Raw genomic sequence first — 142,866 nt, 5'->3', positions numbered from 1 at the left:
GTTAGGCTACGCTTCAGGGTAACTGTTACAGTGTTAGGCTACGCTTCAGGACACACTGTTACAGTGTTAGGCTACGCTTCAGGACACACTGTTACAGTGTTAGGCTACGCTTCAGGACACACTGTTACAGTGTTAGGCTACGCTTCAGGACACACTGTTACAGTGTTAGGCTACGCTTCAGGACACACTGTTACGGTGTTAGGCTACGCTTCAGGGCACACTGTTACGGTGTTAGGCTATGCTTCAGGGTAACTGTTACAGTGTTAGGCTACGCTTCAGGACACACTGTTACAGTGTTAGGCTACGCTTCAGGGTAACTGTTACAGTGTTAGGCTACGCTTTAGGGTACACTGTTACGGTGTTAGCTAAGTGTGATGTTTTTCTGTCAGTGAAGTTGAGTACACAGTATTAATGTTAAGATTAACTGCTGTGGGCCCAGGCCACAATGCATTTTGTTAGAGGCTGTTTAATACACCAAGTTTACACCTGTTATTTTCAGAAGACAAAAAGCAAAGCAGAATTTCGCATTGTAAAATACTTAGTAAATCTAGGTAAAAGACAACAGACATTGTTGACAGGTCTGTTTTAGTTCGAAGCACTTTCATTGCATTGCGTGCATATAAATGCAAGGCTTACAACAATGAACCAAGAGCAATGGAAAGCAGAATCAGAAAAGCTATATCCTTTAGGCCGTAATTCGCAATTATGTAACTCAAAACTCAATCAATGATATTCATTGGATAAAATAAGTTAAGTATGAAAAAGTTTCAAAGCATGATTTCCTCAATATTGTATTTAAGGTATTGTACTTTTAAAAAGCACAATAACCAAGTGAGTTTGACTTTACAAGTTAAATTGGTGGCTGGAGCTCACTAGCTACCAATCTAATCAGAGGACATTTTGCCAGTGACATAACAACGATCTATTTTAGTATCAGTCCAATTCACAGTTTCTTTACTCATGATATAGGCTACTGGCCAACTTTATTTAAACTATCCACTATAATAACAAAGCAACAGCTTATTTCAGTTCAACTATAATTGAACTACTACTTCAATGTAGACTTTGGCTAAACCAGTTACATAATATTTACAACTTGTTCTGTTTTCTTTCAGGTCGCGGTACTGCAGATGTCCTCCATCCTGAAAAAGCATTGATATTATTGTGGCCCAAAGCCCACTAATCATTTGACAATGTAAATTATACATATTGATGGGGAGGAAATGGGACTGATTTTGTATAGGCCTATTCCTTATATGAAATTGTACTACGTCATACATTGATTTGTATATTCACAATTGTATAATACATTTACTTTATAAAATAAAGTACAAATATGATTTAATTACTACTGAGATGATCTTTTAACACAACTAATTTGCCAAGACATAAAACTATAAATCCAAACAGGAACAGGCAAGAACATTGGCTTTGAATGCAAACCCCATACTAGGCCAGAAGTAGCAGGCCTGTTGTCACGGTGACCCTGTGTGTCACGGTGACCCCATTTAAATAAATAGGCAAGGATCAGTTTGGAATTCCATCTAGAGAGACATCAACACAATAACTTTGCATGAGGAATATTTGCTGAAATGAGTATTTATTGACTTGAAATTGGAGAGAAATAGTTTACGCTTTAGATTGAACAAGTGTCTGTACACAGAAAATATTACTTAACAAAAATACATTGCTTTTGCAATTCACAGTTCTTCCATCCTTGGGTATAGTGTTATATACTACTACTAAGAAATAATAGCTTTATAAGTGCCTTTTTCCTCAAAACAGTGGACAAAAATAACAATTCAACCAACTCCGTTACTCCGCTGCTTTATCCTCGGGTGCTGGTTCATACTGCAGAAGCTGTAAAACAAGGTAGAGAAAAGTTGGGTATTTGCAACGTACTGAGATTAGATATTTTGGGGTATTTGGGGGTGGTTTCCGTGTAGCTCAGTTGGTAGAGCATGGCGCTTGCAACGCCAGGGTTGTGGGTTCGTTTCCCACGGGGGGCCAGTATGAAAAATGTATGCACTCACTAACTGTAAGTCGCTCTGGATAAGAGCGTCTGCTAAATGACTAAAATGTAAAAATGTAAAATGTTTCCCCAGATACAGATTAAGCCTAGTTCTGGACTAAAAACGAGATCAATGGAGAATTTAAACTTAATCTGGGTCCGGGAAACCACCCCTTGAATTTTGGAAAAAAATAATCAATTCTCTGACCCTGTTTCTGAGGTCTTTGTTTTCCTTCATGAGCAGATCCCACTTCTTCTGTAGCTCAGTCAGCTCCAGACGAAGGGCCTCCGCATCTGCTGGCTCAGCACCAGCCACACCAAGGTGATGCTTTAGAAAGCTGGGGTTTAGGTGAAGGCTAGTGTAAACTATATTTGTTGTTGTCGATAGCTACGGTGAACAAGAAGTGATTGAGATGGGGCGATAGAGGAGAGCTGCTGGTGCATAGAATGGAAAGTGGCGCAATCAGGGTTTGAACCCATGCATCCAGAGGCAATATTTGTCCCAGGGGCGGCAGCACTACCACTCGGCCAGCCACGGCACACCCTAAACTCTCTTTAAAGACCCAGTGCAGTCAAAAATGTGATTGTCCTGTGTTATATGTATATATATTTCCACACTATGAGATTGGCATAATACTGTGAAATTGTGAACATTATGATAATATCCTTTTAGTGTAAGAGCTGTTTGAAAAGGCTGCCTGGAATTTCAGCCTGTTTTGGTGGGATGGTTTTGGCCTGCCTGGTGACATCACCAGGCGGTAAATTAGTTAATAGACCAATAAGAAAAAGAGCCTTTAAAGACATCACATGCACAACGACAATTTTAGGTGCGGCTGTTGTAATGTACACAAAGTCTACCCTTGATCGTTTTGCACCAGGGGGGGCAGTAGTCATCAGATTTCAGTCAAGGTATTTTCTCTGCCCAATGCTATGAGTGACTACCTGAATCAGCAAGCACCATCTGTATCAATGGGATCAGTTGAGATGGTGGTCATGGTTGTTGTCATCATATCGGAATATTATCAAACCAAGGCAAAAGGATACTCCAAAGCATTATTAGGTTTCTCTGTCTCTTCGTACAGGGCCACCAATACTGCAAACAGCAATACAAATGTTATAGACATTGGTGGTGATATGTGAGTCAAAGTTTTTGTTATAGAACAGGGGTGTCAAACAGATTTTGCCCCGGGGGCCGCATTCGCTCTTCAACAAGGTCCGGAGGCCGCACTGAAAAAAAATTGTAATCTCTACCATCGTTTTTTGAATTTTCTATTCTCCCTGACTGTCTAGCTTTCATTTCGGTGATTATAGGGAGCTGGACAAAGTCAAGAAACTGTATGAATGTAGGTGCATTATCATTTATACACAGTTGCGATTTGGTTTTTGTCCTTTTTTTGTCATTTGATTCCTGTAAGTCGATCTGGATAAGATTGTCTGCTAAGTGACTAAAATGTCAATCTAAAATGTTAAAGTGTATTGAGTTTTTTTCTAACTCAAATCACGTGCGGGCCAGATTGGACATCCTCGCCTATGTTTGACACCCCTGCTATAGACTATGCAAGTGGTTAGGATTTGGAATCAAAATGATGAACATGAGGTACAAAATCAAAGTATACCGCATGAGAAACTTTAGACTTTATGCATTTTAAATTAACTTTGCCAGTAATGTTCTTGAATTTATGAAAGAGGCCTACCATTGGTGAGACTGTCAAGAACTCCAGCTTTTTCTAGATACCTTCTAAATTGTTCTCTCTTGGATTCTGAAGCCTGTGAAAGAAACGATGACGAGAAGAATCAGAAGACTAACAAAACATATTTACATAGGCTATTTAAAGCTGTAGCTAGATAGCTCTACTTCAGTTTCTTTTGACAGTTTCCAAGGCAGGTAAGCAGAGTACAACACATATGCCTGGTTGACCATAAAGTTGGAAAACGAATTGTTTAACTAGTACAACCATACTGCTGATTCCAATGAATGAGAGCTACCCTAGATACAAAGTAATCGATGAATGCAATGCAGTTTGCTAACGTTAGCTAGTTACAAAGTAACAAGTGAAAACATAGGACATGAAATAAACATCTTCAAACCACTCGTGTTGGAAGTTCATTGAAGAAAAGTTTCGTATACTTACTCTGTAATGGGCCATTATTGCCAACAGATATGTAGCGTTATGATGACTAAAGTTAGTAAACTAGCTAGCTATCAACGGAACAGCTGATCAGACAACACCTTGAGCGTGACTGCAACAAAGCAATTTCTCCCAGTTTGAACGGTTGCTATAACGACAAACGACAACAAAATAATTAGCTGAACTGTGTGATAAAATCTCAATGATTGATGAAGTTCTAATACGACGATAATGATGCACTTTTCTATACTCTGTCGGTTACTTTACTATTTGTTATTCAATAATTGAAACTGAAACTGAGCTACTTGTGTAAAGGCATTAGGCAAACCCTATATATTTGGCGCCATCTCATGGCCATGTAGTGAAACAGTGTTTGGCGGGAGAACCAATGAGATTGAGGGGGCGGGGAAAATACAGTTTATGGCGGAAATTAGACGAAACCGGCTAGTTGTCACTAGTTACCACAGCCACAAAGTCAAAAATGGGCTATATCGAAAAATGTCATGTTAGGCATAAGGTTAGCAGTGTGATTAAGGTTAGGGTTAAACAGCGCACTTGCACTTGATATGCGTTTTTAGGCTATGAATGAGAAAGTGAATTTGTCATTTCCAAACGTTTAGCTCAGTTGTATGCTGCTTTGCGATCTATTAACAGCAAGGGTTGCATTAAATAGGCGCAATATTTTTTAATGCTGCATTTGGCAATGCTCAATTCATTCGTACGTTGCGTATAAACAAAAACATTCACTGTGAAAGTTGATACATGTAGGCCCTTCATACACTGCTCAAAAAAATAAAGGGAACACTAAAATAACACATCCTAGATCTGAATGAATGAAATAATCTTATTAAATACTTTTTTCTTTGCATAGTTGAATGTGCTGACAACAAAATCACACAAAAATTATCAATGGAAATCACATTTATCAACCCATGGAGGTCTGGATTTGGAGTCACCCTCAAAATTAAAGTGGAAAACCACACTACAGGCTGATCCAACTTTGATGTAATGTCCTTAAAACAAGTCAAAATGAGGCTCAGTAGTGTGTGTGGCCTCCACGTGCCTGTATGACCTCCTTACAACGCCTGGGCATGCTCCTGATGAGGTGGCGGATGATCTCCTGAGGGATCTCCTCCCAGACCTGGACTAAAGCATCCGCCAACTCCTGGACAGTCTGTGGTGCAACGTGGCGTTGGTGGATGGAGCGAGACATGATGTCCCAGATGTGCTCAATTGGATTCAGGTCTGGGGAACGGGCGGGCCAGTCCATAGCATCAATGCCTTCCTCTTGCAGGAACTGCTGACACACTCTAGCCACATGAGGTCTAGCATTGTCTTGCATTAGGAGGAACCCAGGGCCAACCGCACCAGCATATGGTCTCACAAGGGGTCTGAGGATCTCATCTCGGTACCTAATGGCAGTCAGGCTACCTCTGGCGAGCACATGGAGGGCTGTGCGGCCCCCCAAAGAAATGCCACCCCACACCATGACTGACCCACCGCCAAACCGGTCATGCTGGAGGATGTTGCAGGCAGCAGAATGTTCTCCACGGCGTCTCCAGACTCTGTCACGTCTGTCACATGTGCTCAGTGTGAACCTGCTTTCATCTGTGAAGAGCACAGGGCGCCAGTGGCGAATTTGCCAATCTTGGTGTTCTCTGGCAAATGCCAAACGTCCTGCACGGTGTTGGGCTGTAAGCACAACCCCCACCTGTGGACGTCGGGCCCTCATACCACCCTCATGGAGTCTGTTTCTGACTATTTGAGCAGACACATGCACATTTGTGGCCTACTGGAGGTCATTTTGCAGGGCTCTGGCAGTGCTCCTCCTGCTCCTCCTTGCACAAAGGCGGAGGTAGCAGTCCTGCTGCTGGGTTGTTGCCCTCCTATGGCCTCCTCCACGTCTCCTGATGTACTGGCCTGTCTCCTGGTAGCGCCTCCATGCTCTGGACACTACGCTGACAGACACAGCAAACCTTCTTGCCACAGCTCGCATTGATGTGCCATCCTGGATGAGCTGCACTACCTGAGCCACTTGTGTGGGTTGTAGACTCCGTCTCATGCTACCACTAGAGTGAAAGCACCGCCAGCATTCAAAAGTGACCAAAACATCAGCCAGGAAGCATAGGAACTGATAAGTGGTCTGTGGTCACCACCTGCAAAAACAGTCCTTTATTGGGGGTGTCTTGCTAATTGCCTATAATTTCCACCTGTTGTCTATTCCATTTGCACAACAGCATGTGAAATGTATTGTCAATCAGTGTTGCTTCCTAAGTGGACAGTTTGATTTCACAGAAGTGTGATTGACTTGGAGTTACATTGTGTTGTTTAAGTGTTCCCTTAATTTTTTTGAGCAGTGTATATAGGCTATGCGCAGCACTTTGTTCAATTGATCAAATCAGTTATTGTTTTCTTGCTCAAACCGCGAGCAACACCTGTCAAATTCAGACATTTCTCTCAAAACACAGGGATGTCGATTCGCACGGGACTAGTATTATCAGAGGACTTAATGACAGATTTGGTGTTTTGTGCTCGTCCACATAATTACATTACCCGACCTCCCCAGTAAAACGAATCCCGTCCGAATAGGGCTTTATATCCTGTTTCCTAGTCACTTTACCCCTATACACATCTACCTCCATCACTCCAGTATCCCTGCACATTGTAAATATGGTATTGGAACTGACCCTGTGTATATAGTATGCTTACTTACTTATTGTGTTCTTCATATTTCTTATTTCTCGTGTTTTTGTTCTTCTTCTAGTTTTACATTGTAATTGATAATTGCATTGTTGGGTTTTGAGTTTACAAGAAAGGCATTCCACTGTACCTGTACATGTGACATTAAAACTTGAAAATAGGCGGGGTTTAACCATCATTATTACTGTGATAACTACTGTCGACCCTAATTGACAAGCTAACACTTGGGGTGTTTGGAAGCAGAAGTACAGTATACATTTTTTTTTACTTCGGCACTAAAATGCTGGTATTTATTTCGTAGTGAATACACCATATAACAACAGCACTATCGTCTATTTTCAAGTCACGACTTGGTTGTCAACTAAACCAGTGCTAGCTAGTTACCTGGGTAGCTAGGCTAGTTAGCGCTAACACTAACAGGCTAGCCAGCTAAACAGGGTTGAATTTGACCAGTGGATTTAACAGCTGCTAACGTTGATTAGCTGGCAGATTTGAGGCAAAATGTCGGTTCAGTACGAAGAGCCTGCGCTGGCAGGGAGCTATGGTGTTGTACAATCTTTCCCATAGTATTTTGGGATATCGAGAACACGTCAGGTGACAGTAAACCAAGGATTGCGGAGAAGTGGGAAATCGTCCATTCGAAAGGTTTGTTGTGTTCCTATTAGTTCAGGTAGCACAATAAGCCACTGCATCTGTCCACTTCTGTGCATCATTGCCGCCTCGTCATACTAACTTATAATGTTTATGCATGGAAAACGACTCAAATGGATAAACTAACTAGTCAAGTCATCCACACTAAAAGGCTCTACATTGTTAATCTGATGTCTGAAGTGGCCGTACAGCATTTACTGCGATGCAGACGTGAGGGCTGTCATACTTCTTACGCTTAGCGGAGCAGAACTATTGCGTTTGTACAGGACGTACAGCCCCCACCTACCGTCAACCAATCATGTCAATGCGGAACTATACGGAGGCCTACACATTGTAACAACATTTGAGAGGGCACAGCAATGCTGTACAGAGCTTGATTTGGCCACTGCATGTCAATTGCGTCACACCCGCTATACGAAGCCTCCGTCCACATTTGTGTCAAGCATAAATTGGCTTTTATAGTGTTTATTGTGCGCCACTATCCAGGTTGTATTCCACAAGATGTCGCCAAACGAGACACTGTTCTTGGAGAGCGCCAACAAAATCTACAAGGATGACATCTCCAGCAGCTCTTTCGTCAACTTCCAAATCTGGGACTTGCCTGGTACTGTGGACTTCGACCCTACCTTCAACTATGAGATGATCTTCAGGGGTGCGGGGCTTTGATCTTGTCACAGGGGTGCGGGGCTTTGATCTTGTCACTGATGCTCAGGTGAGATGATTAGAGGACAGTTAGATGTTGCCCTACCCATGGCAGACATTGAGAAGGCTGCACAGCCTACAGTTTCACAGATTTGTATGTATTCAAAAAATAAGCGGCTGCAATGTCTCTCCTCTGCTTAGAGGGTTTTGTCTGTATTCTCTCTTGGTTTCATCAGGATGATTACGTGGAAGCCTTGGGGAGGCTTCATCTCAGTGTCCGGAGCCTACAGGTTCAACCCAGAGATCAACTTTGAGGTGTTTTTATCCATAAGGTTGATGGCCTGTCAAGACGATCACAAGATAAAACCCAAAGAGACCTCCATCGGAGAGCCAACGATGACCTAGCAGATGCCAGCCTGGAGAAGCTTTACCTCAGGTTAGTGCAAAGGACAATAATAATAATAATAATAATATGCCATTTAGCAGACGCTTTTATCCAAAGCGACTTACAGTCATGCGTGCATAATTTTTTTTGTGTATGGGTGGTCCCGGGGTTCGAACCCACTACCTTGGCGTTACAAGCGCCGTGCTCTACCAGCTGAGCTACAGAGGACCAGACACGACAAGACAAGACACAACATAACGAATGTCAGCCGTGCGCAGTGGAATCGTAGATCACCTGCTGGGTGTCGACAAACTGTGGTGATTCAACATGAAGAATCGTAGGGAAATTAACCGTAAATTACAGCTGATGTTCTGTGGTCAGAGGAGATAGGAAGGACAACCGCTGTTTTTAACCATTTGTCGGAACGATCAGTTTTGTCCTTAACTGGTGGTGGGTTAGGTATGTGGCCCAATGTCACTCAGAGGGATCAGCTTGTTTTTGGCATAACAAGTTGGGAGAGGAACTGTTAGATACAAGACATGTTACTGTTTTCTCAATTCTCTCTCTTTCTCTGTTTCAGCTTTTATTTGACCAGTATCTATGACCATTCCATATTTGAGGCTTTCAGTAAAGTGGTCCAGAAGCTCATTCCTCAGCTACCAACATTGGAAAACCTTCTGAACATTTTAATATCACTATGTCTTTTTTTGATCATTTCAATAAGCTAATTTGAACTGATTCTTCTTATTTTGTCAAAACTTTGTTTATTTTTGGACAGAACTCGGGGATTGAGAAAGCCTTCCTGTTTGACGTGGTCAGTAAGATCTACATCACCACCGACAGCTCTACTGTGACATGATCGATGTTGTAATCAACGTTTCTTGTATCTATGGGTGAGAGAGAAGAAAATCATATGCCATATATTTCCAAATGTGTGTATTGGACATATATTAGTGGTCTGTTCATAAAATTACATTGTTCATGCTTGGGATTGTATGTGCAAATCATTGAAATCGACCACTCAGTGAATACGCATCACTGCCTGCCGCTGTATTCGTTTGAAGCATGAGGTAAGGATGCTTTTGTTATTGTAGAGGTTGACGAGGAATCGTAGATTCCTGTGATTATGAAAAGCTATAATGGAGAGCTTAGAGTTTATTTCGTGATTGGAAAAAGTGAATTGCTTTTCCTTTGTGGTCTTCCATTGCACCTGAGGGAAGATGGAGGTGTCAGTGCCTATGATAAGTAGTCTTTAGCCATCATTAAGGTCAACAACACCACCGTATTCTGCCTGAAAGTGGTCACCTGGCCCTCGCCTGCATCCTCATATGAGGAGAGCTTTGAAAGGAAAGGTGAGTGAAAAGTCTGGCACCATTTGTAGAATTGTACTATTTGCAGTGCATTCGGAAAGTATTCAGACCCCTTGACTTTTCCCACATTTTGTTACGTTACAGCCTTATTCTAAAATGGATTACATTGTTTCCCCCCCCCCCCCCCTCATCAATCTACACACACTACCCCATAATGACAAAGCAAAAAGAGGTTTTAATAATTTTTTTGCAAATGTATAAAAAAAAAAAAACGGAAATATTACATTTACATAAGTATTCAGACCCTTTACTCAGTACTTTGTTGAAGCACCTTTGGCAGCGATTACAGCCTCGACTCTTCCTGGGTATGACGCTACATGCTTGGCACACCTGTATTTGGGGAGTTTCTCCCATTCTTCTCTGCAGATCATCTCAAGCTCTGTCACTGCACAGCTATTTTCAGGTCTCTCCAGAGATGTTCGATTGGGTTCAAGTCCGAGCTCTGGCTGGGCAACTCAAGGACATTCAGAGACTTGTCCCAAAGCCACTCCTGCGTTGTCTTGGCTGTGTGATTAGGGTCGTTGTCCTGTTGGAAGGTGAACTTTCGCCCCAGTCTGAGGTCCTGAGTGCTCTGGAGCAGGTTTTCATCAAGGATCTCTCTGTACTTTGCTCCATTCATCTTTAACTCGATCCTGACTAGTCTCCCAGTCCCTGCAGCTGAAAAACATCCCCACAGCATAATGCTGCCACCACTATGCTTCACCGTAGAGATGGTGCCATGTATCCTCCAGACGTGACATTTTGTATTCAGGCCAAAGAGTTCAATCTTGGTTTCATCAGACCAGAGAATCTTGTTTCTCATGGTCTGAGAGTCCTTTAGGTGCCTTTTGGCAAACTCAAACCGGGCTGTCATGTGGCTTTTACTGAGGAGTGGCTTCCGTCTGGCCACTTTACCATAAAGGCCTGATTGGTGGAGTGCTTCAGAGATGGTTGTTCTTCTGGAAGGTTCTCAAATCTCCACAGAGGAACTCTATAGCTCTGTCAAAGTGACCATCGGGTTCTTGGTCACCTCCCTACCAAGGGGATGTTTTTTAGCGGCACGGACTGGGAGACTAGTCAGGATCGAGGCAAAGATGAACGGAGCAAAGTACAGAGAGATCCTTGATGAAAACCTGCTCCAGAGCACTCAGGACCTCAGACTGGGGTGAAGGTTCACCTTCCAACAGGACAACGACCCTAAGCACACAGCCAAGACAACGCAGGAGTGGCTTTGGGACAAGTCTCTGAATGTCCTTGAGTAGCCCAGGCAGAGCCTTGACTTGAACCCGATCTAACATCTCTGGAGAGACCTGAAAATAGCTTTGCAGCAACACTCCCCATCCAACCTGACAGAACTTGAGTGTATCTGCAGAGAAGAATGGGAGAAACTCCCCAAATACAGGTGTGCCAAGCTTGTAGCGTCATACCCAAGAAGACTCGATGCTGTAATCGCTGCCAAAGGTGCTTCAACAAAGTACTGAGTAAAGGGTCTGAATACTTATGTTAATGTGATATTTCCGTATTTTACAAAACATTCTAAAAATCTGTTTTGGCTTCATGATTGTGTTGAGTAATGAGGGAAAACAATGTTTTAATCCATTTTAGAATAAAGGCTGTAACGTAACAAGATGTGGAAAAAGTCAAGGGGTCTGAATACTTTCCGAAGGCACTTCAGCGAAGACTACCCAGCTCCAGCAGAAGAGGTATTGTATACCATAGCTATGATTGGCCAGGTTTGATCCTGACCTAACCAATAGGAAATGCTACCCACCCGGCCAGGTTGACAACTCCATGTGGGATGCCCGTGGGGGTGTTGAAGGCAGCAGGAAGCAGCTTCCTCCCGAGTTTCATCACTTGCCTCTTAAACACCTGGAGAGACAAGAGAGCTGTTCAGTTCAGTTGAGTCAGGTCAGTTCAGTTCCTGCTATCTCTCTCAGAATTACCTTCTTGATCCAAACCAGTCAGGTTTCAAGACTGGTCATTCAACTGAGACTGCTCTTCTCTGTGTCACGGAGGCTCTCCGCACTGCTAAAGCTAACTCTTTCTCCTCTGCTCTTATCCTTCTAGACCTATCTACTGCCTTTGATACTGTGAACCATCAGATCCTCCTCTCCACCCTCTCCGAGTTAGGCATCTCCGGCGCTGCTCACTCTTGGATTGCGTCCTACCTGACAGGTCGCTCCTACCAAGTGGCGTGGCGAGAATCTGTCTCCGCACCACGTGCTCTCACCACTGGTGTCCCCCAGGGCTCAGTTCAAGGCCCTCTTCTATTCTCTCTATACACCAAGTCACTTGGCTCTGTCATATCCTCACATGGTCTCTCCTATCATTGCTACGCAGACGACTCACAATTAATATTCTCCTTTCCCCCTTCTGATAACCAGGTGGCGAATCGCATCTCTGCATGTCTGGCAGACATGTCAGTGTGGATGTCGGATCACCACCTCAAGCTGAACCTCGGCAAGACGGAGCTGCTCTTCCTCTCGGGGAAGGACTGCCCGCTCCATTATCTCGCCATCACGGTTGACAACTCCATTGTGTCCTCCTCCCAGAGTGCAAAGAACCTTGGCGTGACCCTGGACAACACCCTGTCGTTCTCCGCTAACATCAAAACGGTGACCCGATCCTGCAGGTTCATGCTCTACAACATTCGCAGAGTACGACCCTACCTTACACAGAAAGTGGCACAGGTCCTAATCCAGGCACTTGTCATCTCCCGTCTGGATTACTGCAACTCGCTGTTGGCTGGGCTCCCTGCCTGTGCCATTAAACCCCTACAACTTATCCAGAACGCTGCAGCCCGTCTGGTGTTCAACCTTCCCAAGTTCTCTCATGTCACCCCGCTCCTCCGCACACTCCACTGGCTTCCAGTTGAGGCTCGCATCTACTACAAGACCATGGTGCTTGCCTACGGAGCTGTGAGGGGAACGGCACCTCCTTACCTTCAGGCTCTGATCAGACCCTACACCCACCCAAACGAGGGCACTACGTTCATCCACCTCTGGCCTGCTAGCCACCCTACCTTTACGGAAGCACAGTTCCCGCTCAGCCCAGTCAAAGCTATTCGCTGCTCTGGCACCCCAATGGTGGCACTTGAAACCCTACCTCTTTAAGGAATACCTGGAATAGTATAAAAGTAATCCTTCTACCCCCCTCCCCCACCCTATGGCTATCATAAGTTGAATGCACCAATTTGTAAGTCGCTCTGGATAAGAGCGTCTGCTAAATGACGTAAATGTAATAGATATGGGACAGCTCTCTGCTATCCCTCTTCTCAGTGTCTGTCTGGTTGCGGTGGGGTTTGTCAAGGAACAAGGGGATGATGTTGTAGTCTTCGTTGTAGTTCACCCTTTGTCTTCCTCAAGAAGTGTATCCAAGCAGACTGCATCAAACTCTTCTTCTATGGTGAAACCACATTTTCTGTTTATTACATTTCAGTTAGTTTGAATAGGCCACCGGTTATTATAGCAAAGGTGTCCCATTTTATTGTTTCTTGACCTGTCTAATTACTCTCCTTCTATCCAGGTGGACCAGATACGTAGTATCTCATGATGCACAACATGTATAAATCCACAGCCACAGCTCACAAAATATGCCAGGCAGCTAAATTTAAAAAATAATCTGCCAAAGCTCAAAACAGGAGTCAAAGAGGTGCTTGGGACACAGTGAGCCTGAAGCAGACTGGTCTATACATACATATTGTCCTCCAACATTCAAACCAGGGGCTGTATGAGTACATTATCTCAGAGTAAGAGTGCTGATCTGGGATCAGGTCCCTGCTGTCCATGTTATCTTATTCATTGTGATCTAAAAAGGCAAAACTGATCCTAAATCAGCACTCCTACTCTGAGAAACTGTATACATCCGGCCCTAGGTTTTAAGCCACTGTGTAATTTAAAGCAGACAAGCGGGCCCTAAAACGTTCTTCTTATTAATGACTTCCTAGGCTGTTTTTTTTTATCCTCTTCCTATGCAATGGAGCAACCACAATGGATTCATTCTGCGACAGAGGCTGTAATCACATAGGAGAGTTGTGATTTTCCTGTTCCTAGAATGCATTGATCTCTGACAAATTCCAGAACTCAATCAATGTATATCATTTCCGTGGTGTTTGTAGTGTTGATGTGATTCTGTAATCTATCTGCAATCGATGCATTCTAGGATATCTACATCATAACAGAATCAAAGATGTGATGGTGGTTCTCTTTTATTGATTCGTCCACATTCGCAGGCAAGTGGATAGATAGTAATGTCAAAGTGGAAGGACATTTTTAACATTTATAAAACATTTATGAATAATAAAACACTAATATATTTACATTAGATAAGTACTCAACCCCCATATATTGACATGTTATAAACACCTTTGGCAGCGATTACAGCTGTGCGTCTTGGTGTAAGTCTCTAAGAGCTTTGCACACCTGGATTGTACAATATTTCCCCATTATTCTTAAAAACATTCTTCAAGCTCTGTCAAGTTGGTTGTTGATCATTGCTAGACAGCCATTTTCAAGTCGTGCCGCTCAGGAATGTTCAATGTGGTCTTGGTTAGCAACGCCGGTGTAGATTTGGCCTTGTGATTTAGGTTATTGTCCTGCTGAAAGGTTTTCCTATAGAATTTTGCTTTTGCTTAGCGGTATTCCATTTCTTTTTATCCTAAAAAACTCCCTAGTTCTTGCCGATGACAAGCATACCCATAACATTAAGCATCCACCACCATGCTTGAAAATATGAAGAGTGGTACTCAGTGATGTGTTGGATTTGTCCCAAACATAACACTTTGTATTCAGGACAAAAAGTGAATTTCTTTGCCACATTTTAGTGCAGTTTTACTTTAGTGCCTTGTTGCAAACAGTATGCATGTTTTGGAATATTTTTTATTCTGTACAAGCTTCCTTCTTTTCACTCAGTCATTTAGGTTAGTATTATATAGTAACTACAGTGTTGTTGATCCATTCTCAGTTTTCTCATATCACAACCATTAAACTGTTTTAAAGTCACCATTGGCCTCATGGTGAAATCCCTAAGCGGTTTCCTTCCTCTCCGGCAACTGAGTTAGGAAGGACGCCTGTATATTTGTAGTGGCTGGGTGTATTGATACACCATCCAAAGCTTAATTAATAACTTCACCATGCTCAAAGGGATATTCAGCGTCTGCTTTTTTAAATGTTATTTTACCCATCTACCAATTGGTGCCCTTCTTTGCGAAGCACTGTAAAACCTCCCTGGTCTTTGTGGTTGAGTCTGTGTTTTAAATTCATTACTCGATAGAGGGACCTTACAGATAATTGTTTGTGTGGGGTACAGAGATGGGTTAGTCATAAAGAAAATCATGTTAACAACTATTATTGAAAGAGTCCATGCAACTTATGTGATTTGTTAAGCACATTTTTACTCCTGAACTTATTTAGGCTTGCCATGACGTAAAAATTACAAAGGGGTTGAATACTTATTGACTCAAGACATTTCAGCTTTACATTGTTAATTCATTTGTAAAAAATTATCAAATCAAAATTCCACTTTGACATTATTGGGTACTGTGTGTAGATCAGTGATACAAAATCTCAGGCTGTAACGCAACAGAATGTGGAGAAAGTAAAGGGGGGTGGATATTTTCTGAAGGCGCTGTTGCTATGGGAGACTTGATTTCCTAGGTAATACAGCTGATAAGAAATGAATAAACTATGAGGTAGTCCAACCCTAGCCCTAACCCTTATCCTAACTCTAAACTTAACCCCTTACCCTAGCCCTAACTCTAACCCTTATTCTAAACCTTACCCTAAACTAATAAAGTGTGCCCAACTATGATGGATGGATAGAGCTCACCTCCTCTCCTGTTAGGTAGTAGGCAAAGAGCTGGCCACCCACAAAATGGATAATCACTTCCAACCCTGTGGGAGAGAGAGAAAGAGAGAGGGGGGTGGGGGGAGTGTGAGAGAGAGAGATTGCATTTCATTATAAACAAGGGATACTTTATATTCTGTGAGCTGTCTGACGTCTGGCTCCAGGGTGATTAAAGGATGTTTTTCCATTTTCTTCTCAGCGGGGCTTAATCTCCATGCCTGTCACATGATTGATTATGCAGGTCCAGCATTCTCTATGTGACGTCCCTATCCAACTCCAACCTGTCTGAATACACGCTGTTCTGGACTAGATTTACACAGCTAAAGTGGCATATGTATATCAATCTACTGACAACATTCATTAATAAGGGTAAAATGACCCACTTCTTAGGTTGAGGTTCAGCTTGTCTTCTTCCCGCTCCTTGGCCTCCCGGTATTCATCCAGCCCAGATGTAGAGGATATCCAGAGAGTCGACGATGGAGGCACCTCTTAGCCCACCCGTGACACCAAAACCACACACACACATTTATTATGGACTGGCACTGCAGACCATAGTGTTGCGCGGTATACCGAAACTTCTATACTTTTTCGATAGTAGAACATGAAAAATGGTTTGGTACTATAATTTTTTTTGTTACTTTCGGTACTTCTGTCAAATGTGTCTCACGGATCAAGTCTGTCTATCAACGCAGCCAATGTCCCCCTTATAGTGTGAACGCACCGTGCCTGCTCCACTTAGCCTGCACTGGAAGTCTGGGCTACATCATGTGTAGCTCCTCACTGCACAGAAGTTAACACACTTTAATCATGCTAAACGGCATGTAGAAATGTTGAAACTGTTCGCGGCACAATGTCCACATCGGCTAGAACACTTTACCAAAGATTGAACAGAGCAGTAGCTGTGTTTATCTGTCTGGATCAAGTGCCATTCTGTGACTTTGGCAAGCCATAGTATCATTTTTGGTATTGAGTATTGTGATGGTATCGAGTATCGTGATACTAAACCTGGTATCGGTATCGAAGTGAAAATTCTGGTATCGTGACAACACTAGCAAACCAGATTAACTACAGACATTGGTTCATAAACGTCCATGTAGATATGTTCAGAAGCAATGTACCGGTATGCCATATAGTAAGCCCAGGGAGCCATTTACTCACCAAATGTCCTGCCGTCATTCTCCATCCATGTGTAGCGCTTACAGTTGTCCTAAGCAAACTTCATCATCTGAAATAAAAATACATATGGTAGAATATCAGTAAAATATCAATACTTTTAGCATATGTCATATGACAATAAACAAATTAAAACCTTTAATTAGCTTCAATATCAAAATGTAACATTTCATTGCAGTCATTTCATAATCGCCATTAAAATTATATTGCAATAGGAGAAAGGTAATTCAACCATCAAATCTCGGTGATCCCAGGGGCCTCTGGAGCCACCAGTCCATTGACATTAGTAACAACAAACATCCATTCCTCTCCTCAGCATTCTCTCCCCCTGGGGTCTGTTTGTATCTAAATAGCTAACAACCTACTCCATTAAACAACTGCTCTGCCGGGCCTCCTCCACAACAAGCTACCAAGAGTGATGAGCTGCTATGAATGATGAACCATATGACTCTATTTCCCCTACAGGGGTTTGAAATGACACAGGACATCCATTGATAGGAAACGTTGGAAGAAAGAAAAACCTTGTATAAAAAAAATTGACGTTTTTTAATTTATTTTTTATTGACATTTAAGCTTGTTTGGTTTTTTGCAGCAGTCATGTCAATGTCATTTTATACTTTCACACAATGAATATCCAAATGAGGCTACAGATAAGCCACATTCTCCTTGCCAAGAAATGGACAAGAACCCAAGTTAGACCAATCTCTGGCTGTACAATTCTTAACTGACAGCAGACTAAATAGCTTTCTGAAGTTTTGTATTTCTATAAAACAAAGATCCTGTTTGACTGTAAGTAGCCCAATTTATGAAAATGGATCAAAAAAACAAAAGCTTATGACTCCTTCAGGAGAGTCATGGCTGAATAGCAATAGGGCTCACTTGGAGTCTACAGTGGCTCTACAGTTATGGGATTAGCAAATAGCTTGCCGGGTAAATATGTCTCTATTTGAATAAAACAAGCTACTGTACGTCGTGGGTGGGAGGATTCCGCCCTAGCTGCTATGTGTGTGTGTGTTTGTTGATGTTTGTAATAAGTAGTGGGTGTACAGCGATGTGACTGTTGGCTGAGTCAGGAGATTCATGTTTGACATTCAGAACAATGATGGCCCAAAACAATGAGGCCCAGTCTACGTCCCAAATTGCACCCTATTCCCTATATAGTGCCCTACATTGGACCTGGGCCCATGGGGCTCTGGTTCAAAGTAGTGCACTATGTAGGGACTCAAGACCCGGAGTGTCAAAATGAATGGAGCAGTCCAGCCACTCAACTAGCAATAGAGCAGGAGAATCTTGTCAACTGTACAGTAGGCAATGTGGACCCTATCCCCCACCTCCTCCAGACCACACACTTACCATACAGCAGTATTGTCCTGGAGTTAATGCAGCCTGCTGATACAGCAGTATTGTCCTGGAGTTAATGCAGCCTGCTGATACAGCAGTATTGTCCTGGAGTTAATGCAGCCTGCTGATACAGCAGTATTGTCCTGGAGTTAATGCTGCCTGCTGATACAGCAGTATTGTCCTGGAGTTAATGCAGCCTGCTGATACAGCAGTATTGTCCTGGAGTTAATGCAGCCTGCTGATACAGCAGTATTGTCCTGGAGTTAATGCTGCCTGCTGATACAGCAGTATTGTCCTGGAGTTAATGCAGCCTGCTGATACAGCAGTATTGTCCTGGAGTTAATGCAGCCTGCTGATACAGCAGTATTGTCCTGGAGTTAATGCTGCCTGCTGATACAGCAGTATTGTCCTGGAGTTAATGCTGCCTGCTGATACAGCAGTATTGTCCTGGAGTTAATGCTGCCTGCTGATACAGCAGTATTGTCCTGGAGTTAATGCAGCCTGCTGATACAGCAGTATTGTCCTGGAGTTAATGCTGCCTGCTGATACAGCAGTATTGTCCTGGAGTTAATGCAGCCTGCTGATACAGCAGTATTGTCCTGGAGTTAATGCAGCCTGCTGATACAGCAGTATTGTCCTGGAGTTAATGCTGCCTTCTGGTGAATTTGTCTGTCTTTTAAAAGCACCAAACTGCATTCCCTCATGGGCAACAGTGAGGAGACACCTTATAGTTTTTAGTCTAGGGCTGTGTTAGAATGTACCCTATTTGGTATCAAATTCCCATTAAAATTCTAATTAATTTAGACGTTTGAACCTTCCAGCAGGCCTATAACAAGCCTTGAAGCATGTTGATGTCATTAACAGTTCTTTGCTGAAAGACATTCCTCAGACTGACCATTATGGTCCAGACAGCCTTTAAGGGCTCACCCTCCTGCCTCCTCCACACAAACATGTCTGGAGCAACGTTTCAAACGAGTTGTTTGAAGGAGGAAGAACAAGGCTCCAAAACCACACCTCAGAGGAATAGTAAGAATATACATTTCTGAGGTAAACGAAAACCCACGACTGAAGTTTTACCCCCCTTCTCCACACTTTGTTACACACTGACCCCTGACGGTAGTACAGTGGGGGAAAAAAGTATTTAGTCAGCCACCAATTGTGCAAGTTCTCCCACTTAAAAAGATGAGAGAGGCCTGTAATTTTCATCATAGGTACACGTCAACTATGACAGACAAAATGAGAAAGAAAAATCCAGAAAATCACATTGTAGGATTTTTAATGAATTTATTTACAAATTATGGTGGAAAATAAGTATTTGGTCAATAACAAAAGTTTCTCAATACTTTGTTATATAACCTTTGTTGGCAATGACACAGGTCAAACGTTTTCTGTAAGTCTTCACAAGGTTTTCACACACTGTTGCTGGTATTTTGGCCCATTCCTCCATGCAGATCTCCTCTAGAGCAGTGATGTTTTGGGGCTTTCGCTGGGCAACATGGCCTTTCAACTCCCTCCAAAGATTTTCTATGGGGTTGAGATCTGGAGACTGGCTAGGCCACTCCAGGACCTTGAAATGCTTCTTACGAAGCCACTCCTTCGTTGCCCGGGCGGTGTGTTTGGGATCATTGTCATGCTGAAAGACCCAGCCACGTTTCATCTTCAATGCCCTTGCTGATGGAAGGAGGTTTTCACTCAAAATCTCACGATACATGGCCCCATTCATTCTTTCCTTTACACGGATCAGTCGTCCTGGTCCCTTTGCAGAAAAACAGCCCCAAAGCATGATGTTTCCACCCCCATGCTTCACAAATAGGTATGGTGTTCTTTGGATGCAACTCAGCATTCTTTGTCCTCCAAACACGACGAGTTGAGTTTTTACCAAAAAGTTCTATTTTGGTTTCATCTGACCATATGACATTCTTCCAATCCTCTTCTGGATCATCCAAATGCACTCTAGCAAACATCAGACGGGCCTGGACATGTACTGGCTTAAGCAGGGGGACACGTCTGGCACTGCAGGATTTGAGTCCCTGGCGGCGTAGTGTGTTACTGATGGTAGGCTTTGTTACTTTGGTCCCAGCTCTCTGCAGGTCATTCACTAGGTCCCCCGTGTGGTTCTGGGATTTTTGCTCACCGTTCTTGTGATCATTTTGACCCCACGGGGTGAGATCTTGCGTGGAGCCCCAGATCGAGGGAGATTATCAGTGGTCTTGTATGTCTTCCATTTCCTAATAATTGCTCCCACAGTTGATTTCTTCAAACCAAGCTGCTTACCTATTGCAGATTCAGTCTTCCCAGCCTGGTGCAGGTCTACAATTTTGTTTCTGGTGTCCTTTGACAGCTCTTTGGTCTTGGCCATAGTGGAGTTTGGAGTGTGACTGTTTGAGGTTGTGTACAGGTGTCTTTTATACTGATAACAAGTTCAAACAGGTGCCATTAATACAGGTAACGAGTGGAGGACAGAGGAGCCTCTTAAAGAAGAAGTTACAGGTCTGTGAGAGCCAGAAATCTTGCTTGTTTGTAGGTGACCAAATACTTATTTTCCACCATAATTTGCAAATAAATTCATTAAAAATCCTACAATGTGATTTTCTGGATTTTCTCTTCTCAATTTGTCTGTCATAGTTGACATGTACCTGTGATGAAAATTACAGGCCTCTCTCATCTTTTTAAGTGGGAGAACTTGCACAATTGGTGGCTGACTAAATATTTATTTTCCCCCACTGTACATTTCTGAGGTAAACGAAAACCCACGACTGAAGTTTTACCCCCCTTCTCCACACTTTGTTACACACTGACCCCTGACCGTAGTATATCTGAATTATTTTACAGCAAATTCCACTTTTGAAATGTCCAACAAAACATTTATAAAACACTTTATTGGTAATGCATGTGATTTGTAAAGCTTTTTTTCCTCTCAATACAAACAGAAAACAGTTCAACCTGTTTCATTTCAAATACATTGTCTTTCTTATTAAAAAAAATATTAAAAACTTGGCACACTTTATTTTTTTATTTTTTTTAACATACAAAACAATAACTTACAAGTCAAAATTTGCTTTGACAGCTACAGTGAGGGAAAAAAGTATTTGATCCCCTGCTGATTTTGTAAGTTTGCCCACTGACAAAGAAATGATCATTTTAATGGTAGGTTTATTTGAACAGTGAGAAACAGAATAACAACAAAAAAATCCAGAAAAACGCATGTCAAAAATGTTATAAATTGATTTGCATTTTAATGAGGGAAATAAGTATTTGACCCCCTCTCAATCAGAAAGATGTCTGGCTCCCAGGTGTCTTTTATACAGGTAACGAGCTGAGATTAGGAGCACACTCTTAAAGGGAGTGCTCCTAATCTCAGCTTGTTACCTGTATAAAAGACACCTGTCCACAGAAGCAATCAATCAATCAATCAGATTCCAAACTCTCCACCATGGCCAAGACCAAAGAGCTCTCCAAGGATGTCAACAAGTTTTATATGGGCTACAAGACCATCGCCAAGCAGCTTGGTGAGAAGGTGACAACAGTTGGTGCGATTATTCACAAATGGAAGAAACACAAAAGACCTGTCAATCTCCCTTGGCCTGGGGCTCCATGCAAGATCTCACCTTGTGGAGTTGCAATGATCATGAGAACGGTGAGGAATCAGCCCAGAACTATACAGGAGGATCTTGTCAATGATCTCAAGGCAGCTGGGACCATAGTCACCAAGAAAACAATTGGTAACACACTATGCCGTGAAGGACTGAAATCCTGCAGCGCCCGCAAGGTCCCCCTGCTCAAGAAAGCACATACACAGGGCCGTCTGAAGTTTGCCAATGAACATCTGAATGATTCAGAGGAGAACTGGGTGAAAGTGTTGTGGTCAGATGAGACCAAAATAAAGCTCTTTGGCATCAACTCAACTCGCCGTGTTTGGAGGAGGAGGAATGCTGCCTATGACCCCAAAGAACACCATCCCCACCGTCAAACATGGAGGTGGAAACATTATGCTTTGGGAAATGTTTCTGCTAAGGGGACAGGACAACTTCACCATATCAAAGGGACGATGGACGGGGCTATTTACCGTAAAATCTTGGGTGAGAACCTCCCTCCCTCAGCCAGGGCATTGAAAATGGGTCGTGGATGGGTATTCCAGCATGACAACGACCCAAAACACACGGCCAAGGCAACAAAGGAGTGGCTCAAGAAGAGGCACATTAAGGTCCTGGAGTGGCCTAGCCAGTCTCCAGACCTTAATCCCATAGAAAATCTGTGGAGGGAGCTGAAGGTTCGAGTTGCCAAACGTCAGCCTCGAATCCTTAATGATTTGGAGAAGATCTGCAAAGAGGAGTGGAACAAAATCCCTCCTGAGATGTGTGCAAACCTGGTGGCCAACTACAAGAAACGTCTGACCTCTGTGATTGCCAACAAGGGTTTTGCCACCAAGTACTAAGTCATGTTTTGCAGAGGGGTCAAATACTTATTTCCCTCATTAAAATGCAAATCAATTTATAACATTTTTGACATGCGTTTTTCTGGATATTTTTGTTGTTATTCTGTCTCTCACTGTTAAAATAAACCTACCATTAAAATTATAGACTGATCATTTCTTTGTCAGTGGGCAAACGTACAAAATCAGCAGGGGATCAAATACTTTATTCCCTCACTGTATAGCTGTTTTAGGAGCTTGGTTTAGGAGGTGTACCCCCCCCCAAATACAGTGGAGACAAGGCATGATAGGTGTGATATGGGCTCTATTTTGATACTCGCTTCCTCTGAAAAGGCTTTTATCCAGTTCAATACTGGAAACTGCATGAGCATTTAGGCTACGTTTACACAGGCAGCCCAATTCTGATATTTTTCCACTAATTAGTATTTTGACCAATCAGATCTTTTGCCCATAATTGGGCTCCCTGTGTAAATGCAGCCGTAGTTACCGTTGTGTTTTCTTGCTGTAAAGGGTTGTGCTTTAAGTAATTGGCCGTCTACCGTGTGATGCAGTCAGTAGTTGGCCGTCTACCCTGTGATGCAGTCAGTCGGAAGCTGCTGGGCGGCAGGTAGCTTAGTGGTTAAGAGCGTTGTGCCAGTAACCGAAAGGTCGCTGGTTCTAATCCCCGAGCCGACTAGGTGAAAAATCTGTCGATGTGCACTTGAGCAAGGCACTTAACCCTAATTGCTCCTGTAAGTCGCTCTGGATAAGAGCGTCTGCTAAATGACCAATTTATTTATTTTACATCACTAAAACAAATCTCGAAAACCAAACAAATCTTGACACATGCTTTCATGATATAAAATAAATAAATTGTTTGTGAAAAATTGGTACGTGAACCATTGGCAAATCATTCACATTATCTCACATAACAAGAGGAAACGCCAAAGAACTATGACCCAAAATATGAACAATACAACAGTAATGGAACATGGATAAATGAGAAACTAATGTCCTTCAATACTTTGACTTGAAGATGTCTTCATCTTATACAAAGGAGTGCCAGAAGAGAAGGAGCTTCCAATCCCACTGGATGTTAGCCTGAAATCCAGACCTGTTTTGTGCCAACATGCCATTCCTTGTACTCGGTATCATACCAAACATGACAACATTTGATTTGAACGTTAGCACAAACAGACTGGTACCCAGGCGAACTTCATGCACTACTTTAGTTTAAAATATGTGCTTTATCAGGACACGAAGGGATCATTCTCAACCTTATTGGGCCCGGGGTCACACAGACAGTGTGCTAGTCTTTGGTAGTCCAACTGTCCCTGGTTGCTGTCTGATACAGTTCCCCTGGGGTCCTCCGCCCTCCGCTTTCAGGTTACCCCTCTTGGGTACCTCTTCCTCTCGGCTGACAGCGTCAGGTGTTCTCGGAGTCAAAGGCTGCTCAAAATGGACAGTAGGGACACTGTCGGCACTGCAAACCTGGTTGTCTAAAATAAATGAGTAGAGTATTATACATCAATAAGATACTACAAGACTATCTGATCATAGTCTCGCTACTACAAATTGCCATTTTGTTTTCAATACCACAACATAAATGGGGATATAGAGTGACTCATTTTTTTAAGCAGGACTGAGTTTGGGAAACCCTGTGTTAGAGACTGACTGACCGGATTCAAACCTGACTCTCCGGACCCCAGGCCTAGGTGACGCCCGGTTGGCTGGAACAGTGAGGTAGTGGCTCATCTGCAGAGACAATAGTGTTACAACGTCACAAATAGGCTTCATTATTGCAATGAGGTAAAATCTCTACAATGTCGAAGACATAGCCATAGCCAAGAAAGAACACTAGACTGGGGTCCATTCAATACACTGACCCTCCTCTCCATCCCACTGACCCTCCTCTCCATCCCTTCCACTCCATCCCACTGACCCTCCTCTCCATCCCACTGACCCTCCTCTCCATCCCCTCCTCTCCATCCCACTGACCCTCCTCTCCATCCCACTGACCCTCCTCTCCATCACACTGACCCTCCTCTCCATCCCACTGACCCTCCTCTCCATCCCACTGACCCTCCTCTCCATCACACTGACCCTCCTCTCCATCCCACTGACCCTCCTCTCCATCCCCTCCTCTCCATCCCACTGACCCTCCTCTCCATCCCACTGACCCTCCTCTCCATCCCACTGACCCTCCTCTCCATCCCACTGACCCTCCTCTCCATCACACTGACCCTCCTCTCCATCCCACTGACCCTCCTCTCCATCACCTCCTCTCCATCCCTTCCACTCCATCACACTGACCCTCCTCTCCATCACCTCCTCTCCATCCCACTGACCCTCCTCTCCATCCCACTGACCCTCCTCTCCATCACACTGACCCTCCTCTCCATCCCACTGACCCTCCTCTCCATCACACTGACCCTCCTCTCCATCCCACTGACCCTCCTCTCCATCACCTCCTCTCCATCCCTTCCACTCCATCACACTGACCCTCCTCTCCATCACCTCCTCTCCATCCCACTGACCCTCCTCTCCATCCCACTGACCCTCCTCTCCATCACACTGACCCTCCTCTCCATCCCACTGACCCTCCTCTCCATCCCACTGACCCTCCTCTCCATCCCACTGACCCTCCTCTCCATCCCCTCCTCTCCATCCCACTGACCCTCCTCTCCATCCCACTGACCCTCCTCTCCATCCCACTGACCCTCCTCTCCATCACACTGACCCTCCTCTCCATCACACTGACCCTCCTCTCCATCACACTGACCCTCCTCTCCATCCCCTCCTCTCCATCACACTGACCCTCCTCTCCATCCCACTGACCCTCCTCTCCATCCCACTGACCCTCCTTTCCATCACCTCCTCTCCATCCCACTGACCCTCCTCTCCATCACACTGACCCTCCTCTCCATCCCACTGACCCTCCTCTCCATCACCTCCTCTCCATCCCTTCCACTCCATCACACTGACCCTCCTCTCCATCACCTCCTCTCCATCCCACTGACCCTCCTCTCCATCCCACTGACCCTCCTCTCCATCCCACTGACCCTCCTCTCCATCCCACTGACCCTCCTCTCCATCACACTGACCCTCCTCTCCATCACCTCCTCTCCATCCCTTCCACTCCATCACACTGACCCTCCTCTCCATCACCTCCTCTCCATCCCACTGACCCTCCTCTCCATCCCACTGACCCTCCTCTCCATCCCACTGACCCTCCTCTCCATCACACTGACCCTCCTCTCCATCCCCTCCTCTCCATCCCACTGACCCTCCTCTCCATCCCACTGACCCTCCTCTCCATCCCACTGACCCTCCTCTCCATCACACTGACCCTCCTCTCCATCACACTGACCCTCCTCTCCATCCCACTGACCCTCCTCTCCATCCCACTGACCCTCCTCTCCATCCCACTGACCCTCCTCTCCATCCCACTGACCCTCCTCTCCATCCCCTCCTCTCCATCCCACTGACCCTCCTCTCCATCCCACTGACCCTCCTCTCCATCCCACTGACCCTCCTCTCCATCACACTGACCCTCCTCTCCATCTTCCTCAGATGCACCTCACTCACGTTGTCCTCCTCATCGGCGTCGAACAGAGCGTGTCTGCTATAGGAGAATGAGCACATCTGAGGAGACAGGGAACAGGGTGTTTGCAGCCAGAAGATATATCTAAGCAACTGTAAGAGTGCTGAGTCCGCATCATGAACAGTTTACTGGTCGTCTCTACTGGTATTTCCTTCAGATATTCAACTTCAACTCAGCCTCCTTCTTTAAAAGTGTCCAACTCACTCTTTGCTTGTTGTTCTGCAGGTTGGACCTCAGGATCCTTCTGATCTCTTCCTCCCGTTTCTTAGAGACCCGTGGAGTCGCACTGAGCTGGATGTTCCTGGGAAGACACAGATCAGAAAGGAAATAACAAAACGCCATCACACCCAAGTCAGGAACCCAGAAAGACCACTGTTAGCCTAGCCTGGTTCCAGATCTTTTTGCACCATCTTGCCAACTCCTGGTCATTGTCAAGCAGCATGACTAGGCTCTGGTGGAGAGGATGTGGACAGTAATGGGCCCTTACTGCATGGATGATAAATACTAAGGACGGGATGCACACAGGAACAAAATTAAGTACATTCTACTTCTTAAACTCAAAAATCGCAATGTTAAAGAAACAGAAACAGGAGCCAATACTTACTGTATGGAGACAGTGGAGGGGAGGGCCGAGGGCAGCTGCCCACTCTCCACCAGCATGATAGCCTGCTTCAGCTCCATCTTTCGGTAGAAGGCGATCAACTCAGGTTCCATGAAGTTCTCACCAGCTATCAGCCACCTCTTCACATAGGTCTTGTTGAAGCGGTTCAGCCTGATATGATAAGAGGAGAGGAATGGAAAGAGAGAGAGAGTGAGGGGGGAGAGAGTGAAAGTGAGGGGAAGAGAGTGGGGGGGGGGGAGCGAGAGAGAGAGCAAGCGAGAGAGCGAGAGAGCGAAAGTTGATAATACGTGGACATTTAAATGGCAATACAAGTATATCAATCTCCCAGTATGTTTGGAATGGGATCCATACTTCTCCTTCCAGTGATAATGTCCATAATGACCACGGACACCCTCAACGCCTGTGAGGAGATGGTCCAGGAACTAAGAGAGAAAATGCAGGGTTTACAAAGTCTATCTGATTAAAAACACACTAAGAGTGTACTAGAAATAGAAGTATCCCATATAATAATAATAATAAGTGTAATATGATAATATAGCTAATACAACAGTATAATATTTATTATAAACTGAGTGGGTCGAGACCTGAATTCTGATTGGCTGACAGCCGTGGTATATCAGACCGTATACCACGGATATGACAAAACGTTTATTTTTACTGCTCTAATTACGTTGGTAACCAGTTTATAATAGCAATAAGGCACCTCAGGGTTTTGTGGTATATAGCCAATATACCACGGCTAAGGGCTGTATCCAGGCACTGCCTAAGAACAGCCCTTAGCCGTTGTATATTGGCCATATACCACACCCCCTCGGGCCTTAATGCTTAAGTATTCCATATAATACTGCTCATCACCTGTGTGTGAATCTCCTGGTTGATGGAAGGCTTTCTCTCCTTCCGCTTCACAGCCAGTAGCTCAACCAAAGGCCTGATTGTCATGCCCTGAAAACAAAAACATAAAAGCGCTAGTTACAGTAGTTGTAAAGCACAGGAGTTTGGTGGCACCTTAATTGGGGAGGACGGGCTCGTGGTAATGGCTGGAGTGGAATGGTATCAAACGCATGGTTTCTATGTGACTGATGCCATTCCATTTGCTCCGTTCCAGCCATTATTATGAGCTGTCCTCCCCTCAGCGGCTGTTGTAAAGTGATCCCAGTCTACATAAGCAGGTCAAAGTGTGCTGTTTCACTCTCTCACAGATACACAGTAGAGTCTAGGGCTGTTGAAACTCAGAGCAGGGCTGTCAAACTAATTCCAATCCGAGTGTCTGCTGGTTTTTGTCATTTCAATTTAATTTCAAGTTGTGTCCAGTTAAGACCCAGACAACCAGGTGAGGGGAGCTGTAGCTCAGCTGGTAGAGCACGGCTGGTAGAGCACGGCTGGTAGAGCACGGCTGGTAGAGCACGGCTGGTAGAGCACGGCTGGTAGAGCACGGCTGGTAGAGCACGGCTGGTAGAGCACGGCTGGTAGAGCACGGCTGGTAGAGCACGGCTGGTAGAGCACGGCGCTTGTAACGCCAAGGTAGTGGGTTCGATCCCCGGGACCACCCATACACAAAAATTTATGCACGCATGACTGTAAGTCGCTTTGGATAAAAGCGTCTGCTAAATGGCATATTATTTATTTATTTATTTAACTAATTAGTGACCTTAATTCATCAATCAAGTACAAGGGAGGAGTGAAAACCTGCAGACACTCGGCCCTCTGTGGAATGAGTTTGACACCTGTGCTTTACAGCATCACTCAGATTGGTGGCTTTCCCCTGCTGAGACGTTGCATTGCATCAACCAATGGTTGCGTGCCACGTCATCGACTGTGCCGTCAGGCACCAAATTGCTATACAACATTTGATGTGGTAAAAGCTGTAAGATCTGGCATGCGTCAGCAACGCCTGGGCAGAGGAACGCGCCCCTTGTCCGCCTCACCTGCACAAACACAGTGAAGAAGATCACAGTGATGATGGCTGTCAGGAACAAGTTCCTCATCCGGTGATTACTTGACAGCAGATAACCCAGGGAAAAGGCTATGGCCCCTCGCAGGCCACCGTAGGCCACGATGAACTGGTCCTTTTTGGTCAACCTGACGATCCGGAATTTGTTGATGATGAACGTAAGGCCAATCACTCCTGAAACACACACACACACACAGATGGAACGATAATACATTTTTGTTTAAACTATAACGGTTACATTATAATGTTACTTTATTTCAACTACTGCTTTTAATGTGTTAATTATTTAATTTGATTATGTCTATTTTACTGAAAAGTATATTGAGATGTTTAAATGCACATAAAATAAAGGTTAAACTGATTTAAACATTTTGCTTTATACTGACCCAGTACTGGTGACACCAGACAGAGGATGGTACTGACCCAGTACTCGTGACACCAGACAGAGGATGGTACTGACCCAGTATTCATGACACCAGACAGAGGATGGTACTGACCCAGTACTCGTGACACCAGACAGAGGATGGTACTGACCCAGTATTCGTGACACCAGACAGAGGATGGTACTGACCCAGTACTCGTGACACCAGACAGAGGATGGTACTGACCCAGTACTCGTGACACCAGACAGAGGATGGTACTGACTCAGTACTGGTGACACCAGACAGAGGATGGTACTGACCCAGTATTCGTGACACCAGACAGAGGATGGTACTGACCCAGTATTCGTGACACCAGACAGAGGATGGTACTGACCCAGTATTTGTGACACCAGACAGAGGATGGTACTGATCCAGTACTCGTGACACCAGACAGAGGATGGTACTGATCCAGTACTCGTGACACCAGACAGAGGATGGTACTGACCGAGTACTCGTGACACCAGACAGAGAATGACGGTGACGATGACGAAGGTCCAGTTCCAGGCATGCGGCCCGGCCACCGTGGACACGCCCAGGAAGATGAAGATAAGTGTCTCGCTCACACTGCTCCACATCTTCAGGAAGTACTTGGTGGTGGTGTAGGACTTGTGGGATATGTTGGCCTCCACATAGGGCCGCATCACGACCCCACATGCTATCAAACTATGGTGAAAAAAACGACAAGTTGATTTTCATTGTAACTTCATGTTCATTTATCAAATTGATAATAAGTCAATGTCAGTTCATCTTGTAGAATGATGTACTACAGTACCCATAATGCTCTATGGAACACACTGAAGCCAACATAATGGTGTCCCATCTCCTTATCAATACACATCTGTTATCTGTCAAATAGCTACTTACGCCATGATACCAGAGAGATGGAACATCTCGGCGGAGAGGTAGGCCATGTAGCTGTAGAGGAAGACGAAGAGGGGTTCGATGACGCGGCTGTGTGAGGTGAAGCGAGAGGTGAAGGCTGCCAGGACGCCGTAGATGGCCCCCACCAGGACCCCTCCCAAGGACACCACGAAGAAACACACCACGCCTAGGAACACATCCAATACAGTAACCGTCCCCACTTTGGAGAACTCCTCAAACAGGTTGTACAGAACCTGCATGGAGGGACGAAAGAAGGGGTCAGTGGAAGCGCGCACAGATCTATGCGAGGGTCCCAAATGGCACCCTATTCGCTATATAGTGCACTTCTTTTGACCAGAGCCCTTTGGGCCCTTATCAAAAGTAGTGCACTACATAGGAGATGGGGATAGGGTGCCATTTGGGATGCACAAATTGAGATTTTCTATCAACTAGATTTAGCAATAGTTGTTGATTTGGTTCTGCTTCACGTTCATATCTTCGGGAAGATGTTTGGGGGTGGGGGTGGGGGTGCCTATTGGTTGAATGATAAATTACTTAACATAATCTCCTGAGTGGCGCAGTGATCTAAGGCACTGCATCGCAGTGCTAGCTGTGTCACTAGAGATCCTGGTTCGAATCCAGGCTCTGTCGCAGCCGGCCGCGACCGGGAGACTCATGGGCGGCGCACAATTGGCCTAGCGTTGTCCAGGGTAGGGGAGGGAATGGCCGGCAGGGATGTAGCTCAGTTGATAGAGCATGGCGTTTGCAACGCCAGGGTTGTGGGTTCGATTCCCACGGGGGACCAGTTAAAAAATATATATATATATATATATATATATATATATATATATATATATATATATATATATGTATTCACTAACTGTAAGTCGCTCTGGATAAGAGCGTCTGCTAAATGACTAAAATGTAAAATGTAATCATTATACATGGAATGTATACAGCCCAATCACTACAGTATGTAAATAGTATCCTTCTACCAAACTCCAGGTACTAGGGTTGAGTCCCAAATGGAACCCTATTTTCTATATAGTGCACTACTTTTGACCAGTATGTACTTTTGGACTATGTAGGGAACAGGGTGACATTTGGGAAGCACCCTAGTTGGATCAGCCCCTCAGTCTTTGGAACACTGTGACCATTCTCACTGCCAGGCAGTAAATACCCTCCTATTGCTTCACTGCTCCATTAAATAACATCTGCCTCGGTTTGGGTGATAAGGTTGTATGCTGAATCAGTGGCCGGGTTGGCATAGTCAGAGCCATTTGGCTGAGTAATATCTACACCTGCCAAAAGCACCCAAACTACCATTCGGCATCTATACTGAACATAAATATAAAGGCAACATGCAACAATTTCAATGATTTTACTGAGTTACAGTTCATATAAGGAAATCAGTCAATTGAAATAAATTCATTAGGCCCTAATCTATGGATTTCACATGACTGGGCAGGGGCGCAGCCATGGGTGGGCCTGGGAGGGCATAGGCCCACCCACTTGGGAGCCAGGCCCAGCCAATCAGAATGCGTTTTTTCCCCACAAAAGGGCTTTATTACAGACAGAAATAATCCTCAGTTTCATCAGCTGTCCGGGTGGCTAGTCTCAGACGATCCCGCAGGTGAAGAACTGGATGTGGAAGTCCTGGGCTGGCGTGGTTACACATGGTCTGCGGTTGTGAGGCCGGTTGGATGTACTGCCAAATTCTCTAGAACGACGTTGGAGGCGGCTTATGGTAGAGAAGTTAACATAAAATTCTCTGGCAACAGCTCTGGTGGACATTACTGCAGTCAGCATGTCAATTGCACGCTCCCTCAAAACTTGAGATGTCTGTGGCATTGTGCTGTGTGACAAAACTGCACATTTTAGAGTGGCTTTTTGTACCCAGCACAAGGTGCACCTGTGTAATGATCATGCTGTTTAATCAGCTTCTTGATATGTCACACCTGTCAGGTGGATGGATTACCTTGGCAACGGAGAAATGCTCACTAACCGGGATGTAAACTAATTTGTTACACCAAACATTTGAGAGAAATAAGCTTTTTGTGTGTATGGAACATTTCTGGGATTTTTTATTTCAGCTCATAGGACTAACACTTTTACATGTTGAGTTTATATTTTTGTTCAGTACATTAATGTCCGTTTTATGTACAGTACCAGTCAAATCAAAAATCTCAAATTTGGACTCCAGACCATAGGACAAATTTCCACCGGTCTAATGTCCATTGCTTGTGTTTCTTGGCCCAAGCAGGTCTCTTCTTATTGGTGTTCTTTAGTAGTGGTTTCTTTGCAGTAATTCGACCATGAAGGCCTGATTCACACAGCAATTTCTGAGGCTGGTAACTCTAATGAACTTATCCTCTGCAGCAGAGGTAACTCTGGGTCTTCCATTCCTGTGGTCCTCTGTAGCTCAGCTGGTAGAGCACGGCGCTTGTAACGCCAAGGTAGTGGGTTCGATCCCCGGGACCACCCATACACAAAAAAAAAAATTATGCACGCATGACTGTAAGTCGCTTTGGATAAAAGCGTCTGCTAAATGGCATATTATTATTATATTATTATGGTGGTCCTCATCATAGCGCTTGATGGTTTTTGCAACAGCACTTGAAGAAACTTTCAAAGTTCTTGAAATGTTCCGTATTGACTGACCTTCATTTCTTAAAGTAATGATAGACTGTTGTTTCTCTTTGCTTATTTGAGCTGTTCTTGCCATAATATGGACTTGGTCTTTTACCAAATAGGGCTATCTTCTGTATACCAACCCTACCTTGTCACAACACAAATGCATTAAGAAGGAAAGACATTCCACAAATTAACTTTTAACAAGGCACACCTGTTAATTGAAATGCATTCCAGGTGACTACCTCATGAAGCTGGTTGAGAGAATGCCAAGTGTGTGCAAAGCTCATAAAGGCAAAGGGTGGCTTTTTGAAGAATCTCAAATATAAAATCTATTTTGATTTGTTTAACACTTTTTTGGTTGATTCCATATGCGTTATTTCATAGTTTTGATGTCTTCACAATTATTCTACAATGTAAAAAATAGTACAAATAAAGAAAAACCTTTGAATGAGTAGGTGTGTCCAAACTTTTGACTGGTAGTGTATACAGTGAGCCGTTGAAGCTACGGCTATCTCCCTGCCGTTAGAGCTAGCTGAGAGGAAAGTGCACCGTCATGGTTAATGCAAAATTGATTATACTCATCCTCCTCAGCTGTGAGAACACTGGCTGCCTGTTAAAGGGGGTGGCTTGTGGCGTCAGCCACACGTCTGGAAATGAACACTGAATTTACACAGCTGGCAATAAGGGAACAAAACAGATCCCGTCATGTTAACTTGAGTTGAATGGGTTTGATTGAAACGATCCAACTTTGTACACAGAAACAGAGAGGCAGCAATTAACCTCACCCGGAGTTAAAGACAGCCTCTCCATATTTATAGGTCTGGTTCAATTTGTCCTAATCTTCACTGCCAACACCCACCACAGTTTAATGAACTGAAGTGATAGTGGCAAGAGCAGTGTGCGGGTCTTTCTTTATATAGACATCATTTAATTATTCCCACGCACCTGCAACAAGGCTACTCAGATGTTCGAGTGCTTTTCCTATTTTGAACACTCACCACAGTGACAGCATCATTGAGAAGGGACTCCCCAAATACCAGGATGTGGATCAGCTCATTGATGTGGATCTTCTCGAACACAGCCAGCACGGCCACCGGGTCCACGGCCGAGACGATGGAGCCGAAGAGCAGGCAGGCCAACAGGTCCACGCCGGTCAGACCCACGCTCTCGATCTGGCACAAGGCATACAGCAATCCTCCCACGAAGAAGGCATTCCACAGGGTACCTAAAAGAATGAGAGAATGGCTTATTTCAATAAGGCTGAATTATTTGATAACATTTTCACAGGGTAAATAATAGTAGTAGTAGAAGTTCACTTTATCATCCCACAATGGGAAAATGGTAGCCTGGGTACCAGTCTGTTTGTCCCATCATGCCACTCCTTGACCAGGCTAGGAAATTGGTTTGCGGCAGATTAAAAATACATAATATTATGTCATGATAACATGACAACATGAATCATAACAGCAACAAATACATAGCAGCAAATACATCTGTATACACATTACACTGGAGGGACGGGATAACGTTCTTTAGCAGACCCTTGTTGACCCTGCTGGTCATCTATGAACGTTTGAACGTCTTGAAGAACGATCTGGCCTAAATGGCCATGTACTCTTATAATCTCTGGCTGACACAGCCAGAAGAGGACTGGCCACTCCTCAGAGCCTGGTTCCTCTCTAGGTTTCTTCCTAGGTTCCTGCCTTTCTAGAGTCTTTCCTAGCCACGGTGCTTCTACATCTGCATTGCTTGCTGTTTGGGGTTTTTGGCTGGGTTTCTGTATAAGCACTATGTGAAAACTGATGATGTAAAAAGGGCTGAATAAAATAAATGTGATTGATTGAGCAGTCCGTACTTAGCTTACCTATAACCGCAAACACCAAGATGGTGCCCACGTTCTCTGTGAAGGGCCGGATGGGGAGGAAGTAGCCTGCGTCGAGGATGATGGGCGGAAGGAGGCACAGGAAGAAGAGCTGGGAGTCCAGTACAGGGGGCTCCTCTCCGATCACCTTGATGAGTCCCCCCACCAGCAGCCCCACCATGATCAGCAGGCAGCTCTCTGGGACCACGCCGGACAGACGGGGGATCAGATCGAAACCTGGGGGGAAGATGGGATAGGTAATGTTATTTATGTTCATGTTAAGACATATGTCTGCTGTACGACAGGGGACTGTATTCATGAAGTGTCTCAGAGCAGGAGTGCTGATCTACGATTAGGTCCCCCCCCCCCGTCCATGTAATCTTATTCATTATGATCTAAAAGGCAAAACTGATCCTAGATCTTAAACTTTTTTTGCTTTATGAATCCGGGGCTGGGTCAGTAGTAGGACAGTGGGTTTGTTATGACATTGCCGTATCGAGGCAAGAATGTGTGGCAATTTTCTCCCTATGTTGATACAGCCTCTGTTGCAATTGTCTTGAGATGTGTACTGAATGATATGAAAAGACAGTGCCTGTCGAAGTGGTTAAAGGTACTTTAAGTTCACAGCATACACACATAACCACTTCATTCTTAGATCAATTAAAATGCTAAAAATCAGTTACTTTTGCATCGCTGTAAGTCTGAGCTCTCGTGAAAAATATAAAAAAAGGCCTTTTTTAGACCGCTATTTTAGGCAACACACATGCTGATGCTACTGCAGTAGTTAGTCATAGATCAACCATGCCGGTGCTGCAACTGCAGATAACTGAAGCCCTTAGTAAGAAATGTCTGAGGATACAAACCTTAGCAGTCTACTATCTGACTAACATATGTCTATGAGTAATGGAACGTTGTCATTTACCGTATCTGGGAATGGGGCGGGAACCACAAAAAAACCCATACATAACTCAGCAACAGCACATATCCCCCCACAGTCACACACCATACACCTGGGGGCCCTTGTGGGGCCACCCCAGGTGGTGAAGGTAGGAAACAACATCTCCACTTCACTGATCCTCAACACTGGGGCCCCACAAGGGTGTGTGCTCAGTCACAGACTACAACAGGAAAACCAGCCACGTCGCGGACACCGACGGCTTGCTGCCAGACAAGCTAAACAAGTTCTTTGCCCGCTTTGAGGATAACACAGTGCCAGCGACGTGGCCAGCTACCAAGAACTGTGGGCTCTCCTTCTCCATGGCCGACGTGAGTAACCCTCGCGAGGCTGCCGGCCCAGACGGCATTCCTAGCTGCGTCCTCAGAGCATGCGCAGACCAGCTGGCTGGTGTGTTTACGGACATATTCAATCTCTCCCTATCCCAGTCTGCTGTCCCCACATGCTTCAAGATGGCCACCATTGTTCCTGTACTCAAGAATGCAAAAGGTAACTGAACTAAATGACTATCGCCCCGTAGCACTCACTTCTGCCATCATGAAGTACTTTGAGAGACTAGTCAAGGATCATATCACCTCCACCGTACCGGTCACCCTAGACCCACTTCAATTTGCTTACCGCCCAAATAGGTCCACAGACGATGCAATCGCCATCACACTGCACACTGCCCTATCCCATCTGGACAAGAGGAATACCCATGTAAGAATGCTGTTAATTGACTATAGCTCAGCATTCAACACCATAGTACCCTCCAAGCTCATCATTAAGCTCGAGGCCCTGGGTCTGAACCCCACCTTGTGCAACTGGGTCCTGGACTTCCTGACGGGCCGCCCCTAGGTGGTGAAGGTAGGAAACAACATCTCCACTTCACTGATCCTCAACACTGGGGCCCCACAAGGGTGTGTGCTCAGCCCCCTCCTGTACTCCCTGTCCACCCATGACTGCGAAGCCATGCACGCCTCCAACTCAATCATCAAGTTTGCAGACAACACAACAGTAGTAGACTTGATTACCAACAACGATGAGACAGCCTACAGGGAGGAGGTGAGGGTTCTCAGAGTGTGGTGTCAGGAAAATAACCTCTCCCTCAATGTAACCAAACAAAGGAGATGATTGTGGACTTCAGGAAACAGCAGAGGGAGTACCCCCCCTATCCACAGACGGGACAGCAGTGGAGAAGGTGGAACGTTTTAAGTTCCTCAACGTACATACAGTGAGGGAAAAAAGTATTTGATCCCCTGCTGATTTTGTACGTTTGCCCACTGACAAAGAAATGATCAGTCTATAATTTTAATGGTAGGTTTATTTGAACAGTGAGAGACAGAATAACAACAAAAAAATCCAGAAAAACGCATGTCAAAAATGTTATAAATTGATTTGCATTTCAATGAGGGAAATAAGTATTTGACCCCCTCTCAATCAGAAAGATTTCTGGCTCCCAGGTGTCTTTTATACAGATAACGAGCTGAGATTAGGAGCACACTCTTAAAGGGAGTGCTCCTAATCTCAGTTTGTTACCTGTATAAAAGACACCTGTCCACAGAAGCGATCAATCAATCAGATTCCAAACTCTCTACCATGGCCAAGACCAAAGAGCTCTCCAAGGATGTCAGGGACAAGATTGTAGACCCTACACATGGCTGGAATGGGCTACAAGACCACCGCCAAGCAGCTTGGTGAGAAGGTGACAACAGTTGGTGCGATTATTCGCAAATTGAAGAAACACAAAAGAACTGTCAATCTCCCTCGGCCTGGGGCTCCATGCAAGATCTCACCTCGTGGAGTTGCAATGATCATGAGAACGGTGAGGAATCAGCCCAGAACTACACGGGAGGATCTTGTCAATGATCTCAAGGCAGCTGGGACCATAGTCACCAAGAAACCAACTAGTAACACACTACGCCGTGAAGGACTGAAATCCTGCAGCGCCCGCAAGGTCCCCCTGCTCAAGAAAGCACATATACAGGCCCGTCTGAAGTTTGCCAATGAACATCTGAATGATTCAGAGGAGAACTGGGTGAAAGTGTTGTGGTCAGATGAGACCAAAATCAAGCTCTTTGGCATCAACTCAACTCGCCGTGTTTGGAGGAGGAGGAATGCTGCCTATGACCCCAAGAACACCATCCCCACCGTCAAACATGGAGGTGGAAACATTATGCTTTGGGGGTGTTTTTCTGCTAAGGGGACAGGACAACTTCACCGCATCAAAGGGACGATGGACGGGGCCATGTACCGTCAAATCTTGGGTGAGAACCTCCTTCCCTCAGCCAGGGCATTGAAAATGGGTCGTGGATGGGTATTCCAGCATGACAATGACCCAAAACACACAGCCAAGGCAACAAAGGAGTGGCTCAAGAAGAAGCACATTAAGGTCCTGGAGTGGCCTAGCCAGTCTCCAGACCTTAATCCCATAGAAAATCTGTGGAGGGAGCTGAAGGTTCGAGTTGCCAAACGTCAGCCTCGAAACCTTAATGACTTGGAGAAGATCTGCAAAGAGGAGTGGGACAAAATCCCTCCTGAGATGTGTGCAAACCTGGTGGCCAACTACAAGAAACGTCTGACCTCTGTAATTGCCAACAAGGGTTTTGCCACCAAGTACTAAGTCATGTTTTGCAGAGGGGTCAAATACTTATTTCCCTCATTAAAATGCAAATCAATTTATAACATTTTTGACATTAGTTTTTCTGGATTTTTTTGTTGTTATTCTGTCTCTCACTGTTCAAATAAACCTACCATTAAAATTATAGACTGATCATGTCTTTGTCAGTGGGCAAACGTACAAAATCAGCAGGGGATCAAAAACTTTTTTCCCTCACTGTATCACTGACAAACTGAAATGGTCCACCCACACAGACAGTGTGGTGTAGAAAGCGCAACAGCGTCTCTTTAACCTCAGGCTGAAGAAATTTGGCCTGTCACCTAAAACCCTCACAAACTTTTACAGATGCACAATTGAGAGCATCCTGTCGGGCTGTATCACCGCCTGGTACGGCAACTGCACCGCCCACAACCGCAGGGCTCTCCAGAGGGTGGTGCGGTCTGCACAACGCATCACCGGGGGCAAAATACCTGCCCTCCAGGACACCTACAGCACCCGATGTCACAGGAAGGCCAAAAAGATAATCAAGGACAACTACCACCTGAGCCACTGCCTGTTCACCCCGCTATCATCCAGAAAGCGAGGTCAGTACAGGTGCATCAAAGGTGGGACTGAGAGACTGAAAAACTGCTTCTACAGTGGCTTGCGAAAGTATTCACCCCCCTTGGCATTTGTCCTATTTTGTTGCCTTACAACCTGTAATTTAAATGGATTTTTGGGGGGTTGTATCATTTGATTTACACAACATGCCTACCACTTTGAAGATGCAAAATATTTTTGGTTGTGAAAGAAACAAGAAATAAGACAAAAAAAACAGAAAACTTGAGCGTGCATAACTATTCACCCCCCCAAATTCAATACTTTGTAGAGCCACCTTTTGCAGCAATTACAGCTGCAAAAGGTCTCTTGGGGTATGTCTCTATAAGCTTGGCACATCTAGCCACTGGGATTTTTGCCCATTCTTCAAGGCAAAACTGTTCCAGCTCCTTCAAATTGGATGGGTTCCGCTGGTGTACAGCAATCTTTAAGTCATACCACAGATTCTCAATTGGATTGAGGTCTGGGCTTTGACTAGGCCATTCCAAGACATTTAAATGTTTCCCCTTAAACCACTTGAGTGTTGCTTTAGCAGTATGCTTAGGGTCATTGTCCTGCTGGAAGGTGAACCTCCGTCCCAGTCTCAAATCTCTGGAAGACTGAAATAGGTTTCCCTCAAGAATTTCCCTGTATTTAGCGCCATCCATCATTCCTTCAATTCTGACCAGTTTCCCAGTCCCTGCCGATGAAAAACATCCCAACAGCATGATGCTGCCACCACCATGCTTCACTGTAGGGATGGTGTTCTCGCGGTGATGAGAGGTGTTGGGTTTGCGCCAAAAAGCTCAATTTTAGTCTCATCTGACCAGAGTACCTTCTTCCATATGTTTGGGGAGTCTCCCACATGCCTTTTGGTGAACACCAAACGTGTTTGCTTATTTTTTTCTTTAAGCAATGGCTTTTTTCTGGCCACTCTTCCGTAAAGCCCAGCTCTGTGGAGTGTAAGGCTTAAAGTGGTCCTATGAACAGATACTCCAATCTCTGCTGTGGAGCTTTGCAGCTCCTTCAGGGTTATCTTTGGTCTCTTTGTTGCCTCTGATTAATGCCCTCCTTGCCTGGTTCGTGAGTTTTGGTGGGCGGCCCTCTCTTGGCAGGTTTGTTGTGGTGCCATATTCTTTCCATTTTTTAATAATGGATTTAAATGGTGCTCCGTGTGACGTTCAAAGTTTCTGATCTTTTTTTATAACCCAACCCTGATCTGTACTTCTCCACAACTTTGTCCCTGACCTGTTTGGAGAGCTCCTTGGTCTCCATGGTGCCGCTTGCTTGGTGGTGCCCCTTGCTTAGTGGTGTTGCAGACTCTGGGGCCTTTCAGAACAGGTGTATATATACCGAGATCATGTGACAGATCATGTGACACAGATTGCACACAGGTGGACTTTATTTAACTAATTATGTGACTTCTGAAGGTAATTGGTTGCACCAGATCTTATTTAGGGGCTTAATAGCAAAGGGGGTGAATACATTTGCACGTACCACTTTTCCGTTATTTATTTGTTCTTTTTTTTTTTAACAAGTTAGTTTTTTCATTCCACTTCACCAATTTGGACTATTTTGTGTATGTCCATTACATGAAATCCATATAAAAATTATTTTAAATTACAGGTTGCAATGCAACAAAATAGGAAAAACGCCAAGGGGGATGAATACTTCTGCAAGGCACTGTATCTCAAGGCCATCAGACTGTTAAACAGCCATCACTAGCACAGAGGCGCTGCTGCCTACATACAGACTTGAAAATCACTGGCCACTTTAATAAATGGAACACTAGTCACTTTAATAATGCCACTTTAATAATGTTTACATATCTTGCATTACCCATCTCATATGTATATACTGTATTCTATACTATCTATTGCATCTTAACCTATGCCGCTCTGACAATGACATTGGCCATCCATATATGTATATATTCTTATTCCTTTACTTAGATTTGTGTGTATTAGATATTTGTTGTGGAACTGTTAGATATTACTTGCTAGATATTACTGCTCTGTCGGAACTAGAAGCACAAGCATTTCACTACACTCACAATAACAATCTGCTAACCACGTGTATGTGACCAATACATTTGATTAGATTTGAAGTTAGCAATGCTAACTGTGAAGGAGGAAAGTGATGCGAGACAGGCAGTCTCAAAGACTACTGTATACATATGTAGTATGCGGCTAATTACCATCACTGCAAGCTGACTTCTAACTCACACAACACTTACTTGGAAGATTCCTTAAAAGGAACTGTCCAGTGTTTCCAGATTTCTATTAAATACGACCTATAACTAAGTAAAATAGTGAAAAGCATATTTTCTGTGTTTGAATGATGTGGGCGTACCCCAAGAACATAATGGTGTGGGCGTATACCGGTCATAAAAAATATGAACGCGAGTAGACCGCTGATTGGCCAGCTCAGCCAATGAGCCAACACGATGTCATGTTTTATGAGGAAATAGCAGTTTGAGGAGTGGTTTTTGAAGTGTTTTTTTTTCTCCTATTTATGCTCTAGCCACAAATAGGAGTATAGAATGAGTCAACGACATTATTTGGGTAACATCTGCTAACCATGTGACTTAACAGAATATTAACTTTTGTTGTTGTTGTACTTTTACCCTTTTTTCTCCCCAGTTGGTAGTTACAGTCTTGTCCCATCGCTGCAACTCCCCTACGGACTCAGGAGAGGCGAAGGTCGAGAGCCAAACACGACCCTGCCAAGCCGCACTGCTTCTTGATACACTGCTCGCTTAACCCGGAAGCAAGCCGCACCAATGTGTCAGAGGAAACACCGTCCAGCTGGCGACCGTAGTCAGCTTGCAGGTGCCCGGCCCGCCACAAGGAGTCGCTAGAGCGCGATGGGACAAGGAAATCCCGGCCGGCCAAACCCTCCCCTAACCAGGACGACGCTGTACGCCGCCTCATGGGTCTCCCGGGTCACGGCCGGCTGTGACACAGCCTGGGATCGAACCCGGGTCTGTAGTGACGCCTCAAGCACTGCGATGCAGTGCCTTAGAGCGCTGCACCACTCGGGAGGCCCCAGAATATTAACTTTTAAGTGAGATTTTCACTGGACAGTTACTTTAATAGGCTGTGTCCCAAATGGTACCCTATTCCCTTTATAGTGCACTACGTTTGGCCAGGACCCATAGGGCTCTGGTCAAAAGTAGTGCACTATATAGGGAATATTGTGTCATTTGGGACACACACCGTCTGGGGTGTGTTATGTGCATATTAAATATAATATGTGATATTTGTGTAGTGTGTATGACTTTTTCTGGGACATACAAGAGAGAAAGTACAGTGACAGGAAAGACATGCAGAACTAGCTACACCCCTACTGACCCCTACTGACCCCTACTGACCCCTAGTTACCCCTACATCCCTCTAACTCTGGCAGGTCATGATAACAACTGCTCTCTTCACTCTGAGAATGTCCATCCCAAATGTTTGCCAAGTCTCCTATTACACTAATCTTATGGAACTTGTGCTTCTGTTTCTAGTGGTGACTGGTGAGAGGGACAATTGCTTATAAAGTCCATGGTAATTAGATGCAGCATCTCATGATCCAAAGTAGGACTGAAACAATGGGTATACCCGATCCTGTGCCATAAAGAACCAGAATACTTTGCGGCCATAGTACCTTTACCCATAGTACCTTTATGGAATCATCCCACCTCTGCCATCAGTGTAGCGATTAGTAATAGAGTGGGCACCTCCTGTGTCCAAACTTCCTGCCAGGAACTGTAGTATATTTATAATATACCACAACATTAGACTTACATTCCTGTCTGAATTGATGTGTTGTAGTGTATTGCAATAATGTCCCTGTCGAACCTCATCATCATCATCATCATCATCATCATGACCCCAGAGAAATGTGACGTTTGATAGCGTCATATCGATCCATATCAATTCATATAGTAAGAGGCATCCCCAAGTGGATCATTGTAACATCGTGACAAAAGCAAAGGCACTCACCCAGTTTCATCAATAAAGCGAGGAGGATCCATAGCGCGACCTCAAAAGGCTTTCGTACGTGTTCGTAATTTACGGCGAGCACAGGAAATGCCTTTTTAGTATTAGTGATATTAGTTAAATGTGAGCCTTCAGTTCCGTGTGATAGATTTGCAGGGACAGAGGCTTCACTTGGCAATGCAATGCCCACGAACACAACCAAAACAACTACCAGGAGACCCCGGGGATAGCCAGGAGAGGCCCACGAAAATACCGGCATGTTGATTATTGATCCCGCTAACTAATCCAAATCGTCAGCCTCTTCATCAACGCATCGGAGATGTAGGCATAAATTAAGCTGTAACGGAAAATCCTGTTGCCATGCTGCGGAGGATGGAGCGCACACGTTTATGCAGTGAGCGTAGCCTACGGACATCTTGAATAGAATATCATGCGTAACTGTAAAGTAAACGCCGTTAAAAAGCTCCCTGATGAATGAGAGTTAACCAACCCCAAGTATGGGTAACTGCATACATGGAGTGTGTCTGAAAGTGTTCTTTGCAAAATAAGTGGGTGGATCAGCAGCGATGGGTGTAACATTAGTGGGTGGATCAACAGCGATGGGAGTAACATCAGCACTCCATTATTTGTTAAACTGGCCATAGCCAGGTGCACCGCGGTTCAGCTGAATGTTTACATAGCAGGTTAAGATAACTAACGTAGCAGGTTAGGAGAATTAACATGTCAGGTTAGGAGAATGAGGTTAAGGTTAGGAAAAGGGTTAGGCTTAGCTAAAATGTGTAGCAGGTTAGGATAATTAAAGTGTCAGGTTAGGAGAATGAGGTTAAGGTTAGGAAAAGGGTTAGGTTTAGCTAAAATGCTACAGTTGTCAACAATCAACTCTTTGTGCAGCCCAATCAGCCACGCAAAACGGTCTGGAGTGGCAACAAATCTGCCAAATTAGTTGATTTGCTTTCCATACGCCCACTTCTGTTGATCCTCCCACTTCTGTTGACATTGCCATTACTGCAGGCGACTGCCGACTGACTGATCTACAAATCACCTTGCATCATAAATAGATCTGCCGGTCAGTCACAATTTACCAATGATACATTGCGGTTTTGATAATCCCGAACAACGCCAATGTGTGCCTTTAGTTAACCATGACTCGTTAACCCCGTTGATGATGATTATATTCCTCTTTAAATGTTTGGATGAGCACAGCTGTTAAGTTTCTAGGGGAAAAAATCATCTCCCATTTGTGCCTCATCACCTGGGCTGGGTTTCCCAAAAGCATCGTAGCACTGATCATCTTTAATTTAAACTAAATGGAGGAAATATTCTTTTAGTGCTATGATGCTTTTGGGAAACTCAGCCCTGGAACAATATTGATTAGGCTACTTTGTCTGAAGCGACCAACTCTGTGGATGCAACATCACCCAAATTATGCAGCAACTATACTGAACAAAAATATAAACACAACATTAAACAATTTCAACGATTTTACTGAGTCACAGTTCATATAAGGAAAGCAGTCAATTGAAATAAATAAATTAGGCCCTAATCTATTCTCACATGACTGGGCAGGGGCGCAGCCATGGGTGGGCCTGGGAGGGCATAGACCCACCCACTGGGGAGCCAGGCCCAGCCAATCAGATAATTGTTATTACAAATAAAAAACGGAAATATCACATTTACATAAGTATTCAGACCTTTTGCTCAGTACTTTGTTGAAGCACCTTTGGCAGCGATTACAGCATAGAGTCTTCTTGGGTATGACGCTACAAGCTTGGCACACCTGTATTTGGGGAGTTTCTCCCATTCTTCTCTGCAGATCCCCTCAAGCTCTGTCAGGTTGGATGGGGAGCGTCGCTCCACAGCTATTTTCAGGTCTCTCCAGAGACGTTCGATCGGGTTCAAGTCCGGGCTCTGGCTGGGCCACTCAAGGACATTCAGAGACTTGTCCCGAAGCCACTCCTGCGTTGTCTTGGCTGTGTGCTTAGGGTCTTTGTCCTGTTGGAAGGTGAACCTTTGCGCCAGTCTGAGGTCCTGAACGCTCTGGAGCAGGTTTTCATTAAGGATCTTTCTGTACTTTGCTCCGTTCATCTTTGCCTCGATCCTGACTAGTCTCCCAGTCCCTGCCGCTGAAAAACATCAGACCAGAGAATCTTGTTTCTCATGGTCTAAGAGTCTTTAGGTGCCTTTTGGCAAACTCCAAGCGGGCTGTCATGCGCCTTTTACTGAGGAGTGGCTTCCGTCTGGCCACTCTACCATAAAGGCCTGATTGGTGGGGTGATGCAGAGATGGTTGTCCTTCTGGAAGTTTCTCCCATCTCCACAGAGGAACTCTAGAGCTCTGTCAGAGTGACCATCGGGTTCTTGGTTACCTCTCTGACCAAGGCCCTACTCCCCCGATTGCTCAGTTTGGCCGGGCGGACAGCTTTAGGAAGAGCCTTGGTGGTTCCAAACTTCTTCCATTTAAGAATGATGGAGGCCACTGTGTTTTTGGGGACCTTCAATGCTGCAGAAATTTTTTGGTACCCTTCCCCAGATCTGTGCCTCGACACAATCCTGTCTGGGAGCTCTACGGACAATTCCTTCGACCTCATGGCTTGGTTTTTGTTCTGACATGCACTGTCAACTGTGGGACCTCATATAGACAGGTGTATGCCTTTCCAAATCATGTCCAATCATTTGAATTTACCACAGGTGGACTCCAATCAAGTTGTAGAAACATCTCAAGGATGATCAATGGAAACAGGATAAACCTGAGCTCAATTTCGAGTCTCATAGCAACAGGTCTGAATACTTATGTAAAGAAGGTATTTCTGTTTATTATCTTTAATACATTTGCTAAAATTTCTAAAAAACTGTTTTCACTTCGTCATTATGGGGTATTGTGTGTAGATTGCTGAGGATTTCTATTTATTTAATCCATTTTAGAATAAGGCTGTAACGTAACAAAATGTGGAAAAAGTCAAGGGGTCTGAATACTTTCCAAAGGCACTGTACGTTACCTCAAAGAGGTAGAAGCGAAGCGAGAGGTTTCACTCTCACCAAAATCTGTTGAACATAAGCCCAATGCGTTTCTATGGGCTAATTTTGTAACTAAGCTTGTCGCATCATTGCTTGTCGCCTGCCTTCCTGCCTTTGGGACAATGACTCCCATTGTTCGGGTGGTGACATCTCGTCATTATGTACAGATCTCTGGCTGGATGCCTTGAACTTTCCAGCCACAATCATTGGCCATGTTCGAGAGCATCAAATCCATGATGCATTGTGGGTAAATGGGTACTGACTGACTGATGTACATGCCTTGAACTTTCCAGCCAGCAGTGTTGAAGCAGCTGAGGGGAGGACGGCTCATAATAATGTCTGGAATGGCACGAATGGAATGGTATCAAACCATGTGTTTGATGTATTTGATACCATTCCACTAATTCCGCTCCAGCCATTACCACGAGCCCGTCCTCCCGAATTAAGGTGCCACCAACCTCCTGTGGTGTTGAGTGGTGCCAAAATCATTGGCCATGTTCGAGAGCATCAAATCCATGATGCATTGTGGGTAAATGGGTACTGACTGACTGATCTACAAATGATAACGAGTAGTTATTTATGATGCAAGGTGATTTGTAGATCAGTCAGTCGGAAGTCGCCTGCACTGTCGGCCGCAATGTCGAACAAGTCCATTCTTTTGATTCCAGTCAGAGAGGAAGAGGCGAAGCGAGAGGTTTTTCTCCGCCCAAAATCTGTCCACAAAATAGATAGAATAGAAGTTAAGTAATGGTTAAGTTGTTATGAATGCACCGATATAAGTGGACGCATCTGGCATTTCGGCAACTTTGTGCCTGTTGTTATAGAGATAGAGGACTCATCATGGATATAACCCATTTTAGCATGGATATTGTCATTGAGGGCTTCCACCATTTTTAAAGTAGTCAACTGGGTGGGGATTCCTATGAGTTGGGAGCAATCAACCAATGAAGAAGAAGAAAATGTACTACTTTAAAATGAAGATAGCCTCAATGGTGTCACAGACGCTATAATGGCACAGATACAAAGGAAAGTGCTCTATCCATCTCTATGGCCCGTTGTTCACACGTATATCTGCCCTCTCATTGGCTAGAATGGTCCAACCTGCTCTCGCCTCCTTCCATCTGCCTTCCATCTTTGAGGACATGTACTTCCATTGTTAGAGCGGTCATTCGACTATCTTGTCAATATAATAGACAATCTTTGTTCCAGTGATTGACGTGAGCTTCTTTCTCTTCTGATGTCTCCAATGCGTGTTGTGCGGATTAGTGGTATACGCTGACATCTATTCGACAGGGGGAGAACTGACGTCTACCGCTACTGAACAGATTAAAACCAAAGTAGTGAAGCCTATTTAAAGAGGAGAGCTGTTGGGAATGGGATGGGGACATGGCTGAATTTGAATACACTTTTCTCATGGTGCATTAAGGAAAGGACATGTTTGTGCAGTATGATGAACAGATGGTCTGTGGTATGACCTGCGTCAAAGAATTCAGAACTAATCCAAGAGTCTACTTATTTGATATTCTCAGTTCTATTTGGCAGTCAGATACCAATTGTACGAAAACACCTCTGTGCGATTGCCATAGTAACTGGGTGGCCATACCAATCAGACTACTGTACTATACCAACCACATTAAACTCTGGATGAACCCAATGAAAGGCAAGGAGGAAGCACCAGGAAGCAGAGGCTTTGTGTGTGAGATCCCATCATCTGTGGGGCGCCCAATGTGAGCCGCGTGGGAAAACCCCTTAATCTCTCTGTCCCAGTCTGAACACATTCTCTCTGCTATCTCCTCATGTCATTCCTGTCTGACTGAACACAGACTCTCTGCTATCTCCTCATGTCATCCCTGTCTGACTGAACACAGACTCTCTGCTATCTCCTCATGTCATCCCTGTCTGACTGAACACAGACTCTCTGCTATCACCTCATGTCATCCCTGTCTGACTGAACACAGACTCTCTGCTATCTCCTCATGTCATTCCTGTCAGACTGAACACATTCTCTCTGCTATCGCCTCACTTCCTCCCTGTCTGTCTTTCTGCCCCGCCCCGATCCAACGACAGAAAAGACGACAATCCATGAGGATTAGACTGTTTATCTAGGCACAGGATTCTTCCTCAAACATGGTTGGTTCCCACAGCATCCCACTGCTGCCCCCACAATGTAATCTAACAGTCACTGACTGACTGACTGAGCTTCTGGCAGATTCCAGGGAATAACGGGCCAATTGACACAGATTTCCACAGATCTTTCACAATAAAGATCATGAGTAAACACTAGCAGTCAGAAAGTGTGTACTGGAGAAACCTGTAACCTTGTATTGGGGCACACTGTAGGACATGCAGCAAGCCCCGTCACTGTTACGGAATCTCTCATTCATGTAGTGTCATAGCTTTAGAGTTAAACCATTCTTTCTCCTTTCGTTTATTTTCTCATCAATCATTACATTTACATTTTACATTTTAGTCATTTAGCAGACGCTCTTATCCAGAGCGACTTACATGAGCAATTAGGGTTAAGTGCCTTGCTCAAGGGCACATCGACAGATTTCTCACCTAGTCGGCTCGGGGATTAGAACCAGCGACCTTTCGGTTACTGGCACAACGGTCTTAACCACTAAGCTACCTGCCGCCCATACAGTCAGCGCCGCCGTCCAACAGTGTGACAATATCACTCCCTAACCTAACGTACCTTCTACATGGTTAACCATAGAATTAGAAAGGTACTTTGGCGTTACATAACTGTCAATACTCAAGTCTTGATAGGTCACATATCACTAACATACAGTATACAGAGTTATTAAACAGGAATACATCAGTGACTATGATGATTACAATACATACAATTACTTTACTCTGTACTTCACACTGCCAATAAAATAAATCATTGAACCTTCTTTGAGTTAATAGTGAGTTTTATTTGGTCTTTCAAAAATTTTAACTAGTCAATAAAAGGTACATATAAATGTCATTAAGAGTTAGTTTGGTAGTGGCATACGTTGAGGAGACCACAGATTCTGTCAGAACCACAGAGATACAGAATCATCATGACATCCATGTTCAACTGATAAAGCGCTAAATTAAATGAAAAATGCTCACTGGGGTCCCGCATTTGTGATGTCACTTCATGCAACGTTCAAAAGACATTCTACTATGGAGCCTAATCACGCCAGGCCTACATGGTGAATACTTTACAACGCAGCAGATATGTGCAGATCGCCTCATATCTTCAAACAGGTGAGTTAATAAATACAGTCAACATTTATTTAGGTAACATTAATCTATTTGGCATTACAACCGGTAATTCACATTTCAATTTTCCCTCCATCACAATACAAAGACAAACATCTTTCAAACCCAGCAGTTCTTTAAAGACTGCACGGTCTCACTCTCAAGACAATACCGCTTCTGATACCCATCCTCTTCCAACAAACACAGACAATCTCTCGAACAACAACAAACACACAGCCCACAGAACCATGTCGCATAGCTGTGTGGGGTTAGTGTCTAGTGAAGGTGCCAACCGCTGCAATGCACGGTGATGGAGTAAAGCACAGCAGCTTGCTCTGGTCAACTCTTCCTCCCTCCTCTCTGGTCTACTCCCCCCTCCTCTCTCTGGTCTACTCTTCCTCCCTCCTCTCTGGTCTACTCTTCCTCCCTCCTCTCTCTGGTCTACTCTTCCTCCCTCCTCTCTCTGGTCTACTCTTCCTCCCTCCTCTCTCTGGTCTACTCTTCCTCCCTCCTCTCTGGTCTACTCTTCCTCCCTCCTCTCTGGTCTACTCTTCCTCCCTCCTCTCTCTGGTCTACTCTTCCTCCCTCCTCTCTGGTCTACTCCCCCCTCCTCTCTCTGGTCTACTCTTCCTCCCTCCTCTCTCTGGTCTACTCTTCCTCCCTCCTCTCTGGTCTACTCTTCCTCCCTCCTCTCTGGTCTACTCTTCCTCCCTCCTCTCTCTGGTCTACTCTTCCTCCCTCCTCTCTCTGGTCTACTCTTCCTCCCTCCTCTCTCTGGTCTACTCTTCCTCCCTCCTCTCTCTGGTCTACTCTTCCTCCCTCCTCTCTCTGGTCTACTCTTCCCCCCTCCTCTCTCTGGTCTACTCTTCCTCCCTCCTCTCTGGTCTACTCTTCCTCCCTCCTCTCTCTGGTCTACTCTTCCTCCCTCCTCTCTCTGGTCTACTCTTCCTCCCTCCTCTCTGGTCTACTCTTCCTCCCTCCTCTCTCTGGTCTACTCTTCCTCCCTCCTCTCTCTGGTCTACTCTTCCTCCCTCCTCTCTGGTCTACTCTTCCCTCCCTCCTCTCTCTGGTCTACTCTTCCTCCCTCCTCTCTCTGGTCTACTCTTCCTCCCTCCTCTCTCTGGTCTACTCTTCCTCCCTCCTCTCTCTGGTCTACTCTTCCTCCCTCCTCTCTCTGGTCTACTCTTCCTCCCTCCTCTCTGGTCTACTCTTCCTCCCTCCTCTCTGGTCTACTCTTCCTCCCTCCTCTCTCTGGTCTACTCTTCCTCCCTCCTCTCTCTGGTCTACTCTTCCCCCCTCCTCTCTCTGGTCTACTCTTCCTCCCTCCTCTCTTGTCTACTCTTCCTCCCTCCTCTCTCTGGTCTACTCTTCCTCCCTCCTCTCTCTGGTCTACTCTTCCTCACTCCTCTCTGGTCTACTCCCCCCTCCTCTCTCTGGTCTACTCTTCCTCCCTCCTCTCTCTGGTCTACTCTTCCTCCCTCCTCTCTGGTCTACTCTTCCTCCCTCCTCTCTCTGGTCTACTCTTCCTCCCTCCTCTCTGGTCTACTCCCCCCTCCTCTCTCTGGTCTACTCTTCCTCCCTCCTCTCTGGTCTACTCTTCCTCCCCCCTCCTCTCTCTGGTCTACTCTTCCCCCCTCCTCTCTCTGGTCTACTCTTCCTCCCTCCTCTCTCTGGTCTACTCTTCCTCCCTCCTCTCTCTGGTCTACTCTTCCTCCCTCCTCTCTCTGGTCTACTCTTCCCCCTCCTCTCTCTGGTCTACTCTTCCTCCCTCCTCTCTCTGGTCTACTCTTCCTCCCTCCTCTCTCTGGTCTACTCTTCCTCCCTCCTCTCTGGTCTACTCTTCCCCCCTCCTCTCTCTGGTCTACTCTTCCTCCCTCCTCTCTCTGGTCTACTCCCCCATCCTCTCTCTGGTCTACTCTTCCTCCCTCCTCTCTCTGGTCAACTCTTCCCCCCTCCTCTCTCTGGTCTACTCTTCCTCCCTCCTCTCTCTGGTCTACTCTTCCCCCCTCCTCTCTCTGGTCTACTCTTCCTCCCTCCTCTCTGGTCTACTCTTCCTCCCTCCTCTCTGGTCTACTCTTCCTCCCTCCTCTCTCTGGTCAACTCTTCCTCCCTCCTCTCTCTGGTCTACTCTTCCCCCCTCCTCTCTCTGGTCTACTCTTCCTCCCTCCTCTCTGGTCTACTCTTCCTCCCTCCTCTCTGGTCTACTCTTCCTCCCTCCTCTCTCTGGTCAACTCTTCCTCCCTCCTCTCTGGTCTACTCCCCCTCCTCTCTCTGGTCTACTCTTCCTCCCTCCTCTCTGGTCTACTCTTCCTCCCTCCTCTCTGGTCTACTCTTCCTCCCTCCTCTCTCTGGTCTACTCCTCCTCCCTCCTCTCTCTAGTCTACTCTTCCTCCCTCCTCTCTGGTCTACTCTTCCTCCCTCCTCTCTCTGGTCTACTCTTCCTCCCTCCTCTCTCTGGTCTACTCTTCCTCCCTCCTCTCTGGTCTACTCTTCCTCCCTCCTCTCTGGTCTACTCTTCCTCCCTCCTCTCTCTGGTCTACTCTTCCCCCTCCTCTCTCTGGTCTACTCTTCCTCCCTCCTCTCTCTGGTCTACTCTTCCTCCCTCCTCTCTGGTCAACTCTTCCTCCCTCCTCTCTCTGGTCTACTCTTCCGCCCTCCTCTCTCTGGTCTACTCTTCCTCCCTCCTCTCTGGTCTACTCTTCCTCCCTCCTCTCTCTGGTCTACTCTTCCTCCCTCCTCTCTCTGGTCTACTCTTCCCCCCTCCTCTCTCTGGTCTACTCTTCCTCCCTCCTCTCTCTGGTCTACTCTTCCTCCCTCCTCTCTCTGGTCTACTCTTCCACCCTCCTCTCTGGTCTACTCTTCCTCCCTCCTCTCTCTGGTCTACTCTTCCTCCCTCCTCTCTCTGGTCTACTCTTCCTCCCTCCTCTCTCTGGTCTACTCTTCCTCCCTCCTCTCTCTGGTCTACTCTTCCTCCCTCCTCTCTGGTCTACTCTTCCTCCCTCCTCTCTCTGGTCTACTCTTCCTCCCTCCTCTCTGGTCTACTCTTCCTCCCTCCTCTCTGGTCTACTCTTCCTCCCTCCTCTCTCTGGTCTACTCTTCCTCCCTCCTCTCTGGTCTACTCTTCCCCCCTCCTCTCTCTGGTCTACTCTTCCTCCCTCCTCTCTGGTCTACTCTTCCTCCCTCCTCTCTCTGGTCTACTCTTCCTCCCTCCTCTCTCTGGTCTACTCTTCCTCCCTCCTCTCTGGTCTACTCTTCCTCCCTCCTCTCTCTGGTCTACTCTTCCTCCCTCCTCTCTCTGGTCTACTCTTCCTCCCTCCCTCTCTCTGGTCTACTCTTCCTCCCTCCTCTCTCTGGTCTACTCTTCCTCCCTCCTCTCTGGTCTACTCTTCCTCCCTCCTCTCTGGTCTACTCTTCCTCCCTCCTCTCTCTGGTATACTCTTCCTCCCTCCTCTCTGGTCTACTCTTCCTCCCTCCTCTCTGGTCTACTCTTCCTCCCTCCTCTCTGGTCTACTTCTCCTCCCTCCTCTCTGGTCTACTCCCCCCTCCTCTCTCTGGTCTACTCTTCCTCCCTCCTCTCTGGTCTACTCTTCCTCCCTCCTCTCTCTGGTCTACTCTTCCTCCCTCCTCTCTCTGGTCTACTCTTCCTCCCCCCTCCTCTCTGGTCTACTCCCCCCTCCTCTCTGGTCTACTCTTCCTCCCTCCTCTCTGGTCTACTCTTCCTCCCTCCTCTCTGGTCTACTCTTCCTCCCCCCTCCTCTCTGGTCTACTCCCCCCTCCTCTCTGGTCTACTCTTCCTCCCTCCTCTCTCTGGTCTACTCTTCCTCCCTCCTCTCTGGTCAACTCTTCCTCCCTCCTCTCTGGTCTACTCTTCCTCCCTCCTCTCTCTGGTCTACTCTTCCTCCCTCCTCTCTGGTCTACTCTTCCTCCCTCCTCTCTGGTCTACTCTTCCTCCCTCCTCTCTCTGGTCTACTCTTCCTCCCTCCTCTCTGGTCTACTCTTCCTCCCTCCTCTCTGGTCTACTCTTCCTCCCTCCTCTCTCTGGTCTACTCTTCCTCCCTCCTCTCTCTGGTCTACTCTTCCTCCCTCCTCTCTGGTCTACTCTTCCTCCCTCCTCTCTGGTCTACTCTTCCTCCCTCCTCTCTGGTCTACTCTTCCTCCCTCCTCTCTCTGGTCTACTCTTCCTCCTCCTCTCTCTGGTCTACTCTTCCCCCTCCTCTCTGGTCTACTCTTCCTCCCTCCTCTCTGGTCTACTCTTCCTCCCTCCTCTCTCTGGTCTACTCTTCCTCCTCCCTCCTCTCTGGTCTACTCTTCCTCCCTCCTCTCTGGTCTACTCTTCCTCCCTCCTCTCTGGTCTACTCTTCCCCCCTCCTCTCTCTGGTCTACTCTTCCTCCCTCCTCTCTCTGGTCTACTCTTCCTCCCTCCTCTCTGGTCTACTCTTCCTCCCTCCTCTCTGGTCTACTCTTCCCCCCTCCTCTCTCTGGTCTCACTCTTCCTCCCTCCCTCTCTCTGGTCTACTCTTCCTCCCTCCTCTCTGGTCTACTCTTCCTCCCTCTCTCTCTGGTCTACTCTTCCTCCCTCCTCTCTGGTCTACTCTTCCTCCCCCCTCCTCTCTGGTCTACTCCCCCCTCCTCTCTGGTCTACTCTTCCTCCCCCCTCCTCTCTGGTCTACTCTTCCTCCCTCCTCTCTGGTCTACTCTTCCTCCCTCCTCTCTCTGGTCTACTCTTCCTCCCTCCTCTCTCTGGTCTACTCTTCCTCCCTCCTCTCTGGTCTACTCTTCCTCCCTCCCTCTCTGGTCTACTCTTCCTCCCTACTCTCTCTGGTCTACTCTTCCTCCCCCTCCTCTCTGGTCTACTCCCCTCCCTCTCTCTGGTCTACTCTTCCTCCCCCTCCTCTCTGGTCTACTCCCCCCTCCTCTCTCTGGTCTACTCTTCCTCCCTCCTCTCTGGTCTACTCTTCCTCCCTCCTCTCTGGTCTACTCTTCCTCCCTCCTCTCTCTGGTCTACTTCTCCTCCCTCCTCTCTCTGGTCAACTCTTCCTCCCTCCTCTCTGGTCTACTCTTCCTCCCTCCTCTCTCTGGTCTACTCTTCCTCCCTCCTCTCTGGTCTACTCTTCCTCCCTCCTCTCTGGTCTACTCTTCCCCCTCCTCTCTCTGGTCTACTCTTCCCCCCTCCTCTCTCTGGTCAACTCTTCCTCCCTCCTCTCTGGTCTACTCTTCCTCCCTCCTCTCTGGTCTACTCTTCCTCCCTCCTCTCTGGTCTACTCTTCCTCCCTCCTCTCTCTGGTCTACTCTTCCTCCCTCCTCTCTCTGGTCTACTCTTCCTCCCTCCTCTCTGGTCTACTCTTCCTCCCTCCTCTCTCTGGTCTACTCTTCCTCCCTCCTCTCTCTGGTCTACTCTTCCCCCCTCCTCTCTCTGGTCAACTCTTCCTCCCTCCTCTCTGGTCTACTCTTCCTCCCTCCTCTCTGGTCTACTCTTCCTCCCTCCTCTCTCTGGTCTACTCTTCCTCCCTCCTCTCTCTGGTCTACTCTTCCTCCTCCTCCTTCTCTCTGGTCAACTCTTCCTTCCTCCTCTCTGGTCTACTCTTCCTCCCTCCTCTCTGGTCTACTCTTCCTCCCTCCTCTCTGGTCTACTCTTCCTCCCTCCTCTCTCTGGTCTACTCTTCCTCCCTCCTCTCTGGTCTACTCTTCCTCCCTCCTCTCTGGTCTACTCTTCCTCCCTCCTCTCTGGTCTACTCTTCCTCCCTCCTCTCTCTGGTCTACTCTTCCCCCTCCTCTCTCTGGTCTACTCTTCCTCCCTCCTCTCTCTGGTCAACTCTTCCTCCCTCCTCTCTGGTCAACTCTTCCTCCCTCCTCTCTCTGGTCTACTCTTCCTCCCTCCTCTCTCTGGTCAACTCTTCCTCCCTCCTCTCTGGTCTACTCTTCCTCCCTCCTCTCTCTGGTCTACTCTTCCTCCCTCCTCTCTGGTCTACTCTTCCTCCCTCCTCTCTGGTCTACTCTTCCTCCCTCCTCTCTGGTCTACTCTTCCTCCCTCCTCTCTGGTCTACTCTTCCTCCCTCCTCTCTGGTCTACTCTTCCTCCCTCCTCTCTGGTCTACTCTTCCTCCCTACTCTCTCTGGTCTACTCTTCCTCCCTCCTCTCTGGTCTACTCTTCCTCCCCCCTCCTCTCTGGTCTACTCCCCCCTCCTCTCTGGTCTACTCTTCCTCCCCCCTCCTCTCTGGTCTACTCTTCCTCCCTCCTCTCTGGTCTACTCTTCCTCCCTCCTCTCTCTGGTCTACTCTTCCTCCCTCCTCTCTCTGGTCTACTCTTCCTCCCTCCTCTCTGGTCTACTCTTCCTCCCTCCTCTCTGGTCTACTCTTCCTCCCTACTCTCTCTGGTCTACTCTTCCTCCCCCCTCCTCTCTGGTCTACTCCCCCCTCCTCTCTCTGGTCTACTCTTCCTCCCCCCTCCTCTCTGGTCTACTCCCCCCTCCTCTCTCTGGTCTACTCTTCCTCCCTCCTCTCTGGTCTACTCTTCCTCCCTCCTCTCTGGTCTACTCTTCCTCCCTCCTCTCTCTGGTCTACTTCTCCTCCCTCCTCTCTCTGGTCAACTCTTCCTCCCTCCTCTCTGGTCTACTCTTCCTCCCTCCTCTCTCTGGTCTACTCTTCCTCCCTCCTCTCTGGTCTACTCTTCCTCCCTCCTCTCTGGTCTACTCTTCCCCCCCCCTCTCTCTGGTCTACTCTTCCCCCCTCCTCTCTCTGGTCAACTCTTCCTCCCTCCTCTCTGGTCTACTCTTCCTCCCTCCTCTCTGGTCTACTCTTCTTCCCTCCTCTCTGGTCTACTCTTCCTCCCTCCTCTCTCTGGTCTACTCTTCCTCCCTCCTCTCTCTGGTCTACTCTTCCTCCCTCCTCTCTGGTCTACTCTTCCTCCCTCCTCTCTCTGGTCTACTCTTCCTCCCTCCTCTCTCTGGTCTACTCTTCCCCCCTCCTCTCTCTGGTCAACTCTTCCTCCCTCCTCTCTGGTCTACTCTTCCTCCCTCCTCTCTCTGGTCTACTCTTCCTCCCTCCTCTCTCTGGTCTACTCTTCCTCCCTCCTCTCTGGTCTACTCTTCCCCCCTCCTCTCTCTGGTCAACTCTTCCTTCCTCCTCTCTGGTCTACTCTTCCTCCCTCCTCTCTGGTCTACTCTTCCTCCCTCCTCTCTGGTCTACTCTTCCTCCCTCCTCTCTCTGGTCTACTCTTCCTCCCTCCTCTCTGGTCTACTCTTCCTCCCTCCTCTCTGGTCTACTCTTCCTCCCTCCTCTCTCTGGTCTACTCTTCCCCCCTCCTCTCTCTGGTCTACTCTTCCTCCCTCCTCTCTCTGGTCAACTCTTCCTCCCTCCTCTCTGGTCAACTCTTCCTCCCTCCTCTCTCTGGTCTACTCTTCCTCCCTCCTCTCTCTGGTCAACTCTTCCTCCCTCCTCTCTGGTCTACTCTTCCTCCCTCCTCTCTCTGGTCTACTCTTCCTCCCTCCTCTCTGGTCTACTCTTCCTCCCTCCTCTCTGGTCTACTCTTCCTCCCTCCTCTCTGGTCTACTCTTCCTCCCTCCTCTCTCTGGTCTACTCTTCCTCCCTCCTCTCTGGTCTACTCTTCCCCCCTCCTCTCTCTGGTCTACTCTTCCTCCCTCCTCTCTGGTCAACTCTTCCTCCCTCCTCTCTCTGGTCTACTCTTCCTCCCTCCTCTCTCTGGTCTACTCTTCCTCCCTCCTCTCTGGTCTACTCTTCCTCCCTCCTCTCTCTGGTCTACTCTTCCTCCCTCCTCTCTGGTCTACTCTTCCTCCCTCCTCTCTGGTCTACTCTTCCTCCCTCCTCTCTGGTCTACTCTTCCTCCCTCCTCTCTCTGCTCCAGTTAGGGTTGGGTAGGTTACTTTCTAAATGTGATCCGTTACAGTTACTAGTTCCCTGTCCAAAATTGTAATCCGTAACATAACTTTTGGATTACCCAAACTCAGTAACATAATCTGATTACTTTCAGTTACTTTTGAATGACTTTCCCCTTAAGAAGCGTTAGAAGAAGACTAAAAGGATCCATCAAACGCATTTGGTGTGTCATCATAGTGGTCTCTGATTGGTGGTCATCATTAGGTGTGTCATCATAGTGGTCTCTGACTTGTGGTTAGACTCGCTCAGGTAGAACAAACTTAAAACTTGCGCCTTTTTTCAATGCTGAATTAAATGTAATTGAGAAAACAGAAAGGTGTCATAACATATTAAAAGTAATCCTAGAAGTAATGACCTATATCGTTTTTCAAAAGTATCTGTAATCCGATTACAATATGTTAGCTGGTAACGTAACTGATTACCGTTACAGTTTATTTATAATCAGATTGCATGTAACTGATTAAAATGTAATTACATGTAATCAGTTACTCCCCAACCCTGGTTAGGTGTCAGACTGTTCAGGGAGGACCCTCTCCGCCATCTGCCGGGCGCTGTAGAAGGACACACTGATGCCCACCGTGGCCATCATCATGGCGATCTGGTTGATTAACCCGTTCTGTGGCTTCATCTGGACTTCACCTGACACCTGTCTCTGTGAGGGGAAAAAAGACGTTAACGCACACACGCACGCACACACAGACACACGCACACGCACACACAGTCAGATACCCAGTCAGATAGACAGATACGGTTAGGTCAGTGTGTGTCATCTGCCAATAAATATGGGCATCAACTGTACACAACCCAATATGGGCTGGCCTGCACTGCCACACTAGGAATGTACCCTGGCCTGCACTGCCACACTAGGAATGTACCCTGGCCTGCACTGCCACACTAGGACTGTACCCTGGCCTGCACTGCCACACTAGGAATGTACCCTGGCCTGCACTGCCACACTAGGAATGTACCCTGGCCTGCACTGCCACACTAGAAACATTTTAAGAGGGAAACGGGGAATTTGAGTTTAGGAAACACAGTGTTCTTTCCACACACAGTGGCATGAGCCCTGAGAACAAAGTCAGTAGACAGGAAACAGTGTCACAGACGGGCAGCTCATGTTTACAGCTCTCATCAGACCACTGTAACACAATTCTGTTTCCCGATAGCATAGTTTTTTTTATTTATTTACGTCCCATGAGAAGGGCATTCAAGATTATACACAACCACTAAATTACAATTTATTTACAAATGTACAATTCTGCAGTGGCTTCAAATGATATGAGCTGGTTCATTCAGTCAGAAAAGCAGTCATGATGGTTGTATTATATAATCACTTAATGTCTGCATCAGTAGTTCACTCTGAAATATTAATCCCTACTTTATCCTGTGTCGTTAGCCATCATAACTAGCCTACAGTACAATGGAATCCTATGCTAATATATCAACTCATTTATTTCCAAGTCAACTCTACAAATAAACAGTGTGTGCAGAGCATAAGCTACAAACCAAGATTCAAAATGATCAATAGAAACACAAACCTGGAGGAGACGGAAGTATCCAGGGGTCAGGCGTCCCAGTCTGATGATCATGTCTGCGGCTGTGAGTTTTCAGACTAGTGCAGCGTCTGCCTGCAGAGAAATAAATTATAAATACAATCCTCTGGGCATAATTCCTCAGTTCTCAGTAGATACTTGAGGCAAAAAACATAGGCAACACAATGAAAAATGAACTTATTAAATACAAGACTCAATAAGCAAGCCGCCTTCCCATATTTACCCCAAAGCACAAACACAAAGTCCCCTGACTCAACCTCCGGGCTTAACAAGCGAATCAAAAAGATGTTCCACTGTTAATATACAGACAAATAAGTCCCCGAATGATATTCCAAGACACTTCTTAAAGGACATACCGTACATTCATACTGTAACTACTTGCGGGACAGGAAAAACAAAGAAGGTAATTAACCCTATTTGCTCCTGTAAGTCGCTCTGGATAAGAGCGTCTGCTAAATGACTAAAATGTAAATGTAAATGTATTTGTGGGGGGGTACTGTAGGGTGAATGGCTACCATACAATGTTAGGCATTATGAGAGGCAGTACTGGAAAGTGATGTAGGCCTAACGCAATACATTTCTTTGCCTATGGATAGAAATGGGATCCTACCACTACATATTGCTAAGAGGGAACTAAACTCCTTAGCAACAATACCCAGCAGAAAATTAACACCTGTAGTGTTACAGCAACTCATTTTTGGGTGTTGTTTTAACACTGTATGGTGTAAAGCCTAATTTGCATATTTCCCAGTGTGCCTTGCTTTTTTGAGTGAATTGTAGAGTTACCACCCGTGACTGTATTTGTTAGTGACAGAGACATGCTTGTTACATTTGTTCATTTTCAGTCCTGTGGCCTTTACCATGTGAGTTCCTAGGCGAATATTATTATTAAAATAAAATCTTTATGACAATCCATTACATATATCATAAGGCCTTTCTTTGAGGGCCTAGTTTTACCTTAACACAGTGGCCTGAAACTCCTGGTTTACTGGCCACATCAGGCCTGCAAGTCACTTTATGCTGGCTTGCAAAGTGAAGTGTAATTCCTATTGGAATCCAGCCAGAGTCAGGATATCCAACAGTTGGAATTTTTATTCACCCTCAACGTGCATTCAGACAAATGTCAGGGTAGGAACATTGATTAAGAAGACTACCCGACCTAAACCATTTAGTCTGGAACACCCATTTCAGTAACGGGTGCAATAAATCTAAATAACCAATTGGATTAGTTTAGAAAAATGTAGGTAATTTATTTTTGTGTAGCATAAGATTAGTCAATCAATCAATATACAGTGAGGGAAAAAAGTATTTGATCCCCTGCTGATTTTGTACGTTTGCCCACTGACAAAGAAATGGTCAGTCTATAATTTTAATGGTAGGTTTATTTGAACAGTGAGAGACAGAATAACAACTAACAAATCCAGAAAAACGCATGTCAAAAATGTTATAAATTGATTTGCATTTTAATGAGGGAAATAAGTATTTGATCCCCTCTCAATCAGAAAGATTTCTGGCTCCCAGGTGTCTTTTATACAGGTAAAGAGCTGAGATTAGGAGCACACTCTTAAAGGGAGTGCTCCTAATCTCAGTTTGTTACCTGTATAAAAGACACCTGTCCACAGAAGCAATCAATCAATCAGATTCCAAACTCTCCACCATGGCCAAGACCAAAGAGCTCTCCAAGGATCTCAGGGACAAGATTGTAAACCTACACAAGGCTGGAATGGGCTACAAGACCATCGCCAAGCAGCTTGGTGAGAAGGTGACAACAGTTGGTGCGATTATTCGCAAATAGAAGAAACACAAAAGACTGTCAGTTTCCCTCGGCCTGGGGATCCATGCAAGATCTCACCTCGTGGAGTTGCAATGATCATGAGAACGGTGAGGAATCAGCCCAGAAGTACATGGGAGGATCTTGTCAATGATCTCAAGGCAGCTGGGACCATAGTCACCAAGAAAACAATTGGTAACATACTACGCCGTGAAGGACTGAAATCCTGCAGCGCCCAGTAAGGTCCCCCCTGCTCAAGAAAGCACATATACAGGCCCGTCTGAAGTTTGCCAATGAACATCTGAATGATTCAGAGGAGAACTGGGTGAAAGTGTTGTGGTCAGATGAGACCAAAATCGAGCTCTTTGGCATCAACTCAACTCGCCGTGTTTGGAGGAGGAGGAATGCTGCCTATGACCCCAAGAACACCACCCCACCGTCAAACATGGAGGTGGAAACATTATGCTTTGGGGGTGTTTTTCTGCTAAGGGGACAGGACAACTTCACCGCATCAAAGGGACGATGGACGGGGCCATGTACCGTCAAATCTTGGGTGAGAACCTCCTTCCCTCAGCCAGGGCATTGAAAATGGGTTGTGGATGGGTATTCCAGCATGACAATGACCCAAAACACACGGCCAAGGCAACAAAGGAGTGGCTCAAGAAGAAGCACATTAAGGTCCTGGAGTGGCCTAGCCAGTCTCCAGACCTTAATCCCATAGAAAATCTGTGGAGGGAGCTGAAGGTTCGAGTTGCCAAACGTCAGGCTCGAAACCTTAATGACTTGGGGAGAAGATCTGCAAAGAGGAGTGGAACAAAATCCCTCCTGAGATGTGTGCAAACCTGGTGGCCAACTACAAGAAACGTCTGACCTCTGTGATTGCCAACAAGGGTTTTGCCACCAAGTACTAAGCCATGTTTTGCAGAGGGGTCAAATACAGTGGAAACCTATGGTACTGAGCCTGAACACACAGTGGAAACATATGGTACTGAGCCTGAACACACAGTGGAAACATATGGTACTGAGCCTGAACACACAGTGGACACATATGGTACTGAGCCTGAACACACAGTGGAAACCTATGGTACTGAGCCTGAACACACAGTGGAAACATATGGTACTGAGCCTGAACACACAGTGGAAACCTATGGTACTGAGCCTGAACACACAGTGGAAACATATGGTACTGAGCCTGAACACACAGTGGAAACATATGGTACTGAGCCTGAACACACAGTGGAAACATATGGTACTGAGCCTGAACACACAGTGGAAACATATGGTACTGAGCCTGAACACACAGTGGAAACATATGGTACTGAGCCTGAACACACAGTGGAAACATATGGTACTGAGCCTGAACACACAGTGGAAACCTAGGGTACTGAGCCTGAACACACAGTGGAAACCTATGGTACTGAGCCTGAACACACAGTGGAAACATATGGTACTGAGCCTGAACACACAGTGGAAACATATGGTACTGAGCCTGAACACACAGTGGAAACACATGGTACTGAGCCTGAACACACAGTGGAAACACATGGTACTGAGCCTGAACACACAGTGGAAACATATGGTACTGAGCCTGAACACACAGTGGAAACATATGGTACTGAGCCTGAACACACAGTGGAAACATATGGTACTGAGCCTGAACACACAGTGGAAACATATGGTACTGAGCCTGAACACACAGTGGAAACACATGGTACTGAGCCTGAACACACAGTGGAAACATATGGTACTGAGCCTGAACACACAGTGGAAACATATGGTACTGAGCCTGAACACACAGTGGAAACATATGGTACTGAGCCTGAACACACAGTGGAAACATATGGTACTGAGCCAGAACACACAGTGGAAACATATGGTACTGAGCCAGAACACACAGTGGAAACATATGGTACTGAGCCTGAACACACAGTGGAAACATATGGTACTGAGCCTGAACACACAGTGGAAACATATGGTACTGAGCCTGAACACACAGTGGACACATATGGTACTGAGCCTGAACACACAGTGGAAACATATGGTACTGAGCCTGAACACACAGTGGAAACATATGGTACTGAGCCTGAACACACAGTGGAAACATATGGTACTGAACCTGAACACACAGTGGAAACACATGGTACTGAGCCTGAACACACAGTGGAAACATATGGTACTGAGCCTGAACACACAGTGGAAACATATGGTACTGAGCCTGAACACACAGTGGAAACCTATGGTACTGAGCCTGAACACACAGTGGAAACATATGGTACTGAGCCTGAACACACAGTGGAAACATATGGTACTGAGCCTGAACACACAGTGGAAACACATGGTACTGAGCCTGAACACACAGTGGAAACATATGGCACTGAGCCTGAACACACAGTGGAAACACATGGTACTGAGCCTGAACACACAGTGGAAACATATGGTACTGAGCCTGAACACAGTGGAAACGTGTGATAGGCTACTGAGGAAGCTCCTGTTTGTCCCTGGTCTTTTGTACACCCCAGTCACATCCCATCCAATAAACAATAAATGGACTCACTCTGGTCTAACACACAGACACACACACTCTGGTCTAACACACAGACACACACACTCTGGTCTAACACACAGACACACACACTCTGGTCTAACACACAGACACACACACTCTGGTCTAACACACAGACACACACACTCTGGTCTAACACACAGACACACACACTCTGGTCTAACACACAGACACACACACTCTGGTCTAACACACAGACACACACACTCTGGTCTAACACACAGACACACACACTCTGGTCTAACACACAGACACACACACTCGCACTACTGCATAAATGCCTCCGTCTGTCAGATATGATTTTTGTCATCCAAAATTGTCTAAAAATGGGAGGGAGAGGAGAGAGCTTCTGTGTGTCCACGCTTGAAGGAACGTGTTTTAACGTGCTGCAGTGGGATATGGAACATGTGTTTTAATGTGCTGCAGTGGGATATGGAACATGTGTTTTAACGCGCTGCAGTGGGATATGAAACATGTGTTTTAACGCGCTGCAGTGGGATATGAAACATGTGTTTTAACGCGCTGCAGTGTGTTATGGAACATGTGTTTTAATGCGCTGCAGTGTGTTATGGAACATGTGTTTTAATGCGCTGCAGTGTGTTATGGAACCTGTGTTTTAATGTGCTGCAGTGTGTTATGGAACATGTGTTTTAATGCGCTGCAGTATGTTATGGAACATGTGTTTTAATGCGCTGCAGTGTGTTATGGAACATGTGTTTTATTGCGCTGCAGTGTGTTATGGAACCTGTGTTTTAATGCGCTGCAGTGTGTTATGAAACGTGTTTTAATGCGCTGCAGTGTGTTATGGAACCTGTGTTTTAATGCGCTGCAGTGTGTTATGGAACATGTGTGTTAACGCGCTGCAGTGTGTTATGGAACATGTGTTTTAATACGCTGCAGTGTGTTATGGAACATGTGTTTTAATACGCTGCAGTGTGTTATGGAACATGTGTTTTAATGCGCTGCAGTGTGTTATGGAACTTGTGTTTTAATGCGCTGCAGTGTGTTATGGAACATGTGTTTTAATGCGCTGCAGTGTGTTATGGAACATGTGTTTTAATGTGCTGCAGTGTGTTATGAAACATGTGTTTTAATGCGCTGCAGTATGTTATGGAACATGTGTTTTAATGCGCTGCAGTGGGTTATGGAACATGTGTTTTAATGCGCTGCAGTGTGTTATGGAACATGTGTTTTAATGTGCTGCAGTGTGTTATGGAACATGTGTTTTAATGCGCTGCAGTGTGTTATGGAACATGTGTTTTAATGCGCTGCAGTGTGTTATGGAACATGGGAAAGGGCACTTCGGATTCCTCCCCAAAACAGGACCCTTTCCAACAGGATCCATTGCAATAAGCATTCAATGATGCCAGCAGGAAGTCATTCTAATGACTGATCATTACAACATATTGGCCAATTCTGGAAGAGTTGTGCATTTTAAATGTCATTCTCTGCAGGCTTTGTTTGGATGTTACATAAGGCTTTTCCATTTCTATGATGTCACATAGATTTCTCTGTGGGACATTTCTGTATAAGAATAACATCCATCTGGCCCAGCTACAATTTTTAATTAGGCCCCCTCTTTCATGGCATTGTCACACCCTGGCTCTGGGACTCTATATGTTGAGCCAGGGTGTGTTCATTCTATGTGTTAGATTTCTATGTTGGTAGTTCTAGTTGTGTTTATTTCTATGTTGGCTAGAGTGACTCCCAATCAGAGGCAACGAGTGTCAGCTGTCGTTGGTTGTCTCTGATTGGGAGCCATATTTAAACTGTCTGTTTTCCCTTTGTGTTTGTGGGTTCTTGTTCCGTGTTGGTCATTGTTACCGTGGACTTCACGAGTCGTTTCTTGTTTGGTTGATTGTTGTCTATTATCACTAAAGATAATAAAGTTTAAACATGTTCGTTCATCACGCTGCGCCTTGGTCTATTCCCTACGACGATCGTGACAGAAGAACCCACCATACAAGGACCAAGCAGCGTGTCCAGGAGCAGGCAGACTGGACATGGGAGGAAGCGCCGGGAAAGGAGATGGAGAGGTTGGCGATGGCCCAGGTGGGCAAAGTGTGGTCCTGGGAGGACATGCTCGGGGGAAAAGGGCCATGGGCGAGGATTAAGGCCCTGGCGAGAGAGGAGCAGCGGCGTCAGCGGTGTCATCGTCGGACGGACGAGAGGCAACCCCAAAAAATTTTTAGGGGGGGGCACACGGCATGGGCGGCTGGGCAGCAGGAGGCTGCCACAGAGCGATTTGGAGAGGAGGCCACCGGGTTTGGGGGGCCAGAAGGCAGGTTGGCGGAGCCTGGATGGAGAGCGGAACCAACTTCCCGTACTCAGGCATGGCAGCATGGGACGGGGCAGGTTCCGCGGTATGCGGAGCGGCGTACTGTGCCACGAGTGGTCCGGCATAGTCCTGTACGTCCTGTGCGAGCACCCCGCACGTGTCGTGCGAAGGTGGGTATGCAGCCAGGACGGAGTGTGCCGGCTCAACGCTCGTGGTCTCCAATGCCTCTCCGCGGTCCCGGATATCCTGCTCCAGTGTCACGTGCTGTTATGCCAGTACGGGTACACAGCCCTGTACGTCCTGTGCGGATGCCTCACACAGAGTGTGTGAGGGTAGGCATTCAGCCGGGACGGGTTGTGGCCGCTCTTCACTCCAGGTCTCCTATCCGTCTCGCCAGCCCGGTCCGGCCTGTCCCTGCTCTACGCACCAAGCCTACGGTGTGCGTCGCCAGCCCAGTCCGGCCTGTCCCTGCTCCACGCACCAAGCCTACGGTGTGCGTCGCCAGCCCGGTCCGGCCTGTCCCTGCTCCATGCACCAAGCCTACGGTGTGCGTCGCCAGTCCAGTCCGGCCGGTCCCTGCTCCACGCACCAAGCCTACGGTGTGCGTCGCCAGCCTGGCCCGGCCTGTTCCTGCCCCTCGCACCAAGCCTACGGTGCGCGTCGCCAGCCCGGCCCGGCCTGTTCCTGCCACACGCACCAAGCCTACGGTGCGCGTCGCCAGCCCGGCCCGGCCTGTTCCTGCCACTCGCACCAAGCCTACGGTGCGCGTCGCCAGCCCGGCCCGGCCTGTTTGTTACGAACCCCGTGGCTCTAAACGTCTAGGGTGGATGGACATGAGACCCGTAACATAAATTATGCAAATTATAAGTGTGACCTGGAACAGCGAGAACCAAAAATGACACAACAACCATGAGCTACCGTCAAACTTAAATGGTTTATACTAAACACACGGTAAAGGTTTGGGAAAAAGGGCTGAGCAGGACCCAAGAAATGAAACAATAGTGTAAAACCCCCTAAACTGATCTAGCCTGCCTAAAGAACCGCTAGGCTACTGCTACCATACAAAAATACAGTGGGTGGTCCGCTCAGGTCTAACTGGTGTTTATAGACAGATTTCTTCCTACGGGTAATGTACGCCCAAGGGCAACTAGCTTAAACTCCCTTTTCCCAAAAAACACAAAGCTACTAAACAGGGTAATCAGCAATTTAGTGCGTACACAACACACAGGACACCACCGTGTCCATACTCACATATGGCAAAAAGTCTCTCTCTCTTGCAACAAACACAAGTCTGGTTTTATACAATGGGCTGTGTGATTCAACAAACGAGTAACAGGTGGTGCTATTCACAGGAATGTTCACTGATTGGTCCAATCAGCAGACACCTCAACGACCACCAATCAGGAACATACAGGACACCTGTGATTAGGGCAGAAAGAGTAGAAACACACAAAAACACAGGATACCTGTATCCGTAACACTGTTCCTGCCACTCGCACCAAGCCTACGGTGCGCGTCGCCAGCCCGGCCCGGCCTGTTCCTGCCACTCGCACCAAGCCTACGGTGCGCGTCGCCAGCCCGGCCCGGCCTGTTCCTGCCACTCGCACCAAGTCTACGGTGCGCGTCGCCAGCCCGCCCAGCCTGTTCCTACCACTCGCACCAAGCCTACGGTGTGCGTCGCCAGCCCGGTCCGGCCTGTCCCTGCTCCACGCACCAAGCCTACGGTGTGCGTCGTCAGCCCGGTCCGGCCTGTCCTTGCTCCACGCACCAAGCCTACGGTGTGCGTCGCCAGCCCGGTCCGGCCTGTCCCTGCTCCACGCACCAAGCCTACGGTGTGCGTCGCCAGCCCAGTCCGGCCTGTCCCTGCTCCACGCACCAAGCTCTACGGTGTGCGTCGCCAGCCCGGCCCGGCCTGTTCCTGCCACTCGCACCAAGTCTACGGTGCGCGTCGCCAGCCCGGCCCGGCCTGTTCCTGCCACTCGCACCAAGCCTACGGTGCGCGTCGCCAGCCCGGCCCGGCCTGTTCCTGCCACTCGCACCAAGTCTACGGTGCGCGTCGCCAGCCCGGCCCAGCCTGTTCCTACCACTCGCACCAAGCCTACGGTGTGCGTCGCCAGCCCGGTCCGGCCTGTCCCTGCTCCACGCACCAAGCCTACGGTGTGCGTCGCCAGCCCGGTCCGGCCTGTCCCTGCTCCACGCACCAAGCCTACGGTGTGCGTCGCCAGCCCAGTCCGGCCTGTCCCTGCTCCACGCACCAAGCCTACGGTGTGCGTCGCCAGCCCGGCCCGGCCTGTTCCTGCCACTCGCACCAAGCCTACGGTGCGCGTCGCCAGCCCGGCCCGGCCTGTTCCTGCCACTCGCACCAAGTCTACGGTGCGCGTCGCCAGCCCGGCCCGGCCTGTTCCTGCCACTCGCACCAAGTCTACGGTGCGCGTCCCCCGCCCGGCCCGGCCTGTTCCTGCCACTCGCACCAAGTCTACGGTGCGCGTCGCCAGCCCGGCCCGGCCTGTTCCTGCCACTCGCACCAAGTCTACGGTGCGCGTCGCCAGCCTGGTAAGGCCCGTTGCTGCTCCACGCACCAAGCCTACGGTGCGCGTCGCCGGCCCGGCCTGTTCCTGCTACTCGCACTAAGCCAGGGGTGCGAGTCGTCAGCCTGGTAAGGCCCGTTCCTCCTCCACGCACCAAGCCAGGGGTGCGCGTCGTCAGCCTGGTAAGGCCCGTTCCTCCTCCACGCACCAAGCCAGGGGTGCGCGTCGTCAGTCCAGCACAACCCGTGCCTGGGTCACCGGTGCCTGGTAAGGTACCGGTCAACTGCTCCACTACGGAGCTGAAGCTAACCGCTCCTGCTACGTCCAGTTCAGCTCCAGCCAGCGGGGCCAGACTGGACCAGGGGCGCTATGGGGGGTTTATTGGAGGGTGGTGGGCAAGGCCGGAGCCAGAACCGCCGCCGAGGAGGTATGCCCACCCAGCCCTCCCCTGTTTTGCTCTAGTTGAGGCGCGGTCGCAGTCCGCGCCTTTAGGGGGGGGTACTGTCACACCCTGGCTCTGGGACTCTATATGTTGAGCCAGGGTGTGTTCATTCTATGTGTTAGATTTCTATGTTGGTAGTTCTAGTTGTGTTTATTTCTATGTTGGCTAGAGTGACTCCCAATCAGAGGCAATGAGTGTCAGCTGTCGTTGGTTGTCTCTGATTGGGAGCCATATTTAAACTGTCTGTTTTCCCTTTGTGTTTGTGGGTTCTTGTTCCGTGTTGGTCATTGTTACTGTGGACTTCACGAGTCGTTTCTTGTTTGGTTGATTGTTGTCTATTATCACTAAAGATAATAAAGTTTAAACATGTTCGTTCATCACGCTGCGCCTTGGTCTATTCCCTACGACGATCGTGACAGGCATGACCATTGTAATACTCCTTTACATTGAAAAAGTATCTTGAAAATATATGTGGAAAAATGTAAACTTCATCAAACACATCCAGCGTGAAAGGAATGACCACTGACAACCATAAACCATAGAAATGTCCTTTAAATGGAAATCATAATATTTCCCAAATATACCCACTGTTTGTCTTGTTTAGTGTTGGTCTTAATATATTATTTGTCAATAGTCTGCAGGAAACAAACATGTGTTTGGCACGTTCAGTTTGGCCACAAAGGCCAGTCAATCTGTTGGGGGAGGGGAGGGTAGAATACAAGATGCTGACTGTGGCCTCCGAAATGACTTCATCTCTCAGTCGGCACACTCAGTAAACTGAAACATTATTGCCAACAGCAGATCTCCATGTAACCATTAATCATATCACAAAATCATTTATGTCATCACCGAAACATGTAAACTCCAACTGACACACACACACAAGGCCACAGAACCATAAAAAATACAAAGTGAGAGTAATTTAGGGCGTTTATAGTAAAAGAGAGACACAAACCTTGAGTAAACCGTTTACTTCAGGCTATTTACAGAATCCGTTTTCTTTCCTGTTGGACTTCCGAGTGATGATGACTGCAGAATACAAGAATTCAAGTCAATTAAAAGAAACTGACAGACAATAAAGACTATCTGATGTGTCTGTCATGTTTGTAACTGAAAAACTAAACTACAATTATGAACATTACCACCAATAATGTTAAATAATAACACGATGGCAGCCTGTAATTTATACTCAAATATTTGACTTGTATTCTTCAAACTATTGAATAAGAAATTACTTAAATATTCACACAGGAATTTAAGCACACAACCACAGTAAATGAGCAGGTTATGAACGAAGACACTGAAGTAGAATCTTTATAATTTAATGTCTAATGTAATGTCATCTGTTTAATGTAATCTGTGACATTGTAAATGAAACACCTTGTGCACTGGGGTCACAATGAGTTGATGTCCTCACAAATGATTGTGAATCCAGTCCATTGTTACATCAATATTGAAAAATTCCAATGACAAGATTAAGTTACACCGCAGTTTTATTTGACAGAAGCATACATTTCAAATGTGCATTTAGCACAGAAATGCGTTTCTTAATCTAGTAGCATCAGTCTAATTTTGGATTGATTAATTCTTATCTTTATGTTCACTCTCAAGCTAACACACCAAATTGTATACGGAGACATGTAGTAAACAGTAAACATACACGAAGTAAAGCTAGACGACATGGGGGTATTTATTGGACTGAGTGTGTTGAAATAGTCTGGGTCATCCTGAGTGGCAGGGGGGAGTTTCCTCAGTGCTCCCCCCTGGATGGGCACCCTCTCCAGGGCCAGCTCTGTGTTGGTCAGGGGCCCCCCCCCCCCCGTCAGGTGAGCTGAAGTACTCTCTACAGTCATCACCCGCCCACATAATTTCTGAAATAACACACACACACACACACACACACACACACACACACATACACACACACACACACACACACACACACACACACACAGACCGATTTTCAGTAATTGTTTTAAGGCAGTGCAACAGAACAAGAATGGCAACATAGAATTAGAATTCATTTTCCATGGTCTTGTTATCAACAAGGTACACTATATATACAATAGTATGTGGACACCACTTCAAATGAATGGATTCGGCTATTTCAGCCACACCCGTTGCTGACAGGTGTATAAAATCGAGCACACAGTCATGCAATCTCCATAGACACACATTGGCAGTAGAATGGCTTTACTGAAGAGCTCAGTGACTTTCAACGTGGCACCGTCATAGAATGCCACCTTTCCAAGAAGTCAGTTTGTCAAATTTCTGCCCTGCTAGAGCTGCCCCGGTCAACTGTAAGTGCTGTTATTGGGAAGTGGAAAGTTTAGGAGCAACAACGTCTCAGCCGCGAAGTGGTAGGTCACACAAGCTCACAGAACGGGACCGCCAAGTGCTGAAGCGCGTAAAAATTGTCTGTCCTCGGTTGCAACACTCACTACCGAGTTCCAAACTGCCCCTGGAAGCAACGTCAGCACAATAACTGTTTGTCTGGAGCTTCATGAAATGGGTTTCCATGGCCAAGCAGCCGCACACAAGCCTAAGATCCCCATGCGCAATGCCAAGCGTCGGCTGGAGTGGTGTAAAGCTCGCCGTCATTGGACTCTGGAGCAGTGGAAACACGTTCTCTGAAGTGATGAATCACGCTTCACCATCTGGCAGTCCAACGGACTAATCTGGGTTTGGCGGATGCCAGGAAAACACTGTTTTCATGGTTCGGGCTAGGCCCCTTAGTTCCAGTGAAGGGAAATCTTAACGCTACAGCATACAATGACATTCTAGACGATTCTGTGCTTCCAACTTTGTGGCAACAGTTTGGGGAAGGCCCTTTCCTGTTTCAGCATGACAATGCCCCCGTGCACAAAGCGAGCTCCATACAGAAATGGTTTGTCGAGATCGGTGTGGAAGAACTTGACTGGCCTGGATGAATTGGAACGCTGACTGCGAGGCAGGCCTAATCGCCCAACATCAGCGCCCGATCTCACTAATGCTTTTGTGGCTGAATGGAAGCAAGTCCCTGCAGCAATGTTCCAACATCTATTGGGAATCCTTCCCAGAATAGTGGAGGCTGTTATAGCAGCAAAGGGGGGACCAACTCCATATTAATGCCCATGATTTTGGAATGAGATGTTCGTTGAGCAGGTGTATCTGTACTGTTTTTTCCTCTATTTCCTTTGTTAAGATGAACTCTTTTGACCTAAATCGTTTTTGTTTTAATGAGTATTGAATTGCATGGCCTCTAAAGGCACATTTAAAAGTGTCCCATACAATAAGGGCATCTGCTGTACCTATGTTTTGTAGGAAAATGTCAGTTATACATTTTGGTTAAAAACAAGTTGTCATCCAGTAGGCTTTGATTACATTTTCAATATCCTTCTCCTTGCAGAAATTCTTTAAGAGTAATGTGTATACCAATTATTTGATGGTTCTGTCACACCCTGATCTGTTTCACCTGTCTTGTGCTTGTCTCCACCCCCACCAGGTGTCTCCCATTTTTCCCCATTATCCCCTGTGTATTTATACCTGCCTTTTCTGTTTGTCTGTTGCCAGTTCGTCTTGTTTTGTCAGGTCTTCCCGGTTCCGATCCTCTGCCTGCCCTGACCCTGACCCTGACCCTGACCCTGAGCCTGCCTGCTGTTCTGTCCCTTTTTGACTCTGCCTTGGATTACGATCCTCTGCCTGCCCTGACCCTGCCTGCTGTTCTGTCCCTTTTTGACTCTGCCTTGGATTACGATCTTCTGCCTGCCCTCAACCTGCCATTTTTCCTGCCCCTTTGTTATAATAAATATTCTGAGAACCGAACCATCCGCCTCCTGTGTCTGATTCTGGGTCATATCCTGAGTCGTGATAGGTCCGACCACATTCTGTCCCCCATCAACACTCTTAACTTTTGGTGCCAGCGAGAATGACATAAGAAAGTAGTCATGTACAGTATATACAGTATATAGAGTACCAGTCAAATGTTTGGACACCTACTCATTCAAGGGTAGGGTACTGAGCCTGAACACAGTGGAAACATATGGTACTGAGCCTGAACACACAGTGGAAACCTATGGTACTGAGCCTGAACACACAGTGGAAACCTATGGTACTGAGCCTGAACACACAGTGGAAACCTATGGTACTGAGCCTGAACACACAGTGGAAACATATGGTACTGAGCCTGAACACACAGTGGAAACATATGGTACTGAGCCTGAACACACAGTGGAAACATATGGTGCTGAGCCTGAACACACAGTGGAAACCTATGGTACTGAGCCTGAACACACAGTGGAAACCTATGGTACTGAGCCTGAACACACAGTGGAAACATATAGTACTGAGCCTGAACACACAGTGGACACATATGGTACTGAGCCTGAACACACAGTGGAAACATATGGTACTGAGCCTGAACACACAGTGGAAACATATGGCACTGAGCCTGAACACACAGTGGAAACACATGGTACTGAGCCTGAACACACAGTGGAAACATATGGTACTGAGCCTGAACACACAGTGGAAACATATGGTACTGAGCCTGAACACACAGTGGAGACCTATGGTACTGAGCCTGAACACACAGTGGAAACATATGGTACTGAGCCTGAACACACAGTGGAAACACATGGTACTGAGCCTGAACACACAGTGGAAACATATGGTACTGAGCCTGAACACACAGTGGAAACATATGGTACTGAGCCTGAACACACAGTGGAAACGTGTGATAGGCTACTGAGGAAGCTCCTGTTTGTCCCTGGTCTTTTGTATACCCCAGTCCCATCCCATCCAATAAACTATAAATGGACTCACTCTGGTCTAACACACAGACACACACACTCTGGTCTAACACACAGACACACACACTCTGGTCTAACACACAGACACACACACTCTGGTCTAACACACAGACACACACACTCTGGTCTAACACACAGACACACACACTCTGGTCTAACACACAGACACACACACTCTGGTCTAACACACAGACACACACACTCGCACTACTGCATAAATGCCTCCGTCTGTCAGATATGATTTTTGTCATCCAAAAATGTCTAAAAATGGGAGGGAGAGAGCTTCTGTGTGTTCACGCTTGAAGGAACACGTGTTTTAATGTGCTGCAGTGGGATATGGAACATGTGTTTTAATGTGCTGCAGTGGGATATGGAACATGTGTTTTAATGTGCTGCAGTGGGATATGGAACATGTGTTTTAATGCGCTGCAGTGGGATATGGAACATGTGTTTTAATGCGCTGCAGTGGGATATGGAACATGTGTTTTAATGCGCTGCAGTGTGTTATGGAACATGTGTTTTAATGCGCTGCAGTGTGTTATGGAACATGTGTTTTAATGCGCTGCAGTGTGTTATGGAACATGTGTTTTAATGCGCTGCAGTGTGTTATGGAACATGTGTTTTAATGCGCTGCAGTGTGTTATGAAACATGTGTTTTAATGCGCTGCAGTGTGTTATGGAACATGTGTGTTAACGCGCTGCAGTGTGTTATGGAACATGGGAAAGGGCACTTCGGATTCCTCCCCAAAACAGGACCCTTTCCAACAGGATCCATTGCAATAAGCATTCAATGATGCCAGCAGGAAGTCATTCTAATGACTGATCATTACAACATATTGGCCAATTCTGGTAGAGTTGTGCATTTTAAATGTCATTCTCTGCAGGCTTTGTTTGGATGTTACATAAGGCTTTTCCATTTCTATGATGTCACATAGATTTCTCCGTGGGACATTTCTCTATAAGAATAACATCCATCTGGCCCAGCTACAATTTTTAATTAGGCCCCCTCTTTCATGGCATGACCATTGTAATAATAATATAAAAATAATATGCCATTTAGCAGACGCTTTTATCCAAAGCGACTTACAGTCATGCGTGCATACATTTTTTGTGTATGGGTGGTCCCGGGGATCGAACCCACTACCTTGGCGTTACAAGCGCCGTGCTCTACCAGCTGAGCTACAGAGGACCACAAAAGTAATACTCCTTTACATTTAAAAAGTATCTTGAAAATATATGTGGAAAAATGTAAACTTCATCAAACACATCCAGCATGAAAGGAGTGACCACTGACAACCATAAACCATAGAAATGTCCTTTAAATGGAAATCATAATATTTCCCAAATATACCCACTGTTTGTCTTGTTTAGTGTTGGTCTTAATATATTATTTGTCAATAGTCTGCAGGAAACAAACGTGTGTTTGGCACGTTCAGTTTGGCCACAAAGGCCAGTCAATCTGTTGGGGGAGGGGAGGGCAGAATACAAGATGCTGACTGTGGCCTCCGAAATGACTTCATCTCTCAGTCGGCACACTCGGTAAACTGAAACATTATTGCCAACAGCAGATCTCCATGTAACCATTAATCACATCACAAAATCATTTATGCCATCACGAAACATGTAAACACCAACTGACACACACACACAAGGCCACAGAACCATAAAAAATACAAAGTGAGAGTAATTTAGGGCGTTTATAGTAAAAGAGAGACACAGACCTTGAGTAAACCGTTTACTTCAGGCTATTTACAGAATCCGTTTTCTTTCCTGTTGGACTTCCGAGTGATGATGACTGCAGAATACAAGAATTCAAGTCAATTAAAAGAAACTGACAGACAATAAAGACTATCTGATGTGTCTGTCATGTTTGTAACTGAAAAACAAAACTACAATTATGAACATTACCACCAATAATGTTAAATAATAACACGATGGCAGCCTGTAATTTATACTCAAATGTTTGACTTGTATTCTTCAAACTATTGAATAAGAAATTACTTAAATATTCACACAGGAATTTAAGCACACAACCACAGTAAATGAGCAGGTTATGAACGAAGACACTGAAGTAGAATCTTTATAATTTCATGTCTAATGTAATGTCATCTGTTTAATGTAATCTGTGACATTGTAAATGAAACACCTTGTGCACTGGGGTCACAATGAGTTGATGTCCTCACAAATGATTGTGAATCCAGTCCATTGTTACATCAATATTGAAAAATTCCAATGACAAGATTAAGTTACACCGCAGTTTTATTTGACAGAAGCATACATTTCAAATGTGCATTTAGCACAGAAATGCGTTTCTTAATCTAGTAGCATCAGTCTAATTTTGGATTGATTAATTCTTATCTTTATGTTCACTCTCAAGCTAACACACCAAATTGTATACGGAGACATGTAGTAAACAGTAAACATACACAAGTAAAGCTAGACGACATGGGGGTATTTATTGGACTGAGTGTGTTGAAATAGTCTGGGTCATCCTGAGTGGCAGGGGGAGTTTCCTCAGTGCTCCCCCCTGGATGGGCACCCTCTCCAGGGCCAGCTCTGTGTTGGTCAGGGGCCCCCCGTCAGGTGAGCTGAAGTACTCTCTACAGTCATCACCCGCCCACATAATTTCTGAAATAACACACACACACACACACACACACACACACACACACACACACACACACATACACACACACACACACACACACACACACACACACAGACCGATTTTCAGTAATTGTTTTAAGGCAGTGCAACAGAACAAGAATGGCAACATAGAATTAGAATTCATTTTCCATGGTCTTGTTATCAACAAGGTACACTATATATACAATAGTATGTGGACACCACTTCAAATGAATGGATTCGGCTATTTCAGCCACACCCGTTGCTGACAGGTGTATAAAATCGAGCACACAGTCATGCAATCTCCATAGACACACATTGGCAGTAGAATGGCCTTACTGAAGAGCTCAGTGACTTTCAACGTGGCACCGTCATAGAATGCCACCTTTCCAAGAAGTCAGTTCGTCAAATTTCTGCCCTGCTAGAGGTGCCCCGGTCAACTGTAAGTGCTGTTATTGGGAAGTGGAAAGTTTAGGAGCAACAACGTCTCAGCCGCGAAGTGGTAGGTCACACAAGCTCACAGAACGGGACCGCCAAGTGCTGAAGCGCGTAAAAATTGTCTGTCCTCGGTTGCAACACTCACTACCGAGTTCCAAACTGCCCCTGGAAGCAACGTCAGCACAATAACTGTTTGTCTGGAGCTTCATGAAATGGGTTTCCATGGCCGAGCAGCCGCACACAAGCCTAAGATCACCATGCGCAATGCCATGTGTCGGCTGGAGTAGTGTAAAGCTCGCCGTCATTGGACTCTGGAGCAGTGGAAACACGTTCTCTGGAGTGATGAATCACGCTTCACCATCTGGCAGTCCAACGGACTAATCTGGGTTTGGCGGATGCCAGGAAAACACTGTTTTCATGGTTCGGGCTAGGCCCCTTAGTTCCAGTGAAGGGAAATCTTAACGCTACAGCATACAATGACATTCTAGACGATTCTGTGCTTCCAACTTTGTGGCAACAGTTTGGGGAAGGCCCTTTCCTGTTTCAGCATGACAATGCCCCCGTGTACAAAACGAGTTCCATACAGATATGGTTTGTTGAGATCGGTGGAAGAACTTGACTGGCCTGGATGAATTGGAACGCTGACTGCGAGGCAGGCCTAATCGCCCAACATCAGCCGCCCGATCTCACTAATGCTTTTGTGGCTGAATGGAAGCAAGTCCCCGCAGCAATGTTCCAACATCTATTGGGAATCCTTCCCAGAATAGTGGAGGCTGTTATAGCAGCAAAGGGGGGACCAACTCCATATTAATGCCCATGATTTTGGAATGAGATGTTCGTTGAGCAGGTGTATCTGTACTGTTTTTTCCTCTATTTCCTTTGTTAAGATGAACTCTTTTGACCTAAATAGTTTTTGTTTTAATGAGTATTGAATTGCATGGCCTCTAAAGGCACATTTAAAAGTGTCCCATACAATAAGGGCATCTGCTGTACCTATGTTTTGTAGGAAAATGTCAGTTATACATTTTGGTTAAAAACAAGTTGTCATCCAGTAGGCTTTGATTACATTTTCAATATCCTTCTCCTTGCAGAAATTCTTTAAGAGTAATGTATATACCAATTATTTGATGGTTCTGTCACACCCTGGTCTGTTTCACCTGTCTTGTGCTTGTCTCCACCCCCACCAGGTGTCTCCCATTTTTCCCCATTATCCCCTGTGTATTTATACCTGCCTTTTCTGTTTGTCTGTTGCCAGTTCGTCTTGTTTTGTCAGGTCATCCCGGTTCCGACCTTTCTGCCTGCCCTGACCCTGACCCTGACCCTGAGCCTGCCTGCTGTTCTGTCCCTTTTTGACTCTGCCTTGGATTACGATCCTCTGCCTGCCCTGACCCTGACCCTGACCCTGCCTGCTGTTCTGTCCCTTTTTGACTCTGCCTTGGATTACGATCCTCTGCCTGCCCTGACCCTGCCTGCTGTTCTGTCCCTTTTTGACTCTGCCTTGGATTACGATCCTCTGCCTGCCCTGACCCTGCCTGCTGTTCTGTCCCTTTTCGACTCTGCCTTGGATTACGATCCTCTGCCTGCCCTCAACCTGCCCTTTTTCCTGCCCCTTTGTTATAATAAATATTCTGAGAACCGAACCATCCGCCTCCTGTGTCTGATTCTGGGTCATATCCTGAGTCGTGATAGGTCCGACCACATTCTGTCCCCCATCAGTCTCCCGAGTGGCGCAGTGGTCGAAGGCGCTGCATCGCAGTGCTAGCTGTGCCACTAGAGATCCTGGTTCGAATCCAGGCTCTGTTGTAGCCGGCCACGACCGGGAGACCCATGGGGCGGCGCACAATTTGCCCAGCGTCGTCCAGGGTAGGGGAGGGAATGGCCGGCAGGGATGTAGCTCAGTTGGGAGAGCATGGCGTTTGCAACGCCAGGGTTGTGGGTTCGATTCCCACGGGGGGCCAGTATAAAAAAATTAAAAAATTAAATGTAAGTCGCTCTGGATAAGAGCGTCTGCTAAATGACTAAAATGTAAATGTAAACACTCTTAACTTTTGGTGCCAGCGAGAATGACATAAGAAAGTAGTCATGTACAGTATATACAGTACCAGTCAAAAGTTTGGACACCTACTCATTCAAGGGCTTTTCTTTATTTGTACTATTTTCTACATTGTAGAATAATAGTGAAGACATCAAAACTATGAAATAACACATATGGAATCATGTAGTAAACAAAAAAGTGTTAAACAAATTAAAATATATTTTAGATTCTTCATATAGCCAACCTTTGCCTTGATGACAGCTTTGCACACTCTTGGCATTCTCTCAACCAGCTTCATGAGGCAGTCACCTGGAATGCATTTCAATTAACAGGTGTGCCTTCTTAAAAGTTAATTTGTGGAATTTCTTTCCTTCTTAATGCGTGTGAGCCAATCAGTTGTGTTGTGACAAGGTAGGGGGGTATACAGAAGATAGTCCTATTTGAGAGAATGCCAAGAGTGTGCAAAGCTGTCATAAAGGCTATTTAAAGAATCTCAAATATAAAATATATTTGATTTGTTTAACACCTTTTTGGTAACTACATGATTCCATATGTGTTATTTAATAGTTCTGATGACTTCACTATTATTCTACAATTAAAGAAAAACCCTGGAATGAGTAGGTGTGTCCAAACTTTTGACTGGTACTGTATATATAAATAATCTTGCATATCTTAATTTATTCCCACAATAGACTAATAATACAAGCACTTCTACGAAGGATTGTTACCTATAACAAGGGCTAGCAGTAGGAATTATACATTTTTGTCAACAGATGTGGGATGCATACACTCAATACATTTACATTTTTGTCATTTAGCAGACGCTCTTATCCAGAGCAACTTACAGGAGAAATTAGGGTTAAGTGCCTTCCTTCAAGGGCACATCGACAGATTTTTCACCTAGTTGGCTTGGGGATTCGAACCAGCAACCTTTTGGTTACTGGCCCAACACTTTTAACCGCTAGACTACCTGCCGCCCCCACTCACTCACCCCTCCCAAACAATCACCTCTGCCCCACTCTCCCCTTCCACCCATAGATCGACCTAACACACACACACACACACACACACACACACACACACACACACACACAACCACAAGTTCAAATGTTCAACAGTTGTTCCATCCCCGAGCCCAACTCAAGAGAAGACTTGATGTGTGAATGCGTATACACTTTGGCTGTTTAAGAAGGCATGCCAAATTGCCAAATTGAGCAAGAATGGGAAGATTTGATTAACCAACATCTAAATCAAATCAAATTTTATTTGCCACATGCACCGAATACAACAGTTAAATGCTTACTTACAAGCTCTTAACCAACAATGCAGTTTTAAGAGGAAAAAAAAAGATAAGTAAAAAAGAACAGAATAGGCCTCTTGGGATCTAGCCATTAAATAGAAAAATATCAATATTAAATCAAAATGCTCCTGATCTTAGTTCTATACCTTTTTGTGTAGATCGGTCTCGCAAAGTGCTGACAGGATCAGCTGGATGTCAGCCTTGATCTCCAAGGTAATAACATCCTCCTCTTCAGGACTCCCCTCCATCTGCATAATGATCCCTGGGAAAGTTGTGCTCCATATTATGGACAATACAGATGTTCAGATAACTGCCTTTTATGAGACTTTGTGAAGCTTGCATTTGGAATAAAAATCTGAATTGTCAATATTGTCAATTACAGTGTTACTGGTGTATTAAGGGATTTTTTATTCTGTAGTTGTTCTACATTTTCATAAATATTCAACACAGCTGTAATATTCCAAAAGGGGAGGTTCTCCAAAAGGGGAGGTTCCGTCTGTCATTACCAAGCAGCTGGCTGATGGCTCCATGATCAGAGAGCTCCTGGTTGATTGCTTCGTTGCCTAGGGACGCCATGGATTTCAGCAGCCTCACACAGTAACACAACTGAGACTTCTTACTGCCCTCCCTCCACTGCCATGGAAACTATGGCCCTGTCCAAAGTAGGCATCTGTTTGGCAGAAACAATAAGGTGATGAGTGATGTTTTTTTGTTTTTTTTACATTGATATGTTTATTTTATTTTATTGGTACATCGCTGTTGCTGGGCAAGAACTGAATTGGTTCCTCTCACTGGGTTTGTGTGTGTGTGTGAAATGGGCATCTGACCTGTGTTTGGGTCAGATTCTACAGTTGTCTCATCTTATCAGTGACTGAAACCAGACTGTGACCCTGTCTCCTTAGGCATATCCAGGGAACGAGCTGGGGTTGTACAGAGTTCAGGCTAAACCCTTTGTCTCTCCTTGGGCGTCTTCTTGTTTAATTACAGCATGACGGGAGGGGAGAGAGGGGTTGGGCTTGGGTATGTTTGAGAGATTGATTGTGGACCTGCCATGTCCAACAATCAATCTCCAGGTCAAGCCAGGGTTGAACAGAGTTCAAACTGAACATGATTGTTTTTACATGACAGGGCTGTTATTTGTGCATACATAGAAGGAGACTATCATAGACTAAGGAAGTGGGCGGAGCGGTCAAGAGGGGGAAACTGGAGACAGTGGTGGGGGAACCAAAGAGGGAGGGGTTAAGCTAAAATGTATGTAAAATTACTATGTAAACCGAGAGCTGGGAGGTGGAAAAGGAGATGCTTTGCAAACCACCTCGGCTTTGTCTATTGTAATAAAGTCTATCTTAATTCTACAAAAACTCTGGAAATACTTTGGTTCTTTGATCAATATAAGGAAAAATTTGCCACAACATGAGAACGACAGAATAAATTAAATCTCCCATCAATTAAACCAAGTGACCATGGAGACGTTCAATGAAATTCGTAGTAATCAAAAGTGGCCAAACAAATGTCCTAGCTAGTCCCTTATACCATAAACTGTGGTCCTCTGTAGCTCAGCTGGTAGAGCACGGCGCTTGTAACGCCAAGGTAGTGGGTTCGATCCCCGGGACCACCCATACACAAAAATGTATGCACGCATGACTGTAAGTCGCTTTGGATAAAAGCGTCTGCTAAATGGCATATTATTATTATATTATAAACCAAAAGGAATGAAATGGTGGCCATTCATTTGGAGTAGTCTATCTGCAACTTCACTCATACAAACCACTAATACAGCTTGACTGATTGTGGGAAGAGTTTCTTTCGACTGAGCAACTTAAAAACACATGAACGTATACATACAGGAGAAAAGCCTTACTCCTGCTCTGACTGTGTAAAATGCTTCACAACATCAACTGACCTAAAAGTTCATCAGAGAACACACACAGGAGAGAAGCCTTACTCCTGCTCTGATTGTGGGAAGAGTTTCTCTCGACTGGGCAACTTAAAAACACATGAACGTATACACACAGGAGAGAAGCCTTACTCCTGTTCTGAATGTGGGGCAAGTTTCTCTCAACTCGGCACCAGAAAACAACATGAATGTATACACACAGGAGAGAAGCCTTACTCCTGCTCTGACTGTGGAAAGATTTTCTCTCGACTGGGCCACTTAAAAACACATGAACGTATACACACAGGAGAGAAGCCTTACTCCTGCTCTGACTGTGGGGCAAGTTTCTCTCAACTGGGCACCTTAAAACAACATGAACCTATACATACATGGTCCTCTGTAGCTCAATTGGTAGAGAATGGCGCTTGTAACGCCAGGGTAGTGGGTTCGATCCCCGGGACCACCCATACGTAAAAATGTATGCACGCATGACTGTAAGTCGCTTTGGATAAAAGCGTCTGCTAAATGGCATATTATTATTATTATTATTATTTATTATTGACTGTTTCCCAACTTCCAGATTTGTCCCCTGTCCTCACCTCGCTCAACACACCACTCCAGCAGCAGCAGAAGTGTTTCCCTGACAGGTCATGTAGTCGTCTAGCATCAGTGGAGCCACGGTGGCCAGAGCGGCCAGAGCCTGCAGCTGCAGCTCCTCCTGCTGGACGGGGGGTCCAGTTGCGTGGTCATGACTGGCCCTCAGGGGAGCAGCAGAGGGCTTCACCAGGTGCAGCAGGGTCAGGACAACACAGCCTTCTTTGAACAGCTAGCAGACACAAACATTATCTATGAAGTTTATAACGCATCAAAAACGCAATAGTCAGAAAGTATTAATAATTTGTTTGTACTTTGGAATGTTTTTCAGTCTATCAATGGCACACTAACGTAACATAATGCAGCTAATCGACCGTTGACCTAATGGAAGTATAGACAGTATGGAGCTCTGTTACTCATTCATACGGAGGCAGATCTGCTGTGCCCTCTGTGCCTTTAACATTAGGCTCCATTTCACATCTGTAAAACAAAACATAAATATGATTGTAGGAAGTGGAATTAATAGAAAATGAGCTCTACATTGACAGAGGTCAACTGTAAGTGACTGCTATGATTGGTCCTTCCTTCAAAATCTACTAGCTACATTATTTTATGGACTAAAGACATATGACATACATGACAGAGGCTACCCTATTCCCTTTATAGTACACTACTTTTGACCAGAGCGGTCAAAGTTAGTGTGCTATAAAAGGAAGAGGGTGCCATTTGGGACGCATCCAGAAACCAATTCACCTGTCCTTTTTGGCAATTAATGTTTGAATTGCGGTGGCTGCTGTTATTGTTATTTACCAGAGGAGCTGGAGAGCATCTGAAGAGTCTGCAAGACCTGGAGCTTGACAGTAGGCTGGTTCTCCAGGAGGGCCATGGACAGGACCAGAGTCTCAGCCAGCTCACTCTGCTCCAACAGCTGCACTGTACCCAAGGCTGGTAGGGTGGAGCCCTGAAGAAAACATGTGTGAGCAGGTACACATTCATATAGCCCACCGTTCCAGACAGGTAAATGAACACAACCACAACACCACTGACACAACATCAATGGCTCACTCATTGAATGTTTCGAGAATCTGCTGTGTCTGTGAAAGACTCTCCATACCGTCAACACTGTGTTTGGATGTCACAGAGCTCCACTACCGTCAACACTGTGTTTGGACGTCACAGAGCTCCATACCGTCAACACTGTGTTTGGACGTCACAGAGCTGTACAAGGATACAATAGAGTGTCAGATTTGGTTCATCACTTCAGCATTTGGCACCCTCATCAGGAACCCTGCAAACACAAAATAAATCGGTACCACTTTTGGATGACCATAAATGCTTGTATGACCACGGCAGCACTACCCATCTGAGAGAGTGATTCTTTGACAGTCTGTGACTTCATCAGAGGTCTTCTCCTTAGTCGTTGAAGCCTCCGATGAGAGCATTGCAAAAGCATTTGTGCAAAATACCGCTTTACAGAGTTCGGCGTGTACAACCAGTGGTGTAAAGTACTTAAGTAAAAATACTTGAAAGTATTACTTAAGTCGTTTTTTGGGGTATCTGTACTTTACGATTTATATTTTTGACAACTTTTACTTTTACTTCACTACATTCCTAAATAAAATTATGTACTTTTTACTCCATTCATTTCCCTGACACCCAAAAGTACATTTTGAACGATTAGCAGGACAGGAAAACGGTCTAAATCACAGACTAATCAATAGAACATCCCTGGTCATCCCTACTGCCTCTTATCTGGCACTCACTAAACACAAATGCTTCATTTGCCCCTGGCTATCCTTAAATAAATAAAAAAAAACAAGAAAATTGTGCCATCTGGTTTGCTTAATAAGGAGTTTTAAATGATTTATACTTGTACTTTTACTTTGATACTTAAGTATATTTTAGCAATTACATTTACTTTTGATAATTTACTCAAGTAGTATTTTACTGGGTGACTTTCACTTTTACTCGAGTCATTTTCTATTAAGGTATCTTTACTTTTACTCAAGTATGACAACAGGGTACTTTTTCCACCACTTTGTACAACTGGTTTTCAGCTAGTTGCCATTAAACACATTGCAAATACATGGAAGAAAATAACTACTTCGATGCCTCACAAAAACACCTGCTTATGTTGATGTGTTGGCGTCCGACCATACCTCAATGCGTCTGACCCACCGATAGGTTACTATAGTTATCGCCCCTACTACGGGAAGCAGAAGATACCAAACAGTACTAAGGCGAAACGCATACTTTACCCGTTGTGACACACCGGAAGTAGGTTTTGGTGTCAGCTTTGCCACGGTTTCTATCTTTGGCTTCGCCTTCATTTCCTCCTCAGAATAACAACAACAAAGACAGATTGATAACAAATAGTTCTTCAAATCGTCTCAAACAAAGGAATAAACCCTGAATCGGAGAGATAGAGCACAGTCAGCTATGCTGACAGATGCAGGTTAGTGCGCTATTTCCATACACTGACGGCATTGTCTGACAGCTCAGCTTTTGAGCTAACGTTAGCCAGCTTATGCTAGCTAGTGGCATATTTGCATATCCAAATTGCTGTTAGTTTTGGGCAGCTGAGTAATGGTTGATGGGGCAGCACGTAAGCTTCATGTTGGCAATCTATTATTACTTAAGTACTAATACATGAGAGGCCATGTGTTATGACATTTTTATCTAGGCTGTGACATGGTCACATTCAGTGATATGATATGTGGTCAATTTACAGATTATACAGTAAATGCTTCAGGTGCTCGGCGTGCCAAGAAGAGGACAGCAATGGAGTCATCATCTGGGGATGGTCAGTCATCCCTTCGCTCCTCTGGTAGACAGGTCAACGTCAGAACGAAGCGCTGCAATAATCCTCCACCTGGACAGGTATATATGCACCATAATATTAGACAAAACAGACTTCATACGGTTAGTTTGGGACTAGCCAGAGCCGGCAGATCAAGTATTGTACCTCAGCTAGGCACAATACTTGATCCGTCGGCTCTGGCTAGTTTGGGACTGTGTGGTGTAGTGAGACCACCTTTCTTCAGTCATTCTCACTCACTTTACCCATTGCCACAGTCCACCCAGTCAGCCCATTAAGAGCCCCCTGCCTTTTACCAATCTCTCTGCTTTCAGTAATGAGCATATTTTCCTTGATATTGAAGTCTGTCTGTCATTGGATTCCAGACCAAAAGAAAAGCCATCGACACAGAGGAAGAAGAGGACCAATCTGAGAAGAAGTACAGAAGATGTGAGAAGGCTGGATGCTCGGCCACATACCCGGTGTGCTTTGCTAGTGCCTCTGAAAGGTATCATCAAATATTTTTTATAACTAAACCAAGATGGACCACAGCCTGTCGTTTCAAATGGGAACAAATTAGCCATAGTGGGCAGAACAAGCAAGGAGGTGGGCAGAGCCAAGCACGAGCTAGCTAGTGGTCCTCTGTAGCTCAGCTGGTAGAGCACGGCGCTTGTAACGCCAAGGTAGTGGGTTCGATCCCCGGGACCACCCATACACAAAAATGTATGCACGCATGACTATAAGTCGCTTTGGATAAAAGCGTCTGCTAAATGGCATATTATATTATTATTATTATATATTATAATATCCTATTGGCGCGTTCTAGCCTACATTTGCATATTTGTGAAGTGCAGGTGTACAATAACTCAGTTGCCTTTACACTCCTTCTAAACAGTGCAGTTGCCTTTACACTCCTTCTAAACAGTGCAGTTGCCTTTACACTCCTTCTAAACAATGCAGTTGCCTTTACACTCCTTCTAAATAATGCAGTTGCCTTTACACACCTTCTAAACAGTGCAGTTGCCTTTACACTCCTTCTAAACAGTGCAGTTGCCTTTGCACTCCTAAACAGTGCAGCTGCCTTTACACTCCTTCTAAACAGTGCAGTTTGCCTTTACACTCCTTCTAAACAGGACAGTTGCCTTTACACTCCTTCTAAACAGTGCAGTTTGCCTTTACACTCCTTCTAAACAGTGCAGTTGCCTTTACACTCCTTCTAAACAGTGCAGTTGCCTTTACACTCCTTCTAAACAGTGCAGTTGCCTTTACACTCCTTCTAAACAATGCAGTTGCCTTTACACTCCTTCTAAACAGTGCAGTTGCCTTTACACTCCTTCTAAACAGTGCAGTTGCCTTTACACTCCTTCTAAACAGTGCAGTTGCCTTTACACTCCTTCTAAACAGTGCAGTTGCCTTTACGCTCCTTCTAAACAGTGCAGTTTTTAAAAGACTGGCGAAGGGTAAAGTCTACTAAACGTAGTTCACTCTGTTTGTAATAGATTGTAGTTTTGGGAACAGAAAAATGTATTGAGATCAAATGTTTAATCGATGAGTAAATTATCAGAATGATGGCCAAAATCCATCTCGTTCCATCTTCTCCCACTGCTGGTCATTGGGCTTCCTCTCACTACTATATTTGATAGTGAGTTGAAACGGCAACCGGATGCTTCACATTTATACATCCGGTGAAATATCTGTCTCATTGTTCTGTGGTATCATCTCCTGTTTTTACTTCACTGGTGGTTTTCAGATAGAGTCATTGGCGGCTGTGTCCGAAATCTGTCTCGCCTACTACTTACTAAACTACATACTGTGTACTAATCGTACTACATACTATTTAGAAGGTACTGTTTAGTACAAATGAATGCACTAAGCAACAAATATCAACATACTACTCATCCATACTGAGAATGCGTCATCTGATGGTCAATTGCGTTGATTCCCGCCGTTCGTTCATTTTGGTACAGCGCGTCACCTTCTCTGATTTATCAGCTGTTGTCAAACACACATGGTTCTGAAAATACGATTTTCTTCCTCAATAGTGTGCAGTGAATTGTACTAGATGAAAAGCCAAAATGAGTAGGATATCCTGGCATTTAAAAGCATACTAAGTTTTCGAAATGTCATATACTATAAAACGTTATATTTTCGTATACCCCAAAATGCCTACTATTTAGAACGTATGGGAATTTGGACACGGCCACTGCCTTGCATCAGATAGTGTGACGATTCCGCCTGCACTGATCAGTTGAGGGACAAGCGTCCCCGTATGAGGGATGCCACCTGTTGGAACACAATGGAGAACGAGTATGACATCACATTCAGTGAGGTGAGTGCTCGCGGACAGGTTTCTAACGGCTCTCTTGTCTTTCTTTCAGGTGCGCCAAAAATGGCTACACTTCCCGGTGGTACCATTTGTCCTGCGGGGAGCACTTTTGCAACGAGTGTTTTGATCATTACTATAGAAGGTTAACAGTCGAATTTAATAAATAACATTTTCATTTTGTCAAACACGTCATCATAGACACCCGTTCTCTGTTGATCTGAATGTAATGACTAATATCTTTCCTTGGTTTTTATCAGTCACAAAGATGGCTATGAGACGTATGCAACCTGGAAGAGGGTTTGGACTGGCAATGGGAAGAGTGAGCCCAGTCTCAAAGCTTTCATGGCAGACCAACAGCTTCCATACTGGGTGAGAGCAACACAGCTGCCTTTCAACCAAAAATGTCTAGCTAACTGGAATAGTATTCAGGTCAATGCAGCCACTCTCCATCAAATGAGTAATTCAAACACATTCACTCCAATGTGATTGGTTTCCAGGTCCAATGCACCAAGCCAGACTGTGGGAAATGGCGTCAGCTAACCAAGGAGATCCAGCTCACTGCCTCACTAGCAGCCACGTATCGCTGTGGCATGAAGTTCAACAATGTCAAGGTAAACAGGAAGTAGTAGGAGGAAGAGACAACAACATAATCAAAAATAACTTGATTGACATTTCATGATTGTGCCATAATATCACGTGTTTACATCTACAGACTGAAGGGCCAGACCAGTGCTCTCTGCCAGAAGATTTGGTGAGTGACTGTCTTTAAAAGTTACCCTTCGAGTTCCTTGCATCTTCAGTCAACAATTTAAAGTATCACTGCAGCCTTGTCCTTATTCAGAACCTTGTTGTGTTCCACAGAGAGTGGCGGAGGTGATCGACAGCTGGTGGCATTCCATGCTGATCCTGCCCCCGTTGTTTAAGGACAGCCCGGCCAGCCCTTTCCTCACAGCCTACTATCCTGACTGTGTGGGCATGAGCCCCTCAGGATCCACCAGCAACCACTCTCATGCTGAGTTGAGGGCAGAGCACTGCAGAGCCGTCCCGCCACAGAGTAAGTCCATCCAGGGTGGGGAGAGAATCCACATCTCAACCCTGGTGCTCTACTTCACTGAGAAGGGTGTATGATAGAGAAGACCCAGAGCTAAGGAACCAGAGCTAAGGAACCAGAGCTAAGGAACCAGAGCTAAGGAACCAGAGCTAAGGAACCAGAGCTAAGGAACCAGAGCTAAGGAACCAGAGCTAAGGAACCAGAGCTAAGGAACCAGAGCTAAGGAACCAGAGCTAAGGAACCAGAGATAAGGAACCAGAGCTAAGGAACCAGAGCTAAGGAATAAGAGATAAGGAACCAGAGCTAAGGAACCAGTACATCGCCAAGTAGTTAATATCCAGTCTAGGATACTTTTGTTTCTATTATCTTAGCTAGTCTGTTGAACGTCAATAGTCACTCATGGTCAGTAAATACGTATCCTATAACTCATACTTTGTGTTCAGTTCCAGGGCTGTGTCCATACTTCCAGCCCTTTTACCAGCCCAACGAGTGTGGGAAGGCCTTGTGTGTCCGACCGGATATGATGGAGCTGGATGAGCTCTATGAGTTTCCAGAATTTTCCCGTGACCCCACCATGTACCTGGCCCTGCGCAACCTTATCCTGGCCTCCTGGCACAGGGACTGTAAGGTAGCCAGACAGATAAGTCCTACACTGTTTAAATTAGACACTTTGGAAGCATCCTAGTAGTAATAATAATAATTGATTTTTCATTACAAACAAGAATCTCAAAGATGCTTTGAAAACAAAAATAAATGTAGTGATCTGTCAGTTCCTGGTTGATGGTCTTCCACAGCTTCAGATGTCTTAAGGCAGTTGGGAAAGGCAGTCAGTAGCTTGAGTGGAGGGAGCATCGATGACAGATAGGCAGGGAGAAACCTCAGTCAGATACTGGTAGACAGGAGCTCTTCATCAGATAGGCAGGGGAGAAACCTCAGTCAGATACTGGTAGACAGGAGCTCTTCATCAGATAGGCAGGGGAGAAACCTCAGTCAGATACTGGTAGACAGGAGCTCTTCATCAGATAGGCAGGGGAGAAACCTCAGTCAGATACTGGTAGACAGGAGCTCTTCATCAGATAGGCAGGGAGAAACCTCAGTCAGATACTGGTAGACAGGAGCTCTTCATCAGGCACGCCGTCTCCTCTTCCTCGGTAGGTAGGCTGGGTCATCCACTCATCCACCTGGTGTGTGTAGAGTACTTCCTTTTCCACATGGTGTTTCACATACCCAGCCATCTAGTCACATACCTATATTCGATGAGAGACTAATAGAATTGCCAAATAGAATAGTGAGAAAAACAATGTAGTTATATGACCTAGGAGAAATTACATGAACTTTCGATCAATTAAACACAACAGGGCTTGGTGATAATGATTTAAATACGTCCCTTCCTCTCATGTCTAGGAGGTGCTGACGCCCCAGAACTGTGCTCCCCACATCATTGTGCGGGGGCTGGTGCGTGTGCGCTGCGTACAGGAGATGGACAGGGTGCTTCACTTCATGACCAGGAAGGGTCTGATCAACACTGGGGTTCTGTCAGTCAAACAGCCCCTGCTTCCCGAGCGCTACCACAACGTGAGTGTGTCTATCTGTGTCTAGTCTTTTAACATCAGTCTTTGTCCAGTTATGTTCTGCAGCTCATGCTGAATTGTTTGGTCTTTGCAGAAGAACGTGATTGTGATAGGAGCCGGGGCATCGGGGCTGGCTGCTGCGCGACAGCTGCAGAACTTTGGCATGCAGGTAATATTTTCAGATTAAAATGTAGAACTACTTTAAGTGTTCCTTTTTGTTTTCAGTCTTGACCATACCCAGCTAGCACATAACGTTCTGAGAACCATCCCAGCTAGCACATAACGTTCTGAGAAACATCCCAGCTAGCACATAACGTTCTGAGAACCATCCCAGCTAGCACATAACGTTCTGAGAACCATCCCAGCTAGCACATAACGTTCTGAGAAACATCCCAGCTAGCACATAACGTTCTGAGAACCGTATGTTTCTTAGAGCTTGGTGAGAGCGTGGTTGTCCTATGGTTATTTTGCATAAAACCTTCCTACAATGTTCTGGGAATGGTGCAGGATACCCAGCTAGCACGTAACATTCTGAGAGCCATATGTTTCTTAGGTGGGAATTTCAGTACTTCAGCATAACGTTTCCTCATGATTCTATTTAAAAGACAATTCTCAAATTGTTCAGAGAACGTTAAGAAACAACGTTCTTCTGTGGGAATTTCAGTACTTTAGAATAACGTTTTCTACAGGTTTCCTCATGGTGCTATTTAAAGTCATGTTCTCAGAACATTATGAAAACTTTCCATAAAAACCACAAGATAACATTAGTAATGTTCAAACAACGTTCTGAGAATGTTATTTAAAAACATATACATTCTGTTTTCAGCGTCAACAAAACTCTCTCTATCCTCTGTCTTGTTAAGTGTGTTCTCCATTAATTGGGCACACCTGATCTTAATGAGTGCTTGATTCCATTGAAATGGGGTCTGTTTGAATAGATTAAAATGAACAGCTTTGTATGAGTTAAAAAAACATGGCATGCTAGCTCCATCCTGGTGGCGCAGAGGACTAATTCCATGGATAGAGAACAGAAGATCATAGGTTTGAATCTCACTGACTCCGTACAACAATAAAAAATAATTGTTTGCATGATTAATTTCCATTATGACCTATCTGTGCTTGAGCTCAAAGCAGTTAACCCAAACTAAGCTAGCAGTGTTATTAAAAGTCTTATTGAACATGTTCTCAGAACGTTATTTAATTACCTTCAAATAACCTATAATTTTTGTTCTCAGAATGTTAATAAAATCTCCCAGGAAAACTTTCAGGGAACCATAGTAAAACGTTCTCAGAACCTCCCTGCAACCTGAAAATGTATGTTCCCAGAACAGGTGAAATGTTCACTTCCATTCTCAGAACGTTTAAGAAACGTTCAGTTTTACCGGTCAGGAAACATATGACTTCATTCTCAGAACCAATGGGAACCAATAACGTACGTTCCCACAATTTCCAAGGAACCAGATGTGCTAGCTGGGTGTCTGATTTTCGGGTTAATTCAGATATGGAACCTACTCCTATTGTAACCCATAAGATGTTCTAGGTCCAAAATGCGGTATACATAATATTGTTCACAACATATTGAATGAATAACTGCTGATGAGTTCTGTGGCTGTGCCCTCTTCATGAACTTTAACCTCAAGCGTTTGATCCAATCACAGGTGGTGATGCTTGAGGCGAGTGAGCGGATTGGAGGGCGGGTGTGGGATGATACATCGCTGGGCGGCGTCACAGTGGGTCGAGGGGCTCAGATTGTGAACGGCTGTGTGAACAACCCAATTGCACTGATGAGTGAGCAGGTGAGAGATTCTTTGTAACAAGGTGAGAGATTATTTGTAACAAGGTGAGAGATTCTTTGTAACAAGGTGAGAGATTCTTTGTAACAAGGTGAGAGATTCTTTGTAACAAGGTGAGAGATTATTTGTAACAAGGTGAGAGATTATTTGTAACAAGGTGAGAGATTATTTGTAACAAGGTGAGAGATTATTTGTAACAAGGTGAGAGATTCTTTGTAACAAGATGAGAGATTATTTGTAACAAGGTGAGAGATTATTTGTAACAAGGTGAGAGATTCTTTGTAACAAGGTGAGAGATTCTTTGTAACAAGATGAGAGATTAGTATATCTAATGGAAATTAATGATGATATATATGGAGGTAGTTTTAAAAGAAGTGCTTTATAAATAAACAAGAGAGCATGTTGCTCTCGCCTCACAGATAGAGAGGCCCAACCCACATGTTGATATAGGACACAGTGATGAGTTTTGTAACTATCACCCGTGATAAACCTGAGTGCACAATGGTAAATAGCATCCAGTGGTTTTAATGTGTTTGCCGATGCATACATATAGATAATATCACCATAATCTAAAACGGACATAAAAGTAGCCTGCACAATTTGTTTTCTATTTACGGAGGACAGACAAGCCCTGTTTCTGTAAAGGAACCCTATCTTGAATTTGAGCTTTTTTCCCAATTCAGTAACATGTTTTTTTTAAAGAAAGCCTATCATCTAACCATACTCCTAAGTATTTATATGCAGAGACCTGTTTGATTTGAGTACCATCCAAGCTAGTGATTACAAAAGTGTTTCTAATTGAGAGTTTAGACCTAGAAAAAAAAAAGACATTTGTTTTCTTAGCGTTTAAAACAAGTTTAAGCTGTAAAAGAGACCCCTGTAGTATCCTAAAATCAGACTCCAACTGCATTAAAGCTTGGTCCGCTGTTGGAGCAATAGAGTACATCACTGTGTCATCTGCATATAAATGGAATTTACAATATCTGACATCATCACCAATGTTGTTTATATAAAGTGAGAACAATAGTGGGCCAATTATTGAACCCTGAGGGACCCCTTTAAGTAACTGTAAGGGGTCAGACTTGACCCCGTCGACCATGACGGCCTGAGTTCTATCTTTAAAATAGTCATAAAACCATCGACAGGCATCAGTGCCCAGTCCTATAGATGACAGCTTACTCAAAAGGATAGCATGGTCTAGTGTCAAAAGCTTTTGACAAATCTACAAACAACGCAGCACAGTGCTTTCTATCATCTAAGGCATTTGCAATATCATTTACAACAAGCATAGTGGCCGATGTGGTACTGTGTTTAGATCTAAAACCAGATTGTTTGGGGCTAAAAATACTGTTAACAGAAAGAAAAGATTGTAAATGTTTGTTGACTATAGATTCTAGGATCTTTGCCAGACAAGGGAGCCTAGAGATGGGTCGATAGTTATCCAAATCACTACCGTCACCTCCCTTATGTAATGGCAGAACAAAAGCTGCTTTCCACACCTTAGGGATATTTCCTGTGCTTAATGTTAGATAAAAAATGTGTGTCACTGAACCAGCAATGATAGGTGCAGCACACTTAAGTAAGTACGGGTCTAAATTGTCAGCGCCTAAGGATTTCTTAGTATCAATTCTTTGTAACAAGGTGAGAGATTATTTGTAACAAGGTGAGAGATTCTTTGTAACAACACTGACACAAACTACTGGCACTCAGTCATTCACTCACAAAACCGTACCTTGAAAACAGGATTTTTCAAAGTCAACATTTCTAATCATTCACCCAAAGTTGAACCCAAGAACTTTGTATTTTTTATCTAATTTACTTGTCCTATAACTATTCACATACTCAGTTGCTTCTCTTGTATGTAGCTCAGCATTAATATGCACAAGCTGGGGGAGAGATGTGACCTGTTTCAGGAGGGAGGGAGTGCCACAGACCCGGCCATCGATAAGCGCATGGACTTTCACTTTAACGCCATCCTGGATGTGGTGTCAGAGTGGAGGAAGGACAAGTCTCAGAACCAGGACACCCCTCTGGGAGGTACAACACATTTATGGTCACTCCTATGGTTGCGAATACTGGTAATTTTCCCAAAATTCCCAGGTTTGACAGAAATCCCGGTAAAGCCGGGTGTACACTACACGACTTTCAAAATCCTAACATCGCTGAACCTCTCACATTAAACAACCGTATTTCCTGTAGTTTGTTGTCTTGCCAACGTAGTGGTGGGCACACTAAACGATGTGGCACAGACGGTGGTCACACGCTACAAGATTCATCACTTGGTCTTGAGGATTCCCCATTGCACGCTGTCTCGCCAAACGATGATGTGATTTGGATTTAACGTAGCTACAACAAGCTGTGGCTCAAAGCAGCCTCAAACGTTTTCAGTCAGACATTCACGCTTGCCAAACAGAGTTGAAATAACTAGCCAACATTTAGAATTGAATAACATTGCTTGTGTAACGATTTGATACTTTAGGGCTTTGGTTAAAGGCTAGTACAAACGCATACTAGCAGTAGTCATTGCTCCTGCTCGAGTCTACACATTCTGGGTCATGGGAAACAACGTCATCATCTCACTGGCTTCTTCTCTGGCGAGCTCTCATTGGCTATTGCTCATCACCGTTCTCAAAACGTGTCGTTGCGCATCTCACACTTACAGGAGCATTGCAGATTTTGTGCCGATAAAATCAAACATGTTTGAAAATATCGGGACAGCTCGGAAGACGAGATCGGTAGCCCTCAGATTGTGTCTCTGACCCGCTCACATTAAAAGAGTGTCGGTGACGGCTGCCCATGGTAGGCAACGACCTGGGGATTTGGTCTCTGAGCTCAAAAGCTTGTCTGGGACAGCTACATAGGAGCCAAAATCATATAGTGTACACCCGGCTTTTAGAGGAATCGCAGAATCTATACTTATTTACTCCTGATTCCAGAAATATTCCAACCAGGATTTCTGGACGACCTGGGAATTTTGGGACAGTTATCGGAATTTTGCAACCCTAGTCACTCCTCTCATTGGTTTGCTTATATATGAAGTACAAAGTAGTGATAGACATTTGGGCAGTTTCTAGTTTCTATCATTTTACAATTTTAACTTCCAGAGAAAATTCAGGAGGTCTACAAGACATTCCTTCAGGAGTCTGGGGTCCAGTTCAGCCAGTTGGAGGAGAAAGTGCTTCAGTTTCATCTCAGCAACCTGGAGTATGCCTGTGGGAGCACACTGGAGCAGGTCTGAGATCATTCCTACCCTGGCTCATGTAACAGTTGATGAAGTGACCCTAGGAGAGTTATGACAACATAGTCAGGGGTTAAAGTTCTCCTTCACAGCAACGGTTTTCCATCGTATGGATTCTGGAGAGGTCGTTTTTTAGATCAGTGAAGATGTGCAATAAAATCTGGTTTGGAAATGACAGCCTAATACAGACAATCATGTCTGTTCTATGAAATATTCTCAAATATTTTATTTTCTCTGTTACACTGTGTGCACTGAACTGACATGCATGATTGTTGATGACACTCCGATGTTCAGACGAAGGGAATTAAACGGTCTATAACGCGCACCTCCTGCAGCGCTCAACTCAGACAGCAGTCTCTAACCTCCTGCAGCGCTCAACTCAGACAGCAGTCTCTAACCTCCTGCAGCGCTCAACTCAGACAGCAGTCTCTAACCTCCTGCAGCGCTCAACTCAGACAGCAGTCTCTAACCTCCTGTAGCTGCTGGTAAAGACTCAGACAGCAGTCTCTAACCTACTGTAGCTGCTGGTAAAGACTCAGACAGCAGGCTCTAACCTACTGTAGCTGCTGGTAAAGACTCAGACAGCAGTCTCTAACCTACTGTAGCTGCTGGTAAAGACTCAGACAGCAGTCTCTAACCTACTGTAGCTGCTGGTAAAGACTCAGACAGCAGTCTCTAACCTACTGTAGCTGCTGGTAAAGACTCAGAAGTCTCTAACCTACTGTAGCTGCTGGTAAAGACTCAGACAGCAGTCTCTAACCTACTGTAGCTGCTGGTAAAGACTCAGACAGCAGGCTCTAACCTACTGTAGCTGCTGGTAAAGACTCAGACAGCAGTCTCTAACCTACTGTAGCTGCTGGTAAAGACTCAGACAGCAGTCTCTAACCTACTGTAGCTGCTGGTAAAGACTCAGACAGCAGGCTCTAACCTACTGTAGCTGCTGGTAAAGACTCAGACAGCAGTCTCTAACCTACTGTAGCTGCTGGTAAAGACTCAGACAGCAGTCTCTAACCTACTGTAGCTGCTGGTAAAGACTCAGACAGCAGTCTCTAACCTACTGTAGCTGCTGGTAAAGACTCAGACAGCAGGCTCTAACCTACTGTAGCTGCTGGTAAAGACTCAGACAGCAGTCTCTAACCTACTGTAGCTGCTGGTAAAGACTCAGACAGCAGTCTCTAACCTACTGTAGCTGCTGGTAAAGACTCAGACAGCAGTCTCTAACCTACTGTAGCTGCTGGTAAAGACTCAGACAGCAGTCTCTAACCTACTGTAGCTGCTGGTAAAGACTCAGACAGCAGTCTCTAACCTACTGTAGCTGCTGGTAAAGACTCAGACAGCAGGCTCTAACCTACTGTAGCTGCTGGTAAAGACTCAGACAGCAGTCTCTAACCTACTGTAGCTGCTGGTAAAGACTCAGACAGCAGGCTCTAACCTACTGTAGCTGCTGGTAAAGACTCAGACAGCAGGCTCTAACCTACTGTAGCTGCTGGTAAAGACTCAGACAGCAGTCTCTAACCTACTGTAGCTGCTGGTAAAGACTCAGACAGCAGTCTCTAACCTACTGTAGCTGCTGGTAAAGACTCAGACAGCAGTCTCTAACCTACTGTAGCTGCTGGTAAAGACTCAGACAGCAGTCTCTAACCTACTGTAGCTGCTGGTAAAGACTCAGACAGCAGTCTCTAACCTACTGTAGCTGCTGGTAAAGACTCAGACAGAAGTCTCTAACCTACTGTAGCTGCTGGTAAAGACTCAGACAGCAGGCTCTAACCTACTGTAGCTGCTGGTAAAGACTCAGACAGCAGTCTCTAACCTACTGTAGCTGCTGGTAAAGACTCAGACAGCAGTCTCTAACCTACTGTAGCTGCTGGTAAAGACTCAGACAGCAGGCTCTAACCTACTGTAGCTGCTGGTAAAGACTCAGACAGCAGGCTCTAACCTACTGTAGCTGCTGGTAAAGACTCAGACAGCAGTCTCTAGCCTACTGTAGCTGCTGGTAAAGACTCAGACAGCAGTCTCTAACCTACTGTAGCTGCTGGTAAAGACTCAGACAGCAGTCTCTAACCTACTGTAGCTGCTGGTAAAGACTCAGACAGCAGTCTCTAACCTACTGTAGCTGCTGGTAAAGACTCAGACAGCAGTCTCTAACCTACTGTAGCTGCTGGTAAAGACTCAGACAGCAGTCTCTAACCTACTGTAGCTGCTGGTAAAGACTCAGAAGTCTCTAACCTACTGTAGCTGCTGGTAAAGACTCAGACAGCAGTCTCTAACCTACTGTAGCTGCTGGTAAAGACTCAGACAGCAGGCTCTAACCTACTGTAGCTGCTGGTAAAGACTCAGACAGCAGTCTCTAACCTACTGTAGCTGCTGGTAAAGACTCAGACAGCAGTCTCTAACCTACTGTAGCTGCTGGTAAAGACTCAGACAGCAGGCTCTAACCTACTGTAGCTGCTGGTAAAGACTCAGACAGCAGTCTCTAACCTACTGTAGCTGCTGGTAAAGACTCAGACAGCAGTCTCTAACCTACTGTAGCTGCTGGTAAAGACTCAGACAGCAGTCTCTAACCTACTGTAGCTGCTGGTAAAGACTCAGACAGCAGGCTCTAACCTACTGTAGCTGCTGGTAAAGACTCAGACAGCAGTCTCTAACCTACTGTAGCTGCTGGTAAAGACTCAGACAGCAGTCTCTAACCTACTGTAGCTGCTGGTAAAGACTCAGACAGCAGTCTCTAACCTACTGTAGCTGCTGGTAAAGACTCAGACAGCAGTCTCTAACCTACTGTAGCTGCTGGTAAAGACTCAGACAGCAGGCTCTAACCTACTGTAGCTGCTGGTAAAGACTCAGACAGCAGTCTCTAACCTACTGTAGCTGCTGGTAAAGACTCAGACAGCAGTCTCTAACCTACTGTAGCTGCTGGTAAAGACTCAGACAGCAGGCTCTAACCTACTGTAGCTGCTGGTAAAGACTCAGACAGCAGTCTCTAACCTACTGTAGCTGCTGGTAAAGACTCAGACAGCAGTCTCTAACCTACTGTAGCTGCTGGTAAAGACTCAGACAGCAGTCTCTAACCTACTGTAGCTGCTGGTAAAGACTCAGACAGCAGTCTCTAACCTACTGTAGCTGCTGGTAAAGACTCAGACAGCAGTCTCTAACCTACTGTAGCTGCTGGTAAAGACTCAGACAGAAGTCTCTAACCTACTGTAGCTGCTGGTAAAGACTCAGACAGCAGTCTCTAACCTACTGTAGCTGCTGGTAAAGACTCAGACAGCAGGCTCTAACCTACTGTAGCTGCTGGTAAAGACTCAGACAGCAGTCTCTAACCTACTGTAGCTGCTGGTAAAGACTCAGACAGCAGTCTCTAACCTACTGTAGCTGCTGGTAAAGACTCAGACAGCAGGCTCTAACCTACTGTAGCTGCTGGTAAAGACTCAGACAGCAGTCTCTAGCCTACTGTAGCTGCTGGTAAAGACTCAGACAGCAGTCTCTAACCTACTGTAGCTGCTGGTAAAGACTCAGACAGCAGTCTCTAACCTACTGTAGCTGCTGGTAAAGTCATTCAAAGCCTCTACTTTATCACTCGGGAGGATGGTTCTATTTTTTTGCCATGTAATGTTGTTATTAAAACAAAATCAGACAACCCCATAGTAGAATAGTTTACCTATTTACCAAGTCGGCTTGTAGAATGTCCTTTTAAAAAGTCACCAGAACTGAGCTTCTCAGTCCTTCTACCTAAAAAATTATCCCGGGCACTGGAAGGGCACTGGAATTGGTCAAACTCTTTCCCTAAAAGCTTGATGGTCATGACTTTCTTACATGAAAGGGGAGGTTAAGTTGGCCCCAGACGATCGATCTGAGATCGACTTAAGTTTCAGTCATGGGATTTTGTTGTTGTTGCTTTAACCCCTAAACATAGTCCTTACACGTGTGTGTGTGTGTGTGTGTGTGTGTGTGTGTGTGTGTGTGTGTGTGTGTGTGTGTGTGTTCGCAGGTGTCGGCTCGATCCTGGGACCATAATGAGTTCTTTGCTCAGTTCTCTGGAGACCATACACTGCTGACAGAGGGCTATTCCTCTGTGCTTAACAAACTGGCCGAGGGCCTCGACATCCGCATCAAGAGCCCGGTGAGCCATCAAGTTCTGTGTCCCAATTATCTCTCCATCCTCCCAGAGTGCACTTGTTCACTTTCCTTCACTGATTTGAAAGGAAATGACTGGTATGAGAAATATGCTGGAAACTCCTACTAGCCAATGCCTTCAGCAATTCAATGCTTTTTAAATGTGTAAGAGGAGAAAGGAGGAGAAAGGAGATATTATTGGGGGGCACCCTATGTTCCTTTCATTGTCATTCATCCTCTCATCTTGGTTGTAGTGTATAGTTAGATAAAAGCGAGAGGTTTCTCAATTTTTTTGGTACCCAAGCATTTCGAGCAATGCCTCACAATCACAGTGCACCTGTTTCATTGTAGGTTCAAGCTATCGATTACTCAGGGGATATAGTCAAAGTTACCTCATCCAATGGGACTCAGTGGACAGCACAGAAAGTAAGGACTCATTTGTTTATTTACAGAGCAATGAACTTCCTATTATGCATGTTATAGTACAGTTGTCTTCCCTGACACTCCACTCTTACTATTAGCTGTTATAGTACAGTTGTCTTCCCTGACACTCCACTCTTACTATTAGCTGTTATAGTACAGTTGTCTTCCCTGACACTCCACTCTTACTATTAGCTGTTATAGTACAGTTGTCTTCCCTGACACTCCACTCTTGTTTTGGGAACATTTATTTTGTCTTTTTTTAGGTTCTGGTGACAGTCCCATTGACATTACTCCAGAAGAATATAATTCAATTCAACCCTCCTCTTCCTGAAAGAAAGCTGAAAGCCATCCACAGTCTTGGAGCAGGTCTCATTGAAAAGGTAAGGGTTTAGAGCTGCAACACAGTCTGGGTGATGTAAATGAAACTGGTTCACCCTGTCACGAAACGGTGTCTTAATGAAACTGGTTCACCCTGTCACCAGAAACGGTCTCTTAATGAAACTGGTTCACCCTGTCACCAGAAACGGTGTCTTAATGAAACTGGTTCACCCTGTCACCAGAAACGGTGTCTTAATGAAACTGGTTCACCCTGTCACCAGAAACTGTGTCTTAATGAAACTGGTTCACCCTGTCACCAGAAACGGTGTCTTAATGAAACTGGTTCACCCTGTCACCAGAAACTGTGTCTTAATGAAACTGGTTCACCCTGTCACCAGAAACTGTGTCTTAATTAAACTGGTTCACCCTGTCACCAGAAACTGTCTTAACACACATTCCTATTCTCAGGTTGCTCTGCAGTTCCCGTTTCGCTTCTGGGACAGCAAGATTCAAGGAGCAGACTACTTTGGCCACATTCCACCCAGTCCTGACAAGAGAGGGATGTTTGGTGTGTTCTATGACATGGATCCACAGGTGAGATACCAGCAATCATCTTTGTACTTTATGCTTACTAACTACTATGTAATCATCTGTTATTTCAAAGGAGAGAAATGCTGTCAAATACTTGTTGTAGACATTATTATGTAGACATTAAGAGACAGCTGAGGTTTTTTTTTCAGCATGTTCATTGAAGTGAACCTGTTGAATTATGGACAGGAATCTACGCTGAATACGTAAATAAAAGGTTTCTTACCAGAGAAAAAGATGTGTTCCTGTCTTGGCCCGTTCCGCAGGGAAAGCGGAGTGTCCTGATGTCCGTCATCACTGGTGAAGCTGTGCCCTCTATCAGGGACATGGAGGACAAAGATGTTGCTGATCAGTGCATGATGGTCCTGCGTGAACTCTTCAAGGAGCAGGTAGAACAACTGTGTACTTTGAAGAGAAAATCACACATTACAATAGGACTTAGGCCTACTACAAATGACATTTAAGGTATTCAAAATGACAAATAAATAAATAATGTTGTATCTGTATTTTCACGTATTTTTCATTGTAGGAGGTCCCAGAGCCGGTGAAGTACTTTGTGACACGGTGGAGCAGAGACATGTGGTCTCAGATGTCATACAGCTTCGTAAAGACAGGAGGCAGTGGGGAGGCCTATGACATCGTTGCTGAAGATGTGCAAGGAAAAGTGTTCTTCGCTGGGGAGGTAAGACCTCTGACCCCTTTTATCCTCTTACACCAGTGGAGGCTGCTGAGGGGAGGACGGCTCATAATAATGGCCGGAACGGAGAAAATGGAATGGCATCAAACACCTGGAAACCATGGAAACCATGTGTTTGATGTATTTGATACCATTCCACTGATTCCGCTCCAGCCATTACCACGAGCCCGTCCTCCCCAATTAAGGTGTCACCAACCTCCTGTGACACACACCAATGTATTACCACAGGCCTTCACACGAAAGAGAAACATCCATGAGACACTTTTTAAGAGTAGGACTGCTGATTTTAGGATCGGTTTTGGCTTTTAGATCACAATGAATAAGATAACATGGACAGGAGGGACCTGATCCTAGATCATCACTCTTACTCTGAGATGCTTGACAGATACGGCCCCTGATTTTAACATGAGTCTTTCTCCTGTCTTTCTGTCTCTAGGCAACCAACAGGCACTTTCCTCAGACGGTAACAGGAGCCTATTTGAGTGGCGTCCGAGAAGCGAGTAAAATAGCTGCTTTGTAACTCCTTCCCTTCGAGCAGTCACACGACACCAGCATAAAGACATCTAAGTTGTACGGAGCAAAGCATCCGTTCCTCACTCAAGTTGCTCCTCTTTAAGCGGTGTTTTCTCTTTGTGTGTGTACTGTACCTCGTGTGAGCAGAGATGGCTAATGCTGTTTGAAATGCGGCAATGTTATGGTTAAGTTTTTCTGTTATTATGAGTGAAATACGATATATCTTGTTGGTTTAGTTGGAGATCACTATAATAAGAAATTCAGGATCGGTAGCACACGTATGGTCCTAAACAATGGACAAATGGACAAACAGTATTTCCGTTCTATATGGACCTTCACCATTTGTTTGTCAACATCTATTAATGGCTTTAAAAGATATAATAAGAATATATGTTTTATTGTCAGATACACCAGATAGGTGCAGTGAAATGTGTTGTTTTACAGAGTCAGCCATAGTAGTACGGCGCCGCTGGAACGAATTAGGATTAAGTGCCTTGCTCACGGGCACATCAACAGATTTTTGACCTTGTCGACTTGGGTATTCAAACCAGCGGCCTTTCGGTTACTGGCCCAACGCTCTAACCGCTAGGCTACCTGTCGCCCTTTTAAAGTTCCTGTGTGTGTGGCGATAGTGAGCACTTAACTGTCAAAGTAATAATATGATCTTAGTTGAGATATATTATGTAAATGAGTACTTCTGCATTAGCACTTTTCTTGTTTTGTAATTATTAATTAATTCATTATATAATTTACGTTTTCATAAAAAACTGGGCCAAATAATAATAATAATAATAAAAAATAAAAAATAAAAATAAGGATGGGTCATTTGGCTTTAATCAGAGTGACTGGCTAGTTAATGTAGCCTTCAATTGGGTATTAGTTGTACTTGCATTGTTTTTAGCAAGTGAAGTTGGAAACATTTTGACAATTCTCTTTCCAGGTTACTGAGGCTTTAGTAGGCGACCACACTTATCATGTTCCTCTGTCTAGATTCTGACACTGTGTTCAAACATCTGTCATTTATTAAACATGTGTACCTTAATAAATGAACCAAACTAACTACATTATGACTGACTCACTTAATTGAGACTTAATGGGACTGCACTGATTTGTCACTAGCTGCGTAGTGCACTGCACACCACAGGGGTGTATTCATTAGTCGGAGTCCGTTGCAAAACGTTTCGTCATTTGCAAAAAAAACAGCAAACGGGAACGAAATGGGGAGGGACCTACCTGAATCTGTCCAACAGAAACTCGTTTTCATTGCAAAACGTTTTCTAATTGGAGTAAACGGTTTGCGTTGTGAAACCGTTAATCACTTACTCTCGGAACCAAACGGAGAAAACAGAACCAAACGGGGAGGGATCTACCTGAATTTATCAACTAGAAACTCTAATTTCCGTTACAAAACGTTTTGCAACAGACCAAACGTTTTTGCAACGGAATCTGACTAATGGGTACTGGCGTGTATTCATTATGGACACAGTTTAGCGTTTAAGAACCAAACTGAAGCAAACAAAACGACTTGGACAAATTCAGGTAGGTCCCTTCCATGTTTAGTTCCGTTTGCTTCCGTGTAAGAAACGTTTTGCAACAGAATCGGCGGAATTAATACACCCAAACGCTGGACCATGACGTCATCAAATAGGGACGTCGCGCTTTCAAGCCAAAGATTGTCTATTATATTGACAAGATAGTCAAGTGACCACTCTAATAATGGAAATACATGTCCTCAAAGATGGAAGGCAGGCGGGAGGAGGCGACTTCAGGTGGGACCATGCTAGCCAATGAGAGGGCAGAACAACATGCCATAGAGATAGATAGATGGCTCATATTTGTAATTGTGCCATTATAGCGTCTGTGACAGCATGGGCAGCGCCATTGAGGCTATCTCCATTTTTAGTAGTCAATTTTCTTCTTCTTCATTGGCTGATTGCTCACAATTTATTGGAATCCCCACCCAGTTGGCTACAATGGCAATGTCCATGCTAATACGAGTTACGTGGTCCTCTGTAGCTCAGCTGGTAGAGCACGGCGCTTGTAACGCCAAGGTAGTGGGTTCGATCCCCGGGACCACCCATACACAAAAATGTATGCACGCATGACTGTAAGTCGCTTTGGATAAAAGCGTCTGCTAAATGGCATATTATTATTATATTATTATAGCTATGATGAGTCCTCTACCTATCTCTATGACAACAGGCACAACTCAAATTATATTTTTTTAAATGTGTTTTATTTAACCTTTATTTAACTAGGCAAGTCAGTTAAGAACAAATTCTTATTTACAATGAAGGCCTACCAAAAGGCAAAAGGCCTCCTGCGGGGACGGGGGCTGGGATTTAAAATAAATTAATAAATTAAATCAAATAAAAAATATAAACATAAAGTCGTTGCCAAAATGCCACGTGCGTCTACTTATATCAGAGCATTCAACCTAACCATTTTGAAACTTCTATTCGATCAAATAAGCCTCACGTAGCAAATGAGCAATTACATTTTTTGTTGACCAAATTCGACACTCTCATCGACCTCCATAAAATAATTCCTCACGTTGTGGGTTTATTTCGAGGAAAGATTTTGGCCGGAGTAAAACCTCTCGCTTTGCCTTTCCCTCTCTGTTCTAGCGCAGAGCTTAGTGCTTCTAGCAAGTGTAAACAAAAGGAAATTGACATATTGCAGTCTTGTATATCTTGAAAAGGCAATCGACGGATCGACCTTTTTTTCCTTTTGAGTAAATCGCTAGCTACATTTACATAATATTACAAGGCAAATACAACAGTGTGTTATTTGAGTATTCCATTTTGTGTACATCCTCGCGCCTTTTAACTTGAGCTTCAGATTGAGCAAAAGAAGTGGAAGTGAAAACATGGTGGAGACACGCACAGGTGAATATGCCCCTCGAACATATGCAATGACTTATAGGTAGCAGTTGTATTCTTTTAACATGTTTTCTGGCAGTACCGTTAGAGTCCTTGGATGACAGCTCCGATGATGAACCCCTAATTGCATTAGTAAAGAAGAAGCCGCAGCCCATTGAGCCCAATGGGACCCAGAGTGAAAAAGAGCAGAACCAAGAACCTGATCCTCAGTCAAAGAATAGCACAAGAAAAGATTCTGGTGAGCGAACACTAGAGTGAAATGAAAACCTTTAAACACCTATTATATATATATATATATATATATATATATATATATATATATATATATATATATATATATACAGTACCAGTCAAAAGTTTGGACACACCTACTCATTCAAGGGTTTTTCTTTATTTTTTAAACTATTTTCTACATTGTAGAATAATAGTGAAGACATCAAAACTATGAAATAACACATATGGAAGCATGTAGTAACCAAAACAGTGTTAAACAAATGAAAATATATTTTATATTTGAGATTCTTCAAATAGCCACTCTTTGCCTTGATGACAGCTTTGCACACTCTTGGCATTCTCTCAACCAGCTTCATGAGGTAGTCACCTGGAATGCATTTCAATTAAAAGTTAATTTGTGGAATTTCTTTCCTTAATGCGTTTGAGCCAATCAGTTGTATTGTGACAAGGTAGGGGGGGGGGGTATACAGAAGATAACCCTATTTGGTAAAAGACCAAGTCCATATTATGGCAAGAACAGCTCAAATAAGCAAAGGGAAACGACAGTCCATCATTACTTTAAGACATGAAGGTCAGTCAATACGGAAACTTTCAAGAACTTTGAAAGTTTCTTGAAGTGCAGTTGCAAAAACCATCAAGCGCTATGATGAAACTGGCTCTCATGAGGACCGCCACAGGACTAGAAGACCCAGAGTTACATCTGCTGCAGAGGATAAATTCATTAGAATTCCCAGGCTCAGAAATTGCAGCCCAAATAATTGCTTCACAGAGTTCAAGTAACAGACACATCTCAACATCAACTGTTCAGAGGGAACTGTGTGAATCTGGCTTTCATGGTGAAATTGCTGCAAAGAAACAACTACTAAAGGACACCAATAAGAAGAAGAGACCTGCTTGGGCCAAGAAACACGAGCAATGGACATTAGACCGGTGAAAATGTGTCCTTTGGTCTGGAGTCCAAATTGGAGATTTTTGGTTCCAACCGCTGTGTCTTTGTGAGACACGGTGTGGGTGAACGGATGATCTCTGCATGTGTATTTCCCACCGTGAAGCATGGAGGAGGAGGTGATATGGTGTGGGGGTGCTTTGCTGGTGACACTGTCTGTGATTTATTTAGAATTCAAGGCACACTTAACCAGCATGGCTACCACAGCGTTCTGCAGCGATACGCCTTCCCATCTGGTTTGGGCTTAGTGGGACTATCATTTGTTTTTCACACCTCCAGGCTGTGTAAGGAATATTTTACCAAGGAGGAGGGTGATGGAGTGCTGCATCAGATGACCTGGCCTCCATAATCCCCCGACCTCAACCAAATTGAGATGATTTGGGATGAGTCGGACTGCAGAGTGAAGGAAAAGCAGCTAACAAGTGCTCAGCAAATGTGGGAACTCCTTCAAGACTGTTGGAAAAGCATTCCAGGTGAAGCTGGTTGAGAGAATGCCAAGAGTGTGCAAAGCAAAGGGTGGCTATTTGAAGAATCTCAAATATAAAATATATTTTGATTTGTTTAACACTTTTTTGGTTACTACATGATTCCATATGTGTTATTTCATAGTTTTGATGTCTTCACTATTATTCTACAATGTAAAAAATAGTAAAAATAAAGAAAAACCCTTGAATGAGTAGGTGTGTCCAAACTTTTGACTGGTACTGTATATATATTTCTATTTATATATTGTTGGTCATCATATTCACTGTTTATGAGATTAGGGTTGGATGACACCTCAGATGATGAGCCCTTGACGAAGTTGGTGAATAAAATTCCCAGACCTAAAAAAGCCACTGTAGAAGCAGAGAGACCAGGGACTACTAATATCAAAAGAGGAACAGGTAATGGCATCAAGAAGACAAACAACAAAATCACAGGTGAGAACCCCTCTCTAGCTCCTCAAAATCTAGGCAATGCCCTGAAAACTGTCCCATACACACACTACTATTCTGAACGGAAGGAGGTATCAATTTGTTTTGTCTATGTCGTAATTGTAGGTTCAACTCAGAATGAGGACTCCTATGATAGCTCAGACGATGAGCCCTTGATAAAGATGGTTAAAAAGATCCCTAAACAGACATCGTTGCCATTCAAAAAGAGACCATTCAACACAGCAAGAGAGGTGAACGATGTGAAGAAGTGTAGAAATAACTCCAAGAACGCTAATAACATAAGCACAGGTGAGACTACTTCCTCAATTCTTGTATTTAGAATATATATACACGGGAATTAGCTAAATGGATTTAGCGGGACTAAACTGTTGCTTTCCTGTTCATATTGTCTTCTATGTAACTAGACTCATCATCAGGTGACAGCTCAGATGATGTGCCTCTGATTAAGATGGTCGATAAACTCAAGGCACAAAAGCGAACAAAGATCCCCACCACTACAGCCAGAAAAACGCCTGGCATTAAAAAACCCAGTAGAGATTTGAAAAAACACAACAGGAGGATAGGTGAGAATACTTATCGCCTCTTGGCGCCATGCTTTCACTATGACCATAATATTTAGGAGATAATAATTCCATAGTTTTGTTTTCTGATTGCATGATCAGAGACCTCGGATGACAGCTCTGATGATGAGCCATTAATACATCTGACCAAGAGGTCTCCATCCAAAGAGACCGACAGGACAATACCGAAGAGGTGTGTCGCTAAGGAATCCAACAACAACAACTGTAGTCAAATTAAAGGGGAAATAAGCAGAGGTAACTAATCCTGCAGAGCAAATTTTTTGAAGTTATTGCGCAGTATGCTGCCAGATCATGTTATAGATGGGTCGTTGAATTTCTCTCATATTTTTCCTTCATCCTGTTTGAATTGTCAGAGGAAGAGGTGGGCTCTGATTCTGATGACGAGCCCTTGATAAATCTAGTTAAGAAGCCTCATAAAGCTGTAAAGAAGACCACGACACCAGCAAAGAAGAGGAGTGTATCAGGAAAGACTGTGGTAGCCAGAAAGAAGACCAGAGCAGACATTGTGAACAAAGCAGTCATCAGACGGAGCACCAAAGTTGTTCAAAGCACAAGTGAAGGTGAGAATACTTTTTCAGCACTTGTTGAAGCATAGATTTCAACACAATCCAAAATACACCCTAGAATATAATAGGTTGTGTCTTGTTACAGTGAGGGAAAAAAGTATTTGATCCCCTGCTGATTTTGTAGGTTTGCCCACTGACAAAGAAATGATCAGTCTATAATTTTAATGGTAGGTTTATTTGAACAGTGAGAGACAGAATAACAACAAAAAAATCCAGAAAAACGCATGTCAAAAATGTTATAAATTGATTTGCATTTTAATGAGGGAAATAAGTATTTGACCCCCTCTCAATCAGAAAGATTTCTGGCTCCCAGGTGTCTTTTATACAGGTAACGAGCTGAGATTAGGGAAACACTCTTAAAGGGAGTGCTCCTAATCTCAGTTTGTTACCTTTATAAAAGACACCTGTCCACAGAAGCAATCAATCAATCAGATTCCAAATTCTCCACCATGGCCAAGACCAAAGAGCTCTCCAAGGATGTCAGGGACAAGATTATAGACCTACACAAGGCTGGAATGGGCTACAAGACCATCGCCAAGCAGCTTGGTGAGAAGGTGACAACAGTTGGTGCGATTATTCGCAAATGGAAGAAACACAAAAGGACTGTCAATCTCCCTCGGCCTGGGGCTCCATGCAAGATCTCACCTCGTGGAGTTGCAATGATCATGAGAACGGTGAGGAATCAGCCCAGAACTACACGGGAGGATCTTGTCAATGATCTCAAGGCAGCTGGGACCATAGTCACCAAGAAAACAATTGGTAACACACTACGCCGTGAAGGACTGAAATCCTGCAGCGCCCGCAAGGTCCCCCTGCTCAAGAAAGCACATATACATTACCGTCTGAAGTTTGCCAAAGAACATCTGAATGATTCAGAGGAGAACTGGGTGAAAGTGTTGTGGTCAGATGAGACCAAAATGGAGCTCTTTGGCATCAACTCAACTCGCCGTGTTCCGAGGAGGAGGAATGCTGCCTATGACCCCAAGAACACCATCCCCACCGTCAAACATGGAGGTGGAAACATTATGCTTTGGGGGTGTTTTTCTGCTAAGGGGACAGGACAACTTCACCGCATCAAAGGGACGATGGACGGGGCCATGTACCGTCAAATCTTGGGTGAGAACCTCCTTCCCTCAGCCAGGGCATTGAAAATGGGTTGTGGATGGGTATTCCAGCATGACAATGACCCAAAACACACGGCCAAGGCAACAAAGGAGTGGCTCAAGAAGAAGCACATTAAGGTCCTGGAGTGGCCTAGCCAGTCTCCAGACCTTAATCCCATAGAAAATATGTGGAGGGAGCTGAAGGTTCGAGTTGCCAAACATCAGCCTCAAAACCTTAATGACTTGGAGAAGATCTGCAAAGAGGAGTGGGACAAAATCCCTCCTGAGATGTGTGCAAACCTGGTGGCCAACTACAAGAAACGTCTGATCTGTGATTGCCAACAAGGGTTTTGCCACCAAGTACTAAGTCATGTTTTGCAGAGGGGTCAAATACTTATTTCCCTCATTAAAATGCAAATCAATTTATAACATTTTTGACATGCGTTTTTCTGGATTTTTTGTTGTTGTTATTCTGTCTCTCACTGTTCAAATAAACCTACCGTTAAAATTATAGACTGATCATTTCTTTGTCAGTGGGCAAACGTACAAAATCGGCAGGGGATCAAATACTTTTTTCCCTCACTGTATGCAATAGTTGGATTTGTATTGCTTTATCAGGTTCTTTGGATGACAGCTCAGACGATGAGCCCTTGATTAAGAAGATGGTGAGAAATCCACCAATGAAGAACCTTATGGTTATTCTGGAGAAATGTGACACTAAAGAAGTATTGGAAGATAACGATAGAGCCAACGTGGGAAACACAGGTGAAAGAAGTGCAGGTAAGAATTCCTCTTATTGTATATTTCCCTTCCCATTTGGAATATCTTTGACATTGTCTACAGCTGCACTGTTTGATAGATAACATTGAAGTCGGCCATTCTCTACCCATTATGTAGCACCTATAGTTGTTTGTTTGTTTATTTGCCAGGGGAAGAGGAGAACTCCGATGATGAACTCTTGATAAAGATGGTCACGAATCCCCCTCGTTCTTCACCAGAAACTATGGCAGAGAAGGGAAATAATTCACAAACTGCCCTGACGATTAACCTTTGAAAAATATGTTTGGAAACCCAAAGTCATGAATAAGGGATATTATAGGTACTGGAATAGTAACTTTGTTTTGGGAAAGCGTTCAGTAACAAAATTGTCAGGAAGATGGTCCAATTGTAATTGACACAACAACCCCATTTTGTTTTATTGCATGTTTTCAGTGTTATGGTGAAAATAAATATGTGAATTGTCTAAATATTTTTGGTGATCTGGGATCACTATTTTCATGTTAGAATTTTTAGTGTTTTACATTTTTAAACTTTTTATAATTTAAAAAAATAATATTTTTTTACCACTTGGATGCTGGTGGTTTCATGTCTATAGCATATTTATGACCATGCAAAAGTTGACTCGCTCAATATGTCAAATTTTTTAATTGTTGCCAATTCTGAATTATAGAGTACATTTGTGTGATCAAATGCAGTACCTGAGTCCTCCCTATCCTTTTGACTGGAATGGGCCGTCACTGGGAGCAGTACTATTCACTGTAGATGTTCTTATGTCAGTCCAAGTATAATGGCTTACCATTCAATTGTGAGATTACATTTTTTAAAAGTATTATTCATGAATTGATTTGTTTTCAACAATTTTATTAAAAGAACAGAAGTTTCCCATTTGTCTTGTTTTTCGATGGGCAGAAAGCATGTTTTAAAGACCAACAGACACAGCACTTATTTTTTTTTGCAAACACTGACGCAATGTTCTTGAGTTTTGACTGTCATTATTGATGTATTTATGAATTGCTGAGCATGAGGTATTAACATAGATTCAGTACAAAAATATACACTTTGTTACAATTAAAACAATGACTGTATCATAAAATAATCTATTCAGACAGAATAGTTTTAGGTCCTACTGGCTATTTTAGCCTTTTTTTTTTTGGCAAATGTGTGATGCCAGTCATTCCCAATGGAACACACCTTCACTTCTATGGGAGATAATCGGCGAAGAATTCCAGTCTTCATTGAGAAGGCATCTGTAAATTGAGAGGCACATTTTGTGACAAAGTTGAAACAATGTTAAAGGGGACTGGAAACCCTCAGGTATATTTGAAAGCCACTAAAGTGTGTGTGACTCAAAGAGAGTGTGATCATGGCCATGTACAGAGTGGCCATAGAGAAAATCACAATTTTCGTAGTCTACTTGATGTACAGTGAGGGGGAAAAAGTATTTGATCCCCTGCTGATTTCGTACGTTTGCCCACTGACAAAGAAATTATCGGTCTATAATTTTAATGGTAGGTTTATTTGAACAGTGAGAGACAGAATAACAACTAAAAAATCCAGAAAAACGCATGTCAAAAATGTTATAAATTGATTTGCATTTTAATGAGGGAAATAAGTATTTGACCCCCTCTCAATCAGAAAGATTTCTGGCTCCCAGGTGTCTTTTATACAGGTAACGAGCTGAGATTAGGAGCACACTCTTAAAGGGAGTGCTCCTAATCTCAGCTTGTTACCTGTATAAAAGACACCTGTCCACAGAAGCAATCGAATCAATCAGATTCCAAACTCTCCACCATGGCCAAGACCAAAGAGCTCTCCAAGGATGTCAGGGACAAGATTGTAGACCTACACAAGGCTGGAATGGGCTACAAGACCATCGCCAAGCAGCTTGGTGAGAAGGTGACAACAGTTGGTGCGATTATTCGCAAATGGAAGAAACACAAAATAACTGTCAATCTCCCTCGGCCTGGGGCTCCATGCAAGATCTCACCTCGTGGAGTTGCAATGATCATGAGAACGGTGAGGAATCAGCCCAGAACTACACAGGAGGATCTTGTCAATGATCTCAAGGCAGCTGGGACCATAGTCACCAAGAAAACAATTGGTAACACTACGTCGTGAAGAACGGAAATCCTGCAGCGCCCGCAAGGTCCCCCTGCTCAAGAAAGCACATACACAGGCCCGTCTGAAGTTTGCCAAAGAACATCTGAATGATTCAGAGGATAACTGGGTGAAAGTGTTGTGGTCAGATGAGACCAAAATCGAGCTCTTTGGCATCAACTCGCCGTGTTTGGAGGAGGAGGAATGCTGCCTATGACCCCAAGAACACCATCCCCACCATCAAACATGGAGGTGGAAACATTATGCTTTGGGGGTGTTTTTCTGCTAAGGGGACTTCACCGCATCAAAGTGACGATGGACGGGGCCATGTACCGTCAAATCTTGGTTGAGAACCTCCTTCCCTCAGCCAGGGCATTGAAAATGGGTTGTGGATGGGTATTCCAGCATGACAATGATCCAAAACACACGGCCAAGGCAACAAAGGAGTGGCTCAAGAAGAAGCACATTAAGGTTCTGGAGTGGCCTAGCCAGTCTCCAGACCTTAATCCCATAGAAAATCTGTGGAGGGAACTGAAGGTTTGAGTTGCCAAACGTCAGCCTCGAAACCTTAATGACTTGGAGAAGATCTGCAAAGAGGAGTGGAACAAAATCCCTCCTGAGATGTGTGCAAACCTGGTGGCCAACTACAAGAAACGTCTGACGTCTGTGATTGCCAACAAGGGTTTTGCCACCAAGTACTAAGTCATGTTTTGCAGAGGGGTCAAATACTTATTTCCCTCATTAAAATGCAAATCAATTTATAACATTTTTGACATGCGTTTTTCTGGTTTTTTGTTGTTGTTATTCTGTCTCTCACTGTTCAAATAAACCTACCATTAAAATTATAGACTGATCGTTTCTTTGTCAGTGGGCAAACGTACAAAATCAGCAGGGGACCAAATACTTTTTTCCCTCACTGTTCGTGTCAGACAGGTGGTAATCTGGGTACGCTTCAGAAATCTGAAAAAATATAACATGAACAATGAAACCTTATGTAATGGCAAGACAATACAATGTACAGTATGGGGAAATGAATGAGCATTTGATGAATTAATGAATTCATAAATATGGAGTAGAATGACTAACTAAATGACCCCCCCACCCCCCTCTGCTCCGGCCTGATGTTCCATGAACCGAATACAACAGGTGTAAACCTTACCGTGAAATGCTTCCTTACAAGCCCTAAAACCAACAATGCATTTTGTTTTATTTTACACCCTTTTTCTCCTCAATTTCGATCTTGTCTCATCGCTGCAACTTCCCAACGAGCTCGGGAGGCGAAGGTCGAGTCGCGCGTCCTCCGAAACATGACTCGCCAAACCGCGCTTCTTAACACCTGCCTGCTTAACCCGGAAGCCAGCCGCACCAATGTGTGGGAGGAAACACCGTTCAACTATTGACCGAGGTCAGCCTGCAGGTGCCCAGCCCGCCATAAGGAGTCGCTAGAGCGCGATGATCCAAGTAAAGCCCCCTTCTGGCCAAACCCTCCCCTAACCCGGACGACGCTGGGCCAATTGCGCAGCGCCCTATGAGACTCCCGATCACGGCCGGTTGTGAAACAGCCCGGGATCGAACCCGGGTCTGTAGTGATGCCTCTAGCAGTGCGATGCAGTGCCTTAGACCGCTGCGCCACTCGGGAGGCCCCAACAATGTAGTTTTAAGAAAATAAGAGTTAAGAAAATATTTACTAAATAAACTAAAGGAAAGGAAAAATAAGAACAAAATAACAATAAAGAAGCTATATACTGGGGGTACCGAGTCAATGTGCGGGGGTACAGGTTAGTCCAGGTAATTGAGGTAATATGTACATGTAGGTAGGGGTAAAGTGACTATGCATAGATAATAAACAGAGAGTAGCAGCAGCGTAAAAAAATTGTTTGGGTAGCCATTTTATTAATTGTTCAGCAGTCTTATGGCTTGGGGGTAGAAGCTGTTAAGGAGCCTTTTTGACCTAGAGTTGGCGCTCCGGTACCGCTTGCCATGCGGAAGCAGAGAGAACAGTCTTTGACTTGGGTGACTAGAGTCTGACCATTTTTTGGGCCTTCCTCTGACACCGCCTAGTATATAGGTCCTGAATGGCAGGAAGCTTGGCCCCTGTGATGTATGTACTGGGCCGTACGCACTACCCTCTGTAGCGCCTGACGGTCAGATGCCGAGCAGTTGCCATACCAGGCGGTGATGCAACTGGTCAGAATGCTCTCGATGGTGCAGCTGTATAACTTTTTGAGGATCTGGGGACCTCTTCACGACTGTTTTGGTGTGTTTGGACCATGATAGTTCATTGGTGATGTGGACACCAAGGAACTTGAAACTCTCGACCCGCTCCGCTACAGCCCTGTCGATGTTAATGGGGGCCTGTTCGGCCCTCCTTTTCCTATAGTCCACAATCAGCTCCTTTGTCTTGCTCACATTGAGGGAGAGGTTGGCACCACACTGCCAAGTCTCTGACCTCCTTCCTATTGGCTGTCTCATCGTTGTCGGTGATCAGGCCTACCACTGTTGTGTCGTCAGCAAACTTAATGATGGTGTTGGACTCGTGCTTGGCCACGCAGTCGTGGGTGAACAGGGAGTACAGGAGGGGACTAAGCACGAACCCCTGAGGGGCCCCCATGTTGAGGATCAGCGTGGCAGATGTGTTGTTGCCTACCCTTACCACATGGGGGCAGCCTGTCAGGAAGTCCAGGATCCAGTTGCAGAGGAAGGTGTTTAGTCCCAGGGTCCTTAGCTTAGTGATGATCTTTGTGTGCACTATGGTGTTAAACGCTGAGCTGTAGTCAATGAACAGCATTCTCACATAGGTGTCCAGGTGGGAAAGGGCAGTGTGGAGTGCGATTGAGATTGCGTGATCTGTGGATCTGTTGGGGCGGTATGCGAATTGGAGTGGGTCTCCGGCATGATGGTGTTGATGTGAGCCATGACCAGCCTTTCAAAGCACTTCATGGCTACCGACATGAGTGCTACGGGGCGGTAATCATTTAGGCAGGTCACCTTCGCTTTCTTGTGCACAGGGTCTATGATGGTCTGTTTGAAACACGTACACTACCGGTCAAAAGTTTTAGAACACCTACTCATTCAAGGGTTTTTCTTGATTTTTTTTTACATTGTAGAATAATAGTGAAGACATCAAAATTATGAAATAACACATATGGAATCATGTAGTAACCAAAAAAGTGTTAAACGAATCAAAATATATTTTATATTTGAGATTCTTCAAATAGCCACCATTTGCCTTGATGACAGCTTTGCACACTCTTGGCATTCTCTCAACCAGCTTCACCTGGAATGCTTTTCCAACAGTCTTGAAGGAGTTCCCACATATGCTGAGCACTGGTTGGCTGCTTTTCCTTCACTCTGAGGTCCGACTCCTCCCAAACCATCTCAATATGGTTGAGGTTGGGGGATTGTGGAGGCCAGGTCATCTGATGCTGCACTCCATCACCCTCCTTCTTGGTAAAATAGCCCTTACACAGCCTGGAAGTGTGTTGGGTCATTGTCCTTTTGAAAAACAAATGATTGTCCCACTAAGCCCAAACCAGATGGGATGGCGTATTAATGCAGAATGCTGTGATAGCAATGCTGGTTAAGTGTGGCTTGAATTCTAAATAAATCACAGACAGTGTCACCAGCAAAGCACCCCCACACTATAACACCTCCTCCTCCATGCTTTATGGTGGGAAATACACATGCAGAGATCATCCGTTCACCCACACCGCGTCTCACAAAGACAAGGCGGTTGGAACCAAAAATCTCAAATTTGGACTCCAGACCAAAGGACACATTTCCACCGGTCTAATGTCCATTGCTCGTGTTTCTTGGCCCAAGCAAGTCTCTTGTTCTTATTGGTGTCCTTTAGTAGTGGTTTCTTTGCAGCAATTTGACCATGGGGCGGCAGGTAGCTTAATGGTTAGGAGCGTTGGGCCAGTAATCAAAAGGTCGCTGGTTCGAATCCCTGAGCCGACTAGGTGAAACATATGTTGATGTGCCCTTGAACAAGGCTTTTAACCCTAATTGCTCTGGATAAGAGCGTCTGCTAAATGACTAAACTGTAATGAAGGACTGATTCACACAGTCTCCTCTGAACAGTTGATGTTGAGATGTGTCTGTTACTTGAACTCTGTGAAGCATTTATTTGGGCTGCAATTTCTGAGCCTGGGAACTCTAATGAACTTATCCTCCGCAGCAGAGGTAACTCTGGGTCTTCCATTGCTGTGGCGGTCCTCATGAGAGCCAGTTTCATCATAGTGCTTGATGGTTTTTGCGACTGCACTTGAAGAAACGTTCAAAGTTCTTGACATTTTCTGGATTGACTGTCGTTTCTCTTTGCTTATTTGAGCTGTTCTTGCAATAATATGGACTTGGTCTTTTACCAAATAGGGTTATCTTCTGTATACCCCCCTACCTTGTCACAACACAACTGATTGGCTCAAATTAACTTTTAACAAGGCACACCTGTTAATTGAAATGCATTCCAGGTGATTACCTCATGAAGCTGGTTGTGAGAATGCCAAGAGTGTGCAAAGCTGTCATCAAGGCAAAGGGTGGCTATTTGAAGTATAACATATATTTTGATTTGTTTAACATTTTATTGGTTACTACATGATTCCATATGTGTTATTTCATAGTTTTGATGTCTTCACTATTATTCTACAAAGTAGCAAATAGTAAAAATAAAGAAAAACCCTTGAATGAGTAGGTGTTCTAAAACTTTTGACCGGTAGTGTAGGTATTACAGACTCGGTCAGGGAGAGGTTGAAAATGTCAGTGAAGACACTTGCCAGTTTGTCCGCGCATGCTTTAGTACACATTTGGCTACGGAGAGCGTGATCACACAGTCGTCCGGAACAGCTGGTGCTCTCATGCATGCCTTAGTGTTGCTTGCCTCGAAGAGATTATAAAAGGCATTTAGCTCGTCTGGTAGGCTCGCGTCACTGGGCAGCTCGCGGCTGGGTTTCCCTTTGTAGTCCGTAATAGTTTTCAAGCGCTGCTACATCCGACGAGCGTCAGAGCCAGTGTAGTAGGCTAGAGCTGCCGCTTTCAAGGAGCGGGACACTAATCCGGATGCTTATAAGAAATCTGAAGCTTTGCCTGTTTGATGGTTCGTCTGAGGGCATAGCGGGACTTCTTATAAGCATCCAGATTAGTGTCCCGCTCCTTGAAAGCGGCAGCTCTAGCCTTTCGCTCGGTGCGGATGTTGCCTGTAATCCATGGGATATGTACGTACGGTCACTGTGGGGACGACGTCGTTGATGCACTTATTGATGAAGCCGGTGACTGAGGTGGTATATTCCTCAATGCCATTGGATGAATCCCAGAACATATTCCAGTCTGTGCTAGCAAAACAGCCCTGTAGCGTAGCATCCGCGTCATCTGACCACTTCCGTATTGAGCGAGTCACTGGTACCTCCTGCTTTAGTTTTTGCTTGTAAGCAGGAATCAGGAGGATATAATTATGGTCAGATTTGCCAAATGGAGGGCGAGGGAGAGCTTTGTATGCATCTCTGTGTGTGGAGTAAAGGTGGTCTAGACTTTTTTTCCCCTCTGGTTGCACATGTGACATGCTGGTAGAAATGAGGTCAAATGGATTTAAGTTTCCCTGCATTAAAGTCCTAGGCCACTAGCAGCGCCGCTTCTGGATGAGCATTTTCTTGTTTGCTCATGGCCTTATACAGCTCATTGAGTGCGGTCTTAGTGCCAGCTTTGGTTTGTGGTGGTAAATAGACAGCTACGAGGTACTCTGCCTGAGACATCCTTAATATTAGAGATCGCGCACCAGCTGTTATTGACAAATAGGCACAGAACAACACCCCTCGTCTTACCGGAGGTAGCTGTTCTGTCTTGCTGATGCACGGAAAACCCAGCCAACTGTATATTATCCATGTCGTCGTTCAGCCATGACACTGTGATATTACAGTTTTTAAAGTCCCGTTGGTAGGATAGTCTCGAACAGAGCTCTTCGAGTTTATTCTCCAGTGATTGCACATTGGCCAATAGAACGGATGGTACAGGCGGGTTACCCACTCGCCTACGAATTCTCACAAGGCAGCCGGATCTGTGTCTCCTCTTCATGCGAATGACCGGGATTTGGGCCTGGTCCGGGAGATTTGGGCCTGGTCCTTAGCGTCAGGTTGTTCATCTGGCCTGCAGAGGTAGCGTACAGTAAATTCAATGAGTGTTATCATCTCTGACTCTAAGGGGCATGGGCTGCTCAACATAATAAGAGTTAACTGCTCTGGTAACGTTATAAGAACACAATCATGAAACAATTTATTGACATACAAATGGGGTAATTTGTGCAAAAATGACCCCATCATTCAGAATTGAGGGGGGATATCTTTACTGAAGATAAACTACACAGTTGACAGATGTGGTTGACCACCAAGCTATAACTGTCATACCAAGGAGATTGTTCATACAAACACAAAATAAGGTTTTGCCTCATCATCTTGACAGCTAGCTTCATTTTGGAAAGGCTAATCTGGCTCAATACATTATGCATTCAATTCCATTCAAACCAATTTAGTAAAACATTGTTACCAAAAGGAAAGCATGGATTAAGTAACCTTGAAGATACCTTTTATGTTCAAGAATGTCTCTTCAATCGAACGTCATTCGTCTCTCTTCCTGAATAAACAATGCATAATTTCCCACCTAGAATTCTAAAAGGGGAGTTAAAATTGAGTTAATTTAGATATCGGAAAGCGAATTATATGAGTTGTAAAATATGATAACAGTTACATAGAAATTACTTGACTATATAATGAATACTGTATTTCATCAATGAGGACTATTCATTTTTCCTTTGACCAAATGAATCCCACTCTTGAGATGGTATACTCCGGCACCGGCATACACCGGGACACAAGATATGTCAGAGCGGTTTGATAACGTTGATCTTGCCAGACAAAGCGAGTACCCATCATGGCCGCGGTGTGTACTGCCTCCCGTGTCCTCGCCAAAAAGGTGCTGTCAGCCAAGGCGGTAAGTATTTGGAAACAAACTGTTGCTTTAGTATATCACTATGAACTACTTTATATGTTGGCTTCGTGAATGTGTCCATATGAGCTGATATTCGCAGTACCTTGTTTGGTAACATCAGTAGGTCAATGATGGTTCACCATTGCTGTGGTTTCGTAACGTAGTCAACGTTAGCTACTGTAGCTATCATTTTCTATACAATACGAAGAGGGCGCTAGCTTCGTTTCTGTCGCAGTTTCAATGTTGTCATTTTACATTTCCATGGCAATTCGATTCTGACGAATAACTTGATTAATATACTTTGTATTGCTTGAGTATTTCGGTGGGTTGAATCTTGCTGTAGCCATAAACATCAGTGCATTGAAGGTCAAGCAAGGCAAGTTACCTAAGAATCTGTTAGCAATGTGGCTAACCAAGCATTAGCCTAGTTCCCAGTGGGCCAATTCGTTTTTCATGGCCCGGTGCCCCGGTGATGCGGTGTATGTAGTTTTTTTGGGACAATTGCATTGGCCCTAAGGCGAAATATCCAATCACCGGGTAACCGGGCCATGCAAAACGAACTGTTGGCTGAGTTCGTTTGTGTTGTCAGTAAAAACACTGATTTATATTTTATCACAAATAATGTCTCTCGACTGTTTTTCTTTTGAATGAATGCTGTGTTTTAAGAGGGGATGTTGAGACTGGCACATTTTTAGCTAGCTAGAGTTGTTTTGAGGATGTTTGGTTGCGGACGAAAAGCAAGGAAGCTGTTTGTTTAGATGGGAGGACGTGAGAATACTATACGATGCCAGAGACATTTACCTAGCTATATGATTTTGAAATCAATATATTTGTCACGACATTATAATGTAAATTAGTCTGAACACTCCTACAAATTAGTCTGTGTTTACACACCTACAAATGTGTATCTTTCCTCTCAGAAATATTGGTTGAAATGCTTTTAAGAAGCCCTATTGTACACGTGTAATGATTTTGTAACACAACTAGGCAACTTTGTTGAGGCAGTGTTCTCACCTTAGTTATGTCACAATCAGCTGGTTGGGTTTCTGCTGCATTTGAAAACAGTGAGCAAACTAGACTAACTTTAGAAACCCATAGTAAAGGCATACATTGACTTGAAAAAACCCATTCCATTGTGTGGATTAGCCGAGTGTTATTTAAGCAATTTAGTACTTTCATCAATAGCCAAGCATAGCCTATGAGTTAGGCCTATATTTACCAAGTTTTCCCCCCCAATTTAGCTTCCGGCAGTATCCCAGAGCTCCAGGAAGCTCCACTTCTCAATCTATGGGAAGAACAACTCTAAAGTGTCAGATGGCGTAAGTCTGCATACTCCCATGTTCATCATTGACAGTACTGTATGAATGGATTCAATATTTTTTTGCACAAACTATATTGACTTTTAGATTGTTATTTGTCTCAGTGCTTGTAGAGGCAATTTGTATAAACAAAACTCTAACTAGAGAAAATACTGAAATGTAGCTATATGGTTTGTGACTGTTTTGTGGGTCCTTGCTTACAGATCTCCACACAGTACCCCGTGGTAGACCATGAGTTTGATGCGGTGGTTGTGGGTGCCGGCGGAGCAGGTCTGCGTGCTGCTTTCGGCCTGTCTGAGGCTGGCTTCAACACAGCTTGTGTCACAAAGCTGTTCCCCACCAGGTCACACACGGTGGCTGCACAGGTAGGTGAAGTTATATCTACAAGAATCAATGGAAAGTGACCATGTCAAAGGAGGGAATATCCCAGATGGTCCCCTTTTTAAGTGAAGTGTTGCGTTTTTAACTGTTCATTATAATGAGGCCACTTTCACTCTGTTTGCATTATCCACAGAAGGCAGCAATGCCATTTAAAATCACAATGACTCAATCATATCCCACTGCAGTGGCGTTATCAGCCACCTTAATGTGTTACACTTGTATTAAGCCTACCTCCATGCAGTCTCTACATAAAGCCGTCCAAAGTTCACGCTGATCATGCACTTTGAAACGGCCCTTGACCAACTCTCTGTACTGACAATATGCCCATTAATTCTGTAAGATTATTTATCTTTCTCCCAGTGGTCCTAAACAGTTGTTTTTGCATTTAGGGTGGGATCAACGCAGCCCTTGGGAACATGGAGGGAGATGATTGGAGGTGGCACTTCTACGACACGGTGAAGGGATCTGATTGGCTGGGAGACCAGGACGCCATCCACTACATGACAGAGCAGGCTCCACATGCCGTGGTGGAGGTGAGACACACACACACACACACATACAGTTTTTCCAGTGCTTTAGATCTGTCAGAGGGATAAAGCAAGACGGGAACTTAAATGAAACTATGCCTCTGACAGTTCTTCTGTGGCAAATATTGTCATGTATGGAAAGGTAACCAACAGCCTCTTGAAAGGGGAGCTGGAAGAAGGGACTATCAGGGGAATGTGGCATGCTAACAGTGGAGATAAAAGCATGGTCCATCAGTGGAGATGGAAGAAGGGTCCATCAGGGGAATGTGGAGATGGAAGAAGGGTCCATCAGGGGAATGTGGCATGCTAACAGTGGAGATGGAAGAAGGGTCCATCAGGGGAATGTGGCATGCTAACAGTGGAGATGGAAGAAGGGTCCATCAGGGGAATGTGGCATGCTAACAGTGGAGATGGAAGAAGGGTCCATCAGGGGAATGTGGCATGCTAACAGTGGAGATGGAAGAAGGGTCCATCAGGGGAATGTGGAGATGGAAGAAGGGTCCATCAGGGGAATGTGGCATGCTAACAGTGGAGATGGAAGAAGGGTCCATCAGGGGAATGTGGCATGCTAACAGTGGAGATGGAAGAAGGGTCCATCAGGGGAATGTGGCATGCTAACAGTGGAGATGGAAGAAGGGTCCATCAGGGGAATGTGGAGATGGAAGAAGGGTCCATCAGGGGAATGTGGCATGCTAACAGTGGAGATGGAAGAAGGGTCCATCAGGGGAATGTGGAGATGGAAGAAGGGTCCATCAGGGGAATGTGGCATGCTAACAGTGGAGATGGAAGAAGGGTCCATCAGGGGAATGTGGCATGCTGTCCTGTCCTCTTTCATCCCTTCTGATGTACCAAAACAAGTGGAAGTGGCCTTTCAATGCCCTTAATCTGCTCTGCAATGTTGTGTAGCTGCCTTTATGTAGACTTAAACAATTTGATTTAATACATTCTGTGTAATTATATAATTAGCTAAAATGCAAGTGTATTAGTGTAATTATGTAGCCTCTAATTTTTGGGGGATTCAGTTGAAATCACCCTAATCACAAAGGATTGGAACAACATCAAAACAAACACTGATAGGCTGATCAAATTAAAGCATTCATGTATTATTTCTTAGCTAACTTAATTTGTCTAGCTTCCTGTTATGAAAATAACTGTTGTGAAGCAGTGATTTGACTGTTTTGCGTCCCCAGCTGGAGAACTTTGGCATGCCCTTCAGCCGTACCGAGGATGGTAAGATCTACCAGAGGGCTTTTGGAGGCCAGAGTCTGAAGTTTGGCAAAGGAGGCCAGGCCCACAGGTGCTGCTGCGTAGCTGACAGAACCGGCCACTCCCTCCTGCACACACTCTACGGACGGGTACGTCACACTCTCTGTACTCAAAATCCCATAATTCACCACTTGCAGTCCTCTGAATCCCCTTTTACTGACACACTGCTTTTAGAATCCCAAAAGTCAAATTCTGACCTGTTTATGCCAGTCAGTCATCTATCACTCTTCTATGCTTCTCACTTATTTAGTCTCTGAGGTATGACACCAGCTACTTTGTGGAGTACTTTGCCCTGGACCTGCTGATGGAGGATGGAGAGTGCAAGGGAGTGATTGCTCTGTGTATGGAGGATGGATCCATCCACCGCTTCAGGTCCAAGAACACGGTCATCGCCACAGGGTATGTATTCAGGTCCAAGAACAGTCATCGCCACAGGGTATGTATTCAGGTCCAAGAACAGTCATCGCCACAGGGTATGTATTCAGGTCCAAGAACAGTCATCGCCACAGGGTATGTATTCAGGTCCAAGGACAGTCATTGCCACAGGGTATGTATTCAGGTCCAAGGACAGTCATTGCCACAGGGTATGTATCTGGTTCTCTGTGTCGGGTGTTTCTGTAGCGAATAAGTATAGTTAGAAGGCTTGTTCCAAATAATCTGGTAACTTTTTTTTTTTAATCCGCACCTGAACAGAAGGTGCCTCCTTGATGACAATTGAAAGTGCTCCTATTGTGCCCTGAGTCTTAATCCTGCCTCTCTGCTCAATCTAGTGGTTATGGCCGTACCTACTTCAGCTGCACCTCAGCCCACACCAGCACAGGAGACGGTAATGCCATGGTGACCCGTGCTGGCCTGCCCTGCCAAGACCTGGAGTTTGTCCAGTTCCACCCCACAGGTCGGTGTCCTATATCAGATTGGCAATAGAGACCTGTCTGCTAGGGAATGAATTTTACGAGACGGAAAGAACATTAAATAAACATTTATTGGAGAAAAATGGATTAGCACTCAGAATAGACCTATCAGAAGTGTCATCTTGAAAATGTTTCTCTGCTTAGTCGGAAGGTAATTGCTGAATAATTATGTGTGTTTCATGACATAGCTAGTATCGTTGATGTCGGATAAGTCAAATGGTCATGTAAGTCAGAGGGCTGGCAGACTAACCCTTTACATACTGTGGATACATAATCATACTATAATTATCATTGGGTGTGAAGTGCCCTCCCTCAGTGCTGGTTTCATATAACTTGTGACCTAACATTATCCCTCTAGGCATCTATGGAGCCGGCTGTCTGATCACAGAGGGTTGCCGTGGTGAGGGAGGAATCCTCATCAACAGCGAGGGTGAGCGCTTCATGGAGCGGTACGCCCCTAACGCCAAGGACCTGGCCTCCAGAGACGTGGTGTCCCGCTCCATTACAATCGAGATCCGAGAGGGCAGGTAAGATCCCCGCCAGGTGTCTTCCATGACCACCCACAGAATCATTGGACTGATGCTAGATAACTGAAACATACAGTGCCTTCAGAAAGTATTCAACCCCTTTGTTATGGCAAGCTTAAATAAGTTCAAGAGTAAAAATGTGCTTAACAAGTCTCATAATAAGTTGCATTGACTCACTCTGTGTGCAATAATTTTTGAATGACTACCTCATCTCTGTAACCCACACATACAATTATCTATGAGGTCCCTTAGTCGAGCAGTGAATTTCACACACAGATTCCACAAAGACCAGGGAGATTTTCCAATGCCACGCAAAGAAGGGCACCTATTGGTAGATGGGTAAAAAAATTAAAAAGCAGACAGGTCCCGTGTAGCTCAGTTGGTAGAGCATGGCGCTTGCAACACCAGGGTTGTGGGTTCGATTCCCACGGGGGGCCAGTATGAAAAATAAATAAAAATTTATGCACTCACTAACTGTAAGTCGCTCTGGATAAGAGCGTCTGCTAAATGACTAAAATGTACAATTTAATTTCTCTTTGAGCATGGTGCAGTTATTAATTACACTTTGGATGGTGTATCAATACACCCAGTCACTACAAAGATAAAGGCATCCTTCCTAACTCAGTTGCCGGAGAGGAAGGAAACCGCTCAGGGATTTCACCATGAGGCCAATGGTGACATTAAAACAGTTACAGTTGAATGGCTATGATAGGAAAGAACTGAGGATGGATAAACATTGTATTTACTCCACAATACTAACTTAAATGACAGTGTTAAAAGAAGGAAGACTCTACAGAATAAATATATTCCAAAGCATGCATCCTGTTTGCAATAAGACACTAAAGTAAAACTGCACAAAAATGTGTCAAAGAAATGAACGTTATGTCCTGAATACAAAGCATTATGTTTGGGGCAAATCCAACACAACACATCACTGAGTACCACTCTTCATATTTTCAAGCATGGTGGTGGCTGCATCATGTTATGGGTATGCTTGTCATCGGCAAGGACTAGGGCGTTTTTTTTAATGATAAAAATAAACGGAATAGAGCTAAGCACAGGCAAAATCCTAGAGGAAAACCTGGTTCAGTCTGCTTTCCAACAGGATACTGGTAGACAAATTCACCTTTCAGCAGGACAATAACCTAAAACACAAGGCCAAATATACACTGAAGCTGCTTACCAAGACGACATTGAATGCTCCTGAGTTGCCTAGTTACAGTTCTGACTTAAATCGGCTTGAAAATCTATGGCAAGAATTGAAAATGGCTGTCTAGCAATGGTCAACAACCAATTTGACAGAGCTTGAAATAAAATTTAAAAAAAGAATGTGCAAATATTGTACTTACCCAGAAAGACTCACAGCTGTAATTGCTGCCAAAGATGATTCTAACATGTATAGGGTGTTAATACTTACAGTATGTAAATGAGATTTCTGTATTTCATTTCAATAAATTAGCAAAAAACATCTAAAAACATGTGTTCACGTTGTCATAATGGGGTATTGTGTGTAGATGGGTCAGATAAAAATAAATAAAAAATCCATCTTGAATTCAGGCTGTATCAAAAAAATGTGGAATAAGTCAAGGGGTATGAATACTTTCTGGAGGCACTGTATGTGGGACGCTGCATGCTCCATGGTTGTCAGACCAGTGATTTGATATTGGCATACACGGTTTTAAAACAACGTGTAAAATGGCTTCAAATAGATATTCAATCTAGAATGCTTTGGTAAACTCAAATCGACCTCAAGAAATGCACTTGAATTTGAATGATGGGAAATTGAATTAATTTGGAATCTACCCACAACTTCCAAATTCCAATGGGGTTGACCCCACCTTGCTATGAGTTTCAGTTGTGAAAGACTACGGTCATGCTAACAGCCCTGTATCTGTGTGACCCAGAGAAACCCCATGTGTACCGGTCATGCTAACAGCCCTGTATCTGTGTCCCTAGGGGATGTGGCCCAGAGAAGGACCATGCGTACCTGCAGCTGCACCATCTCCCCCCACAGCAGCTGGCCACCCGTCTGCCCGGCATCTCTGAGACCGCCATGATCTTCGCCGGCGTGGACGTCACCAAAGAGCCCATCCCTGTCCTGCCCACCGTCCACTACAACATGGGAGGAGTCCCCACCAACTACAGGGGACAGGTAACTAGTAGGACCCATAGAAAAGCCCCCCGTGTAGCTCAGTTGGTAGAGCATGGCACTTGCAACGCCAGGGTTGTGGGTTCGATTCCCACGGGGGGCCAGTATGAAAATGTATGCACTCACTTAACTGTAAGTCGCTCTGGATAAGAGCATCTGCAAAATGACTAAAAATGTTTTTAAAAACTGTCTGCATATTATTATTTTTTTTAAGTCCTGTTGAAGAACCCTAAAATAAGTAGACAGATGCAATGAGAACTGGACCTCCACTAGTTTGGTTACATTAAACCTATATTATATAATAATGATATACTGTCCTGTTCTCCACAGGTCATCACCCACACGCCTGAGGATGGTGACAAGGTGGTGCCAGGGCTGTTTGCCTGTGGCGAGGCTGCCTGTGCCAGTGTCCATGGTGCCAACCGTCTGGGAGCCAACTCCCTGTTGGACCTGGTGGTGTTTGGACGCGCCTGTGCTCACACAATCGCTGACATCTGCACTCCAGGTAACAACTCAATACTCTCTGTTTTTCAACCCTCATCAAGACAAAAAGCACATGCATTAATGCATTGTCCCACAACTTTTCAGTGTAAAGGCCAGGGCAAGACTTCCTTGAAAAAGTATCGCAATGGCACTAACCTGGACGAATAACAGATTTTAAATAGTTAAATACGTTTTTACAATCCTGACAATGTGATGGTTCTGCAGGAGAGAAGCTCTCCCCCCTGAAGCCCAACGCAGGAGAGGAGTCTGTGGCTAACCTGGACAAGCTGAGGTTTGCTGACGGTAGCATGAGGACCTCTGAGATCAGAGTGAACATGCAGAAGGTATGGATCCTAAAAATACAAATGGAACGGATGTCTAACATCCATATTAGGGAATTGACCTTGGATGTTTGTCAAATTTACTGGTAACGGGCTTTAATGAGGACTTGTACAGTACCATCACATCTTCTCTAAGCCTGTGTTCCCCTCTCTCTCTGCTGTCAGACCATGCAGAACCACGCCGCTGTGTTCCGTACCGGCAAGGTCCTGAAGGAGGGATGTGACAAGATGGACGCCATCTACCAGACCCTGGACGACATCAAGACCTTCGACAGAGGTCAGCATCTCATTCCCTCTGCTGATGTGATAGGAATTGTCTTTCAATTGCCCCTTCTAGCAGAGGCAGACCTTTGTTGTCCCATTGTTGGGCTTGGTTGTAAAAACATCAAACATACACGTAAAGATGTTCTGTAGCAGTGTTCAAGTTCTGGCGTTCACTCTGTGTCCTCCCCTCAGGTATTCCCCTCAGGTATTCACTCTGTGTCCTCCCCTCAGGTATTCCCCTCAGGTATTCACTCTGTGTCCTCCCCTCAGGTATTCCCCTCAGGTATTCACTCTGTGTCCTCCCTCAGGTATTCCCCTCAGGTATTCACTCTGTGTCCTCCCCTCAGGTATTCCCCTCAGGTATTCACTCTGTGTCCTCCCCTCAGGTATTCCCCTCAGGTATTCACTCTGTGTCCTCCCCTCAGGTATTCCCCTCAGGTATTCACTCTGTGTCCTCCCCTCAGGTATTCCCCTCAGGTATTCACTCTGTGTCCTCCCCTCAGGTATTCCCCTCAGGTATTCACTCTGTGTCCTCCCCTCAGGTATTCCCCTCAGGTATTCACTCTGTCTCTTCCCCTCAGGTATTGTGTGGAACACTGACCTGGTGGAGACCCTAGAGCTGCAGAACCTTATGCTGAACGCTGTGCAGACCATCAACTCCGCCGAGCAGCGCCAGGAGAGCAGGGGAGCCCACTCCAGAGAGGACTTCAAGGTAAGAACAAACCACTCCTATATTAGCCTGGTCCGCAATGAGAATTTGTTTTCTGGCAAAGTGAGATTACTTCTTCTATGCATTCAGTGGTTTCATTTTGTTTCACAGTAGGGGTCTTGATGTGGATTTTTTTTTGGGATATTGACAGACAATGCTTTTAATGCTGTAAACATCCACCATAAAACAACTATAGGAGCTCTCTCCAGCAGTAGTTGTAACAATATGTAGACTGATGTCATTCTGAAAGAGGCCTATGTAACATTGCAGGACCGTATGGATGAGCTTGACTACGCCAAGCCTCTGGCGGGACAGGTGAGGAAGCCCATGGAAGAGCACTGGAGGAAACACACCCTGTCCACTGTGGATCATAAGACAGGGAAGGTAAGTACGCTCACAAAACCAAGTCCATGTCTAATTGTGTTAACTTCAGATTTATTTTATTTTTCTAAATATAAATGACAGGATTAATTGTAACTAGGGTTGGTATAACTGGGGAAGCCAAGCCAGGGGGCCATATTACAACCTGTGTTGTGATAATTGCGTTGTTTGCTCTATAACCTGTTAGTTCGTATGCCTTGCCACCATGATATATAGGCCTAAGTCCAAGACAAAAAGAAGACAGTGGCAGAATAAATTCAACCACACCTTTGTTTCATCGCAAAACCGGAGAGCAACCTCTGTCCGGTGGAGTCCACAAAGCACATTACATGTAACAAACAGATAAATGACCTACAGCATGGTCAATCAAGTTAATGTTTCCGACATTTTCCAACTACTAAACAACTATTGATTTAGAACCACAGAGAGTTACCGCAAGTCGCAAAGAAAACAGGAGCTGCCTCCACTACTCCAGCAACATTTCAACTTCAACATTTCAACATCATCAAATCACCTCTGCTTAGTCTAATAGTGACAACTAAAAGATTCCAAAAACAATTTAGTCCAATCAACGTAAGCTATATATCATATGGCTGTCCATGATGCTGATTTCTGTGTGTGTGCGTAAGTAGAAAAAACATGTTGACTCACCCTACTTGTAGAGAAACGCCAATGACATCATCATCCTCTTTCATGTTGCCTAAACGGTCTATGACTGTGTCATACAGTTCACCCTTTTAGTTTTTGTTGTCCTCGGCTACCTGGCTAAAATACTGGCTCGCTAGCCCAACTTCCTTTCATGGGCAATCACTAGCCAGTTAGTTAACATTAGCCTACTACATCTAGCTACATATTGAACTTACATCCTCTCAGGCCAGAGGCACAATGTATGAATTTAGGGTTGGATCAGAATCGCCGTTATAATCGTTGGCCAGTACGGATAATTAAGGAAAACCACAGGTCCAAATCCCTATCTCCATCCAGGGCCAATTTTTGCCCACCTGAGGACAACAACGGAACAATTCAAGTTTTTTTTCTGTCAGTGACGTTTGGCTTGTTGTGATTTGGTCTGAAGCCAAATCCAAACTGGCTTCCCTTGACACTTTTTTGTGTACCAGGACCATTCACAGCTGAGCTCACTCAGTTTAGCTCAACGCTGATTTGGTTATTATTGTATAAAAAAAATGTATATCAAGGGAGGCCAAATGCTCGCTGGCTTCGCTAGCATTCAATGCTACGGGCGGCAACAGTAGAATACTCTTATTGACCATAGATGGGCTTCACGTACAGAGACCGTGTCGGTGAGATACATTCAGCCCTTTGCCAATTGAAGGAAAATTATGAAACACAGAGACGAACGATACATTATTTTATTTAGTATTTTTTTCTTGATACATTTTTTTTTGGGGGGGGGGTTTATTTATATTTATTTCACCTTTATTTAACCAGGTAAGCCAGTTGAGAACAAGTTCTCATTTACAACTGCGACCTGGCCAAGATAAAGCAAAGCAGTGCGATTTTAAAAACAACAACAACACAGAGTTACATATGGGGTAAACAAAACGTACAGTCAATAACACAATAGAAAATCTATATACAGTGTGTGCAAATGTAGTAAGTTATGGAGGTAAGGCAATAAATAGGCCATAGTGCAAAATAGGAAGCCGATTCTAGATTTAACTTTGGATTGGAGATGCTTAATGTGAGTCTTGAAGGAGAGTTTACGGTCTAACCGGACACCTAGGTATTTGTAGTTGTCCACATATTCTAAGTCAGACCCGCCGAGAGTAGTGATTCTAGTCGGGTGGGCGGGTTCAAGCAGCGTTCAATTGAAGAGCATGCATTTAGTTTTACTAACGTTTAAGAGCAGTTGGAGGCTATGGAAGGAGTGTTGTATGGCATTGAAGCTCGTTTGGAGGTTTGTTAGCACAGTGTCCAATGAAGGGCCAGATGTATACAAAATGGTGTCGTCTGCGTAGAGGTGGATCTGAGTCACCAGCAGCAAGAGCGACATCATTGATATACACAGAGAAAAGAGTCGGCCCAAGAATTGAACCCAGTGGCACCCCCATAGAGACTGCCAGAGGTCCAGACAACAGGCACTCCGATTTGACACATTGAACTCTATCTGAGAAGTAGTTGGTGAACCAGGCGAGGCAGTCATAATATCGTTTAGGACCTTGAGCGTGGCTGAGGTGCACCCATGACCAGCTCGGAAACCATTATAGCCTGGCTTCCCTTGGCATCTGTGAATACATGCCACTGTAGTTATACTTAACTTATAGTTAGTTATAAGCAGTGGCGTAGCATACTGTTGGTATTTCCAAATACCCCGGTACACGGTATAATGCCCAAGCCTAATTGTAACATACGTTCATGCTTAATGGCACAATAATAGCAGTCTAGGTACATGCCAATGTACATTTGCCATCACTCACCTCATTTCTCCCTTTTTGTGCTTTTGTTACAGGTAACTCTGAAATACAGACCGGTTATTGATAACTCACTGGATGCAGAGGACTGTGCTGCTATCCCTCCTGCCATCCGTTCCTATTAAGCACATATCTATCCAATGCCAACTATTTTATGTATGATCAGAATTTAGGCTTTTGCAGTGATCATTTATATGAAGTTTCAACAGGACTCTCCTTTTGCTCATAAATACTATACGTGACAATAATAAACTGAAACCTACTGTAAACTTAAGAGAAATGTGCAAACTTGACTGTTTTGTGTGTACTTTAAACTTTCACCACATTTGCTATAGTTCTTACAGGCAAATACATATTTAAATATTGAATGATTCTAGAAATCTGTGTAAAAAGAAAAGCGCAATCACGGTTGGGGGTTGGGGGGGGGGGGGGAAACCCCATGTTTAAGATATCCACACACAATGCCAATACAATACTCCATTTGTTAACTCGGTGGCCGCCTTTGCTCAAGGAAACGCACATTTTCTCAGCTGTATGTAAAGTTCTGTTGATCTTGCTAGCTTCATGTATTGTTGGTTTTATCTTCATAATAAAGATGCTCAAATAACTAAATTCCTCCTGTCTGAGAGTGACTGTAGTGCATCTCCACAATGCCATGTCCGTGTTCCATCTGAAATACAATACATTGACATTTTAGTCATTTAGTAGACACTCTTATCCAGAGCGACTTACAGTTAGTGAGTGCATACATTTTTCATACAATAGTCGCCGGAGCAAGCGCCAGCAAACCAGAGTTAAATGTGTATTTTGAATACAAAAGTGTTTAAGATGAAAGTAATAGAATTACATGTATGTATTTTAAACCATTTGCACTTATGCAAATTACTTCTGACGGGACCGGTTGTTAACATCCACTCTGACCACACCCCTACAAAGAATAACTAAACAATGCCTTTCTATTATCAATTGCATTGTGATAATACTTGTAAAAAAAAACGTTTATTCATGAATTCCGAGGGTCCTGTGAAAGTTTGTGCATGTTTCATATGCATATGACCTTCGGTTTCACAGAGAAATGGGCAGAACCGGAACTTCATGTAGTTCATTTCCGCTATCTGGTCCGTCCAGCAAAACCTTCCTCAAGACAGTTTAACAATGGCTGAACGAGGATACAGTTTCTCCCTCACTACCTTCAGGTAAAGTAAAAGAAAAATAAATTTCTGCATCGCAAAACAAAACGTAGTCAATTAACACCTTACCGTGAGGCCATATTCTACTATAATTGTGATCTTGTTCTTGCTCAATGGCCATTAAATACACTTGAGGCAACTCTGCAAGAGATGCAGTGTCACGCCGATGCTAACTAGCTAGCTTCCTACCGGTAGCTGTTGAAGCGAGCTAGCTAGCGTAAGCCAATTGATAGCTCTGTAATTTAGGCTAATGTCTAAATATTTGTAGCTACTGCAGTGGCTAGCAATTTGTTTTACACCCCCCGTCGAGTTTTGGTTACAGGCTACACAGTTAGCTAGATGTAACTGATTAACTTACAACATTTCTATTAACAGGTGTAGGTTAGTGCTATAACTAACGTTATCTAGTTACATATCTTCCTTGTTCCTAACAGCCCCTCTGGGAAGCTGGTCCAAATTGAATATGCCCTGGCAGCAGTGGCCGCAGGTGCACCCGCTGTAGGAATTAAAGGTGAGTAGTTAAATTAAAACATTTTGATGCAGGTAGTTTACATCCACCTTGTCTATTTATTCAGTGTTTTTATTGATTTAATTAATCAGTGCCCATCCAATTCAACACCTCAACAGACTTATACACAACTGAACATTGACTTTCATTATCACCTCAAGTAAGGAGAGCTGATTCCAAGCGTTGTCACTTCGTTTTTCTCCCCTTCCTACAGCCTCAAATGGAGTTGTCTTGGCAACAGAGAAGAAACAGAAGTCCATCCTGTACGACGAGACCAGTGTTCACAAAGTCGAGCCTATAACCAAACACATTGGTATGGTGTACAGTGGCATGGGACCTGACTACAGGTAATGAGGGAATGGGGAACTCATTCTTACTGAAAATCAACTTCAGCATATAGTATTATACATATTCCACTCCCTATGCACTCTAGTATATTGACTGCTTCATAGAAACATGATGTAGTTGTTTATAGAATATTGCTACGGTCTATGATTTCTTAGCATACATGATTTAAACAAAGTCAATAAACAAGTAAACTAAAGTTACAGACCTTGAGTGTAACGAGACGAGATGCTCTTTGTTGTGTTGACAGGGTGCTGCTCCGGAGAGCCAGGAAGTTGGCCCAGCAGTATTTCCTGGTGTACCAGGAGCCCATACCCACAGCTCAGCTTGTTCAGAGAGTGGCCTCTGTCATGCAGGAGTACACACAGTCAGGGTATGGAGTATGATACTGTAGCTACCTATTGAGGATTTATTTTTTGCTTACCATGACAGTGATTACCAGTTCTCGCTTAGCTTAAATAACCAGAATATAAATGTGGAGTAGTCCAAAAGTCAACTGTTTATTTTTTTAAACCCTTTTTACATACAGTGCATTCGGAAAGTATTCAGACCCCTTGAATTTTTCCACATTTTGTTACGTTACAGCCTTATTCCAAAATGGATTACATGTTTTCCCTCATCAATCTACACACAATACCCCATAATGACAATGCGAAAACAGGCTTTTGCAAATGTATTAAAAATAAAAAACAGAAATACCTTATTTACATAAGTATTCAGACCCTTTGCTCTGATACTCGAAATTGAGCTCAGGTGCATCCTGTTTCCATTGATCATCCTTGAGATGTTTCTACAACTTGATTGGAGTCCACCTGTGGTAAATTAAATTGATTGGACATGATTTAGAAAGGCACACACCTGTCTATATAAGGTCCCACAGTTGACATTGCATGTCGGAGCAAAAACCAAGCCATGAGGCAGGGACTGGGAGACAAGTCATGACCGAGGGAAAGATGAACGGAGCAAAGTACAGAGAGATCCTTGATGAAAACTTGCTCCAGAGTGCTCAGGACCTCAGACTAAGGTTCCCCTTCCAACAGGACAACGACCCTAAGCACACAGCCAAGACAACGCAGGAGTGGCTTCGGGACAAGTCTCTGAATGTCCTTGAGTGGCCCAGCCAGTGCCCGGACTTGAAGCCGATCGAACATCTCTAGAGAGGCCTGAAAATAGCTGTGCAGCAACGCTCCCCATCCAACCTGACAGAGCTTAAGAGGATCTGCAGAGAAGAATGGGAGAAACTCTCCAAATACAGGTGTGCCAAGCTTGTAGCGTCATATCCAAGAAGACTCGAGGCTGTAATCGCTGCCAAAGGTACTTCAACAAAGTACTGAGTAGTGTAAAGGGTCTGAATACTTATGTAAATGTGATATTAACGTTTTTTATTCTTCTTAAATTTGCAAATATTTCTAAACTTTTTTTTGCTTTTTCACTATGGGGTATTGTGTGTAGAACAATTTTAGAATAAGGCTGTAATGTAACAATATGTGGAAAAAGTCAAGGGGTCTGAATACTCTCCGAATGCACTGTAAACAGATGTCACAAAGTGCTTATACAGATACCCAGCCTAAAACCACAAAGAGCAAGCAATGCAGATGTAGAAGCAGAGTGGCTATGGAAAACTCTCTAGAAAGGCAGGAACCTAGGAAGAAACCTAGAGAGGAATCAGACTTCGAGAGGTGGCCAGTCCTCTTCTGGCTGTGCCGGGTGGAGATTATAAAAGTACATGGCCAGATCGTTCTTCAATGTTCCTTTTCAGACTATCAAGTAAGAATCATAGGATGTAATGAAATGACTGGGGGAAATTTTTTTTATGTAATTCAATGAATGTAGTTAATTTGATTTGAACAATGAATGCATTCATGATGGAGTCAACTTGCTTCATGTAGGCTTAAATGTTTTAAAATGTATATTTTGAAATGTTTTGTCTTCTATTGCAGGGGTGTCCGTCCTTTCGGAGTGTCCTTGCTGATCGCCGGTTGGGATGAGGATCGACCATACCTTTTCCAGTCTGATCCGTCTGTAAGGGCTGGTTACCACCATTTGCTATCTGAACATGTTTGTCTTCTGTATTTGTTGCGAGATCATGATGATAATCATGTTTTGATTTCTCTACCCAGGGAGCATATTTTGCCTGGAAAGCAACTGCTATGGGGAAGAACTACGTCAATGGGAAAACATTCCTTGAGAAAAGGTATTTCAATCAATTCTCCCGTCCCCCCAATTGGCACCATATTCCCAGCATCAAATCAAATCAAATTTTATTGGTCACATGCGCCGAATACAACAGGTGCAGACATTACAGTGAAATGCTTACTTACAGCCCTTAACCAACAGTGCATTTATTTTAAACAAAAAAAGTAAGAATAAAACAACAACAAAAAAAGTGTTGAGAAAAAAAGAGCAGAAGTAAAATAAAGTGACAGTAGGGGAGGCTATATATACAGTAAAATAAAGTGACAGTAGGGGAGGCTATATATACAGGGGGTACCGTTGCAGAGTCAATGTGCGGGGGCACCGCTAGTTGAGGTAGTTGAGGTAATATGTACATGTGGGTAGAGTTAAAGTGACTATGCATAAATACTTAACAGAGTAGCAGCAGCGTAAAAAGGATGGGGTGGGGGGGGAGTGCAAATAGTCCGGGTAGCCATGATTAGCTGTTCAGGAGTCTTATGGCTTGGGGGTAGAAGCTGTTGAGAAGTCTTTTGGACCTAGACTTGGCACTCCGGTACCGCTTGCCGTGCGGTAGCAGAGAGAACAGTCTATGACTAGGGTGGCTGGAGTCTTTGACAATTTTGAGGGCCTTCCTCTGACACCGCCTGGTATAGAGGTCCTGGATGGCAGGGAGCTTTGCCCCAGTGATGTACTGGGCTGTACGCACTACCCTCTGTAGTGCCTTGCGGTCAGAGGCCAAGCAGTTGCCATACCAGGCGGTGATGCAACCAGTCAGGATGCTCTCGATGGTGCAGCTGTAGAATTTTTTTGAGGATCTGAGGACCCATGCCAAATCTTTTTAGTCTCCTCAGCATGTCGTGTGGCAGTTATGGTTCAACTGCAGTGCTTCGTAACCCTTTGATAAATGTGGGGTAAAGTCATTTGTGTGTCTCCTCACTCAGATACAACGAGGACCTGGAACTGGAAGACGCCATCCACACAGCTATCTTGACATTGAAGGTGAGTTAATCAATTGTAAGCCTCTCCTGCTGGGCTTCTATGTGGAAAGGGCTATACATGAAATGTCCCCTTCTATGCTCTCCTTTTACCTTTATTTAACTAGGCAAGTCAGTTAAGAACAAATTGTTATTTACAATGACGGCCTACACCGGCCAAACCCGGACGACGCTGGGCCAATTGTACCAATTCCTGTCGTCAGATACGTCTTAACAGACCACAGACTCTCTTGTGATCTTTTGACATTTGGGTTATTAGCAGAATCCTGAATGCTATAACTTTTATTCACAGGAAAGCTTCGAGGGTCAGATGACCGAAGACAATATTGAAGTGGGGATCTGCAATGAAGCGGGCTTCAGGCGACTCTCACCCGCAGAAGTGAAAGACTACTTGGCGGCCATTGCTTAAAAAAAAGTGACTCGTGTTGGTGTGACTTGATTTTTCGTATTTGGATATTACTGAAATAATTTAGACTCCTGTATTTTCAACATAACAGCATTTATTTTTTCTTTGTATTCCAGTTTCTCCTTCCCCTCTGACAAGTTCAGTAACTATCAATAAATGCCAGAAACTAAAGCTCCCATGTTTTTCTCTTGTAACTTGTGCTTATCTCACAAAATAAAGGTAAACATTTCCACACAAATACATTAACTGCTTTAAATGACCTTAAGATACATTGTACAACTGTCATCTCTGTACAGTTGTTTGCTTCATAGGCAATTTAACTATACAATGTGTAATAATTTAGTTTTAGTGGCATCTGTATTTATGACTTAGACATATTCCTGGTTATTCCTATGGCTTAGAAATATTCTGCCACCAGGATAAGAAGCGTAACATTGAGGATTGTTGTTTCCTGGCTTATGACCCTGTAGTAGTCTAGAGCTGAGAAAAGCAGAAATACCCAGCAGGCAACCACCAATCTCTGTATGAAGTATATTAACTTCAAACCAGCAATCATAATTTTTCTGCAAAGTGTTTCACAAATTCAGAGAGACTGTATACATGTCCAAATCCCACTTTGGAATCCATACTAATGAAGTCATCCAAGTTCATTTTAGAGTCTGGAACGATAGAAAGAAACCCATTCTTCTGTTAGAAAATCCTGATATCCTTCTCACACAGACAAATTGTGATTTCCATTCAAATATTGAGTGTTGCAAGCAATAAATATGTAATAGGACTGAGATGTACCTGTTGTTTCAATACAAGGATACAGCGGTGGAGGCATGCGCCATGTCCCATCTGCATCTTTCATGTGTGACCGGTCTGAGGCAAACTTCTTCAGGTAGGTATCTGCAGGAATAACTCGCAACTTCCTGGAAAGCGTTGAATAGACAAGCGTCCAACAGTGTTTATCAATGAGGAGAACCGATCACCTTGACACACATACTTGCTTAGAATAAAATAAATAAAAATAACTGAATATGAATACTGGCTTACCTCCAGAAAGCTGGTTTAAGGACCTGATCTGTATGGAAGGCTTCTGTAGTGTAAACATTGAAAGGACAGGAGAAAGGCAGGACAGTATCCAGGTCATAAATAAAGCTCTGTCCCTGCTGATTCTGATGAAGTAGAACAACGTGATAATCCTACAAACAGAATGATAAATGTTATATAGCGACCCGTTGTAATACTTTTGATTAATCTAAAAAATATATATATTTTCACATAATGCTAAAGAAAAGGCAAGGGTGTGGCTTCATATTTCCTCGTTCTGGATTCCTCCATCCTCTGTCTGTCTGAAAGCCAAGGGACACTGCCTACCCAAACAACAGGTTCATCTCCACGACCGGACTTCTGTTTCCATATAGGGATCTGAGAGGAATGGAAATTAATAATTTATAACAGAGTGAAGGGTTAACAAAGATTCACATAACTTCACAATCACTTTTTAACGACCTACAACTCACCATTTTTCTTTCATTTGATATAAAGACTGCATACACCTCGTCCAAAGGTATTTGCGTTTGAGTCTTGATGTGTTCACATAGTTTCCATACATTTTCCTCACTGAAAAAGCAAGATTTTGAAATGTAATTCATGCACCCATTATATTAGCGGACTAAACTCCACTCCATGGTGAATGAAGTTTATGGTCAACTTCACCATAGAGTGGAGTTTAGTCCGCTACCATTATATGTATTTAGCTAGCCACCTAGCGTAGCGTCATTCTGAGCATGCATGCATTGCTGACAATTACCAGTAACAGCTTGTGTACACGCATTCGTCCCTGGATGGAGTGATGTTGACATACTTTGATGAAACGTGTTCTTTATGCATGTCTTCCCTGAAAGTTTAACAGACTGACCCTACAAAATAACGGCATTTAAAAACATAAAACAATGAGCAGTTGATTTTGCAGCAGTCCACATATTTTGGTGTTACATTTTTAAGTATCCGCCGGAGGACGAGAGTCGTCTTCTTCTATGGTATAATGGCGGTCCGCTATTAAGGTGCATGCCGCCACCTACTGTGCTGGAGCGTGCGATCAATCACAGTTTGGCTAATTCTGCACAACTACAAAAAAAAAAATCCCTACTAACTTCTTACAAACCCTCCCCCTCTCCCAAAACCCTCCCAACCTCAACGTAGCATAAGCTCCAGGTACTTTTGATCTTCTTCCTATTGAGAGTTTCCATTTAAAGAATTTTCCCTTGCTGAACATGGCTACCACATGATAATAGCAGTCTACCCTTTCCAATGAACCGGGCTAGCTTGACTTCACCTATCTCTTTCTTTATGTCATTGGTTAATGGGATAGGGTGTAGATGCGGCCCTGTGGTCACATCAAACACCATCACAACTTTCTACTCCGAGACATCATTACTCTGGTTCCCTACTTTCACCCTCTCAACGCTCTCTGCACTAGAAGCACCACTGCTTTCAGTAGCATGGTCTCTCTTTTTCCTATTACTTTCCACTACAGACCATTCAGATCCTTGATCCTCATCCTCCCGACCCATATCATCAGAACTATCATCCATATTGATCGCATTCCAGCGCAGCTGTAGCTTCTCCAACCTTCTCTCCATAGCCTCCATCGCTGCATCCTCTGAAAACCACTTCGTAGCCAAACTAATAAAGGTAGCCTAGTAGTTAAGAGCGTTGGTCCAGTAACCGAAAGGTTGCTGTTTCGAAATACTAGTTTAAAAGTCTGTCGTTGTGCCCCTGAGCAAGCAACTTAACCCTAGTTTCTCTGGATAAGAGTGTCTACTAAAATGTAAATGTTTCTTAATTTTTCCCTTCCTATCACCGGCATGGACGTCGCCACATTTCACATGCTACGCAGGAGTTTGTCGGTAGGGGGTGACATCACATTGCAAAATGTGAATTTGTTCCTTGTCTTCCTTACGTAATTTGCCTTAACACGTTCATGCGAGTCCAGCGGCAAAATGGCCATATTTAGGGTAGTGGGAACTGTCCCCAGAATTTGTTACATTTCCATTACAATATTTAGCAAGACTCTCTCTCTCTCTCTCTCTCTCTCTCTCTCTCTCTCTCTCTCTCTCTCTCTCTCTCTCTCTCTCTCTCTCTCTCTCTCTCTCTCTCTCTCTCTCTCTCTCTCTCTCTCTCTCCCAGAGACTCAGAGAGAGTACCTTATAAACTAAAGCCCTCCTTATTTGCAGAATGGACATCTCTGGCCTGCTATCATACACTGAGTATGACTCAACAGCATCCATTCTTCAGATGTTTCAACTGGCAAGTGTCTTCACTGACATTTTCAACCTCTCCCTGACCGAGTCTGTAATACCTACATGTTTCAAGCAGACCACCATAGTCCCTGTGCCCAAGAAAGCGAAGGTAACCTGCCTAAATGACTACCGCCCGTAGCACTCACGTCGGTAGCCATGAAGTGCTTTGAAAGGCTGGTCATGGCGCACATCAACACCATCATCCCAGAAACCCTAGACCCACTCCAATTCGCATACCGTCCCAACAGATCCACAAATGATGCAATCTCAATCGCACTCCACACTGCCCTTTCCCACCTGGACAAAAGGAACACCTATGCTGTTCATTGACGACAGCTCAGCGTTCAACACCATAGTGCCCACAAAGGTCATCACTAAGCTAAGGACCCTGGGACTAAACACCTCCCTCTGCAACTGGATCCTGGACTTCCTGACAGGCCACCCCCAGGTGGTAAGGGTAGGCAACAACACATCTGCCACGCTGATCCTCAACACTGGGGCCCCTCAGGGGTGCATGCTTAGTCCCCTCCTGTACTCCCTGATCACCCACGACTGCGTGGCCAAGCACGACTCCAACACCATCATTAAGTTTGCTGACGACACAACAGTGGTAGGCCTGTTCACCGACAACGATGAGACAGCCTATAGGGAGGAGGTCAGTGACCTGGCAGTGTGGTGCCAGGACAACAACCTCTCCCTCAATGTGAGCAGGACAAAGGAGCTGATCGTGGACTATAGGAAAAGGAGGGCCGAACAGGCCCCCATTAACATCGACGTATGTAAATGGTAGATTTTCAGACACTCAAGAAGAAGGTCTGATTTCATTATTACTGAAACAGGATACAAGTGGGAAATATAAAGATCCTGTCCATTTAAAAAATTGGAGGCCCCTTACACTTCAGTGTTGTGATGCATAAATTCTAGCAAAATGTATAGCGCATAGAATGAAAAAGGTATTGTGGGACATTTTTCATTCTAATCAGACAGGTTTTTTACATGGACGATACATTGGAGATAAGATAAGGCAAGTACTGGAAACAACACTATGAAAAATCTGGGCTTCAGGTTCATAGCTGACTTTGAAAAGGCTTTGGATAAAGTGCGACTGGTAAAATGCTTTTGATAAAATTTCAATTTTGGAGAATCTCTTATAAAATGGATTAAAATCATGTATAGTAACCCTAGGTGTAAAATAGTGAATAATGGCTTTTTCTCAGAAAGTTTTAAACTGTCAAAAGGAGTAAAACAAGGTTGTCCACTATTGGCATATCTATTTATTATGGCCATCGAAATGTTAGCTATTAAAATCAGATCCAACAATAATATCAAGGGATTAGAAATCCAGGGCTTAAAAACAAAGGTGTCATTGTACGCTGATGATTCATGTTCTTTTAAATCCACAACTTGAATCCCTCCACAGCCTCATAGAGGATCTAGATACATTTTCTAACCTCTCTGGATTACAACCAAATTATGATAAATGTACTGTATTACGTATTGGATCACTAAAAAATAGAATTTGTACATTACCGTGTAGTTTACCAATAAAATGGTCTGATGGTGATGTGGATATACTCGGAATACATGTCCCAAATGAAATAAATGATCTCACTCCAATACATTTTAATAGAAAGTTAGCAAAAATTGATAATATCTTGCTACCATGGAAAGGTAAATACCTGTCTATTTGTGGAAAAATCACCCTGAGTAACTCTTTAGTATTATCCCAGTTTACCTATTTGCATATGGTCTTGCCTACGCCTAGCGAACAGTTTTTTAAATTAAATGAGAAAATAATATTCAATTTTATTTGGAACGGCAAGCCTGACAAAATTAAACGGGCCTATTTATGTAATGAATTCGGAGGACAGAAATGATTAAATATTAAAGCATTAGACCTACCACTAAAAGCTTCAGTCATACAAAAGTTATACTTAAATCCGAACTGGTTCTCTAGCACTGTAAGATTGTCTCAACCAATGTTCAAGAATGGCCTTTTTCCCTTTACTCAGATTACAACCTCTCACTTTCAGTTATTTGAAAAGGAAATTATCTCCCAAATATCAATATTTCTAAAACAAGCCATAGAAAGTTGGTTGCAATTTCAATTGAATCGCCCAGAAACGACAGAACAAATAATGCAATACATATTGTGGTTAAACTCAAACATAATAATTGATATAAAAAATATTATTTTTTGAAATCATGTTTAAAAAATGTATTATCTTCGTAAATTATATCATAGGTAGAACTGGTGGAGGTATGTCGCACATGCAGCTAACAGAAACATATGGAAATGTCTGCTCTACCCAAAATTACAACCAAATAATTGCAGCATTATCTCAAAAATGGAAGAGGAAAGTGGAAGGGGGAAAAAGTAAGGAACTTGTCTGTCGGCCCTGCATTAAAGACCATAATTGGTCAAAGAAAATTGTGATAAATAAAAAGGTGTACCAGTTTCATTTAAGGACCAAACGATTGACAGCTGTCCCATTTAGATTGCAAAATAGTTGGGAAGAGATTTTTGACGTATCGATTCCATTGCAAATGGTTTATGAACTGATACGCAAAATTACGCCAGATGTAAAACTTAGAATTTTTCAAATTAAATTATTATTCAAAATTCTTGCAAACAATAGAATGTTATTTATATGGGGGATACAATCTTCCCAGCTCTGCAGATCTTGCTGCGAAGAGACAGAATCATTAGATCATTTGTTTTGGTACTGTCCATTTGTAGCTTGTTTTTGGTCACAGGTCCAGGAATGGCTGAAGGATTGCAATATTTACCTGGAGCTAACCCTGCAGATAGCACTACTGGGTGATCTGAAAAGTCATAGTCAATCGATCAATAATACAATAATACTTTTAGCAAAATTTTTTATTTTCAATTCACAATCTGTAGAAACAATGAGAATAGAAGGGTTCAGAACGTTTGTGAAACATCACAGTACAGTTGAGAAGTATACAGTCGTGGTCAAATGTTTTGAGAATGACACAAATACTAATTTTCACAAAATCTGCTGCCTCAGTTTTGATGATGGCTATTTGCATATACTCCAGAATGTCATGAAGTGTGATCAGATGAATTGCAATTAATTGCAAAGTCCCTCTTTGCCATGAAAATGAACTTAATCCCCAAAAAACATTTCCACTGCATTTCAGCCCTGCCACAAAAGGACCAGCTGACATCATGTCAGTAATTCTCTCGTTAACACAGGTGAGAGTGTTGACGAGGACAAGACTGGAGATCACTCTGTCATGCTGATTGAGTTAGAATAACAGACCGGAAGCTTTAAAAGGAGGGTGGTGCTTGAAATCATTGTTCTTCCTCTTTTAACCATGGTTACTTGCAAGGAAACACATGCCGTCATCATTGCTTTGCACAAAAAGGGCTTCACAGGCAAAGATATTGCTGCTAGTAAGATTGCACCTAAATCAACCATTTATCGGATCATCAAGAACTTCAAGGAGAGAGGTTTCATTGTTGTGAAGAAGGCGTCAGGGCGCCCAAGAAAGTCCAGCAAGCGCCAGGAACGTCTCCTAAATTTGATTCAGCAGCGGGATCGGGGCACCACCAGTGCAGAGCTTGCTCAGGAATGGCAGCAGGCAGGTGTGTGTGCATCTGCACGCACAGTGAGGCAAAGACTTTTGGACGTTGGCCTGGTGTCAAGAAGGGCAGCTAAGAAGCCACTTCTCCCCAGGAAAAACATCAGGGACAGACTGATATTCTGCAAAAGGTACAGGGATTGGACTGCTGAGGACTGGGGTAAAGTCATTTTCTCTGATGAATCCCCTTTCCGATTGTTTGGGGCATCCGGAAAACACCTTGTCCGGAGAAGACAAGGTGAGCGCTACCATCAGTCCTGTGTCATGCCAACAGTAAAGAAACAGCATTGACATGTGCATTGACCCCCCCCATGTACAAATTACCTCGACTAACCTGTACCCCCCCACATTGACTCAGTACCGCTACCCCCTGTATATAGCCTCGTTATTGTTATTTTATTGTGTTACTTTTTTATTTAATTTTTTACTTTATTTTATTTGGTAAATATTTTCTTAACTCTATTTCTTGAACTACATTGTTGGTTATGGGCTT

At 44.6% G+C, this 142,866-nt stretch overlaps 6 protein-coding genes, 4 long non-coding RNA genes and 2 pseudogenes across 11 annotated transcripts; 5 read left to right on the top strand and 7 right to left on the bottom strand.

The window, feature by feature from the left end:
- Positions 1 to 1,581: 1,581 nt before the first annotated feature.
- LOC121586812 (c-Myc-binding protein) lies at positions 1,582 to 4,478 on the bottom strand. Its single transcript, XM_041903813.2, has 5 exons — positions 4,144 to 4,478; positions 3,706 to 3,778; positions 3,056 to 3,104; positions 2,220 to 2,349; positions 1,582 to 1,860 (listed from the first exon to the last, which is right to left on the bottom strand). Exons 1-5 carry the CDS (start codon positions 4,156 to 4,158, stop codon positions 1,816 to 1,818), a joined length of 312 nt encoding a protein of 103 aa, XP_041759747.1. The 5' UTR covers positions 4,159 to 4,478; the 3' UTR covers positions 1,582 to 1,815.
- A 2,863-nt stretch (positions 4,479 to 7,341) lies between these two features.
- On the top strand, positions 7,342 to 9,878 carry LOC121585809 (annotated as a pseudogene).
- A 1,765-nt stretch (positions 9,879 to 11,643) lies between these two features.
- Positions 11,644 to 16,470, bottom strand: LOC121586816. The gene is made up of 3 exons (XR_006003962.1): positions 16,095 to 16,470; positions 15,694 to 15,758; positions 11,644 to 11,736 (listed from the first exon to the last, which is right to left on the bottom strand). It is a non-coding gene; the product is annotated as an uncharacterized LOC121586816 (long non-coding RNA).
- Positions 16,471 to 23,392: 6,922 nt separating this feature from the next.
- Positions 23,393 to 43,209, bottom strand: LOC121586790 (annotated as a pseudogene).
- A 14,081-nt stretch (positions 43,210 to 57,290) lies between these two features.
- LOC121586817 lies at positions 57,291 to 74,564 on the bottom strand. The gene is made up of 5 exons (XR_006003963.2): positions 74,495 to 74,564; positions 69,644 to 69,854; positions 68,939 to 69,012; positions 58,387 to 58,476; positions 57,291 to 57,500 (listed from the first exon to the last, which is right to left on the bottom strand). It is a non-coding gene; the product is annotated as an uncharacterized LOC121586817 (long non-coding RNA).
- Positions 74,565 to 75,345: 781 nt separating this feature from the next.
- On the bottom strand, positions 75,346 to 82,925 carry LOC121586815. Its single transcript, XR_006003961.2, has 6 exons — positions 82,756 to 82,925; positions 82,452 to 82,602; positions 81,647 to 82,121; positions 79,678 to 79,841; positions 79,318 to 79,433; positions 75,346 to 75,401 (listed from the first exon to the last, which is right to left on the bottom strand). It is a non-coding gene; the product is annotated as an uncharacterized LOC121586815 (long non-coding RNA).
- Positions 82,926 to 83,918: 993 nt separating this feature from the next.
- Positions 83,919 to 102,130, top strand: LOC121586789 (lysine-specific histone demethylase 1B). The gene is made up of 21 exons (XM_041903781.2): positions 83,919 to 84,096; positions 84,373 to 84,521; positions 84,825 to 84,946; positions 86,817 to 86,906; positions 87,022 to 87,133; positions 87,262 to 87,375; positions 87,477 to 87,515; positions 87,626 to 87,818; positions 88,259 to 88,443; positions 89,220 to 89,390; positions 89,481 to 89,555; positions 91,045 to 91,182; positions 93,045 to 93,216; positions 94,284 to 94,411; positions 98,403 to 98,534; positions 98,879 to 98,953; positions 99,214 to 99,330; positions 99,737 to 99,862; positions 100,123 to 100,245; positions 100,386 to 100,538; positions 100,990 to 102,130. Exons 1-21 carry the CDS (start codon positions 84,081 to 84,083, stop codon positions 101,071 to 101,073), a joined length of 2,514 nt encoding a protein of 837 aa, XP_041759715.1. The 5' UTR covers positions 83,919 to 84,080; the 3' UTR covers positions 101,074 to 102,130.
- Positions 102,131 to 103,663: 1,533 nt separating this feature from the next.
- On the top strand, positions 103,664 to 109,974 carry LOC121586796 (nucleolar protein dao-5). 2 transcript variants are annotated; one of them, XM_041903792.2, is made up of 9 exons: positions 103,664 to 103,954; positions 104,082 to 104,186; positions 105,893 to 106,048; positions 106,169 to 106,351; positions 106,468 to 106,626; positions 106,726 to 106,878; positions 106,998 to 107,204; positions 108,932 to 109,093; positions 109,243 to 109,974. In XM_041903792.2, exons 1-9 carry the CDS (start codon positions 103,936 to 103,938, stop codon positions 109,365 to 109,367), a joined length of 1,269 nt encoding a protein of 422 aa, XP_041759726.2. In that variant the 5' UTR covers positions 103,664 to 103,935; the 3' UTR covers positions 109,368 to 109,974. The 2 variants fall into 2 exon arrangements, with proteins under 2 accessions (XP_041759726.2, XP_041759724.2); XM_041903790.2 differs by having other exon boundaries at positions 104,028 to 104,186.
- Positions 109,975 to 117,243: 7,269 nt separating this feature from the next.
- LOC121586818 lies at positions 117,244 to 118,598 on the bottom strand. Its single transcript, XR_006003965.2, has 3 exons — positions 118,269 to 118,598; positions 117,762 to 117,846; positions 117,244 to 117,328 (listed from the first exon to the last, which is right to left on the bottom strand). It is a non-coding gene; the product is annotated as an uncharacterized LOC121586818 (long non-coding RNA).
- LOC121586792 (succinate dehydrogenase [ubiquinone] flavoprotein subunit, mitochondrial) lies at positions 118,060 to 130,467 on the top strand. The gene is made up of 15 exons (XM_041903784.2): positions 118,060 to 118,168; positions 119,407 to 119,484; positions 119,688 to 119,849; positions 120,255 to 120,398; positions 121,583 to 121,747; positions 121,909 to 122,057; positions 122,429 to 122,553; positions 122,928 to 123,096; positions 125,053 to 125,248; positions 125,576 to 125,750; positions 125,954 to 126,072; positions 126,235 to 126,346; positions 126,915 to 127,045; positions 127,313 to 127,426; positions 129,894 to 130,467. Exons 1-15 carry the CDS (start codon positions 118,109 to 118,111, stop codon positions 129,978 to 129,980), a joined length of 1,986 nt encoding a protein of 661 aa, XP_041759718.1. The 5' UTR covers positions 118,060 to 118,108; the 3' UTR covers positions 129,981 to 130,467.
- Positions 130,468 to 130,944: 477 nt separating this feature from the next.
- Positions 130,945 to 135,645, top strand: psma2b (proteasome 20S subunit alpha 2b). Its single transcript, XM_041903802.1, has 8 exons — positions 130,945 to 131,051; positions 131,480 to 131,556; positions 131,768 to 131,900; positions 132,149 to 132,271; positions 133,839 to 133,920; positions 134,019 to 134,092; positions 135,015 to 135,072; positions 135,361 to 135,645. Exons 1-8 carry the CDS (start codon positions 131,011 to 131,013, stop codon positions 135,475 to 135,477), a joined length of 705 nt encoding a protein of 234 aa, XP_041759736.1. The 5' UTR covers positions 130,945 to 131,010; the 3' UTR covers positions 135,478 to 135,645.
- Positions 135,549 to 137,483, bottom strand: wdyhv1 (WDYHV motif containing 1). Its single transcript, XM_041903808.2, has 6 exons — positions 137,273 to 137,483; positions 136,983 to 137,082; positions 136,837 to 136,887; positions 136,513 to 136,661; positions 136,264 to 136,388; positions 135,549 to 136,133 (listed from the first exon to the last, which is right to left on the bottom strand). Exons 1-6 carry the CDS (start codon positions 137,350 to 137,352, stop codon positions 136,027 to 136,029), a joined length of 612 nt encoding a protein of 203 aa, XP_041759742.2. The 5' UTR covers positions 137,353 to 137,483; the 3' UTR covers positions 135,549 to 136,026.
- Between the last annotated feature and the right edge of the window lie 5,383 nt (positions 137,484 to 142,866).

This window comes from Coregonus clupeaformis, chromosome 17 (genome assembly GCF_020615455.1).
Source record: "Coregonus clupeaformis isolate EN_2021a chromosome 17, ASM2061545v1, whole genome shotgun sequence".
Lineage (NCBI taxonomy): Eukaryota > Metazoa > Chordata > Actinopteri > Salmoniformes > Salmonidae > Coregonus > Coregonus clupeaformis.
Note: the sequence above shows the minus strand (reverse complement) of the source record. Positions and strands in the feature narration are given on the sequence as shown.

Coding starts and splice junctions, on each gene's coding strand:
- LOC121586792 (XM_041903784.2), top strand. CDS start 118,109: ATGGCCGCGGTGTGTACTGCCTCCCGTGTCCTCGCCAAAAAGGTGCTG. Junction 122,058..122,428: donor AACACGGTCATCGCCACAGG/GTATGTATTCAG, acceptor TGCTCAATCTAG/TGGTTATGGCCGTACCTACT. Junction 127,046..127,312: donor ACTCCAGAGAGGACTTCAAG/GTAAGAACAAAC, acceptor GTAACATTGCAG/GACCGTATGGATGAGCTTGA.
- LOC121586796 (XM_041903790.2), top strand. Junction 104,187..105,892: donor TAGCACAAGAAAAGATTCTG/GTGAGCGAACAC, acceptor TTATGAGATTAG/GGTTGGATGACACCTCAGAT. Junction 109,094..109,242: donor CACAGGTGAAAGAAGTGCAG/GTAAGAATTCCT, acceptor TTTATTTGCCAG/GGGAAGAGGAGAACTCCGAT.
- psma2b (XM_041903802.1), top strand. CDS start 131,011: ATGGCTGAACGAGGATACAGTTTCTCCCTCACTACCTTCAG. Junction 132,272..133,838: donor CAGGAGTACACACAGTCAGG/GTATGGAGTATG, acceptor CTTCTATTGCAG/GGGTGTCCGTCCTTTCGGAG. Junction 133,921..134,018: donor TTTTCCAGTCTGATCCGTCT/GTAAGGGCTGGT, acceptor TTCTCTACCCAG/GGAGCATATTTTGCCTGGAA.
- LOC121586812 (XM_041903813.2), bottom strand. Junction 3,105..3,705: donor TCTTGACAGTCTCACCAATG/GTAGGCCTCTTT, acceptor TGCTGTTTGCAG/TATTGGTGGCCCTGTACGAA. Junction 1,861..2,219: donor ACAAAGACCTCAGAAACAGG/GTCAGAGAATTG, acceptor CTTGTTTTACAG/CTTCTGCAGTATGAACCAGC.
- LOC121586789 (XM_041903781.2), top strand. Junction 87,134..87,261: donor ACCAACAGCTTCCATACTGG/GTGAGAGCAACA, acceptor ATTGGTTTCCAG/GTCCAATGCACCAAGCCAGA. Junction 88,444..89,219: donor CCTGGCACAGGGACTGTAAG/GTAGCCAGACAG, acceptor TCTCATGTCTAG/GAGGTGCTGACGCCCCAGAA.
- wdyhv1 (XM_041903808.2), bottom strand. CDS start 137,352: ATGCATAAAGAACACGTTTCATCAAAGTATGTCAACATCACTCCATCC. Junction 137,083..137,272: donor GTGTACACAAGCTGTTACTG/GTAATTGTCAGC, acceptor TTGCTTTTTCAG/TGAGGAAAATGTATGGAAAC. Junction 136,134..136,263: donor TCCTTGTATTGAAACAACAG/GTACATCTCAGT, acceptor CTATCGTTCCAG/ACTCTAAAATGAACTTGGAT.